This window comes from Ptychodera flava, chromosome 1, assembly GCF_041260155.1.
Source record: "Ptychodera flava strain L36383 chromosome 1, AS_Pfla_20210202, whole genome shotgun sequence".
NCBI classification, from domain to species: Eukaryota; Metazoa; Hemichordata; class Enteropneusta; family Ptychoderidae; genus Ptychodera; species Ptychodera flava.
The window spans coordinates 23,067,512-23,211,690 of record NC_091928.1 but is presented as its reverse complement, the minus strand read 5'-3'; the positions used below and the strand labels follow the sequence as shown (position 1 = coordinate 23,211,690).

The following is a 144,179-nucleotide window of genomic DNA, read 5'->3' as shown; positions in this document are numbered from 1 at the left end:
AAACCAGATGGTGAGCACGCTCAATTTGTTCATCACCGTCGTCATCCGTCAGCTTGAAGTGAAGACTTTCTGTGAAGAAACAATAAAAACAATACAAAATAGGTTGCACTTAGATTTCACGCACTCAACTCTCTCGTGCATGAATATGACCCCAAAAATATATTTTCTATAGCTCATTTAAAAGCGTGAATGCACTCGATAGGAATAAAACTATGAATGTTGATGGCTGAAGTCGATAGCTCTGTCATAGTTTCTTGAGAAGTGCTAACAATTTTCGCCCTGTACACTCAGGGCATCGATGATTTAGTAACGCTACAAGTCAACGACCTGTGATGAGAGAAATGACTAGATTAATATACAAAAGAACAGTAAAACTTCCGCCAAAGGCACAGTAGCTACCATAGACTCCAGTTACATTGAAGGCATACAAAGCATATAATAAGTCGATAATCGTGAATGTCCTTTGTTAAACTATTCTTATAGCTGATAAATTGTACCTCTGCATACAGAAACAAACGTGAAACTATACATATCAGATTAGACATGCATATGTTATCTAATATAGGTGCATAAGCACAAGTAGCAGCCACATATTCGAAATATATTATTTTGTATATAATTACAGGTGCAGTAAATATCTAAATGGAGTTATATTAAGGAAACGAACTTGTTGTTGTCATGACAAAAAATTGTTAGGGCCATGACTTGGAAACTTGGGATATGATATAAGTACAACCTGACCAGCGGTTATGAAGAAAAAGCTTTTTATGATATTTTCACGTTTTTGAAAATGCAGTTAAAAGGAAAACAAACGTCTGCTGTATACAAATGACACATCTGCCCTCCAAGTATCGAGTTTGTGAATACCTCTGTTCTTAACATAGTTCAGTTGAGGGCCATTCCGACATTCATCATCCAATCAACCATCAATTCAGCCATCCACCCATCCGTCCATCAATCCATCCATCCTTCCATATCCCTCCACATACATACATTCATACATACATACGTGCGTGCGTGCGTGCATACGTACTTACGTACGTATGTGCATACATGCATGCATGCATGCATGCATGCATGCATACATGCATACATACATACATACATACATACATACATACATACATACATACATACATACATACATACATACATACATACATACATACATACATACATACATACATACATACATACATACATACATACATACATACATACATACATACATACATACATACATACATACATACATACATACATACATACATACATACATACATACATACATACATACATACATACATACATACATACATACATACATACATACATACATACATACATACATACATACATACATACATACATACATACATACATACATACATACATACATACATACATTATTATATGGAATGTAAAAATCGTAATTATAAAACCGAATCCCTGTAATAAATTGCTTAAAAGTCTTGTCATGACGAATATTAATGATCGAGATTTCATTGTAGTAATTACGAGGGTTTTTTATTCTCGCAACTATGAGCATTGATTCTCTTGGCTATCGCAGTCTTTCTGTTGATTATGCGCTTAAAATTTTTAAATTTTTCACATACATCATCGATTATTCTTCAACGAAATTAGAGAAATTACGTGGTATTTCTCAGGTGTTCATATTAAAATATACTGTGTTCACTAAGCGCATTTACGATGATGTCTGCGTTTTTTAAAGACTTGAAAGTGAACTGAATAGAAACTAGATCGAATGCGATCATGCGACAGATTAGCAAAGCCTTGCCGTTGCCCGTCGCCAAGCTTCATGCATTGTCATGTACAACGTCATTTCATAGCGAAATCATCATAAAATTAAAGGCACGATATTTCTTTCAATCGAGCTTTTTACTGTTGATCGCATCTCCCTGCTGGTGCAGTGAAATTTACGATGAGTTACACCACGCCACTCTTCTTACACCTCGATTAACGCCTCATTCTTTGTTGGTATACGAATATTGCTTTAAAAGTTCTACAGGTAAACAATGACGTCGTTATGTCAATACGCAAAGGGATACGGCCGTTGCTTTTCCGAAAGATGTACAAAAGTGGCGATAAATGTGTAACGTTCCATTATTTTTTCTATCACCAAATCGTTGCACAATATTTTTAACTACATATTTATCATTGCATAAGGGAGCCTTCAGTAATTACAGGGAGTAGGCCGGGGAATTTCATGCGCACTTGTACTGTAAATGTGGCACCCCCCCCCCCCTATTGTCTTGTCTAAAATGTGCCCCTCTTTTCCCCACGGATACTGAAACAGTACCAGCTAATTTTTATGATTACAATTGGTTGTTATGTAAGCTACTGACAGAAATTACAGGGGCTGGCTTTTTGGGAGGGACGGTCCCCATTTCTCATGCAAGAATTTTAAGGCTCACGCATTTACGGGAGTGTCACCATATTTTGCGCAGCTAAAAGAACGCAAGTCGATGTGGCTGATATAGTGCTTCAACCAAAACATTTCAAATAATAATACTTGGGAATCTGTCAGGCAAACTATTCACAATTGTTCCGTGCAAAACAAGCTATATCTGTACATTATATACGTTTGGTAATATATGCGAATATACTTTGCTTGAAGTGGGTAGGAAAATGTGCATGTGTGTACAAGAAATTGGATTATTTGAATTTCAGTGAAAATGTTGATTCTCTATACATGGCATTCTATGAGAATTATTTCCCAGTGAAAACAAACTAGGTACCCTAAGTTACTACTGGCTGTAGCTGTACGAAGAAAAACATAAAAGCATAAAAAAATTAAAGCTAAGCTGCAATCCATTGCACATTTTGAATAAACAATATGCATGTTAAAGAATTAGTGAGCATTATACGATTGATGCACAAACCTCATTATTTCCTTGAAAATTTGTAAAAGATCACATAACACATCACGATTTACTGCCGACCATACTTACAAAGACCATTGTACTGTTTTAAAATGTTTACTACAATAGACTTCAAATTAAAGCATCAGTTCAAAAACTCATTGCACTGATCAGCCTGATATATTCCGTGGGCTAGAGAGGCCCACCGTGCATCCCCCTAAACTTACTACATGGGTATTTGTTGTTCTTTACGATCAGCTGAACAAGGAGGAAAATATTAACATTGCATATTTTGGGATGCACTACCTCTCTGGGTTGGTTTTTCATTGCATATACTGCAAAAAATGGTGAAAAATGGGTAGGGGTAGGGGGTACTATATCCTCCCCTACATTAAAAAATAGCGTCAATGACACTGTAGCTCCCATCCTGGACTATTTAGTGTTTGTTCTCTGGACAGATATTTGAACATGTGTGAAAGGGATAAAGTGCATGAAGTGAAAATACTTAAATGAAATGTACTGGAGACAGTGAAACATGTTTAATGTAATTATTCAGAATATAAAATGGAAAAATACAGAATTAGATATATCGAATACTGTGATACAACCATTAACTCAACAAGTCATTAACAATGACATAGTCCCCGCTTGTAAATAGGAGTATTAGTCTTGATGGGGCAGGAAAATGTGGTCATTAAGAAGTATCACTGGAGTGTATATGTTGAGATCTATGGGCACATAGGTCTATGTCGTTGTTCCCAATTTGAAACACATGAGGCATGTCTAAGTTATGGTTCTAAATCGGGAAAAAAGATCAGACGTCTAGCAGTATTGGCCAGCCAAGAAATACATATGCGCATTATAAATGAGGTACAAGATGTGACATCTTAAGGTCTAATATCCTATCGAAATTGAGGGTATAGAACTTGTGGTTACTGAAATATGCATATGTATGTATAATCAAGGTCAAAGGTCATCGAGGTCACATGACATTTTGAAAAAAAAATTATATTGCTAATTAATCCCTATATGCCAAAAAATCAGATCTCTAGCTCTATTCGCTTGCCCAGAATTAGATGTGTACATAATTAATGAGGTAAAGCGTGTGTTGTCATAAGGTCTCCCATCCTACTAAATACAAAGGACATAGCACTTGTGGTTACTTATTTATTGACATAAACATATATTTTAGGTAAAAGGTCATCGAGGTCACATGACATTTGGTCAAAAAATTTCTCTCCTATAGTTTTCCCTATATACCAAAAATCAGACATCCAGCTCTATTGGCTCGCTCAGAATGAGATATGCGCATAATTATTGAGGTACAGTATGTGGCGTCATAAGGTGTCCAATCATACCAAACATGAAGGGTGTAGCACTTGTGGTTACCGAGTTATGGAAAAATATGTATATTTGAGGTCAAAGTCACCGAGGTCACGTGACATTTTGTCAAAAAAATTGCTTTGCTAAGTTATCCCTATATACCAAAAATCACACCTCTAGTTGGCTTGCTCAAAATTAGATATGTGCATAATTAATGAGGTGCAATATGTGGCGTCATAAGCTGTCGCATCATACCATACATGAAGGCTGTAGCACTTGTGGTTACTGAGTTATAGACAAATATGTATATTTGAGGTCAAAGGTCACCGAGGTCACGTGACATTTTGTCAAAAAAATTGTATTGCTAAGTTATCCCTATATACCAAAAATCAGACCTCTAGCTCTATTGGCTCGCTCAAAATTAGATATGCGCATAATTAATGAGGTACAATATGTGGCGTCATAAGGTGTCCCATCACACAGTAAGTGAGGCTACCCACAATTCCCCTTGATTTGTTCACTCAGACATTTTTTGCTAAAGGCTTTTTCAATTTTATCAGTTCCTTAACAATTTTTAACTTACAATTTAAGTTCAGGATTATTTGTTTAAACTATGTTCCAAAATTATTGATTATGTTTAAAATTCAAGAGTAAATTAAATGAGAAGTCGATGTTTGGAGGAGCTAAAAATTGTACACTTGTCAAGATAAAGTTATCAGCAACTAAGATGGTCTCATCATACCACCTGTCAGACATGCAAATTTCCTTTGTTACGAACATTAAAAAAAATCAATACCCTTTCTTTTGTCAACACAGATGCAACTTATTCCCTTAGTTTCCTCGAAAATATTGTGTATGGCTGTCAAAAATCTATGTCAACAAAATTACAAAATTGCTATCTCCTCCGCGGAAAAAGGGTTGATCTTCTCATTATTCACAGTGAGAAATCAGAAAATTATGATAATCAGAACTATGTTGCCAGAATTTTGAAATATGGACCGAGTTGTTCTGTGTACAGAAGAAATTTGCTTCAGTTCAGTGAGTGATCTCCGTGTGTACAGATCATGGAGAATTGTGGGTAGCCTCACTTACTGTGCATCATACCATACATGAAGGCTGTAGCACTTGTGGTTACTGAGTTATGGACAAATATGTATATTTGAGGTCAAAGGTCACCGAGGTCACGTGACATTTTGTCAAAAAATTGTATTGCTACGTTATCCCTATATACCAAAAATCAGACCTCTAGCTCTATTGGCTCGCTCAAAATTAGATATGTGTATAATTAATGAGGTACAATATGTGGCGTCATAAGCTGTCCCATCATACCATATATGAAGGCTGGTAGCACTTGTGGTTACTGAGTTATGGACAAATATGTATATTTGAGATCAAACGTCATCAAGGTCACATGATATTTTGTCAAAATATCCGAGATATCTGCGTGAACAGATGGACTCACGGATGGACGAACAGACGGACATGACCCAATCTATAAGCTCACTGGACTTCATCCATGGGGACTAAAAATTGTGTCACTGCATCCTTTTTGCAATATGAATACGATGAGAAACTAAATTTTTATTTTTCGTGGCCTTATACATGGGAGTCTATGGAGATCTGCCTTATACATGGGAGTCTATGGACGTGTAAACTAAAAATATGCAAATTTCACCACGATTTGCGAAAGGTCACTCCTATGCACTTCCATCCCAAGTTTCAAATCAATCAGACTTGTGGTTTAAGAGCAGGAGATTTTTTGACCAAAAATGGGAGAAAATTACAAAAAAATTCATGAAAAATAGCAAGTCCAAGATACTGACCCAAGATATGCACAATCATTTCATGTCAGCCCAAAGTACTTACATGCTAATTTTTCATGTAATCTGCTCAGTGGTTATTGAGTTTTTTCAATTTTGACTGTTTTTACATTTTTTCAATTAATTTGCATATTTTTGGCAATGACAACTTCATTTGAACAAAATCTCATCTACAGCCCATCATCCATGTACACACCAAATAACAAGATGACATACAGACATACAGACATACAGACATACAGACATACAGACATACAGACACACAGACATACAGACATACAGACATACAGACATACATAGAGGGACTGTGATACATACATACATACATACATACATACATACATACATACATACATACATACATACATACATACATACATACATACATACATACATACATACATACATACATACATACATACATACATACATACATACATACATACATACATACATACATACATACATACATACATACATACAGACATTTCCCTAGCCTATAAGAATAGCTTCCATTGCCATATATACATATGGCTATGGGAGCTAATAAACTAGCATGAAATAGCACAACCTTTACATTTTTTGAAAGCTCAGATGCAGTTCTTTCTAAAAAAACAAATTCTAGCAAAATAAGTTTGTGTACATAGAAAAGGACGACTTTAAAATGCATGTTTTTGACAATTTTGAAATTTTTTACCCAAAATACCATGTAACATCTGTGATTTACTTTTTATTAAGCAGACTTTTGACAGCTTTTAGTGTTTAAATTATTTATTCCGACATATTAAACAAGAAAAAAACGTGTTAACATTAGATATTTAACGATACACAACTTCTCTGGAGTCAATTTTGATTGCGTGTATCTGTATGGGGTGTGCAAAAGCTAGATGTAGGGTACAACATTCATTCCTTGATGAAGTAAACTGGCTTGAAATGCCATATACCTTATAGTTTTAGAAAGCTTAGTTACTGTTCTTTCTAAAATGCATACGGTTTTAGTGAAAAAAAATATGACGTCATAGTTCTGGATAACTTTCAATCGATGTTAGTGATGTTAGAGAAATTACGTGGTATTTCTCAGGGTTTCATATTAAAATATAATGTTAACTAAGCACATTTTCGATGATGTCTGCGTTTTTTGAAAGACTTGAAAGTGAACTGAATATAAATTAGATCCAGTGAGATCATGCAACACATATGCTAAGCAATCTGTCACCGGTCGCCAAGCTTCAAGTACACAGTCATTTCATAGCGAAATCCTCATAACATTCAAGGCACAGTATTTCTTTCTGAGTTAAATGTTAAATATGAGTTAAATATGTACATTGCTCTAAAAGGTTTACAGAGTAATGTCATTATCTATTTTAATACGCGACGGGATACGGCCATTGTTTTTCAGAAAAAATTACAAAAATGGCGATAAATGTTTGACATATTGCATGAATTTCTATCTTCAAATCTTCGCACAATATTTTATGTCCGTTTATGAGAACCTCGGTCATACAGCGAAGGGCGCTTGCACGCTCGAGTCCTTCCGCCGTATGACTTCGATCCGCAAAACCCGTATCAGGGGCCGTAAAGATTAGCCTAATACTGTTGTCTTGCCTTGGTCGTACCGCGTATGGGCCCTCGCACGCTCGGGCCCTTCCGCCGTACGACCTCGGTCCGCAAAACCTGTATCAGGGCCGTAAAGATTATTCCTGCAGCTGTTACGTGCATGCATGTACTTTTGTGATAGATGAGTAATATTCTATATTTTCACAAACTTGCCTGAGAAAGAAATCGGTTAGAAAACCTTATATCACGGCAACTCTTTGCAGCTCTTGGCAGCTTGTGTAAATGATCCCGAATTCCATACGAAATCCTCGCTCGTGAGATTCCACAAGGAGTTCTAACCTTAGAGGATATTGTAAATTTTGATTGTATCCGTGTCGCTCATTCAACGAATTGCGTTTTTTAGCGATAATCCCGAATATGGCGAAATGGACGTCTAGATGATAAAAAATACCAAAAACTTTTACAACTCACCTAAAGACAGAAACAACTAGACAATTCGTGATGTGTATTAGTTTTGGTTGAATAACAACGATATCAACGGTATTCTACGGAACTAATCACTACTTTTCCGTGATCTGTCAAGTTTGCAATTGATTCTAGCTTTTAACGTCTGCTGTAGTTAATGTTTCATTATTGATTTCTGCAGTTTTTGGCCACGACCTGAGATTCATTATTCTAATTTTAATATATATATATAAATATTACAATATCGTTTGGCATTATAGGTATTTCTGGTGTGTCAGCCTGGCATTTTCTGAAACAATCTCAAATGTCGCAAGATACATTCGTAAGTAAAATGATGAGAAAGAGATGCCGTTGGTTTTAGTGATCACAAGAGTTAAAAAATCTTCCACGACCGTCGTGAGACGAGCGTGAATATTATGAATTCCTGAATATCAATTAATTATCTCCATCATATGTTATCGTCAACAAATTGTCGGGATTGCGTGACGAAAACGTTTTAAATAATGACCATATTTGTCTGTCTGTGATGATGCAGCAATTTCATATGCATTGTGGATCTGCATTATTGAGACAGTGCGAATGAATGCGAAACTATGGCTGCGAAGAAACTATGGCCGGTGTATTGAACGAAATTTTCAAAACCTTACTAACAACCGTTTGTGCGGTGGCCTGGAGCTTCCATCGATAAAAATACGTTGGGAATTTAAAGGGGAAGTTCACCAAGGATGATTTTTACATATATGGTAGCTCTGTGGTCATTTACCCCAGAAAAGCTATTTTCACCATTTATAACTCGCCCAATTTTTTACGAAAATGATAAAAATAGTACAGGAAGTTGCCCATGTAATTTGAATCATGGGAAAAAAGCCCCAAGCTTGGAGATGGCATCATGTGATATGGAAGGGACCATCTTTGGATGGGTATGGCCTCCACATTGTCCACTCACAGTAACACAGTAGTAAAGAGCAACACAAAATCTGAAAGTGGACAGTTTATTATGAGTGATTCATCGTTTATGCAAGGATACTCAGTATAAACAAAAGTTATGTAAATACGCACAGCCTGGTTTAAGCATGGGTGAGTGGACAATGCCATACCCATGGGAAAATGGTGCCTTCCATATCACATTATGCAAGTTCCAAGCTTGGCGCTTTTTCCCATGATTCAAATTACATGGGCAACTTCCTGTACTATTTCTATCGGTTTTTGTAAAAATCGTGGAAGTTATAAATGGCGAAAATAGCTTTTCCGGGGTAAGTGACCACAAAGCTAGCACATATGTAAAATTCATCCTTGGTGAACTTCCCCTTTAAGTATTTTTCTAAGTTAGTTTATGTTAGCACCTAATTTAAAGGTGAATGTTTACAAAAATAATTCATGTTAAATAAAGTAATATTTAAACAAAAACAAATTAAAATTACAAACAAGACAAAATAAATTTGAAAACAAAAATAGTTTTTAAAAAAAACAAGCAAAATAGTTTGGAAAAATGTTTTTCATTTCAGAAAAAACAGGAGTATATTATTTTAAACATAATTGTTATCGATAAAAGCAAAAAACAATATTCTAAAGTAAAATGAAAATTAAGTTAAATTAAATTTAAATGAAAATCAAAGTCAAAATGAAATGAAAACAAAAAGTAAAACGATACAAAACAGAAGAGAGCTGTAAGTAAATGTACCGACGATAAACAAGTGTTATTAATCTACGATGCATCATGAAGGGCAGCGTGTTTTCTTCGGTTGCTGAACTGGACTGGGAGCTCACAGAGAGCGCCTCTTCAGCCTGGCGTACACCAAAATCGTACGTCCGTTTCGCTTCCCTTGGCACAAGCGAGCTACGTGTGCCAAAGAGACGCGGTTGTTGGTGGTGTAAAGGTTACAGGCATGTGTTGGCACCAGATTGTCTCATCAGAAAATCTACCGACCAGATTACATTTGCAATGAAAAGCAAAGGCTATCAGACCTTCATAATCCTCTTACAGTCCAGAACAAAGGGGATCCCAGGGATCACGAACAGTGCCGTTGAGGCGTTGGGTATGAAAACAATTGCCGATTAATCATATGAAAAGGGGAACAATGAAATGTTTCACGGCTGGCACGACTCTATTATGTGATTGTCACTGAATTAAGTTTGACATAGTTAACAACGAACGCACCCCTAGAGTATCTGGTACACACTTGCTGTTGCGGTCGTTGTTATCTTTGTCAAAGTTAGGGAGCGTCCACTTATTATGACCGGGGTTCCTGCGCATCAGTCAAAATAAGTGAACCCCCCCCATACCCACTGCACCAAAAACGTGATAACCCCCCTTTTGAGATGACAAAAATTTCACAACCCCCCACCACCATTGCTTGAGTAAAGCTGCACACACAAACACCTCTAGAGGGGGGGCACGATAGAATAAAAAAAGGATTCTCAGGTTTTTATAAATGACCCTCCTTACACAAGGTGTTAATGTTCAAATTTCCCCTGCTGACTTGCTATGATTTTGAAATTACCCCTTCAAAGAGATTGGACAGAAATTACAGATGGATCGCAATATTTTTGGGCAAGCATGTGTGTACAAAATTTTGATATTTGGATTTAATTGATAATCAACTGTTGATAATGTTGATTCACTATACATGGTAGTCTATGAGAAACTATGTAATACTTTTTCAATACAAAACTGTATCTATGCATTTATAGATATTTGATAATTGACATAAATGTACTTAATAGGAATAGGGTTGTTGCAACTGGTATGTGGACAAAAAACTTGACTTTAGAATTTCATCAACAATATTCATCCACTATATACATGAGAGTCTATGATAAAGTTGTGAATAATTTTTTTTCCAATGAAAAATTTGCTATACTTGTGCATATACAGACGTTCAATGATTAACAATATTGTACAATATGATTACAATATGATGGTTAAGGTGCATATCATGTGTACAAGAATCTGATCTTGGAATTTCACTGAAAAATGTTCATCCACTATACATAAGCGTATATAAGTAAACCATGAATACTTTTTCCAATACAAAAATTATACTTTTGATCAGATTTACAGTTAAATGACTTCAGAGAATGAAATCATGCAGCGAATCTCCCAGAATATTTCTGAACACTGAAATTACCTTTTGACGGGATGGATACTCACGAAAATTAAGTGCCCCCTCTGAGCTGTTTGAAAAATACATGACCCCCTCCTTGCAGTTTTCAAATTTAAGGTGACGCCCCCCCCCCCCTCCTTGATTTTGCCGGCTCAATCCCTTTCGTAATAACTGAACGCTCAATTAATCTGGTGACAATCTGGTGACAACGTTCACAGATAAGTAACTTACCCTTGCTTGCTTTGGCGAATTAGGCACTCAAATGGGTCAGATAATAGATGTAAATACTGGTAAAACTTCGCGTAAGATTGTCAAAGGAAAAATACATTACACAGTGAAAGAGAAAACGAAATCTTTACACACAAATACTAAGGAAAGACGAAGTATAAACCTTTATAGGCAATCAAATGGGTCAGATAATAGATGTAAATACTGATAAAACTTCGCGTAAGACTATTAAAGGACAAATACATTACGCAATGAAAGAGAAAAAAATCTTTACAGAACCAATAATTAGGAAAGACGAAGTATAAACCTGTATTGGCAATATATAATTATTACAGTCAACGTATTAACATAAAGTAAAGAATAGCAACAAGAAACCTGTGCTTATACCAAGGCTCCCCCATCCCCGTCCCCACGCGTAAGCTTTCCCCTATTCCTAATCGATATCACTATATGTTTATCGCTACTATTGACCCTCTCTCGCCAATGATTCGGCCCGAACCTACTGTACACAATATTGGGTGTGGCAAATTTATTGCGACTCGGGGTACGAACAGGTTAAACCAACAATATTTTGTTCACACAACAACGTGGCAGAAGCAGTTACATGTGATGTATGCTAATCCATACTGGGTACAAATATACATGAGTTAATATATATGTATCATAAGTAAAAACTTGACGTTTTACAGTTTAACTTTCTTGTTGTTCGTTTTGTTTGGGGGGTTGTTTTGTTTTGAAGTTTTTTTGTGTGTGTTTTGAGGGTTTTGAGGGTTTTGTTTTCTGTTCAATACTAGTCCATCAGAAACATCCAATCCACAGTTTTATTTTGTTAAGTCCCTCTGTCAGTCCAGGTGTCCCTACCTGATTAAGCCTCATGTTTTAAATTACACTCCTAAAATCTACATTCCCCTCGGACTGAAACTATTGTTCAGACGATTCAGAAATATTGAAATACTTTTAAAGGTATGATTAGCGCCTACCTTGTACAAGCAAACATGCTTCGTAATGTGTCACTTGGGAAACAATGGGACTCGAAAGGTTAATCTTTAGGCAAATATTTGATCGTCAGTTTAAAAGCATAACAGTAAGTTTACTTCCTTCTGGATGCTTATATGAGTAGGCCCATGAAGGTGAACCAAGTCAAAGCATGTGTAGACTTCAATACATATTTTTCTGTCTTTTCTGTCAATGTACCATGCCATTAAGACAGACATTACCCATTTACTTTAAGCCTTCAGTAATTACAGGTCGGGATAGGGGGAGGTAACTATTTAGAAAACTTTCTAGGGAGTATTTTTGTATAAACCTATCTTAGGGGGAATGTAACGTTTTACAGAAGCTGACTTTACGGCCAAACGTTAAACAGTCAAAGTATTATTTTCTCAACAGGAAATCAACGACGAAATACATTGATTCTTTTAAATGCATACACATTATCGACAAGCTTCACAAGCACAGAAGATGCAGTGGTGTTTACATTAAACACCTTGAACATTAAAACTGATGAAAGACAGCTGGTAAAGCGTATATCTATTATCAAACGTCTATAAATGCACAGATATTGTTAGTTTTATGTTTTGTACTGGAAAAAGTTTTTCATAGTTTCCTCATAGACTACCATGTACAGTGAATCTACATATCGGTGAAATTCCAAGATCCAATTTCTTGCACACACACCCACTTGTAACCACCTATGTCTAATCAAGTACATTAATATAAATAATCAAGAGTACATAAATACACAGATTACCTGATTTTGTGTCGAAAGAAATTATTCATAGTTTCCTCATAGACCAGTATGTATAGTGAATCAGCATTTCGGTGAAATTCCAAATCCAATTTTTTGTACATACATTAACGTTTTACTTCCCACCTCAAGCAAAGTATATTTACATATATTATCAAACATATATAAATGTACAGATATAGCTTGGCTTGAGGGGAAAATTGTCAATATATTGCCTGATAGACTCCCATTTATTTATATTTGATATTTGGGGTGACGGACTATATCAGTCACATCTTGCCTGCTTTTAGTTGTGCATAATATGGTGACCCTCTTGCAAATCATGATCCTTCAAAAATGCTTTCGTTATAAATTAGTACCCTCCCTCCAAAAACACGAACCCCCTCCCTGTAATTTCTGTCCCCACCTTACATAACAAGTAAAGCAATTGTTATGTACATTAGCTTATACCAGTTCATCTAGTGTGGGGAGAATACTGCAGTGGGCGAGGGTCAAGTTTCAAGGGGGAGGGTCACATTTTAGACAAGAGGTTAGGGGAGGGTCACATTTTACTGTACAGGTGCGTACGCTGTTCCCCCGGCCCGTCCCCCAGTAATTACTGAAGGCTCCCTTAGGAAGTGGCAAGCTGCTCGCTAAAATGCATGCGTCACTAAAGGACGATAAGAATATTTCCGTGAACACATATTCGCCGCCATTGCAATTCAACAGTCGTTTAGGTGTGTCGTGAGTTAACATTTCACAGTAAATTTGAAGTAATCAATACTTTCGTTGGGGATAACATAGTTATCACCTTTCGACAGCAGCCGTCATGTCTTATGTGAAGGTTTACGGTCCTGGCGAAAAGTATACTGTGTAGCCAGGTTCAGCGAGCTGCTGCGCGCAACCTGCTAGCCTGGCATTAGCTGTAACAAAGAAGATTATCTTAAAGCTAAAGTTACATGTAATCTAAATATTCCCATATATGGTCAAAGGGGCGTTCCTTGGTATTCAAAATGCCCATATGAGGCCGCTTTTTTTAAAAAGCGGCCACCCGCTTAAAATCTGTGATTGGTTCGATTTTCTCTTTCCATGGTAATTGTGACAAAATTGGAACAGGTGACAGTATACCTTTAATTCAATCATTTATCAAAAACCTCCAATGTGGCAGTGAACTGTCACTTTCAATGGCAATTACATTTTCAATCTTACTTTTGGCCAGCTGAAAGGGTTCAGCCATCAAAGTATCTTACCGATGGTGCAATCATATGTAACTAAAAATTATAGATGAATAGGTTAGGTTCTGGTGTAATACTTTCCAATGGACAAGATACTGGCAGTATTATTATTATACTCTGTTAAGTAGTGACACCACTGCAAAGGACTTTTATGCCCACTGATACAGACGACACGCTCGGACATATTACGTTTGAAAATCTATTGTTATAGTATTTCTTGTAAAGGTGATGTGAAGTATTTGGCTTTTTCCGAAGTATCACCTACAATATTTACATGCAAATGCTCGTGTTTAAAAGACGCCAATTGGTTATAAATACCGAATGGACGCTCACTATATAAAGACGCCCTACGAGTAACTTGAACTGAGAGCTCCAGAGATTGCGCTTTTTTGCGTGTTTTTATGCATCACAACACAATTTTTAATGTATCACAACTCCATATTTTTCAAACCGATAAGTTGTCGGGACAATTTTAGTGAGTAATTGTGCGTGGCCAGTGAGAACGCCAACCCCGGGGTAGCCGATGGGGACTTGAATATCACTGTCAATCAAACCTTGTGCAAAGTAAGACACGAGTTAGCTGGATGTGTACCTTATGTTCATTAGAATTCGCCTTATGTGTTAACGGTGACTGAATAAAACAAGATTCCCAGTGTATTAGGGACCGAGCACAATTAATGTGTACAAGTGCCATCATATCGATAACCGACGCGATGCAGTTCTAATCTGCATATCGGTCAAAGTTTACTACGTCTGAGAAACACGATAATCTGGGCTTGTTTTCTAACTTCCGACCGCGATCATTGGCCACATTAAAGTTTTACGTTGACTGGTTGAGTACATCGGGATCACGGTTCAATCTTCAGAAAATACTCGCTTCGACATCGATGTTTCCAAATTTAATATAAACATATATAAACATATTAGTTCTAACAATTTGAGAGATTCGAGCGATGCATACCGTGTTTTTTGCATACCATTATATTGGCTTGTAGCGGAAATATCGTAGTTCGTAGACACTGTCCGCATCCGGCCCCAGGCGACACACTGCTGCAATCGTTGAAATCACGTAACTCGAACGCACCACGTACGGTGAAAATACCTAATGCCAAAATGTATGTATTTCGAGGTGCCAATTAATGTTCTACATGAACAGTTTATGTTTGTAAACTATTAATATAGCGACTTTTGACGCAAACAATACTATGTTGACTGGTTGGAGCACCCACTAATGCGCGAACCAGGGGTTGACAACAGCGGGTTTAAGGTAGTATGCACCTCGAAAGTGAAAGACTTAAACTTTTGCTCTAACTTTCCTCAAGGAATCTTTCAATCATTCTCTTTCAATATCAAGAATAAAAATAGGGGGTCACCGTGCAAATTTTGGTACTAGAGAAATAAATTACCCAAGATTTACCGATATTAGAAATTCAAAATGGCCGCCATCCCTGTGGGGAAAAATAACAATTTTCGAATTTCGAAAAACTAAGCCGGTGAAAAGTTTTCTTTCACCAAGAGCTTCAAAATGAACCCCCACATGTGGTATATCAGAAGAGAATTGTAAAAGTTTGAGAGTCCGAATGTCTGTCCCCGAGGTGCGTTCTACCTTAATAGTCGCGCCAGCGGCTTACTGACTACGCATGCGCTTATTCATAATATACTATGCGAGTAACCGGAAGTGTACCCTTCTTTCTCATTGGGCGCCGCCATGTTTTTTTTTGAGTACTCGTAAATAAACAAATACGAAACAAATTATTATGATATAACATGCCTTTTATAAAATATACCTCTTTTATTAGCCAGTAAATGTTATTATACACCTTGTCGCTGATACAAAGTATCGTTGATACAGATAAACGGAGAAAACTGTCGTGCATATGAACGGGGGCATACGCAAAGAATGCTGGGATTGAATTATAGAATAGCGCCCCCTGTGTCAATAATTAGATTCAAAAATTGCAAGTTTTTAGACGGAACGCTATAGTTTTCAGCTTGCAAGTGGAAGGTGGGCAGTGCGGTTACCATTGCAATGATAATTATTGCATAATACGTCCCTTGTTTAACGCCATAGGCTGTTATCATTGTAAAAATTGCCAATTTTTGTCCAAATTTTTACACGCTACAGAAAATCTATACCTGCCCTGCTGCAGGGTTTGACGTCGTGTAAGTACGTGAACTGCTTTCATCAGAGGGAAACTGGGCATAGTTGTCATATAAACGTTTATGAAGTAACAATTACAGTTTATCATGAATCAATACAAATAACATTGCCAATCTTAACCCCTGGCGCGACAACAAGGGCTGAGCCCTATATAATAGTAAGGAAACTATGTTTCATTAAGCTGCGAAGTCCCTATGATGAAGATCCTAAAAGAATGTTAGCACGTCTTGCACTGAAGCCTAATTCAGTTTATGCAGGGAAAACCCCGTGACCATCAAACAATATTACGACTCTTTACACATCAAAATAATGCTATCCTTCGCAATCGATAACTCATGCTTATCATATACCTCCAGCAACGTTCGTGTATAACACTATGTAATAATTTGCCGAATCACGCCCAGGGACACTTTGCCAAACTGTGGGCAAGGTTACCACGCGCGTTGCTATCAACAAACGTTCCATTCGTAAAGATAGCCATCGCGAGGTTCGAACGTTTCCCCCGTTCTGATCGTACGGGCGACAGTGAAGTTAGCGAAATCGGGTGATATTTCTCAGGGTTTTATTAATATCCAGTGTTGACTAAGCACATTATCGATGATGTCCGCGTTTTTGAAAGATTTGAAAGTGAACTGAATATCAATTAGATCGAGTGCGATCATGCAACAGATATTAACTAAGCCTAGCCATCACCCGTCGCCCAGCTTTTAGTACACGGTCATTTCATCGTGAATTCCTCATTAAATTAAAGGCACAATATTTCTTTCAATCGAGCTTTTTATTGTTGGTCGCATCTCTCTGCTGGTGCAATGAAATTTAAGATAAGTTCACCACGCTGTTCTTCTTACACCTCGATTTACGCCTCATTCTTTGTTGGTATACATACATTGCTCTACAAGTTCTACAGGTAAACAAATTATGTCATAATCTATATCAATACGCGAAGGGATACGGTCGTTGTTTTTCAGAAAAAATTACAAAAATGACGATAAATATTTGACATATTGCATGAATTTCTATCTTCAAATCTTCGCACAATATTTTTATGTCCCTTTGTGCGAACCTCGGTGTTACGGCGTAGGGCGCTTGCCATGTGCACGCTCGAGCCCTTCTGCCGTACAACCTCGGTCCGCAAAACCCGTATCAGGCGCCGTAATACTGTTGTCTATGATATGTATATATGGCCATCTCTTTATGTCCGCTACTCAGTATGTTTGGCCCCAAGTATTGTCCACAGACCACTCCTGCAGGTGTTACGATTATGCCTGTACTTTTGTGATAGAAGAGTAATATTCTCACAAACTTGCCTACGAAATAAGTCGTTAAGAAAACTTTATTTCACGGCAAATTTTTGTTGCCCTTGGCAGTTTATGTATATGACCTAAAATTATCGTAAATTTGAAATATGATGACAGTCAGAGACGTTGGTAGAGTATCATTACCAGGCTACCTTCGCACCAACCCTGATTGCCATACCAAAGCCTAGCTCCAAAGATTCCAAAAGTAGTTCTAACCTTATATGATATTGTAAATTTTGATTATATCCGTGTCGCTCATTCAACGGATTGTCTTTTTCGGCGATAATCCCGAATATGGAGAAATGGACATCTAGATGATGAAAAATTACCAAAAACTTTTACAACTCACCTAAAGACAGAAACAACTTGACAATTCGTGATGTGTGTTAGGTAGAATAACAACGATATCAACGGTATTCCATGGAACTAATCACTATTTTCAGTGATCTGTCAAGTTTGCAATTGATTCTAGCTTTTAACGTCTGCTGTAGTTAATGTTTAATTATTGATTTCTGCAGTTTTTGGCCACGAACTGAGATGACTATAATATCGTTTGGCACTATTCCAAAAATAGGTATTTCTGGTGTGTCAGCCTGCCATTTTCTGAAACAATCTCAAACAAATTAAAAGATTACAAACAATACAAAATAAATTTCGAAAAGACAATTCTTTTTTAAATAAAAACCAAACTAAATAGATTGGAAAAATGTTTTCAATTTGAGAAAAAACAGCAGGACCATTTTATTTGAAACATAAGTTTTCTTGATAAAATTTAAAGCAAAACAAAATATTCCAAAATAAATTGAAAATTAAGTTGATGTTAAATTAAAATGATAATCAAATTAAAAGTTAAATGAAAACAAAAAGTAAAACGATACAAAACGGCAGAGAACTGTAAGTAAATGTACAGATGATTAACAAGTGTCATGAATCTGCGATGCATCATGAAAGGCAGCGTGCTTGGCAAGCGTACGCTCTTCGGTTGCTGAACTGGACCGGGGAGCTCACACAGAGCGCCTCTCCAGCATGGTGTACACCAAAATCGTAAGTCCGTTTCGCTTCCCTTGGCACAAGCGAGCCCCTTGTACCAAAGAGACGGCAGTTGTTGGTGGCGCAAAGGTTAAGGTTTTGGGTATGAAAATAATTTCCGATTAATCTTATGAAAAAGGGAACAAAAAATGTTTCACGGCTGGCACGACTCTATTATGTGATTATCACTGAATTGACTTTGACAAAGTAAACAATGAACGCACCCGCAAGAGTTTCTGGTATTCACTTGCTGTTGCGTTCGTTGTTGACTTTGTCAAAGTTAATCTGATGACAATCTGGTGACAGCGTTCAATGATTAGTAACTTACTCTTGCTTGCTTTGGCGAATTATGCAATCAAATGCGTCAGATAATAGATGTAAATACTAATAAAACTTCGCGTTAGATTGTTAAAGGACAAATACATGACGCAGTGAAGGAGAAAATGAAAGCTTTAGAAAAGCAGTACTAAGGAAAGACGAAGTACAAATCTTTATTGGCAATATATTTATTACAGTCAAACGCATTAAGATAAAGTAAACAATAGCAACAAGAAACCTGTTCTGAGACCAAGACTCCCCTATCCCCGTCCCCACGTGTAGGCATTCCCCTATTCCTAATCGATATCACTATATGTTTATACTACTCTTGACCCTTTCTCGTCTATGGTTTGGCACGAACTTACTGTACTCAATATTGGGTGTGGTCCAGTTTACTGTGCCTCGGGTTACTAACTGGTTAAATCAACAATGTTTTGTTGACACAACAACGTAGCACAGGCACTTACATGTGATGTATGCCAATCCATACTGGGTACGAATATACATGAGTTAATATATACGTACCATAAGTAAGAACTGGACATTTTACTGCTAAACTTTCTTGCTGTTTTTTTTTTGCTTTTTTTTTGTTTTTTGTTCAATACTAGTCCATTATGAAACATCCAATCAGTATTTTATTCTTTTAAGCCCCTTTCTCAGTCCAGATGTCCCTCCCTGATTAAGCCTCACATTTTAAAGTACGCCCCTAAATCGACAGTACCCCTCGGACTGAAACCCATTGATTCAGAAATGTCGATAAGCGTCTACCTTGTACAAACAAACATGCTTCGTAATGTGTCACTTTGGGAAACAATGAGATTCGAAAGGTTCATCTGTAGGCAAATATTTGGTCGCCGGTGTACAAGCAATGCTGTCAGTAAGTGTACTTCCTTCTGGATGGCTTCCAAGAGTAGGCCCATGAAGGTGAACCAAGTTAAAGCATGTGTAGACTTCAATACGTTTACAGGATTGCGGTCCTACTAATTACTGCCCATGACTGCCTGTAGCTGCCTGAGGACTGCCCGAGAACTGCCCGAGGAAAAAGTGGGCCAAATTTCGCCCATTTTAACAGTAGGCCAATAGGTTCAATTTATATCATGCCCAGCCAATCAAAAATATCATTGATTTGGCGTTAACCTGATGTTTTCTCCGGCGGTTTTGGAACTCAGAAGACACCGGGCTTGAAGGACGTCGCCAGCTTAATAGTGAGATCATACCATTCAGTCCGAGAGGTCGTAAAGTAACCTCGCCGAGCGCGTACAGCTTGACAGCCTACCACCCCTTGCACTGAATGGTATGATCTCACAATCAAGATGGGGACGTCTTTCAAGTCGAAAGCCCAGCGTCTTTCGGGTTTTAAAACCGCTACAGAAAACACCAAATCAATGATATTTTTGGTTAGCCAGGCATGATACAAGTTCAAGCTATTGGCGTAGTGTTAAAATTGGCGAAATTTGGCCTACTTGATCCTTAGGCAGTTCTCGGGCAGTTCCTCAGGCAGCTACGGGCAGTCACGGGCAGTAATTAGTAGGGCCCAGAAATTGTGTATTTAACAGTGAACATTAATAGAATTTACCGACTGACCGTACCAATGACGTCTTTACCAATATTGTGCTTGTAACAGACTATTTCGAAGAATGTAACGACCTACTCCCACGCCTCACACATGCTACACTGATAAAGAGATTTCGTAAAGCACTAAGTTCAGTTGCTCATAAATGCACTTTTTACTAACAGCAGTGGGTCTTATCAATCGAAAACATTTCTAACAATGTGACCATATTTTCATCTTGAATGACTTACTTTATTGTAACGAGTCAACTTGTTAATTCTATAAATGAGTTGAATTTAAGAAAAGATTTGGAGTCTTGTAAATCCTAACGCTGCCTCAAATATACCACATTTTGCTTCGATGTGGCGTGCAGTACGTCTAAAATCTCTGCCCAAAAATATAGCAACTACGATGATTATGGCTTGAGTTTTTGACTGAAGGGAAAATGATAATCTGGGGTGAGGAAGACTCAGCCTGGCTAAGTAAAAATAGCTAGATGAATGACGAGTATCGAAAACAAGTGACCAATTTCATCATGACTTATTTTGGCGAGGACTTTGAACCAAGTAGGCCACTTGGACTCCACACGTCAAAACGAATCACAAATGGGCGAGAATTCGATGTTAAATAAACTACAGGATTTATCAGTCTCTTATTCTCGGGCCACGCCAAACTTCTTTCGTATTTCTATTTATACATCATGAATTACGACTTGGAAAGAAAGACAGACTTGAAAAGATTGCCAATGACTAATGTACAGGTGTGTCTGTCATTCTTTCTTTTTTTCACTTCTTGGTAACACCATGGAGCTAAAACAGAAGCTCAATGGTAAAACGAATCGATTTATAATATTTACATAACGATTTACAAAAGAATTAATTATATCATCATTGACTAAGACACCATAACGTTTCTACATTTCCATTCAGTCATATTGAAACACTTTAATTTGTATCACGACTGCCACTAAATTCAATGGTTCAAAACGCTGCATGGCTATTTTGGAAACCAATGTATTTCAACATCACTTCGATATATTATTAGGAATCATCGTTTATAGCAGCGACATATTATGTCGATTCAAAATTGTTTATGATATTCAATCCATTGAAAACAACAACATATCAAACTTCCCCCTAATGATTGGCGTATGATTCGATAAACCAATTATCTTATGATGAATTACATTTTTCTTGCTCAAAGGTGTGTACTACGTCGAGTAGTCGCACGAGTATTTCAATGAGAAAATGACAAACAACATGCCATGTACTCAAAACGGTTTCAACAATAGGGTTTCTGTCAAACATGGAAGAACTATGTTATACTGTTCTACTCCTTCAAATCGTAACAGGCGAAGTCTCCAAAGTTCACGTGTCATTGAACCCACGACAGGAAGTCAGTTCATTGTTGTGTAAAATTTTGCTCAACTCATAGGTGTTCATAGCAGTCAGCTTGCCATGGCCTCTAAAGCGAAACTTAGTAGCAGTATAACTGTTTTTGTACAGTTTTAGACGTTATTTACTGAGTAAATTTCTAGTTCCTCCATGCTTGACAGAAACCGTTTTGAGTACACAGCATGTTGTTTGTCATTCTGTCATTCTGTCGTTGAAATACTCGTGCGACTACCCGGTGCACTTCGAGCAAAAGAAATGCAATTCATGATAAGACAATTGGTTTATTAGATCATCACCCAATCATTTAGGTAGGTTTGACATGTTGTTGTTTCCAATGCATTGGAAATAATAAACACTTTTGAATCGATGTACTAGTAGAATATGGCGCTGCTATAAACAATGATTCTGCATATGGATATCGATGTAACCATGAATACATTGGTTTTCAAGTAGCGATTTAATATTTTGAGCCATTGAATTTAGTAGTAGTCGTGATACAAATCAGATTGTAGCCTTATTACTGAATGGAAATGTATAAACGTTATACTGCCTGGGTCAATGATGATATAATTCCTTCTTTTGTAAATCGTTAGAGTTCTATTTTACGTCATAATTCAGATCAAAGAACGATTCAAGTTACCATGGAGCTTTTATTTTTAGCTCCATGTTGTTACCAAGAAGTGAAACAAAAGAATGGCTTTTGCGTACAGACACACCTGTACATTAGTCATTTGCAATACTGTCTGTCAAAGTTGGAATACATGATGTATATTAAATAGAAACACGAACAAGGTTTGGCGTGGCACAAGGATGCGAGACGAATAAGTAGCTTATTTAATATTACATTCTCGCTCATTTATGATTCTTTGTGACGTGTGCAGTTCAAATTATCTACTTGGTTCAAAGTCATCGCTTAAAGTGTATATCTCATCTATTCTTTGTATGTCTGAACTGAAACGAATTGCATAAAACAATATTCATTATTTCGAAAAATTCATAACGTTGTAGTGGCAACTATTTCTACAGTTGTGTATTTCACTGCTAAAGTTGTGAAAAAATCACCTTGTCAAAAAACATCCGAGTTCCGAATCGCAGCGTATGACGCATGACGTTAGAAGTGGCTAGCAGTTGCTGACCTGTGAGAGCAATCCCCTTAGAGCAACAGTCAATGCATTGGGTACCAACTTCGAGAAGATTTCAGGTAGTTCGCTATGATGAAAAGATGCGTGGCTCGGAGCTGCAACAGCAGAAGCCTGGATAGTTTTAGTCTACATTCGTGCTGTTAATTTGGTGTGGACCTAGAGATAGTTCCATGAGGGCATGGCAGAGTTGTGTGTTGAGTGTAAGTGTGATAATACCAGCAGCTGACCCCACGCCGAGATAGTTCAACTGCTGTGTACTGTACAGGAATAGCATGCCCGGACATGGAACCGACCCATCCAGGATATTCTATGAATGAGACTCAAGCCTTTCATAAACTGTACTACTTGATAAACTACACTACAAACTACACTACATTATAACGTCTAAAATACTACAGCTATAAATCTGTTCGAACCGGACGTGGCAGTCTTTAGCTAGAACATTAGAAGTGATACGTATTGAAAGGGGTCTAATCAGGCTCGCAGCCTCGGTTAATAAATTGCACTGTGTAAAGTTTGCACTTTTTCCAGGCTCTCTATACAGTCGTTTAGTAGTACGTTAAATATACAGAACCAAGTAAGGGTGAGTTCACCGTTTGGCAAGGTCCACAGTGCAGCATGCAGCAGGGTCCCGAGGGGTCCGACGAGATGACACTACAGGCAATTTTCGATCAACCTTCCGATGGACTGCATCCTGTCAGTTTTTGGGGTTGGGAACCTCTTCAGTTCCTATGCTTGGGCAAACAATAAGAAGCGTTCTAAGCTCAAATCATGCTCTAAACTGACCCCTTCAATAAGAAATGTCAAGGACGGGATTAGCCGATATCGGCGATAAATCAAAAATTGGGTTGGCGGCCATATTGGCTCCGAATATTTCCGATTTTTGGTGTCTGACTAGACTGGCCCCAAGTTTGTGAGCATATAAATATCAAAACAGAATAAATTGAAGGAATTTGAAAAAAAATCAATCGACTGTCACGGTTATGATGAGGCGACATTGAAGCAATTTACTCTGGTAGGCTCATGTTTCGATTTGGGGAGGGTGTCAACGTGATAGCCTTGGCAAGTTGTAACCGGGTGGTGCCGCAGGCTGAGACTAAAGCTAAGCGTCTGGATCCGCCTGGCATGTTACTGTTTTCATTTACGTACTGCAGGAAAGGGGTCGAAGCAGTAAGGCCTGATAAAATAATATGCTTGTCTAATAAATTTTGTAAAGAGCAGGGCAGGTAGATCTAGATTTCTAGTGAAGCTGTGGAATGTTTGCGTTGACCTACTCGACTAGCAGCCGGCTGGTCTAGGAAGTCATTCACATAGAGTGAACTGAGGCACAAAATCTACTCTTACAGTATTTCCAATGGTATCATTTTCAACAGTAACACTAGACTCTTCATCACTGACTACCCTCTAAATCAATCATTTCAAACAACATTTCCTCGTAGGAGTGATTTTTACTTTCCAAATTATAGACAGAACTTGAGATAGATGCCATTCTGCAATTGTGTGTATAGCTTCTCCGTTTTACACTCACGAGCGCCTCTTATGACGTCACAGAAACGGACGCTTTCCTCACGGAGGTTTTTTCATCAAGCCTCGAACATTTTTCATTTTCACAATTATTTTTCAACTGGAAAAAGGAAAAATACGCCATCATTTAGCTTGGAAATAGTATTATTATTTATTGACAAAAAATTTCAAATTACATCATTACTTATTTTGGCGAGGAATTTCAACCAAGTAGGCCACTTGGACTGCACACGTCAAAAGAATCACAATGAGCGAGAACTCGATGTTAAATAAACTACAGGATTTATCAGTCTCTTATTTACGGAGACTTAATGAGGCCACAAATGTAACTTTTCATTTCATACCTGTAATTATTTTTATTTCATACCTGTAATTTTTTTTATTTCATACCTGTAATTTTTTTCATGCCTGTAATTTTTTTTCATACCTGTAATTTTTATTTCATGCCTGTAATTGTTTTTTCATACCTGTATTTTTTTTTCATGCCTGCAATTTTTTTTCTTTTTAGTTTTGTGACCGGTAGGTTTAAAGGTCACAATTGAAAAAATACAGGTATGATGTACGAAATTCAAAACATGCCTGTAAATTTTTTTTTAGTTTTGTGACCTTTGAACCCACGAGTACTGATTGCCGCGTTCATCCTGGCTCAAAAGCTAACCTTTCGCCCAAAATTAATAATACTTGAATCCAACAAGTATCTCACACCCAAACACACTCGGAATCATTTTCACAATTATTTGTCAACTGGAAAAAGGAAAAAATGCCATCATTTAGCTTAGAAAAGTATTATTATTTATTGAAAAAAAAATTCACAAATAGTGACAATGTCACTGTTCGCTCACATATAGTTATCAAAACAAGCCAACAATTGTATGAAACAGGGATGGACATACAGACAGACTGACATACACAGACTGGCACAGAGAGATGACATTGGCCCTCAAGTGTGCCTTGGCCAATGGAGAGTGATAAATATATAATAATAACAGCTGAATGTAATGATAAAATTGTTGATATCGGTCTACAGAACTGAGGTGGATATGTTTCGGCAATTTGATTAGTTTCTTTTCCTGTTCTACTTCTGTGATAATTTTTAAGGCAATCAATCTGCAAGGCAGTTTGTGTATTGACAAATATGTTATCTTTTACAAGCACACAGCAAACTGTTCTTGATTTTTCATTTAAAATATTTGACATAGACTGAAAAACATAACATGTAACCAATTTTTACATTTTATCCATACACCAGATACATGGAGAGATTTCAAAATACAATCATTAACTCAGAAACCCTACAGGGAAAAGTAAACATTGTTTTCTTCCAGAACAACTAATGTATCCACATCTGGAACAACTTACAAACTTAACCAATTACACAAGGATGATGACACAAGAGAAAAAGTTAAGAAAATTTAACTGAGGTGAACTTGACTATTCCTTTCAAATCCTTACCTAACTTGACTTAAACTAATATGCACTGCATGGGTAATTGCGCGCAAAAATACATCAGGGTTGACCATTTGATAAAGGGGGTGGGCGTGTTAGAAGATTGATGAGGTACATTATTTTTTTTATCTGATCAATTGTACATTCTTTTTCCTCACTCTCCCATCTTTTCTTTTTGTCAAACCTTCTCTGGCTGATTTTAATTGACATTTGTTTGGAATATTTTTTTTTAAATCTGCGAGGACCCCAAGGATATCAAATTGTCCACCCCTTGGTATTGACCATCTTTGCATGAGATATGCAATGACCAGATGGCAGGAAGTGTGTCAACTATTTAAAACCTTGATACTCTTAAACATTGAAAAAAATTTTGAATATATTATTTGTTGGAAACTAAATCTGCTAAAATTACTTCAGCTATGTTTTCTAATGATTTTTTTCCGCATTTCAACACCAAATACAGTTGACCATATCAAATGCTTACTAAATCGCCACATTATATACTCTTAGTTCCGGTAGGTATAAAATTACCAAAATAATCTTTAAAATACAAAACAAAATATATCCCTTAAAATTGACAAACGTTGTCCCTAAAATTCAAAATTTCATATTTCAACCTAATTTCAATATATCATATTAAGTAAATCCTAAGAACCTGTTTACCCTATCTCAAAGCAATCAGACTGGTAAATTTTGAGAAAAAATTGTTTTGACCAAATATAAGAAAAGTTGCCCCCACAATACAAAATTGCAGATTTCATCCTAATTTCAATATATCTTATCGACATAAACCCTGGGAACCTGTACACTAAATATCAAAGCTGCCAGATCAGCAGTCTTAGGAGAATTTTTTTTGACCAAAAAGGCAAAATTGCCCCCAAAATAAAAAAATTGCCAGATTCAATCCTAACTTTAATACATTATATCGAGATAAGTCTTAGAAACCTCTATACCAAATATCAAAGCTACCAGATCAATAGTTTTTGGATAAAAATAATTTTGACCGAAAATTGGAAAAAATGCCCCAAAATTACGAATATGATAATATCAATACAATTTGTACAAACCTGAGTGAGGTCATCCTAAGGAACATGAATATTAACTTTCAGAGCGATCAGACGAGCGATTTCAGACAACAAGCTATTTTGACTAAAAACGGAAATATACCCTAAAATAGAAATATGCAAATTTTAACCAAATTTGTATACACATAATTTAGAATCTGCATACTAACTTTCAACCCATTAATTAGCCATTTGCAGGATTTCTCCCCCCCCTATTTGCATATTTTTGTCATTGACATGTTAATTTGAACAAATTCACATCTCCCCCTCCCCTTGGTGCACCTGTACACCAAAAACTGAGACGGCACCCGTTGTGGTTTAGGAGTTTTTGATCTGGACGGACTAACATACATACATACATACATACATACATACATACATGCATGCATGCATGCATGCATGCATGCATGCATGCATGCATGCATGCATGCATGCATGCATGCATGCATGCATACATACATACATACATACATACATACATACATACATACATACATACATACATACATACATACTACATACATACATACATACATACATACATACATACATACATACATACATACATACATACATACATACATACATACATACATACATACATACATACATACATTGTATGTTGTAGGTGGCGCAAAGATTAAGGTTTTTGGGTATTAAAATAATTTCCGATTAATCTTGTGAAAAAGGGAACAATTAAATGTTTCACGGCTGGCACGACTCTTTTATGTAATTATCACTGGATTAACTTTGACAAAGTCAATAAGGAACGCACCCGCAAAAGTATCTTGCATACATTTGCTGTTGCGTTAGTTGTTGACTTTGTCAAAGTTAATCTGGTGACAATCTGGTGATAGCGTTCAATGATTAGTAACTCACCCTTACTTGCTTTGGCGAATTAGGCACTCAAGCGCGTCAGATAATAGATGTAAATACTGATAAAACTTCAAAGTACGCCCCTAAAGTCTACAGTACCCCTCGGACTGAAACATATTGTTCTGACGATTCAGAAATGTCGAAATACTTTTAAGGTATATTAGCGCCTACCATGTACAAGCAAACATGCTTGGTAATGTGTCAGTTTGGGAAACAATGAGGTTCGAAGGTTAATCCTCAGGCAAATATTTGATCGCCGGTTTAAAAGCAGTGCTGTCAGTAACTTTACTTCTTTCTGGATGGCGTCTAAGAGTAGGCCCATGAAGGAGAACCAAGTTAAAGCATGTATAAACTTCAATACGTTTGCAGATTGTGTATTTTAATACAATTTATCGATTGACCGTACCAATGATGTCTTTACCAATATTGTGCTTGTGACAGACTATTTCGAAGAATGTAACGAACTACTTCCACGCCTAACACTTGCTATAATGATAAAGAGATTTCGTAAAGCACTAAGTTCAGTTTGCTCATGAATGCATTTTTTACCACAGGCAGTGGGTCTTATCAATGGAAAACATTTCCTATATTGTAACCATATTTTCATATTGAATGACTTAATTGTTCGTAACAAGTAAGCTTTAATGAGTTGAAAATTTATCAAGATAGGGAGTCTTGTAAAACCTAACGCTGCCTTAAATATACCACATTTTGCTTCGATATGGCGTGCGGTAAAATCTCTGTGCAAAAATATAGCAACTATCATGATTATCGCTTGAGTTTTTGACTGAAGGGGGAAATGACAACTTAGTGTAAGGAAAGACTCGGCCTGGCTGACATAAAAATAACTAGATGAATAACGAGTATCGAACAGCAAGTCACCATTTACATCATGACTTATTTTGGCGAGGACTTTGAACCAAGTAGGTTGTTTTGACTACCCACGTCACCGTCAAAGAATCACAATGGGCGAGAATTCGATGTTAAATAAACTACAGGATTTATCAGTCTCTTATTCTCGGGCCACGCCAAACTTCGTTCGTATTTCTATTTATAACATCATGAATTACGACTTGGACAGAAGTAAGACTGCCAATGACTAATGTACAGGTGTGTCTGCACGTAAACGTCATCCTTTTGTTTCACTTCTTGGTAACAACATGGAGCTAAAACAGAAGCTCCATGGTAACTCGAATCGTTCTTTGATCTAAATAATGACGTAAAATAGAACGCTAACGATTTACAAAAAAAAGAGATTATATCATCATTGACCAAGGCAGTATGACGTTTCTTTACATTTCCATTCAGTCACATTGCAACAATCTAACTTTTATCACGACTGCTACTAATTTAATTTGAACTAATAGTTCAAAACGCTGCATGGTTATTTGGAAAGCTGTATTTCAACATCACTTTCGATATATTATTCAGAATCAACGTATATAGCAGCGACATATTCTATGTAGATTCGAAATTGTTTGTCATATTCAATCTACTGAAATAAACAATATATTAAACTTCCCCTAATGATCGGTGATGATGAAAATAACAATTATTTTATCATGGATTGCATTTTTTTGCTCGAAGGTTTGCGCTACGTCGGGTAGTCGCAGGAGTGTTTCAATGACAGAATGACAAAAAACATGCCGTGCACTCAAAACGCTTTCAACGATATGATTTCTGTCAAACATGGAAGAATTATATTATGACTTTGTTGGATAAGGAAATATGCCTAGGTACTGCAGTTTCTTCACATCTTAGGGGGGGCTGTCCTACTCCTTTGAGTCGTAACAGGCGAACTTTCGAAGGTTCATTGAACCCACGACAGGAAGTCACTTCACCGTTGTGTAAATTTGTAATTTTGCTCACCTCATAGGTAGACATAGAAGTCAGCTTGTCATGGCCACTAAAGCGAAACTTTGTAGCAGTATAACTGTTTCTGTACAGTTTTTAGACGTTATTTATTCAATGCTTGACAGAAACCGTTTTGAGTACACGCCCGGAGTACACGGCATGTTGTTTGGCTTTCTGTCATTGAAATACTCATGCGACTACCCGTCGTAGCGCACTTTGAGCAAAAGAAATGCAATTCATGATAAGATAATTTGTTTATTACATCATCACCTAATTATTAAGGCAGGTTTGATACGTTGTTGTTTCCAATGCATTGGAAAAAATAAACAATTTTGAATCGACGTACTAGTAGAATATGGCGCTGCTATTAGCGACAATTCTGGATATGGATATCGATGAAATACATTAGTTTTCAAAGTAGCGATTTAATATTTTGAACCATTGAATTTAGTAGTAGTCGTGATACAAATCAGATTGTAGCCTTATTACTGAATGGAAATGTATAAACGTTATACTGCCTGGGTCAATGATGATATAATTCCTTCTTTTGTAAATCGTTAGAGTTCTATTTTACGTCATAATTCAGATCAAAGAACGATTCAAGTTACCATGGAGCTTTTATTTTTAGCTCCATGTTGTTACCAAGAAGTGAAACAAAAGAATGACTTTTGCGTATACAGACACACCTGTACATTAGTCCTTGGTAATATTTAGCTGCTTGGCGTGGCACAAGGATGCGAGACTATAAAGAATCGTATTGTGATTCTTTGTGACGTGTGCAGTTCAAATTATCTATCTGGTTCAAAGTCATCGCTTAAAGTGTATATCTCATCTATTCTTTGTATGTCTGAACTATATCGAATGGCATCATAAAACAATATTCATTATTTCGAAAAATTCATAACGTTGTGGTGGCAACTATTTCTACAGTTGTGTATTTCACTGCTAAAATTAAAAGTGGCTAGAAGTGGCTAACCTGTGAGAGCAATCCCCTGAGAGCAATAGTCGATGCATTGGGTACCAACTTCGAGAAGATTTCAGGTAGTTCGCTATGATGAAAAGAGGCGTGGCTCGGAGCTGCAACAGCAGAAGCCTGGATAGTTTTAGTCTACATTTGTGCTGTTAATTTGGTGTGGACCTAGAGATATTTCCATGAGGGCATGGCAGAGTTGTGTGATGAGTGTCAGTGTGACAATACCAGCAGCTGACCCCACGCCGAGATAGTTCAACCGCTGTGTACTGTACAGGAATGTCCCGGATATGGAACCGAACCACCAAGGATATTCTATGAATGAGACTCAAGCTTTTCATAATTAGTAGCTGCCTAAACTACTACTACGTTATAACGCCTAAAATGTTACAGCTGTAAATCTGTTCGACGCCGGATGTGACCGTCTATAGCCAGAACATGATGCGTATTGAAAGGGGTTGAATCAGGCTCGCCACCTCAGTTAAGAAATTGCATTGTGTAAAGTTTTCACTTTTTTCCAGGCTGCTATTCGCATCATTAATTACAAAACTGTAGTAAGTAAAAATACAGAACCAAGCAAGGGCGAGTTCACCGTTTGGCAAGGTCCAGAGTGCAGCATGCAGCAGGGCCCCGAGGGGTCCGACGAGATGTCACTACAGGCAATTTTCGATCAACCTTCCGATAGACTGCATCCTGTCAGTTTTTAGGGTTGGGACCTCTTCCGTTCGTATGCTTGGGCAAATAATAAGAAGCATTCTAAGCTCAAATCATGCTCTAAACTGACCTCTTCAATAAGAAATGACAAGGATGGGATTAGCCAATTTATCGGCGATAAATCAAAACGTGGGTTGGTGGCCATATTGGCTCCGAATATTTCCGTTTTTCGGTGTCTGACTAGACTGGCCCCAAGTTTGTGAGTATATAAATATCAAAACAATAAATTGAGGAATTTGAAAAAATCAATCGACTGTCACGGTTATGATGAGGCGACATGAAGCAATTTACTCTGGTAGGCTCATGTTTCGATTTGGGGAGGGGGTGTCACGTGATGGCCTTGGCAAGTTGTAACTGGTGCCGCAGGCTGAGACTAAAGCTAAGCGTCTGGGATCCGCCTGGTATCTTACGTGTTTTCATTTACGTACTGCAGGAAAGCACAGGATCAGTTCCACAGGCAGTAAGGCCTGATAAAATAATATGCTTGTCTAATAAATTTGTAAAGAGCAGGGCAGGTAGATCTAGATTTCTAGTAAAGCTGCGGAATGTTTGCGTTGACCTACTCGACTAGCAGCCGGCTGGTCTAGGAAGTCATTCACATAGAGTGAACTGAGGAGGCACAAAATCCACGCTCATTATTTCCGATGGTATCATTTTCAACAGTAACACTAGACTCTCCATCACTGGCTACCCTCTAAATCAATCATTTCAAACAACATTTCGTCGTAGGAGTGATTTCACTTTCCAAACTATATACAGAACTTGACATAGATGCCATTCTGCAATTGTGTGCATAGCTTCTCCATTCTACACTCACAAGCGCATCTTATGACGTCACAGAAATGTACGCGTTCCTCACAGAGGTTTTTTCATCAAGCCCCGAACATTTTTCTTTTCACAATTATTTGTCAACTGGAAAAGGAAAAAATGCCATCATTTAGCTTAGAAATAGTATTATTATTTATTGACAAAAATTTAAAAAATAGTGACAATGTCACTGATCGCTCCCATATAGTTATCAAAACAAGCCAACAATTGTATGAAACATGGATAGACATACAGACAGACTGACATACACATACTGGCACAGAGAGATGACATTGGCCCTAAAGTGTGCCTTGGCCCATGGAGAGTGATAAAGATATAATAAACAGCTGAATGTAATGATAAAATAGTTAAATATCGGCCTACAGAAACTGAGGGTGAATATGTTTCGGCAATTTGATTAGTTTCTTTTCCTTTTCTACTTTTGTGATAATCTTTAAGACAATCAATCTGCAAGGCAGTTTATGTATTGACAAATATGTTAGCTTTTACAAGCACACAGCAAGCTGTTCTTGATTTTTCATTTAAAATATTTGACATAGACTGAAAACCATAACATGCAGCCAATGTTTACATTTTGCCCATACACCAGATACATGGAGAGATTTCGAAATAATACTATCATTAACTCAGAAACCCTAAAGGGAAAAGTAAACATTGTTTTCTTCCAGAACAACTAATGCATCCACATCTGGAACAACTTACAAACTTAACCAATTACACAAGGATGATGATACAAGAGATGAAGTTAAGAAATTTAACTGTGATGAACTTGACTATTCCTTTCAAATCCTTACCTAACTTGACATCTTAAACTAATGTACACTGCATGGGTAATTGCGCGCAAAAATACATCAAGGGTGAACCATTTGATATCACAGGAGGGGGAGGGGGTGTCTGGAAGATTGATGAGGTACATTAACTTCTTTATCAGATCCATTCTACATTCTTTTTCCCCGCTCTCCTACCTTGGCTGATTTTTTTATTTACATTTGTTTGGAATTTTTTTTCAAAATCTGCCAGGACCCCGAGGATATCAGATGGTCCATCCCTTTGTATTGACAATTTTGCAGGAGATATACAATGATTAGATGGCAGGAAGTGTGTCAACTATTCAAAACCTTGATACTCGTAAACATTGAAAAAATTTTTGAATATATTTGTTGGAAACCAAACTTGCTAAAATCACCTTAGATATGTTTTCTAATGATTTTTTCCGCACTTCAACACCGAATACAGTTGGCCATATCAATTGCTTACTAAATCGCCACATTATATACTCTTAGTTCCAGTAGGCATAAAAATACCAAAAATAATCTTTAAAAAAAGGAAATATATCCCTTAAAATTGACAAATTTAAAGTTGTCACTAAAATTCACAATTCAAGATTTCAACCTAATTTCAATATATCATATTAAGTAAACCCTAAGAACCTGTAAACTAAATATCAAAGAATTCAGACTGGTAAATAAAGTTGAGAAAAAAAATTTTTGACCAAAATGGGAAAAGATGCCACCAAAATACAAATTGCAGATTTCATCCTAATTTGAATATATCTTATTCACATAAACCCTAGGAACCTGTAACTAAATATCAAAGCTACCAGATCAGTAGTTTTAGGAGATTTTTTTTGACCAAAAAGGCAAAAATTGCCCCAAATAAAAAAACCGCCAGTTTCAATCTTAACTTCAATACATTATATCAAGATAAATCTCAGAAACCTGTATACTTAATATCAAAGCTATCAATCAGATCAGTAGTTTTTGGATAAAAAAAATTCTGACCGAAAATTGGGAAAAATGCCCCAAAATTACAAATATGATAATATCAATACAATTTGTACAAACTTGAGTGAGGTCATCCTGAGGAACATGAATATTAACTTTCAGAGCCATCAGACGAGCAATTTCAGACAACAAGCTATTTTGACTAAAAACGGAAATAAATACCCTAAAAATACAAACATGCAAATTTCACCCTAATTTGTGCACACATAATTTAGAATCTGCAAGTTTCAACCCAGTCTAACCAATGCTTACTGACTTTTAGCCATTTGCAGGATTTTTCCTTTTCCCCCCTTATTTGCATATTTTTGGCACTGGCATGTTCATTTGAACAAATTCACATCTTCCCCTCTCCTTGGTGCACCTGTACACCAAATACTGAGACGGCAGCCGTTGTGGTTTAGGAGTTTAGGACTACATACATCCCATCCTTGTCATACATACACACATACATACATACATACATACATACATACATACATACATACATACATACATACATACATACATACATACATACATACATACATACATACATACATACATACATGCATGCATGCATACATACATACATACATACATACATACATACATACATACATACATACATACATACATACATACATACATACATACATACATACATACATACATACATACATACATACATACATACATACATACATACATACATACATACATGCACACATACATACATACACATATCTTGATAAATTCATTTTATTCATAGAATGAAACACGCTGACTCATTACACGTCAAACATAAAAAATTAAGTCCTTCAATATTAAAATATGGTCATAATACAGGAAATACGTTTTCAATTGATAAGACCCATGGCTGTTGGTAAAAATGCGTTATGAGCAAAATGAATTAGCGTTTTGCGAAAATCTCTTTATCAGTAAAGTTTGTGTGATGCGTGGGTGTAGGTCGTTATACATGCGACGTGCACAATATGGATGAACAAACAATTGGTCCCCTTAATCTGTAAATTTTATCATGTTAAACTTATATACAAAATCTTAAAATGTACTGAAGTCTACTTATGTTGTAATTTGGTGGCTACTTCACCAGCATACTCTTTCCCGCCTTCGAGTTATATAAGTATATCAGATTTGACGTCAGATTCTCTACATGTGCAGGGTCACTCATTTCAACCTCTTCAGGCGGTCAATGGGGTCAGGGTCAAACTCAAAGCCACGCAGGGACAACGTGTGCCCAGCTGATCTCTCCTACTCGCAAACATAACTCGAAAGTTTATTGTCTGAGAAATTGAGTGGAGGAAATTTAGAGCCAAGAATGTTTTTCTCTGAGCGGACGAGCCACAGCTTTCGTAAGCTTTTTGTGTAGAGTCAATGCTTCAAAACACTTGGTCTGCCTTTAATCACCGATAAACAAAATCAGCAATTGCTACCAATCAAATTCTCACTATGCTGCAAGAACCTTTCTAAGCCATTCAGTGATATTCACTATATACATACCTCCTGTAAAACTAATCCCATGAAAACCTTATCCACTTCCGAGCTTTACAACAACCCCCACAAGTAGTAGACGAAACAAGTATTCCAAGAAGTTTGAGAGTCCGAATATCTGTGCTAAAGGCGTATTTTACCTTAACCTTAAATTAATTTCAATTATCTGATCAAGACGTTAAATAAAATAACTCGAATTTTGCATTAAGATGCCTGTGATTCAGAGTTCAGACTTTGAAAATGTTTAACAATGAAAACACACACACACAGATCAGTGCTCATCTTTTTCAATTATTTTATTTATGCAAATGCGAAGTACATGAATCCAGCTTTCACGATACAAAAAAGTTTAATGAGGTCAAACTTTGACAATACAATTAAGGAGATAAATTCAACATTTTAACGACCTTTAAAACGATGATCACAGAATTAAATCAAGAAGAAACATCGGGGTACCTGAAAATTGCAGTAACATTTTCCGAAGAACATTCTTGCAAAAGTGTGTACAACAAAGTGAGTCCCTGTAATACGATTCAAACTCAAACGTACTTGTGCGATAGAACAGAGCTTTCAAACTGTGGTCATACACGTGTTAATATACACGTATCACGAACATAAATTCGCGATAATAGAAACTGCCACAAACGAAAATTAAAGAATTCTCCGACAGTCACTGCTTAAAATCACACCACTGTCGTTCACATTCAGTAAACTCTTGTTGGCGCTAAGCAACATGACTGCTGAAATTGCATGTTGCCATTTTCAGAAGACAAATGGTGTATCGTATGTATATATCGGCTGTGTCTTATTAAAAACCAGACTGGCATATGCTTTGAGATTTTGCACTGTTGTCCGCACTTCAGCACAATGAAGCGCCCTCACATGTTCAGATATTATTGTACTCAAACATGGCGTATTGCTTTTGTTTTCATCATGTAGGTGTTTCAAATAAAATCTTCGATATTGATAGCAGGAAATTAGGTTGATATGCTCTGGCTGAATCTGTGGACATGTTTTTTACAACGTAAACTACTTTTTCTTGGTCATGAGCCAGTTTACACGATAAAAAGTCTCCTACTGGCAACATCATGCTATTGGTCTCGATCGACAATTACTAAATTAGGTGTCAATGATTTCCTAAACTTAGTCAAATCTTATTTATCGGTATCAGAGCACTACTCTTTGCACTAACTTTGGTCCGTGTGATAACACTAATTTGGATGAAAACACTTTCAAAAAATATACTTTTTCTCATAAAAAGAGAACAATCATGGTTTTGCATAGAGGTTAGAAAACAGAGTTAGAATAAAAGAACAACAAACTGACAATTGAAGATATCAAAAAAAAACTGTACAGTATTTACAAACGAGACCTGTATAAAACCTTCGTCGATATTGATGGACTTAAGGGGTTCACCTGAATTTATGAAGGGCTAGAGCTGCAGAGACATACTTATCATGTTGGAAGTAAGTTCATCCTTGTAGCTCCACTAACTGTAGATTTTGTTGTATTTTCTATATATGTTTCTCTGGTTGTCAAATACAGTTTCTTGATCTACTCTCAAAATCATGTCGAAATGAATAGTGTTAGTCTGGATAAGTCTTATGTCCAATGTAAACCTGAACTAGAATCCATTTGTCGACAATGAGGTTGCATATTGAAGGTGTTTGAAAGGCTAGTAATTTGTATTTCAAACATACTTTGGGGAGACTTGGAATACACTCGTATTGAGAAAAGTTAAAATACAATCAATGTTCTAGTAACTGTTGCCCTTTCATTTTCACAAAAGGTAAAAGAGCTTTCTACAGTAATCCACAGTTTAAATACCTATTTGGTTGTTGTCAGGTGGTAGGTTTGTGTCGCAAAATGACAGTGTCATAAAACATGTATCTTTCGTACAGTCACTTATATTTCAGCAATCACAACAAAATACAGAGTAACTGCGACCAATGAATTTTTCACATGTTTGGGTAAATCATAGATTTTGCGTGTTTTGGGGAAAACTCTGCATGGTAGATGTAATTGTTGTTGACAGTATATGTGCAGACGGTAAAGTATGGTTATGTAAATTTCTGAACCAAGTCACCTCTACAAACTGACAACAAAATAATTGGCTAGTTACTCAGAAGATCCTCATATTAAGGCACAATTATCGTATTTGGTAGCTTAAGCTAGCATTGAGTAAAGAAAATACAGTATAATGCACATTACAATGGTTTCAAGTTCCAAGAGATCGTAGAAAATGGTATACACTTATGGATTATCAATATCGTAAACAGCAACAATTAACGTTTAAGTGTAATAATGGCTAACATGCAAATTGTTGTACTCTGACCTGAGGATCCTCTTGAATACCTTGCTCCAATTATTCTTACATTTTGTGCCTTAAGTCCATCTCGCGACTGACGTCAGAACTCAATCACCAGGGGTGACTGTGGGGGCTATAAAACAGCAACCCACTCACATTGGATAAAGCTAAAAAATATAAAAAGAGAGAAAAGGCTACATTTTATGTGGTTTTATTACAAACATGATAAATATAATCGTTATTTTGCTTTTTTTCTCAGCATGCATTTTCGTAAACAAAATGGGTATCGAATACCAGAAATAAACATGTCCCTAAGAACTGTGAACTTTGAACTGCATGTGTCAAATATGGCGGCCGCTTAGGTTCGCCGCCTCGCTTTCACTATGAAGCAAAGTAATCAACATGTTATTGACTACCAAGTGTCGTAGAAAAGCTTGGTAAACTAACCCTGTGAGAATAGCTTTACAAAGATGGCTGATTTATCTTAAGCCAAAAATTTACATAAATATAAAAAGGACTCATTCAAACCGACAAATTCTGTCAGAAGACAGTTGAACATTTCGTAACGTTCTGTGAGAACTTGTCAAACCACCATTGTGCAGAGCAGGAAGTACATGTATTCAGAAAAGTTTGTTAAATAAATTCTTAAAATTTCAAAATTCACATTATTTTCCATATGCGCCAATCATATTAATGGTTGCAATTGTGTGGTGCTCTAATGCCGCACAGTGTTCTTTGGCCCGCAATCTCAGAGCTGCGATACTATTGCTACGCCTTTCCGTGTCATTCCCCATCTCGCCGCTGAGATTTTGTGGAGCCGGCACACCAGCAGTCGGTGAGGGCGCTAGGTGGTTTAAGTGATTAGCAGGGGTAGCAACTCCCATGAAACTCGGTAATGTTGTGTGTGGTGACATACATGATGTGTGAGGGTGACCCGCCGGTACCGCGTTCGCCACGTTGACATTGACGCTGCTTGCCATCGTTGACATTGGTGAGATTGCCGGCCATGGTGAACTTTGAACCTGGAAGGAAATATAAGAACAGGGTCAAGATGTGTCAGTGAGTACCTTAAAAGAGATGAATGGAAATACATATTAATACGGAATAAGGTATAGGTTTCTGCCTATGTTACTGTGTTTACAATGTTTACAACTAATTTACAAGGGGAGTAAGTGACACCTTTTCATGATACTTTGATATTTTTGATTGTGTGAGAAGTTACATGATAAAACTGACCGTAGGAAAATTTAATTGTCGGCCAATAACCTGAAAAGAATGTCTCGAAATGACAAATATTGTTTATTGTTACTGCCCTGAAAAGTAATTTTAGCGTATTAGCATATAACATCTGTTACCCAGACCTTGAATTTTCCAGTAATGGCTAAATGTGATGATAGGGGGTCAGGAAAAGCACTGTTTGCTGCATTTACTGAACTTGAAAAATATTTTGTTCCGGGGTCTAAAACTAAATGAAGATATGTACATAAGTTGTAAGAACGGCTTCACAAAGTTTATGAATCAGGCTTTTGGGAGAGGTTATAGGTCTTCTGTTTCCAGTTAAGTCGGTATAATAGAGAATTATTAACAATAGTGTTATTAGAAGTAAAACCTTTAACTCTAAATGCCAACCATTTGATTTTTTCGTCAAAACTCTATTAATAGTCACAGAATTAAAGAACACAATACAATATTTTCTGATCTTGATGATTAAATTAACATCTCAGAAAAATAAGATTTGGATATCTGTACAATTATGCAAAATATGCAACGTTGAACACACCATTCCCTTCAACACAAAAAAGAAAACATAACAATTGAATATTCCTCAAATCACTTCGCACTATTAACCTATATTGGCATCATCTTGAACATTACAGGAAAGATTAACAGGCAGGGAGATGGGAACATAGATGGGTTCAGAGAGAGAGAGAGAGAGAGAGAGAGAGAGAGAGAGAGAGAGAGAGAGAGAGAGAGAGGGAGAAAGAAAGAGAGACAGACAGACAGAGAGAGAGAGAGAGAGAAGGCAGAGAGACAGAGAGAGAGAGGATCACAGTCTGTTTACCTGAGCATATCCCTCGGCTCTTGGTGTAAATGTCATGTCATAACCATTTCCATTCATGCCAGGAGGGCGCACTGGTAACTGTCCGAATCGTTCACGCTTTCGCCATTTCGCCCTCCTGTTTTGAAACCACACCTTTGACAGAAATAGTAGAGATACAACTTCATTAATTATATGCTACCACAGATCACTCCTTGACAAAATGCTGTTTATAAAGCACATCTAGAAATGAAAAAATTAGTGTTTTTCATTTATATAAGGATTAATTTCTTTTTGTCTTAAAATTTACAAATTCCACTTTTCATTGGCCTAGGCGAATGTGGCTGTACACTTGGTCACAGAAGTGCATATGTTACGTCGGAAGATACGCGCGCCCTCTAGCGAGTGTGACAGAAATTCTTTTCCTCGGATAAATGACGTAGCCTGCAGTGGAGGGTTGCTTCCAGCGCTTTTTTGTCTTCCGGTATGAATGAATAAGTTTTATAGCCCTGCCGTTAAAATGTTCAACTTTTCCTTCCCAGGTATTGTCCCTTTCATAAAGCAAAATAACCAGACGAGTTTTGCTCATGTTTCCTGTTGGTAGAACTCACTGAAGACGAAGGTGCCAGAGCAAACCAATGAGCTAATACCATAAAATGATTGTTGCCTTCTTTGTACAAGCGTAAGAAAGAAATATTGGCTGGGCAGAAGTTCAAATCGTGTAAGGACGACAATGCCAGTCATACATATTGTCTGATATCATACGAGATGATTTCAAGAGGCAATAGCTGTAACTGTTCGTAAACATTTCCATTACATTTAACCTTGTGAGTGTGAACATTTTTCTTTTTTTCTCTGTAGAGTGTGTTGAAATACAAATATTAGAATGTTTTTGTTGGAAATGAATTCTAGTACGGACCAAAATTCACAAAATTCAGTTATGAACTACGACATTGGGAAATTTACGAACTCATAGACGCTGTGATGAAAGGCTGGACACTGGAATTCTAAAGGGACCGGTTCTTTATCGGCTTAATCTACAAGCAAAGTGACTAGCTGTGCAAAACTTTCAAGGAAGAACAGAGGACTATAATCTCATAAATAGTTCATGTAAACAGCCACTAATGCGAGTACCAGGGATTGAGAACTGCCCCTTTAACTTATTCCATTTTGTGACGGTAGAGCAAGAAACAAATAGAGTGAAAATGATGGTAAGTACATGTACGTCAACGGTCACAGCTAATGGGTTTGTGAAGCCTGGACCATTAATCAGTAATGTCTCCAGGGACATTAATATTGTTGTCGTAATATCTAACTGTCAATCACAAATATTTTTTTCTCGGCATATTATAGTTTACACACCACGAGGAGGTCCTGCGTGGCGGGCATACCCATCGGGTCACAGGTTAGGGACCCCCTCGGGTGCAGGTTGGCACAAATTGTCCCTGCCTAATTTGTTTTGTTTTGTTTGATAACACGGGGCTATGTTTAGGATACAATTTCCGTTGAGGAATTCAGTCCCATCTGTTAATTAAGGGTTGAACGCGATAGTCAATGTTTGACGTGCCAGTCACGTGACAAGATACCCAGGAGGGGGGTCAAGTGCGAAGCAGAACTGATAGAGAGCTCTTTAGCAGGCCACAAACAAACGGAAAAGAATCAGAAGTTTATCATTTAACCGGAATTCGCTCTTTTTGTATATTTCTAAATGTTCTGTTGTGACTTGGGTGGCTATCCAAAGAACCTGACTCAAGAGCCCCATGATTATGAAGCTAATATTCAACTTATTCTCGAAGAATATTGATTGGAAACGAACCAACGGCGTTGCCAACATAAAATTTCGGTGAGAAAGGTGCACGTGTGTGTTAAGTTCATTGTTTTTAGTGGTTAATTTCAATGATACATGCATTTTTCATGTTACATTCTCTGCCCTGGTGAAGAGTCGGTGACGCACAGTACCATAGCATCCATTGAGAATTTTGAATGTTAGTATTCAGTTATCAATGACAAGCCACGTCGAGGATCACACTGCTCTACACTTAGTCTACATAATGAAGCAAAGTGAGACCCAGTCGTTACAACTTATCGATAAGTATTTTACCATTCTCAGAGCGGATTCGTTTCAACCGGATCGTTCTAACGGGTGGGACATCCAGCAAACTTTTACAGCAATGAGTGTACCGAGGGACTAATTTTGGCACTTTACGGCTAATGTGACGCACAGGACGATAAATGTTCTGTAGGTTCAGCGCAACCTAGACCTGAAGACACTTCTCGTCTGTATTCCCCTCCCACGGTTGTTGACATTCTTCAAGTGGTCGGGGGGGACGTGGCATCTTTCACTGGGCGACGAGGAGTTTTGTTTATTGCATTTCAATGATGGGTCACTGAAAAAATATATCCCAGCGAGGTGGAATTTCACACAAAAAAACGCAAGCTTCGCTCTTTCGCTCGGGTGATCAACTTCACAGCGGAGAGCCGTGGATAAGCTGACAGGAACATCATTGAATAGTACGCGGGGTTTGTGATGAAGTCGATGCTGTACGGTTGCAGAGATGTTATGAAACCCGACGGCCCGAGTCGCAGTTTAATTTGTACATAACAAGGTCGACGGGCGGTCAGAAAACAATCCCACTTCATAAAAACAGTTGCCAACATATCCGCTGGTGTGTGTGGGAGAGACTGGCGTAATACCCTGCCCTCGCGAGCTGCTGAAAATTGCACTTATTTTCAGAACGCGTTATTAGCAAGTCACAAAAATCCAGGCCGTCGCCAATTTCAATCGAATTAGGACGACTAAAATCGGATTTTACTGTGAAATTGGAGCCGTCACTTCTACGGAGCCAGTACACGCATGGGAACGTTGCTATCTGACCGTGAAGGACGGACCCTTAAAACTCAGGCGATTGTGTCTTTTGATTCCAATATATTTATTTCTCTTGGCAAAACAAAATATTCTGTACGGTTGAAATGCCAAAGATTCAATAAAGAAATACAACCTGTATATATTTAGTGCCTAAAGTTATCGCTGACGACTGCATCGTTGACGACTGCATGCTTTTCTAGAATTAATTTGTGGACAATAACATGGCAGATATTTGTACAAAATGCGGTGTGCTGCTGAGGCAGATACAATGGTATTTCAACATACTGATGAAGGACAGAATAACATTTTGTAGAATTCCCGATACTTTTCTACAAGAAGACACGTACATTACGTTAAAATACAAAATATTGCCTCTTTAAAAATTGATTCGCTATCCACCGGACGGGACACAGCAACACTGGGGGTTAGAGTGGACCGACTGGCACTTCGGTGCCCGGGACTTCGAAACTCGTCTTCGCAATCGAAACAATACCAAATAAATGTCAACGAATGAGAGCCATCAAAACGTCATCACATACACATATCATCAATCATATATCGCCTAGAGAGGGCGTGGCTGTAACTTACCAATGGATTGTGTCGCAACAAGTTTTGACAACGTGGTGCATCGCGTTGATATACATGTTATCTTGAAAAGTTTCACTGAACTCAGATAAAGAGAGTCACTTAAAGGGCCAATAGCTGTACCTTTTGGTGTTTTGTTGGTCAATTCAAGTTCTTGTTCTACTCTCCGGAGCATGTTAAAACGCCTACTATTCAGCTTGTCTACAGGTGTAAAACGCATTTTGTTGTTTACATTTGAATTCTAGTCCGAACCAGAATTTACAAGTCTACAATATCAATGAAATTTACACATGTACAGGCTGAGCTGACCAGCTGCATAATCTGTAACTCAACGTGCTTTGGAGTGTACAACAAGAAATTGTAGCCGACATTACGAACAAAAATAACAGAAAATCGTCAAAAGTTACTGTTCCTGGCCTTCCAACAAATTGAGAACGTTATTTGGGTGAGATATCCTAACAGGTGGGGTTTGTATCCTTGATTGGTTTTCTGAATCGATGGCGACGTGAAGACTGAAATAAATATTAAGAAATCGATGACGTAAATAAAGAGACCTGTGATCGTTAAGACAAGCATCTGCATCTGATATCAAGACGATAATAATGAACGCTGACACTGATAAAATGACCGTTGCACGTCAACTGTGTCGTGGATTGTTCGCTTTCCAGAGTCATCGTCGCTTCCTTTTCAAATTTTTGGATATTTTTGTTCCACTCAACAACTATGCCGTGTTGTTCTACTTAATAACACATGCTTGATTTCCTGTCATCACGACTCTACTCGCTCCCTGCTTAAAGGTGACTGCAAACTAAGTGCTCCGATGACATAATTTATGGTACATACCAGAAATTAGGTCGTCGGTTTATTTACATGATGTTATGTACATACGCAAATTTTGAGTAGAGCCCCAATGATTGATAATACAGCGTGTTTCAGTAAACGGAACAGCATATATACCTTTTACTGAGAAAAAAAGTAACGGAAATAATTTGGAAAAAATACCAGCAACTTTTTCACTTCAATTGTGCGATCGCACCGATGAATTATTCACCCGTCATAATATCAATGGTGGTACCAATCCAAGGGAGACAACAAGATCACTGCGAGACGATATTGTCTGGGAGTAACTATGGCTTAATTTGTTAATTGATATGTGATTTTAATTACATACGTTGCCCATTGTAAGGTCTTGGCAACTTGATTTAACATTTTGCCCCCGCTGCAATGGATGCGCTGCTAATTACCCGCAACTTCGCTATCAGGGTGCCCGTTCCCCAAAACAACATACCATCCCATTCACCTGAGCGATGAATTGTCCGAGCAAAGGAAGTATGTAAAGCTGTTTTAACGTTGCGAATTATACAATGTTACTACCGTCGTGAAAAAGTGTAAACTTTGATGCATTATGACGAAAATACATATATTCTGTACCACTACGACTCCTAGTCTACTATTACTACTTTTAAATTAGTTTTATCTGGACAAACATCAACATCGCATGGTCTTTCATTAATACTCATGTTAGAATTAATATTTTCTGTGTTTACTCATATATATGAAATGTCTCCGTTTGTTTGTTTGTTTGTTTGTTTACATTACCACAGTGGTAAAGTTGTCTATTCATTTAGCGAGAAGGAATGGGTTTAGGAACCATGGTGTTTTTGATCCAGTGGAAATATTTTAAAACCAAGATTTATTCAAGATTGAAACTTGAATTTGAGTATCATCATCTCAGTGAAACATTACTTGGGCTTTTGATGGCATTCTTTGCGACACTCATGATGGCCAACTCAATGTTCATATCCAAGGAACTGTTTCGTTTTTTGTTCATTGGTAATTTCAGTCGTCTTCTTGAACAGTTTGTGATACGGTTTTCTTGTTGATGTTTCTCTTTTGTGTTTCGTGTAGTTTTCTGTTTAATACCGACCATCACCGTTAGTAGTGATTTTCTAATATTGTTGTTGATATATTCATTAATTTATTTATTTTCTTATCTTCCACTGGTTCCTATAATGTAAACGTTTTCCTTTTCGTTCTCCTTTTAGTCTTAGCATGTAAATAGGGACCTATGTGAAAGAAAGATGGCTGAAAAACTGTTACTGTACTGCTATCCATTACTACTACTAGCACTAAGTACTGCTTCTAGATTGTTACTGGTTTTATTCGTCATTCATCTCAGAATAGGTAACAGCCGTTTACACGATAAAAATAATTGCAGAGAAGAAAATACACCATCATATGTTTTGTTCATTTCGGTCAATTTTGAATGCTGAGTTGATCAGGGAAAAATTCCATGGCAATACTGACATCGATAAAAACGTTCGACGTTGCTATGCTGTGAAGTGAATTATTCCGGATCAGGTGTTTTACGTGAAGTCATCCGTCGCGATTGGAGACGGGGTTCATTACTCTCAGGGACATTGCGGGATCTCGTCGCCCTCCGACATGAAACCCGAGCAGTCAGGCGACCCCCCTCCGACGATCGCTCGGGGTGGGTGCGGAAGTATTTGTCACGATCATGGGCGAAAGTTTTGCGAACGTTCGCACGTTCAGTGACAAGGGGGCGCCGCGGGCAGCGGGGGACCGTCACTGTACTGATTGAAAAACAACGCGTACTTCACTCCCAAACGTGCATCTGCTGGATTTTCCCCCCGCGTGATTTATCGAAGGCGACATTAAAGGCTGAATTGGGGCTATTTAAGTTCAATAAATTCCACTCAGGGCAATTGACATCTGACTCCATCCCCATAATTAATCTTGGCGGACATTACCGGCGTAAATGGGCACCGTCAGGAATCTCCTTCCTTCTCGATCAAAAGTAACAATTTAAAAAGCACCGGGGACGGGTTTAGGGGCTTTGAAACATCTGTTGGAGTGTTTTCACTTATCCGGGGAAATTGCTGATAATTATCACTTTACTATCCGTCGATAAATGCTAAGGAGGCTGGAAGTAGAGCACTGGGTCCCCAGCGGACGAAATGTGAGCGAATTCCGACGGTTCTTCAACGACTGAAGTGAAGTGTCATTGCCGCAAGGGGGATACTGTGAAGTCAACCCTAGCGTGACACTCCGGTCCATAAATTTTGACAACCGCCGTGAATGAAATATTTTCCATTCAGAAATGTTGACATTTTCCCCCGTGATGAGAGATGGGCCGGCCAGGCTGACGTCGCCGGAGAACGTGCTTATATGCTCTGAGAAAGCAATTATGCGCCGTAGTAGCGTCAGATATTACCAAACTATGAACTTAAGCCAGTAACTTATAGATTTGACTCAAATTCGTGGATGACGCGTTTCATTTTCTTAAACAACCTCTAATTGTTTTCCCCTTATAAATATAATCATGTGATGAGTATAAAAGGTATTTTCTCTGCTGTACTTTGAATTTCTGTGATCGTGGGTACAATGTCGGCCAACTGATCAACTCCACATGGCAAAATTTTGCATGAAATGTGTCTAATTAGATTAAAGCTAGTTTAAAGCTTCCTTTAGCAGCTACTTCAAAACCCGTGACGAGATGCCTGGTCTTCAACCCGTCAACACAGCCTGTATCTTGTCGTTGACGATTGGATTTTAGGGTATTCATCAGATTTGTCTGATACAACAACGTATATTTTATATTTAATGCGTTGTTTTGTCATCACTCCTATATTGTATTTACTTTAGGAAGACGAAACAGAAAGTTACGACTGCTAGTATCTTTTAAAGCCTTTGCATTTTCTTGCAAAAAATAAATACCATCCAATGTTTGGAGAGATGTTTTGGCATCGCCTTATTTTCTTTGAAAATGCCAATATTGCGATCCTCGGTTATGGCTTTGGTTTACTTGATTAGGGCGGCGGCCATATTACAGTTGCATCTCGAAAATTATTAAGTTGTTAAAATCAAAGTCGTGACTTCGTCGCCAATGATTGAAAAAACGTTTTGTGGTCACGTTTTGGTAGGCGTTTTTCATACTTTGTTTTTGGTTTAAAACAATGTCATCGGGAAAATGCAAAATGAGGCAGCTAATGTGACTTAAGGTAGAACGCACCCCGGGGACAGATATTCGGACTCTCAAACTTTTACAATTCTTTTCTGATGTACCACTTGTTGGGGTTCATTTTAAAGCTCTTGGTATAAGAAAACTTTTCACCGGCTTAGGTTTTCGAAATTTGAAAATTTTATTTTCCCTCCCCAGAGTTAGGTAATTTGTTTCTCTAGTACTAAAATTTGCACGGTAACCCCGATTTTCATTCTTGATTTTGAAAGACAACGGTTGAAAGATTCCTCCAGGAAAGTTTGAGCAAAAGTTTCACTTGCGAGGCGCGAACTACCTTAAAGGGAACAGCGATGAGACTGTTAGGTAGAAAACGATAGCAGCAGATTTACATTAGTATTGCAAATATCCGCTGACAAGTGGTCTACTTAGTCTGTATAATGCCCCTATTCTTGAAATAGATGTATAAATGAGCGCGTAAATCGAAATATCATCATTACAGCCGTACGATGGCCTACGATCCAATAACACTAAAACTACCGCTGACGAAGATGGGATTGTAACAACTAGCAGTTGTGTCCAACATCAAAGTGACTAAAACGTTCTATTCCGCCCCTGGGAAATCTGATGATTTTTTATCCTTCGCGGAATTATTCCGTTTCGCCTTAGCACGTGCTTAGAGCTTCTCTCGTTTGGTAAGGCAGCTGGTAAGCTAATTTTGCTGATTTACGGCACTATCGGCCAGCTTGGCTCAATTAATCATTCGGCGGCGAACAAATTAAAATAACAGATGTTGAGTATCGTCGTCTACAATTTCAGATTTCAGTCACACGGTTGGCAGGAGGAGAGAGCTCACTCCCGACTTCAGATGTCATTGTCAAAACATCCATTTCTATTTGTATTAGAGGCTGTGAGAATTTGCCCTCCTTCAAGGCTCGGATCGCCCCGCAAAATTGTTGGAATTTATCCTCGTCCTTAGGCTCGTCCACGGATGTCTTTTTTTGTGGCGTGCATCCCGCTATTAAAGGCGTCCGAAGAGATGAATCAGAAAATGAGGAACGTGTCGAATGTTTTACATTTCAGTGACACCAAAATCTCATTGAAATCAGTCTTTATGTAACTAAGCTGAATAAATTAACTTATACTAATATAAATCTAACTTAAATTAACTATCTCACTGACTGACGTATCATGATATCGTATGTGTGTGCCTCACAGTGTCAGTATCTTTTCCGCTGCTTTCAACGTGTTGTATGCAGCTTTCAGTGATTCACGCTCCTATTCAGAGATTTTCGAAGTGATCGCTATCCATGCGTCCGGTTTGGTATCTTCCTGGCCAATACTTGTTTGCCATAGCTTTCCACATTCTGAATCGGCATTTGTCTGTTTCTCGGTCCGAGCAGAACTTGCCAAACGGGTCTATGTTATTGTATCTCTGTCTGTCTGGGTGCCTCTGCCCTCACAGTGACATACAGGAAATTACCAATTGCCGCTGTAACCCCAAAGCAAGTCACACTTCCCTTGCTTTGACAAATATGGCGCGATGTTGACGTGTGGCCAAAATTTGCATTAGGAAAGAACGCCGAACGACAGAGATAAAATTTGCAGATGTTCAAAATCTATGCAAAATTCCCCAACGACATCACGTATTAAAATTAAAGCGGGTCATTTACGGAACGAAAGTAAGGTTAATGTAAATGGATTTTTGAATGCAGAAATTCACAAAAATATCGAGGTTGGCCGTATCGACTTGTCAGTAATCTTTCTCAGTCAGTGTCCGCCAAGAGTGAATCAACACTTTGGCATTTCCCGCTCAATTTAAGTTATAGGACGCAGTTACTTTGTTCTAGACTGTAATCAGCAGCTATCGTTAGAGATTTATGGAAGTGTGTCTCCAATTATGTTACATTAGCGTTATTGAATTAGCACACTCTGTGCTATTTGCATGTATCAGCCGGTAGTTAGTACAACGCAGGACGATCGACTACACTGTCATACGTATCTCACCGCCATTTTTCTGCCCTTTCCGAAACGAACATTTTGGCAGACGAGAAAGGCGCAGAATTTCCCAGACCAAGTCTTACAGGCCTTTAATCTAGACTTGTTGATTTCCGATTCAGATCGTCTATGTGTTATGTGTTTCGGCTAGGACGGGACTGAGAAAGTTAGAAGTCACAGTGAACAAATAGGCGTGTCGCTCAAATTCTGCGATTAACGGTTTGTGAAGAAACAACGACGCGATGAAAAACGTAAAATTTATGGCAGGTGCAAGGATGGCTGGGAGTTCCGGTCCGACTTCAGAGAATTACAAATACTCGCATCAAATGTGAAAATCGGTAACAGGAGTTGTGACCAACGACTGCCCTTAAGGACGAGGGCGCTTCAATATTTCCTGCGTAAATTTTACTCTTGCGGACGATTCAAGTCAGCAGAAGCAGCCATTTTGGTCGACCTTTTTATTGGAAACTAAGTTACGACTTATTTTTTTATAAGTTGAAACTGCTTGATTTCCTTTCTTTGAACTCTTTCCGGTAACGACGTTCGCTGCTCATTAACATCCGGTAGCAAGCCATGTCTGCACGAAATTCAATATTGTGCAGTAGTTTCGGCGCCAATTTGCAGTCGGAATGAACATGTGTTCAGTTTGCAAAATTTGAGATATGTTACCATTAAAGTTGGCGAATGTTTATGACGCTACCCCGACCTCTGCGAAACACAAGAATTTGACAATAAAAGTTTTAACTTCAGTCAATTATACGTTTTGTAACGATTTTTATATCCACACAGTAGGCTTTTTAGGAACACTGCAGCGGCTTTCGAAGCATCACTAAGTTTTAATAGCAGTACTTTACCTTGTCTGCTTATGTCAGAGCTAGCGAGTGCAATGCGTGAACTGAACACGTGAATAACAGTGCGTTTGGAAAGTCTCTCTCCATGGTCTACATGGACACCTTTCACTGTAGGCCGTTCTCACGACAAGTATTTCAATTCGTTTTAGCCTAATGCGCAACGGGACAGCCACAGCGCTACGAGCGCAATGAACCATAGACTACCTTGGGGTGTTTATAAACTGTAGCTATGATGGTGTTACTGTTTAATCCGTGTATGCGTATAGAGCCTGGGGCTCAGAATTGACGTACACATATGGCTGGGGCAGATCGAGCAGATTTTGCCAATGTGTTGTAGCTGTGCTCTGTCTGCGGAAGACGGCTGGTCAGCATGACCATGGTTGACTTAAACCCCTTTGAAGTACCACCGGTTGGCAGTCTAACAGCGACGCTGAAACACATTTGTTATCGAATTATCTGCGATTACATTCAAAGGTATTCAAACTTTCCAGACTTTTGATCGAAAGAGATTATTTTTGCCTTTTTGCGTTTAAAAATTTACCTTTAACCGATTTTTTTTTATTTGAGGCTGCAATTTTTTGTTCCGATGAGTTTTTTGGCGGGAAAGAGTACTGTGAAATGATACACGAACGATCCTAATTACAGTCCCTCACAGTAATTGAATTCGTGTCTGCAATGTAGCGTTGCCTGTAAGCGAGATGGTACGGCGTTACCCTTGACGTTTTTAACGAAGTAAAAAGACCAACCGCGATCAAAATCGAGAAAATCAACGCAAAAACTAAAACACGAAGTGTCCGACATTTTCTTTGGTGGGATGGGACGGAAGACAGAGCCAAACTCGCCAATGACGACACCGATGCGAGAATCACCATCAGCGAGTCAGTTTTCTTTCATCACAAACCATTTATGTTACTCCAGAGAGTCGACTTTCATTTTGGAGCTATGCTCCCCACTCTAATAACACTTCCTTCAAACCATATGGAGATCAAATGTACTTAACCCCTTGTTTGATTGCATAAGCACTTGGTACACGTATACGATTCATGCTACTAATTTGACAAGAGAAAGACGGGCCAGTATATTTACTTGCTCGCTCTAGGGGGAGATCTTGTGGGATACATTAAGGTTTTGATGAGATCGCAGAGAGCTTTGAAAGTATGTCAGAAGCACATCCTGATTTTTGCCATGCTTGGGCGTGTGTTTATACATGAATGTATTGATAACGGTCGTGTATGAGTGTTTCTGTACTTGGGTGCGTATCTGCTAGGAAATACGTGTCTTTGACTGTCTGTCTGTCTGTCTCTCTATCTGTCTGCCCGTCCGTCCGTCTGCTTTTGGATGAGTTTCCGTCTTACCATCATTATGGCGGGAAATCAAGAATGTCAAGACGATAGACGAAAGAAGGGCTAGAAGGGGAATGTGGTGCCTGAAGAAATATACACTACACTGTCTGAACTCTCGTATTTTTCAATATTAGTCAAGCTATAGAAAGTTTGAGGGAACTGATGACATTTAAATTGATAGCTCTCGTTCACAGGTCGCTCTGACAAGATAATTTGCACTTGGAAAGACGTCAAAATTGGAAAATCTTCAAGTGCCGTCACTGTAATTGTTTTCGGCGAGCCAAGAAGCAAAGCCCAACTGTCTTTCAGATCCCGGGGCATCAAAGCTTGAAAAGCTCTCCATTGAATAACACGTCGGGGGTCGAGGTGGAGACTTATTTTCCCTCTACGAGCTAATTAGATCAAGAAAAACAAACATACAATAATTTAGAGTAAACCTCACATTTCATACGCGATTTATCGTTTCAGGGTCGAGCTGTCTCGCTGATATCAATCGCGGGTCGTTCACAGCGTTACAAATTACAATGGAGTTGCTTTATCATGGCGTAGGCTGTAAGTGAAGACATCCGTTCAACACCCAGTGTTAATTTGTTTACCGAGATATCAAAATAATCTCTGACGATAGTCCTTGAAGCGGACAGCCAACTGGCAAGCTCGGTACGTGGCTTGTGGTCAAGTTACGCATCAGTGTAAGGCAAGCTGACAAGTGGGGGCTGGAGTTTAGATTAGCAGTAAGATTCTTGCCCTTGGCCATGTGGGAATGACGATGACTGTGAGCGTGAACAGGGAGGGTGAGGCAATGGACGAGACAGTAGAAAGTTTAGTATCTCTAGTGTGTGCGTGCATATTTACATATGAATGAACGCATGTATGTATGTATGTATGTATGTATGCATGCATGTATATGTATGTATGTATGTATGTATGTATGTATGTATGTATGTATGTATGTATGTATGTATGTATGTATGTATGTATGTATGTATGTATGTATGTATGTATGTATGTATGTATGTATGTATGTATGTATGTATGTATGTATGTATGTATGTATGTATGTATGTATGTATGTATGTATGTATGTATGTATGTATGTATGTATGTATGTATGTATGTATGTATGTATGTATGTATGTATGTATGTATGCATGTATGCATGTCTGTCTGTCTGTCTGTCTGTCTGTCTGTCTGTATGTATGTATGTATGTATGTATGTATGTATGTATGTATGTATGTATGTATGTATGTATGTATGTATGTATGTATGTATGTAGCCTATAATGTGTGTATGGGTAGATGTATGTATGTATGTATGTATGTATGTATGTATGTATGTATGTATGTATGTATGTATGTATGTATGTATGTATGTATGTATGTATGTATGTATGTATGTATGTATGTATGTATGTATGTATGTATGTATGTATCTATGTATGTATCTATGTATGTATCTATGAATGTATCTATGTATTATCTATGTATCTATGTATAGTACCAGTCTACTACTCTGTATGTTTATTGGTGCCCATATCGATGCCTGCATCTATCTAGTCTAAGGCCTAGGGATACATAAATCCATGACCAACTATATTAACCGTGTCAGAGTGAAGCCTCGGACAACTAGGCAGAATAATGCATCGTATTGAGAGAATCTGCACGCATAGTACAAAATGATGATATAAATAACAGGATAGATATATATATATATATATATATATATATATATATATATATATATATATATATATATATATATATATATATATATATATGCGTTATGTGTGTGTGTTATATCTTATCAATGCGTCACAGATATGTGATCGTTTGACGTTTACAATGATGCTAAGACTTAGTGATTCCTTGTGATCGAGGGTCGTCACTTTTAAATATTACAACTATTAAATATTCATTTATTTGCCCATTGTTTACTTTGTATTTACTTCAGAGACAAAGAACGACATCTGAGGCAAAATGCTAGCTGCAAACCTCTCTTCCAACTGCACCATGATGGAAAAACTTGCTTCCTTCATTTCTCTAGGGAAAATTGTCAGCCGAGTTAGCAGATGGTCGCCAGTTTCTTTTTTTTCTGTCGTTGAAATCCACATGAAAGCTCCCCCAGATGTAGAAAAACTTGACCGATTTGCACCCCAAGTGAACTCATAAACTTGTAAGACATTCTGCATAAAATCTGTACATGTGGCTGACGCTGCACTGCGAAAGAGAGCGCTAGGGTTGGGAGATATCCTACCCCGTATCAAACTAGATTAACAAGCTTACTTCATATCAATGGGGTATTTATGATACCAGATCTCCTTACAATTTGCTCTTGATTAGCGGCGTTTAATGGCTTGCCTCGCCATGTCAACTTCCTTGTGAGGCATTTTCTCCTCACCGTTCAAAGAAAAACAAATTAGCGAGGGATGACTTGGCAGGGCCGGGCCGTGCACAGACACCACCGTTGACAAGTGACCGCGGTGGCAATAATAACCTTTTATATTAATCTATCACAATTAGCAAGCCCTTTTGTTTGACAGTGCTGGGCCTGCCCGAACGCAAATGATCTCGTTATCTGTCCAAGAAGTTGGTGTCCCATGTCAACATCACTTCAACGTGTTTAATTGGATGTTTTATCCAAAATTATCTCTTTATTTGGCCTGTGATATGGGGAGCAGGATTGACTTTGAAACCACTGTTAGAGATGTTGGCAGAGGATATTTGTGGAGCGATGTCTTCAGTCTAGCAGTTGCAGCGAGATGTTTATTCGTTGTATACTTGGTGTTTATAACTCTGGGGCGCCAGCATATTCTCTCTCTCTCTCTCTCTCTCTCTCTCTCTCTCTCTCTCTCTCTCTCTCTCTCTCTCTCTCTCTCTCTCCTCTCTCTCTCTCTCTCTCTCTCTCTCTCTCTCTCTCTCTCTCTCTCTCTCTCTCTCTCTCTCTCTCTCTCCTCTCTCTCTCTCTCTCTCTCTCTCTCTCTCTCTCTCTCTCACAAACACACAGTTTTCAAATTCCTGCCATATACAGGGATTGTATGTGACATGATCACAACTCGCCTGCACAATGTACTATGAGCATTACAGCTGGACACTGCCGCTGCACGTTAATCTCAATTAATCATCTAATTTAATTCCACGATAAATTGGTTATTTGTTTTAATAAGTATCTCGTGTTTACGCAACGTTAACGACGTTCCGAGCATTTCCTCTGAACCGGGGCCAAAATGAAGTGGATCGTTGATTTCGTCGCCATCTTGGGCGGACAATTTTGTTGAATCATAGAACGACGTCCGAACGAGTTCACTTGATTAAATTACATGGTATCGGTGACCATTCTCGCTAAGATGCTATATTTACGCGCTAACTTCATCGGACCAATATTATCTGACATTTTTTAGATGGTTTTTAATCTGGTCGAGTTAAATTTTCGTTATCCGAGGCACTCGTCGCGCGGTATGGTGCTATAAAATGCTCTGTTCACTTGTAATTACATGGGTCATTTCGCGCGTTACTGAACGCCAGTTATTTAATTCACTTTCGAATAATAAAGATCGCAGCGGTCAGTGTGGCTAATCAAATAGCCAAAGTTCTTTTTAAAATTAACTGTCTGATCCAAATAGTCCAACTATGTGCCCATCTGACAATGTTTGCCTGGCCTCTTGATTCAAAGTGTAATCAGACGATGTTCGGTTGACTTCGCGGAGGGGGGGGGACGTGTAGCAACCATCTCCCTGTCCTCTGTCCCTGCGTTCTATCATACTACCATGGCAACATGGCTATTCAGAAAGTCAGGCAGGCAACGAAGCTCCCCGTATTCTGCCGCTGAAGGGTTTCTGAAGCTGACTAAATCTACGGCGCTAACTGGGCAAAAGGGCGCCAAATCGCGGCAGTTGAAAATGACTTATGACATCCAAAACTTCGCTGCATTATTGACTGACAGCGAGCGATTTGTCGCGCCACAAGGGTAAAATATTACCAGTAGCTGGTCCGCATATTTCACAATTGGTGATCAAAATGTTTGCGAAAGGAATTATATTATATTTATGATTTAATCCTTTAAGAATGGGGAAAGAATGCGTGGTACCCACAGCAAGTGATTACGCCGCCAATACTTACTAGAAGTGACAGCAATCCCGTGTGGCGCTGAAAACACTGTCTAGAATTGAGCTGCTTGATCTTCAAACTCAATACTTAGTTAGTTACACCTCCATAAGCTGTATATTTTGATGAATTTTCCACTACTTTTGATGTGTTCATAAGCAAGAGTTTCTTTTTCTACTCCTAAAATCTTCAAGTTGTCGAAAATTGTTGGTGTTCTACTTCATACATACATAGTCTGTACACATTGTATGTGTTCAAATGCCATATCTGCATTCTAGTCCTGACTAGAATTCTAATGTCAAAACTGAAATCGCATTTTTTTTCACCCCAAATTTTGCGACTGCATGGCGAATACTCTGTATTCCACCATAATACTTTATGGCGAAGAATTAGAAAATGTACAACGATGAATGCGAGAAATCTGAAATCGAGCGGAAGCGTTCGGGTCCGTTCGAACTATCATCTTTGATTGTCGTTTACCCGATAGAATGAAGGGGCTTTAACTTTGTTGGTGCAAACACTTGACAAATGACAGCTTACAACACGAATTATTGAGCCAGCAGATACGCTGGTTTTCGCAGATTGTCAAGATGTTGCACAACCTTAATCGACTTGTGCCACAGCGACCTATCGAATCGAAAAATGAAAAGACCCACTAGTGGGTCTTATCAGATACGCCACGTTAGGGTAAAACGCACGTTGACACGGACAGCTGTCGACCATGCTCAAGTTTTTCGCAAGAAAGATTTAGAATATTCTATTTAGGAGTCAAGAATGAAAATCAGGGGTCAATCTGGAAAGTTTGCGATCATCAGAAAAAAGATCTTTCCTACAAGTCACCTTGCAAAGACCTGAAATATAAAATGCCATGTATACAATACCCTTGTGAACTCTGAGTTTCAAAGTTTGATTTTTCACGAAAATGAAACCAGAAGTCAGATAAAAATTCGTTCGTTTCGCAATTAAGCTTGTAAATGAATATAAAAGAACAGCAAACTAGAAAGGAATTAAACATTTGAGTGTCAAATTCGTCCCCAAATCATGTTCTATCGTAGAAAGAAGGCCATTAGATATTTGCTGATCACTGAGTGCATTACTGTGACACCCGTGTGTAATGACATTTTCTCCTTCATAGGTGCGTCACACGAAAATGTTTCGCAACAGCTTGAACATGATTTAGATATCGTACAGCCTAAATTAAAGGGTCATAACTGTAACGTTTGATGATATATCCACTACTTTTAAATCTGTATGCTACTCCCCAAAACATGTTGCAACACTCAGTATGTAGCTTGTCAACATAGCGTTTTTACGTGTACAGTGCGCTGTTATTGTTTAAATTTGGATTGTAGTCAGTGCCAGAGATCACTTGTCAACAATAAAAATGCAATTTACACATGCGCAGGCTGAGCTGACCAGCTGAATGCTGGGTCTATCAACACACTGCGAGTTGAGGAGAAAGAAACTGAAGTTGACATAAACAACAAAAATAGCGGGAAAGAAAACATCAGTACAGCTTTAATAGACTCGATGGGCGGAGTTGTCTTCCTTTCATTCTGGATTCTAAATCTAAATCTAAATCAAAACAATGACAACGCACGTTTTGCATCACTTGTACCAAATGTCAGACATCGGGAGCAAAACTTTCCTTTCTTGACAAAATGTCAAAGAGACGAATTGCATTTGCAATATTTCTATTTTTAAACACACTGGCCTGCTACAACTGCGTCTTTCATCAACGATCGAGCAATGTCAATGTCAAGCAATTCGCTAATCGACAATTCTTCGCAACAAATTTAAGATGGGGTGGCGCTTTAACCAACACTGTAGACACTTTTTCAAAGCAATATTTCTCATCAAAGATGAATTGAAAAGCTCCTCATAATATATATTTTCAAAAGTATTGTTTGGTAGCAATAGTTTCCTCGAAGAACGGAAAGTGAATATTTTGGGTAGAAAAACTCGATTTTGATATTGATTAAAATACATTTAAGTTAAAAAGTTGATGACACTTTATAAAATTAAATATCTAATTTAAAAGTAGACTATATATGTACGAAATTTTGTTATGCATTATATTTTTATTCTTAAATGGCAAGAAAGACTGGCATTCCAAAAAAGTGATTAAAGTCATGATAAGAAAAATTAAAATGACTCTTATTCAAAGTTTAAATACTTTATTGCCAAACAAAATTGTCATTTTGTTAGATACTATTTACAGAACATAAAATTTCACAAAATTCGACCCCAGAGTGGAGTTAATTCGGTTTTTTTGTTTTGTGTTGTTGTTGTTTTGTTGTTGTTGTTGTTGTTGTTGTTTTTAATGTTGAAATCGGGAGAAAAAAGAGGGCAGGAAATAGGATGGCTTGCATAAACGTAGAAAAATTGACACTTCTTTCTCACCCGCCTTATGACTGATTGTCATGCTTGCCCAATCAATATCCGAATCCTGGCATTACAAATCATGAGCATTTAATGACTCTTAAAAGGTTGCAAAAGAGTGATTTTAAGCTAAATAGGATGTGTTAATGCGCAACACGACCTTAACAACACAGAATACGAGTTTCTGTCGAGGAACGCTAAAAATGCGACCATTTTGGTTGCAAAATGGTAAATATGAATAATGGATTTCCCCAATGTTTATTTGGCGAGAAGACATTCTGTTCGTATCGCTCTTGATGACACCGTTGCACACCGGTGACGTCATGCTCTGGTGAAACGACAGATTGAGATAAACCAATGGCAGGCATCATTTTGCATTATCAAACGCGAGAGTAAAAGTGAAATGTGTGCAGACAGGTGTAGAGGACGAGGATGGGTGGAAGAGCGAGGGATCGTTTAGAGGACCAGTAGCTATAATCTTTCATGATTTTGTCACTATTTTATGTTTTAATGTCAACTATAGATTCTTCTTCTCACCCTAGTTATGTTGAAATACACAGTATTCAGCTTGTTAACTCGGCCTGTACATGTGTAGACTGCACTGTTATTGTTGACTGGTGAATTCTGGTCCGGACTTAAAAGAATAAACTTTCAGAATGCATTTTCTATGTACAGAAACTATGTTGACAAGCTGAATAATTGACGATATAAGATGCCTTGGGGAGTAGAACAAGAACTTTCAACCAACATACAAAACAAAATTGGTGGAAAAGCTAATCAAACGTTACGGCTACTGGCGCTTTAGGAGAATCTAATGTAATATGTATAGGGTCGGGCGAGCACACAGACTCGAGGGAACACAAGCTGTGATTTCGGAAGACAGGCACTGTACACAGCACATGTCTACACGCACAAATCAGTCACGTACAGTGACCGTAGCCTGAAGCCTGGAAGGAGAACGAAAAACATCCGCCCTCATTGCAGTCCCAATACCATACAGCTCATAAAACTAATAGCGGAAATACTCCAATTTTAAGCATTAACTTTTATGGTACGCCAGCCTCATCGAAAAACGGCCACGCGAGCATTTCAATTTGTGGGATACTGGTTAATCCATTAACTCAGTCACCCCACTTCCTGAGGGGGGCAAAGCACCAGAGTCTGCAAAAACACAATGCGGGCCACTCCTCCATCCAAAAAACTTCTGGACAAAACGTTTGAACTTTTGACGACATTTTGGTCTGGGAGACAACAGATATCGGATGACCATCTATGGCGTTGATGAATGTCATTACATTTTAAGTACCGAAAAGTGAACCGTTGCAGTCGAAACTTAGCTGAATTTACAGCATTGTCAGTAAAGTACTCATATGATCATCTCAATACAATAGATCACTTCTTGACCTAGAAACCATTTATCTCTAGATATATGGATCCCTGACTGACTGGGCCAGCACGGTTTTGGTCCCTCGCTACCTCATTGAGATCCGAAACTGCGACGCTTACAAGTGACAGCGATCCATTCAAAATATAAAATATTAAGGGGGCTTTGTCGTTGTAACTTTTGATCGGTCTAGAATCTGTACGTCCATTTCGAACACAACATAGCCCCAAATGAACCGCACAGACACTAGACTTGTTCTCTCTGGAGTACACAGTATCTTGTTCTGCTCCACATAGCATGTCGAGATGGTAGTTCGGCTTTTGATCTGCAGATGGAATGTTCAACTTAAATGTACCGTCTGTGTGTAACGGTCCATCGTATTATTGAGGAGGAGAATAGAAATATACAAAAGTTTGTTTCAAGGAACAAAAGATAATGAAAATATTATGAAAACGTTTTGTCTTTAAATGACAGTTTTTTATGTTGTTTTTTTATTGTTGTTGTTTGTTTTCATACTGAGAGTTGCTCCTCTCTAGAGCAGCTGTATCCGAACATGAGTAGGAGCAGCGACGGCGCGGCACAGGTTGATAGGGAATGGCGATCCTTGAAAGTCGTGTTCAACGCTGATCGGGCTGCGAAACAGTCGAGAACCCCACCAATCAAAACAACGCGGCAACTCTCGATAGAGCTTAAAACGTTTTCATCCAAGCGGCTACATGAAGGGGATACGCGAAAGATGAGAATCGACTTTTGCGCGACCGTGGCCCCAAAATGTCATGACTACCAGACCGTGACAAATTATCATATGTTCGATTCCGAATCTGTATCAAAATACAACTTTGTGAAATCTATGCACAGTTACTGGTGACGACGTCAACTAAAATACCAAAGGAAATAGATATTGCAGACCCATAACATTTAAGTGGGAGCTGACTTGAAAGACACTCATTTCTGATCCTTAATATTTTACATAATGTTTTTTACGAGGTCATGGAGTGACTCTATTTTGATACAGCCTGTCAGTATTTTTCATTTTTCACTTCGGTTGTTAACGACACATCAATTACATAAACGAGGCTATCAAATAAAATTTAATAATTCAAAATATCAAAAGACAATTCAGTTTTGATTTTATGGACTTTTTCTAGCTTTTACTGGGGTATCATTTTTCCGGTGACTGTTGAAAGACCCGGTGGCGTTTTCTGAAGTAAATGTAGTATTTAATTTAATTGTCTTAAAGGGCTAGTAGTAATAAACTTACGATAAACTTTTCATTGTTTTTCGTTTTTAATGTCAACTACAGTTTATCGATGTACTTCATAAAGCATGTTTAGATACACAGTATTCAGCCTGTCAACTCATCCTGTGTATATGTAGACTGATTTGCCATTGTTGACAAATTAATTCTGGTCCGGACTAGAATTCATATGTAAACAATATCGATGCATTTTACGCATGTACCGGCTGAGTTGACGAGCTGTGTTGGCAAGCTAAAAAGATTGTGTTTAATATGTTTCGGGAAGTAGGGCATGAACTTGCAATCGACATATAGAACAATACTAGTGAAACGTCATCAAATATTACAGCTACTGCCCCGTGGACAGTTTTACTGCAGCCTGGTTTCGACACTGGTTTCGCATCATGCACTCTTCACTGCTAGAGCTCGATGCGCAGAATCAAGCATCCCGGTAATTATCTTTCCTACTACGGAATCCCAGAGCACACGGGAACCTCAAAAACACGGGTTCCAAGACCAGGAAGACAACAGGCGACATTCCAGACCAATCGATGTACTTGAAGCTTGTCGGACAGAGCAAGAAACACTCAATAGCATTTTTGGTTTTCACTTTTAAAGGCTCCAGAAGCGGTATCTTTCGATGTGTTTTTTTTTTCATAATTTTTGTTCAGTAGGTAAAACACAACGCTATGTGGCGCACCTAAAATCCAAATCGGAACTCCTAGTGTTCAACGTTTCAACACAACGTGTTAATGTGTAATATCCGATATTATGGTTACAACATACATGTATACATGTAGGTTCTAGAATTCACAATTGTTAACAAAAAATATTCAATATCGCACATGCGCGATGTGTCACATTTGGAAGGCTACTACGAGTATTTCAACATAATTTAGGGAGAGGAACACAATAATCAGTTTGTTTTCTGCAACCAACATAATAGAATATAGTTACAGCCACCGTCGACGTCCCTTGGTCTGTCTATTGTTTCAGACTGGACATATGGAATGATCTCTTTACTAATTTTGTGTTCAGAAAGGAATGATCAAACGACTGTATAGACGATGGTTTTACGAAGGGACACAAATATCAGTTGTGCCCTATTTCGGATACTTAGGTGTTGTCTTTCCATCTAGTGGACTCTGGAGTAAAGCACAAGAGGTCTTGGCTGACCAAGCAACAAAAGAACTGTTCATGTTAGATTCAAAAATACATTTTCTGAGGGATGATGATATTCAGATATGCTTCCAAGTTTTTGATTCAAAAATCCTCCCTGTTTTGCATTATGGAAGCGAGATTTCGGGGGCATATAGAAGGTTATATAAAACAGGTACAAGGTACAAGTTCAATTTTGCAAACAGCTAATTAGACAGAAGAAATGCGTAATAAACGCTGCAGTGAGAGGGGAATTCGGAAGACCAACTCTGAGATCAATAAAACAAGTTTAAAATGGTTTTTTTCTGTAAGGTTCGCAGAAAGTTGGCTCAGCCAAGGGGTAAGGACTGTAGTATTTTTCATCACAACGTTGCAGAGATATCAATATCCAGAATTGGCATGTAATCAGATCAATAGTTACAACAGACTAGCTACGTATTACGTACTACGTTTTATATTGAAAATTATTTTCACATTTCCATGAAGCCAGTCTAAAATTGCATTTACATCCTTCCGTATATCGTCACATTCATTGAATATTGAAAGAGGGCGAAACGAGGATCTTGTCAAAGAACATAGAGTGTGTATTTGTGATAACGTGTTAATGGAAAACGAATTCCATTTTCTGCTAGTTTGCCCTTTGTAAAATACATTTTACATTTACAAAATATCGATAAACTCATACAATTATTACAAAGTGAAAATTCTGAGATCATCAGAAATTTATGCAGATTTTTGTTTTATGCTTTCAAGAGACTGAGTGATAACTCGAAGACAGTTTAATAACTTTGCTTGTTTGATTGTGTTTACTTTAAATTTCATTGTCCTGTACCTTTGACTGTATTGTACGTGTGGTTAATTTTTGTATGGCACAATGGGCCGGTGGCCTTTACGCAAACGACGATACCTAAAATGCAACAATGTAAAGTGTCAATGTTAAGCCTCTCGGCTCGATTTTCAGCTTGGCAGTAAATCAAGGGAGATTACGATGCAAAGTCGGCGAAACAAGCATTAAATAAAAAATGCAGTCAGTTTGGGCCGGATTAAGAGGTACAGAGTTGATTAAAGTGTTGGTTTTTTGTGTGTGTTTTTGTTTTGTTTTTGTTTTTGTTTTGTTTTTTACTTTCCTACTGTTTTATATCTATAAATTTGAATTTATATACATGTATGTACATAAATGTATACAAATATACACTTGCATTATATATATATATATATATATATATATATATATATATATATATATATATATTTTAATTTATGTCACAAACATAAAATGTACATATAAAATGTATTCATATATATACACGCATATGCATGACAGCATCACTGGCAAATGTAAGTCTGTGAATTACGCCCAGTTCTTGTTCCTCGATGTAAGTAAAGTTCGCGTTTGAGACTATCGCCGGCTAAACCAGACAATAAATGTATGCTTGTTTTCATTGATACACTGGCTTCCCAATTACCAGTGCCAGAGGACTTCACTTTATAGGGCAGAACGCATCTCGGGGACAACCCTGGGACTCTGGAAATTTTACAGTACTTTTTAGGCATGGTGCTTGTTTGAACCCATTTCGAAGTTTGTGAAATAAGTGAAGGTTTCACCATGTTGTTTAGTGAAAATTGAAAGTGTAATTTTCTCCTTTTACAAGACTTTATGAAGAGAATAGCGGCCATTTTGAATTTAAAACATCTGCATACTTTTCAGTCATTTGTTTCTCCAGTATCAAAATTTGCATGGTTACCCTCATAATTTAATCCTTGGTTTTCAAAAACAATACACTAACCGTTCACTTGAATAAGTTTTAGGCTTTCAGTTTCGTAGCGTATTGTATCTCTTAATTGCGCCGATAAACTCCGTACCTGGCCATCTTGATTTTGGATTCGACTAAAATACTATTTGCATAATATGCATTTTAACGGACGGGACACTGACAGATAGGTCAGAAGATGTTTTTGAAATTTAGGCTTCCCACAGTAATATTTATTAGCTTGTTTTCGCTTATGTTTGACTCGGTTTTCGCTATTAAAATCCCTTAAATCTTTTTCCCGACCTTTCAACGAAAATGTCGCGTTCTCCGACCACGAGAGTGTTCGTTCGTCACATGTCAGGCATATCTATTCCCCTCTCATTTGTCAGATGGCAGCAAATCTACAAAAATTACTGAAAATCCTTCGTTTGGTTGCAAAAATATGACACACATTTAATCATTTGTGGATAACCATCTACCAAGAATGACTAAACAAAAGTCAAAACGTTCAGGTGTATCGTTGGCCGACAGACCAAGAAATGAATACATGGAAGCGAAAGAAAAACGTCGAGCAGCTGAATATTTAAACTGCCTGTAATGCTAAATTTTAGTGATTTTTTTATCGTTTTTATTTTTATATCAATTGCAACTTTTTATTGTACTCCCCAAACAGCCACTATTTAGCTTATCAACTTAGCGTCTATATGGGTAAAATATATTGTAATTGTTTTCATTTTTAATTCCAGTACGGACAAGAATTCACTTTTCAACAATAACAATGCAGTTTACACACTTACAGACTGAGTTGACAGGCTGAATACTGTGTATATCAACATGCTTTGGGGAGTAGAACAAGGCATTATGACTGACATTCAAAAATGAATACGGTAAAAATAAAATTGTCAACAGTTAGCATTACTGTCCCTTTAAGCATAGTTTGGACAAAAAGCGGTAACCATGAAGCAGAACATTTAGTCCAGAACTTGATCATTCATTGACAGTACTGGGGGCGTTCCACCCTTCCAGCGAAAGTACTGTATAGGCGTTTCCCGTGTCGAAAAAACGTGTATAGCTGAAAAACGACATATATATTCGGGCCACGCGGGGACGTGCACACCACTTAAACTTGAAGTTCTGGACGATTTGTCAATGTATGAGAAATAAACTTGAGAAATCGTCGTTAAGATAGATTAGATCTACAAGACAATGGGAGGCAGTATCCTTGGTGTAGTGTAGAAAGCTGAAAATGGCGGTTCTACGTTAAAATTATAGCGTGAATCCATGGACCAAATGTCACAAGCTGCTGTCGTGGTTGCTTGATGTGAATCAACAGTCAGGTCGATCATTGCGAAAAGAACAGTTTATTTGCTTGATTTTGACTGTTTATTTTCCATGTTTCAATAGTATTTTCACGCAGTGATAAGTTCTGGGGAACCACGGTCAACAAATGCGATAGCGTGGCACGGAGGGAATTCTGGCGATCAAGATTTAAGGGTGTTTAGCTTTCTTTTGAAATTCCTGGCAGCTCTTTTGGCGAAGGTTCGATGGGAACGAGGCGATGCATGCTGAGTTAGAACTAACATTTCCTGGATGTCATGTACAAGACCCCCGCCTCCCCTCCCCATCAACAAATAACCAAAAAGTGGTCCAGTCTGGTTGTTTTCACTGACATGCTTGGATCGATTCATAGGACGACGGGGAATGAAAGGGCGACTGCCATAACCTTCTCCCACGTAGGCGGAAGTGATTTTATGTAATAATGTCAGAAATCTGTTGGCGTATCATACCATGAGTTCACTTTTAACATGGTGTTAAATTATGGAATGAACCGTTCCACATTTTCCACGGGTGATGTAGACAAGGGTCCCGGAGATGTTGGAAAAGGATTCATGCCATAAAAAAGCGAACAAAAACAGATATTTAAAAAAAATGCTGTCTCTGTATGCTTTCACACAAGAGATTTAATCTTCAAACTTTTAAAATTTCAATTTCCTATTTTCGGTTTAGATTTACTTTTCAAAATGTATTACAGAAAAACTGTGATGTTTTTGTCAGACAGTGACTAACCTGGACTCTTGCTTCCGTAAGATCGCACCGTAGAGCTAGCTGTTCCCGGCAGTAAACATCTGGATAGTGGGTGCGCTGAAAGACTTTCTCCATTTCGTCCAGCTGGAAGCTGGTGAACGTCGTACGGTTTCGCCGCTTCTTCCGCTTGCTGTTGTCGGCGTTCTCGCTGCTCTCCGTGCCGCCGTCCTTGGCGTCTTCTTGGTCCGTGCTGACGCTCTCTTTGTCGTTGTCGTCATCCTCCCTGTCCTCGGTGTTGTTGTTCTTGTCCTCCGCCATGATCAGTTCCTTGTCCTTCACTTCGGCCATGTCTTCCCGATCCCGAGTCCTGTCTGCGAGGGAAAAACGGAACACAATTTCACTCCTTCCTTATCCGTCACCGAGATTATGTTACTGTGATTGCGTAATCGACCAGATAAAACCCCCTTCTGGACTTTCTTAATTAACGACAGCGGGCGAGCAAACAAGAAAGCTCCGTAATTCCCAGCAGCCTTTCATCCGAAGAAAATTGTCAAAATAATCAAGATAACACTCGATGGCCGGAAACACGAAATGGACATCAGAACGCGTAACGCCTTCAGGAAGCGCGGAGGTTAATTAATCAAATTTATTTGTTATGGTACTAAAGGATTTATTTAATTATTGGCGGGCGAATGGATGTTGATCACATGTCGATGATTTAGCTAAAACAATAAAAATTGCACCATCTATTCATTTTCTGTCTGACTGACCTACCCTTGCTTGCAGTAATGAGTAATTTCGACATATCTATTTGTAACCTTATGTAGTTTCCAGATTATTTTGTTTGCAAATTACGTTTCTTATTCCTGAATTATTGCCGAAATGCACACTGTTCGACTTGTCAACACGATCTGCATTGAGTTAAACGTCCAATGTATTGTTAACAGTTGGTCGGGGCGAACATTACTTGTCAACAATAACATGGCATATCGTGTACAATGCGATGGGTTGGCAGGCAGAGCTAATACTTGATATTCAAAACACTTACTGGAGAAAAGGGATGGACGAGATAATCAAAAGTTACAGAGCTCCCGCCACTTCAATAGCTATGCAGGGACCGGATTCCGCAAGTTTTGTTTGCGTAATCAAAAAAAACACCACATTCGGTAACAGCCGCTCGTCAAAGTTACGATCGACTTAAACATTCGTGATCTGAAATAATGACGTCATCATAATTACATTTCTTGTTTGGAGACGTACGAGTTGAGAAGACTTTTAGCGAAAGCGCTGGTGGGTGTTGTGAAGTTTCTTTTGGACAAACAATTTCATGCCTATTAGACGGTGCCCCCTAGCCCCTCGTTTGCTCATTTGGCGCTCGTTCTACTCCCTGTGGTTTTATGCCGCGAAAGCAACATTTCTGAAACTATCACTGTTTTCATTTCTAAGTGTTTTATTGTGCGCTGAATTATGTTAAGAAAACACATGGGCAATCCCTAGGTTTGTTGCGTCTGAACTTTCTGTGGATCGCGTTATCGGAAACGGGTTATAGTCTGGGGTAATAATTTCTGTAATAATGAACTTGGAGGACGGATTCTCCTTGAGAGTGACACCAGTCCAAGGGCTTTAAAATGAACCCCCACAAATGGTAGATCAGAAAGGAATTGTAAAAGTTTGAGAGTCTGAATATCTGTCCCAGAGACGCATTCTACCCAAACACGGCAAAGTAAGAGTCTGAGGTAATAATTGCTCTAATGAACTTGAAAGTGAAAGACTAATAGCTATAGTAAAACTTGAAGATGAGCAATAGTCTACAATATCGTATGAGGTGAGTCAAAATATAAGTATCAGATAGGGTACACATCATCGGCTCTCCTATCGAGTGAAGTTCGGGCAGTGTCATCGGAACAATCGAAATTCAAAAATTTGCACCAAACTCCCGACACGGGCACGACGATCTCGCTCGCCGTTTGGCGCGCTGTTCCCATCCATGCAGATTGTCGTTGTCAAACATTGTAGACTATTTCTTCGCAGAGGAAAAAAAAGACAGAATGTGGAGAATGTTTTCTGCTTAGATCATTTCCGTTGCAGGCATACTTAACGCTCCCTGGGGAAAAGCCGGTTTGCTTAAGATACCACTAAATCTGATACCTAGCGTAACATCTCGTCCCTCATCGCGCAAATAAAAACGTAATTTTTTTTCACCAATGTAACCCCGGTACGACAGTGTCATTTTGATCGTACACAGCGCTTACTGGTCGCTGTTCGGGAAGTTTATTACGTTTCATTAATTTAACAGCCGATCGTTCAATATATCTGTTACTGTATGAAGTAATGCTAATCGGGGATATACTGAAGGACACGCGTAAAAAAATCGCTCGAGGGGGAAAGTTGACGGATGATCTCGGCGCAAGATGCTATTAGCAAGACTACTAATACTTTAAAGTGTTGTCCCCTTATTAATTCATTTATTTATTCATTCATTCATTCACTCACTCACTCACTCACTCACTCATAAAATTTAATTCATGCTGATGACATCACTAGTGAAATAGTGATGGGAACTCGGTTTGGCAGGTTAGTTGAGCGAACCGTGACTCCGCAGAGCAGAACAGGGCAAGTCTTCGAGGGTTGACATTTTGATAAGCGCGGCTACTTACTGTCAAAAACATGAAAATATCTCGCGACTCTGAGCTTTTTCGCAGATGTCTGGAAGGGTAACGGTTGTTCCCATGTATCGTTTGACACGCGAGACCCTTCTCGGAGCCATCATCATCATATTACCGCTAACTTACAATCCGGTTGTAAAAAACAGGTTACTGTAAACAAATTAATAATTAGCTCGTGTTGTGACTTCGATTTGATTTGATTTGATACGCTAGCGAGGAGCCGTTGACAATTACACTCAACTCGGTATTCCACTTCAACCCTGGGCTCCGCCACTTAAAACACATTTCAGTTTATCAGCTCGTTAAACCGCTGTGTTAGTGAGAAATAAAAAGGCGGGAAAACTGCGCGCTGAAGACCGCGCATAAATCATGTCGTCTGCAGCGTGTACAAGATACCGTGGGAGAAAACGCGCTTGCACCTGTCCGCAGTCGCTCTAAAATTAATACACCATCTTGGACATCGTTAAAATGTGAGCACGCCATCACTAGCTATGGGCTATTGTGGAACGTCGGTACACAGTAGCTCACAAATCTAAGATTTACCGATAACTTAGACAACTTTTTTCAATCTTCTCGCGGTGGTAAGCGAACTGTTTTAGGGTAAAAATGTTTGATCATACGTAAAATTGAGCTAAAACAGGATAAGTAAAGATAAATATTTATATTAATGTTTATTTATTTATTTACTGTGATAATTCTCTCTCTCTCTCTCTCTCTCTCTCTCTCTCTCTCTCTCTCTCTCTCTCTCTCTCTCTCTCTCTCTCTCTCTCTCTCTCTCTCTCTCTCTCATTTTTAAAACACAATGACTGTACAAAACCCGGCATTCACATGCGTTCAAAGTCGAAGTCATAGTAATGAGTGAAGCCGTCACTTTTAATTTGTGTATCTATCCAGGCGGGCGGTACCCCCTCTGTTTAACATTACTCGGCGCAAAAAAATCAAGAAATTAATAAACGTCAATCAGGGCCATCTATGTGTCACTGAGCTTGGAGATAAAACACGCATACTGAATGCAAACGCAACTCCTTGCAACCACGTTTGTCTCCCTTTCAACATATCACGGACGACTTTTTTCCCACACTTTTTGTGGAATTCTACCCAACCTCAAAAACAGCATCGGAAATAATATTTCAAACAAGGGGCATGGAGGCGCGATGCCACTTCCGTTTTGAGGAAGTGTATGGTGAGATCGCGTCCCCTACTGATTTAAGGGGGCGACTCCAGTCACGCCAGAGGGAAGCCAAGACAACGACTTGTTGCTTGTAGTACGGAAAAGACTTGTTGCTTTGGGAACTGCCACGATTTTTCTCGAAATTCTGTTTATAAATGAGAAATTTCCGGACTCACCTGGGCTACTGTTGCTGCTGTTTGCCAGAGATGGCTTTGGTTTTGTGTTTCCCAAGATATCGTCGATGGTGTGTGTGACGGGACCGGCTGTGTTGCCAACTAGGGCCGCTCTCTGCATCTCTACGTTATCAACTATAGACACCGTTAACACTCGTTAATTAACACATTCAAATTAACACACGATTAAGAGGTCGCCGCGGCAAGCTGTTGTTAATTTGTGCGACAGGGCACTATCTGACAACTTTCGGGGGCGAGTCTGTTGAGCGTCGTAAAATGGAGCTCGATGATGAAACGTCTTTCAGGCGAACTGCAACATTGTCTTAACATATGTCATTTACATATATGCTAATTTCACCCAATCACTGAATCTGGTTCAAATCAAGCCGGGCTAATAAAATTAGTTTTCTTTCAAGTGTACCGCTCTGCTTGTCTACGGATTGACCACAGCGAGACGCGCCGCTGTGAGTAGTATGAACTTTAAATTGGATACGGTGTATTTTTAGTCGGCTAGGTACATGTGATACAGCGCTCTCTCCTAGCAAGTGTTTCAGAAATTTTACAATTCACATACCATTCTTCGCACGGTGTGAGCTTTAATACAGTCGATTTATTTTCTTCCCGCTCCGCCGATGCGATGCTGGAGTCGAGTTTTCATTTCTTGCAGTGGCCAGCAGACGAATCTCTTCGAGCCCAAACGGGCTGTGCGATCACGGTCGCTGCCGCGCAGAGTTCGGCTATCAAACATCTTTCCTTCGTAATTGGTTGTATGCCACGATCTCCCCACTGTCAGTATGACGCTGTGTCCAATTCGACTCCACAGATGCAGCTGCCTGCTATTCGTTAACCCCAACTGCGACGGGTAGTCTATCACCAGCCCTCTTTTCTCTGAGCTCTCGCCGCCTCAGTTAAAAAAAACATTGTTTTGATAACGCGGGTTCATCGAGATATTCCATGCCACTCAATTAATTAAACATAATAAGATCAGCACAGGCTGTCACTTTTATCAAAATTGAAGCCCGGTCCTTCGCTCGACCCCGGGGCATTTTAATCGAGGCTTTCATATGAAGGTGACAAATATTCAACGTCCCCCGTGTTTTCATACTCAGTAATTCAATTATTAAGTAGTTAAGTCAGCTTGCCGGCCGCTATTCGCTAAATGTATTCAGCGTTGAGGAGTGTCGAGATCCCACTGAGTGGCTCCTATACCCCATACAAATAAAAACCAATCACACTTCTCATCAGGACGCCTGTGAAACCGGACAACACATTGTGCGCGCGCACATTCTCCGAAAATACCCCGATCTCCCATGTCAGTGGCGTAAACCAAGTAAAAGCGAAGATCTTTGGAATGGGAGAATTTGAAGGCGTTCTGCACGGTGAATCGGCCTGTGAAGCTATTTATTAGATCCAATTTATAGAGCGCCCAAGCCAACATTCCGAAAATAACGTCAATAAATTGGATTAGAGCGATATATGATATTTGTCTGTAATAATAACATACAGGCGGGCTTGAACCCTTGACAAATGCATATTTGTCTCGATTAGTAATATACACGCTGAAACCTCTCTATCGGCCAAATACTAACAACTCAGTGAGCACACGGCGTGAAATGCCTTCAAGGGTGCAAACTTTTTATTTGACTTCAAACTCTCATAATCTGACCTATCTTTTGTTTACTCAAATCTACATGAGGAGGTAAGTCTATCTCGCGCTTCCCGAGAGTTGTTTTTCTGGGGGAAGGGAGAACCTATAACACGTTCACAATTGTACATCTTGAGATGGATGGACAGATAGAGAGAGAAACGGAGAGACAAACATACACACGAACAGACATACAGATACATGCAGCAACAATTATAGACATGAATTCAGATATGATGCGAGGATTCAAATGCGTGTTTGTTGTTGCCTTCATGTGTAATGAATCACTTTTAAATGTTTTTATCAAAATCTTCGGTCGCTTTGCGTTTAAAAGTTCAGATCAGCTCGTTTCCATTGCAATTAATTTTTTCCCACCCCGTTGTGTTGGCGCTGCCTTTGATAGTGAGAAACTTAGACGGCCACCAAATTAATCAAAGCTGACAAGATAATAAGGGCGAAGCGTTTCGTGAATTTGATCTGTGCTGCCGTATAAATGAACAGAGATGGAACGCATGCGCAGTTTACAGTCCCTTCGAAAAATATGCCACGCTAATTGACATGTTTAAAAATACGAATTATTTGTGTTGTGACAAGCGTGGCTAAAAGTCGATCACTTTCCTTGCCGATGCAATTTCTGCAAGGGCGTACTCGCGATACTCTTTAGATATACGTATTTAACCCTTTGAGTGCTGTAATTTTTCCCACCAAAATTTTAGTGCAACATTTTACCAATTTTATAATTTTTTCTGTAAATATTTTTGATAATTTTGGACCAAGTGTACATTACATTTATCTTTTACAGTTTTTTATCAAAACTGTGGCAGACATCTGAAAAAAATTGACTGAGGCATATCTTATAAGGCAACAAAAATTGACTTTGGCGCTCAAAGGGTTAACGTGTTAGTCACCCTCCGCTAGTTTGTATAGTTTCGTTTAACAGACGTTGTTTACGTTTATATTGGCGGTATTTTACTTCATAAATCGTTAGGGCTAATCTTTACAAATAGTGTAAGCAGTAAGACATGAAAAAGAAGTATTGTTGCTCATGTCCCGAGTTCACTTGCGGCTATAGCAAGTATTTTCTTTAATCAGAAATTATCAATGATGTTCACAGGTCGTCAAGTGGTCAACATGAGCTGACATATTATAACCGCGGGCATATCTCTGAAATTACAACGGGAACTACTGCCGAAGATTAAATACTTTGATATCACGCAATGCCTGTCTGATATGCATGTTTTATATCTTCTACAAAGATGGTGTCAACGTATGTGACTTTTGTGCCGACTTGAGTCTTGCTTTGGCGAGAACGTCGAGAGAAAAACTTTACGACCGCCATTATTGTCTTAACCTTAATGTATAAATAGATTAAGGTAGTATGCGCGTCGAAATTGAAAGACTTCAACTTTCGCTCAAACATTCCTGAATGAATTTTCAGCCATACTCTTACCAAATCAAGAATAAAAATCAGGGGTTATTTTGCTACTAGAGAAATAAATTACCTAACAGTTACCGAAATTTGAAATTCAAAATGGCCGCCATTATATATGGGGAAAAAATAAAATTTTCGATTTTTGAAAAACTAAGACGTTGAAAATATTTATTACTCCAAAAGTTTTAAAATAAGCCCCCTCTAGTGATAAATCAGAAGGAATTGTAAAAGTTTGGGGGTCCGAATATCTGTCACCCAGGCCCATTATATCTACTATAAAACACGGCGAGTTCGATTTTAGACCGACGACGGACAAATTGGTCGGCTGTACACCGGATTTGTCCGGCAGTTTTTCAATTTTTCTCACCCATGGAAAAGTATACAGCCTGTGAAAATGATCGCGGAAACTAAATTGAAATATCGCCTTTACAATTACAGGTGTGCGACTGTCTCAACGTGTGTTCTTGTGTAGCCTAGCTACTTGAATGCCCAACTTTGAAAGGCCAGAGGATGTGAGAGAAGGGGGTAAGAGAATAGGGTCTGACATTCAAAGAATAGACACCGAATAAGACGCTGAAATGGATGGAAAGTCGGAGATGAACTTGTCGCCAAGCCGTAAGGGAAGACGTAGAGTGTGTTTAAGTACTCAAATACAAGCACACGATGGTGACGATTTCATGACCGACTTACACATTTTGCGCGGAGAGTCACAGTGAGTGAAGTTGTGTACACCATCGCACTAGTACAAGGTACGTAATTCCCGCAGCCACGTGAGATCAAGCGATTTTAAATTGATTTTTTGTACTTTTTATAGAACCATAATTCTTCCCCCTTCGCAAACTACGTATTTTTCTTATTCGGTTCAAGTGATTGACCAATGAAGATTGGGACCGGCCACTATTATGTTTATTCTAAAAATCAACACTGATTCATAACCCCGAAATGAAGATAAGTTTGATCACGCTTCTGACTCGACAAGCTTTAAGCATTTCTCACGAGTGCCTCCCATGGCGTGTTCAAATACCTAGAGTTTGGTTTGTCGACATGCCGAACATCTTATTTGTGTGATGTAGGGTTGCACCGATATTGTGACAACAATGGAAGTACAGGTTACAGGTAGTGTAGACAAGCCGAATGCATAAGTAACACGATTGGTACTATTTCGGGATAATTGGATGGTGAAGTAAGGTCGTTTTAACCTGCAAATGTAAGCTCGTCTGCTTTTCTTTTTAAGTTACACACTTGTTTTTATAAGTAATTTGTAATATTACAACATTCAGCCATATAGCACCAAACACTTTTGAGAAATTTGAAAAATATGAAGATCCGATTATCCCAAATTAGTTCCAATCGTATTAAGTATTTTCACGTGCCATACAGTACCGTGACTGCGCTTGATATACGCACATGGACGCAGCATAGACCCTATCTAGAGAAAAATGTCGATAACAATCGTGAGATTTATGTTCAATTTCATATATTTTCATATTTTAAATATATTTTCCCCGAGACTAATTAAACACGCCAGTACACTGAAACCAGGGAAAACAGCGTCATTCTGGTTACGTATACCAGCATCTCCCTGAAATGAAAACAAAAAATAAACGAACGAACATTAAAATACCAAACAAACAACTTCAGTGCTTGCTGCTTCTTTCTATAATTGGCTGAGTATTTACTTTGGGAGCGCAGTCGTTGCGATGGTATAATTTGTCCTCTTTTTTGAATAAGATCCCGTCTGCTCTGAAATGTACACGGCGTCTGCTCCATTTGATTACATCATACAAGTCGACAGTCATTGGATTTCCTGACAGATATTTCATATTATCGGATGTGAAATTCAAACGACAAAATATGATGAACGAAGCCTAAAAATTGTCAGTTTATTCAAACGTCAGTGATTCTTGAAAAGATATTAATTTATCGTAACTTTAATAAAGAGGTTACTTCGCGGTAGTTTAGAGTCAAGAAAGTTATTGCTTCAGTAAACATATAGAAATCGTCTACTTTTCTAGATTTTCAGATCTTGTTACGTCATTAACATGAATTCATTTACCATAATATCTTTATGAATATTTCACAGTCGCTGTTTATGCTAACTTCTTCAAATACAGTGTCAACTTCATTTTCGGACATTCACTTTCAGCCTATGATCTGCTCTGTTGGCCGCCAGCTATATTTCCTTATGTTCAACCCAGTTTCTAGCTTGTCAACATATAGGATTTCTTGTTGTTGTTGTTGTTGTTGTTGTTGTTGTTGTTGTTGACTCTTACCTTTTACTCAGGTTTCGATTCACTTCATTAATAACCTCAGTGTTTTGTCGAAGGTATATATAGCATATAAAGCAAATAGCTCCCAAATCTGTGCAATATTCCCCTGGTATTCTGGTTGTGTGGCTACAGTTTGAAGGTTATTGAGGAAATTAAATTTTCACCTTTTCGTTTTTCTGCAAATCGAAACCTTAATTCTTCCATACAGAATTAACAAACGGGACAGCGGCAATTTTAATTTTCTATCGTCGGTAACTTTTAACCAATTTGTTTCTCTTTTCTTTTATCCCTGTTTCTATGGTGATCCCTGATTTTCATCGGGTTAAAGCCTTTGTGGGGAATGTTTCGGCAAACATTTAAAACCTTGAGTTTCGTAGTTAGCATTACCTTATTGTGGTTTCGATAAGACGCCTTTAGAATTTAGCATACTTTGAATATCATCAATTATTATCTATCTCTTTCAGTATATTACAGTGTTTGCTCTGACATTAACATACGTTTGCTCCTTTTTGAAGAAATTCCATTATCCAAACGACTGGTACAACCAAGTCCATGTCATTTTAAAAACAATACACTGTATAGTTCACAACTTAATTTTCATATATAGTGACGCCGGGCGTATCATTGGAGTTTCTGTGTGACTATAATTTGAGGGACTATAGCTAACCATCGATAACATGAGCTGACTAATGCGGTCAGTTGCTCTGAAAATAATAGCAAAACATTTTCTGCCAGGTTCCATCTACTCTTGGTTTAACACTCGCCAGTGTCCCTTGTTGTGAACGAATCACCATGTCGAGTTGTTCATAATATGCACAAGAGTCACAGCCACAGGCGCTTGGCACATTGCTGGGATAATAATCGTATTTAATATGTAGAGTTAATTTATTTAGTAAAAGAAGAAAAGAATCACCGTACGTGAGATATTAGTGTAGGCCTATAGGCCTACATGTTGACTGGCATTATAGACCGAGTGGCTATGGCTGCCTGGCTCGGGCCAGGCGAACGCACTGCATAATCATCAATGTGTAGAATGTTTACATGACTTGATTATTTATAACGGTACGTGATATTACTGTACATGTCGGCTAGCTTAACCGAGCGGCTGTAGCTGCAGGGCTTTGGCGTGGCTTGCGCCCGTTGTCCACTGCTGCACAGTTTATGTCTGTGCAGCAGTGGACAACGGCCCAGGCCGGGCCAAAGCCCTGCAGCTACAGCCGCTCGGTTAAGCTAGCCGACATGTACAGTAATATCAAGTACCGTTATTCTTTATTAAATAATCAAGTCATGTAGACATTCTACACATTGGTGCGTTGGGCCAGGCAGCCATAGCCACTCGGTACAATGCCAGTCAACATGTAGGCCTATAGGCCTACACTAATATCTCACGTACGGTGATTCTTTTACTAAATAATCAACTCTACATATTAAATACGATTATTATCCCAGCAATGTGCCAAGCGCCTGTGGTCACAGCACTAGGTTTAGTTACCGTACTCGTCCGAGTATAAGCCCCTGCTCGTGTATAAGCCCCCCTACTGATTTCAGAGGATTTTAGAAAATGCATTACATCCGTGTATAAGCCCCTACCCTAGTGTAACTCAAATACAGAAAGGTTAGGAGAGTATATTTTGGTCATTTAACTTGGCAAAATTGCTTTTAGATAATAAAGAAACCATTAAAAGATGTTAAAACAATGGGAAACTGGAGTTTCCTTGACAGCATGGTAAGGAAAATGACACGTTTTCCCAGTACTATCTTGATTCTTTGACCCTGCTCACCCCCTAAATAGAATAGTCTCACTCACGTCGGCCATTGTTCACTTTCATTCACAGCCACGATGTTTTCATGCTTGAAACATGCAGTTTCTTTTGTTTGAAGCAATTATCCTTTCATTTGTGAAGACTTTTCCTGGTGACTATTACAATTTTCACTGCTATGTTGTTGTTTTCACAAGATGTAGACAGTTTGATACTGGAATATTGAGTTGCCTTTCCGTGTAGGCAATGCATGCCTGTTCACATTACTGTTGATCAGCAGCATACATGACGTCTTTGTTTCAAGTTGGGGGGATTTTGTGACGCTGAATTTCACCAAAATGTCACTTCTGTATTTAGAGATTGTACAATCAATTTCTTTGGTTGTGTAAGTCGATTTTGAAAGCGATAGAAAGATTGAGTGGTGTTGAAAAAAATCGTGCATAAAATTAGCATAAATTATGCGTCCATGCCAGATAACATGGGGTTGCTCGAGTATGAGCCCCTCCCCTAGTTTTACAGCTGTTTAGTGTTACCGAACCGGGGGCTTATACTCGGACGAGTACGGTATATGACAGCCATACTCTCTCTCTCGCTCTAAATCGTCAAATTGAAATCACAACAAACGTTCAAAATATAACTTTTTAGCAATGGTTTCCTCCATCCTCAAATTCTTCCCGTACAATTTTCCATTTAGCAAAACGTTTTTACCACTTTTGTTTTACCTTATCCATCACCGGTCACCATAAATAAAACAACTTTAGTCGCCAAATCGTCGCTCATGGTTTATTACGAACATTAATTTTAGAAATTTGAGTTCCAAATTGCAGTCGTCTCCTGTTATGACTGACTTTGTGGTTGTTTCCCGCGCTCAAGTGGCAAACTTCTACAGTAGCTTTGTTGGACATATTCTTTTCGAAACACTCAACGCTGAATACCACCTTGTGAATTCACCCTGTGCTGCAGGCTGCCATGCCATCCGGACCCTTAATCACTCAGGTCGCTCGGTGTCTACAAATACCGTCTCTGTATTTAAGTTTTGATTCATATGCAATGCACGGCATAGCTTCTTATTTTTCTTGGTTCACAGTAATACAAGAACACAATGTGACCGTTGTGTCAAATTGACGGTGTATGTTTTATTACCATAACAGATGTGAACAGCGTACAAAATTCTTACGATTGGAACTCCAGTATTTCGACTGCTTGAGGGCGCTGTCCATGGCCTCTGCTGGGACAAATAAAAACTGACATGTCGGCGTCACAATAATGAAAAATTCAGTCACGTTTCGTATTTTTTCTGAAATTAAACTGTCAGTGACGTCATGTAGGTCCACAATTGTAAATACTATAGCATTGGTAACCAAGGAAACGAACATAAAGTAACCACAGTGCGAAAGACTGTTTCGTAGGAAAGGGTTTCCTGTGATATCGATATCGCCGACCAAATTTGTAGTGAAGTTTGTGTAAATCGGCATGAAGTTGTTCAAGATATCTTTTGTCATGTTTACGTCTGTGTGTTGCTTTTGAAGAACATCACTCAGGGCTCAAAACTAAGTTTCTGTAACTTAAACACACATGTATTAGGTGTAGGCCAGATACATTAACTGTTTCTAACCCAACCTGACCACAAATGTATTGTATTGTACTGGACAGAGCTAGTGGACAAAGATACACGCAAAATACAGACAAAGAATTTAAAAAGTCGGGATATTTTCTTTCAAAATCGGGCGGTTTATCTTTCTTGGACATGCAAAATTGTAAATTTGAATCAAGACCAAAATACAAAACGTTTCGTTAAGTTTATGTAAACCTTCAACACTTAAATAAAAGGAGAGTGTACGTTTACATGATTGGCATTGGGCCCTGTGTAATTCAGGTTTGCGAACCATACTTCAAATAAGTAAAATTAACGTTTTCATTTTTGTAACACAGGTTGTACTTCCAGTAAAGTAACTGTCGATTTGACATGGTAAAAAAAATGTTTTCAAATATGTTGTTCCACAACTACCTTTGGTTTTTCCTTTGACACAATCATAATCGTTCTCTGAGAACGTTATTCTCTTAAAGCCCCATTAGCTGTATGTTTTGTATTTTTTCAATAAGATGGTTTGAACTCAAATGCAACTTATGAACAGCTCTTACCAAAGTATGACTACAGAACGTTTCCCGAACATTTGCGATAAACGCACTGCTTAGATCATTTTAACAAGTAAACAATGTTCCAGTTGCAACTCAAATATTACCGCCGCTAATATAGGTGTGACTTGAATTTAATCGACAAGATCCGTCATCAAGGATTGAAATAGTGATATTTTCAAAGACAATATGGCTCAATAACGGAAATAAAAAAAAACATCTCCCTGGAGATTGGATGTTATTTTTTGTAAGCAAAATGGAAAAAGGTTCAGCTAATGGGCATTTAAATTTTGGATTACTGAAGAAATGAGTGATATTTCTGAGCAAACTGAAGGCCTTGTACAACAGCGATAAACAGAATGGTTTTTTTTACTGGCAACACACAGAACAGTGACGTCATTTCATGAATCTGCCAGAAACATACACCGGTGAGATAACCACTAAACGGCTGACCCAAAAAAACCTGCTGAGAGATTTTTGAATATTATCATGTAAGGGGAACCGTGAATGATTAAAAAATGAAATTCGAACGAAACTCTTCGCCTTTGATCTAAACATCCTCTTGTAATAAACGAGAGTTTGGAAGTACGAAATTTCCGACAACGAAATTATGATTTGAATTTTGACCAAACAAAATAACCTGCTTAAATTTAAACAATCGTTTCATAAGAAAATGTGAACGATAATTGTTATCACACTTTCCGTGACGTCACCGTGGCATACAGTTTGAGCGAATTTGGGCTCGATGATAGAATTTGAGCTAGATCACAAATCCTATAGACACAATTAGGGCCATTTGCCATTTTTAATCATTCACGGTCCCCAATACAGTATTCATGATCATGGTTTACATACACATAACAGGATATTTCCGCTTTTTTGATAATTTTATGACCAAACGAAACTTGGGTAATGTAATACAACTTTCTGAAGTTTTGTGTGGTTATTATTACTCGTGTAGCATATTGAAGAAGATTTTGATGTCAAGATATAACAAGAGATTTAAAGCATGTCAAAACAAAATATGAACTGTAACTGTCGTCAATACACAGGAGGAAAGGGCTAATAAGTGTCAAAAACTACATATACTGGGATCTTAAACTTTGCCATCGCATAAAGCTAACGACTGTAAAATCAAAAGATGTGAATTCGAAAATTGTGCTTTGATCAGCCTTTACGGGTTTCTTTCGAAAAATTTACATTCTCCTAAAGATAGGGAGCTTGATCCCAGGGATTAAGTTTGTTCTAGTCCGTAGGAGGATTATGGAGTGTCACATCCTCTGTATTTTCAATTGAAATTGTAATCTAGTAAGTAAATTTCCTGCAACACAATCTGACCCCCTTACACAGGCCTTTAACAAAAGATAGAGAAATCGTGATTTATTCTAAGAGAAGTCGTGATTGTCAGTCAACATCCCATTGCTCTTGAAGATAATCGGTCAAAATGTCCGATCCAATCAGATTTTGGATGACAAATCGGAAATGATTATATTGAAAGCAACGGTATCTGTGATTGGCTCTGTTGTCACAAATGACTGCGAGTCCCCTGGCATATCCGTGGGGTCAATACGAGTTGTGATTCTGTGATGCCAAACTGAATCTTAAGCAAAGACTTACACTTTGTGCTCTACAAAAACATTGCTAACTGTACATGTGGATATAATGATGGCAGACAGAATATTGTGTGTCCAAATGTGCTTGAGAGGAAGGAGCTTATGGATGACGATGAAGCTCAAATATACTCAGAGATCTTCGAATGTGACAGTTGGAGTATCTTCAACCAAGGGTGATGCTGTTCGTCACAGAGGGCGCTGTGTTCATCACAGGATGGGATCTACTTCGTGCAATGCCCTATCGATGTTTCAACGGAATATCTCTCTCTGCCATGAGGCTTATTTCTTGTTCTCCGATCAGTAGCACGCCCCGCTCAAGATCGATGACTGCCTATATCACGGTGACAAAAAAGGGACAAGATGTCAATTGCCATGGGGGCATTAAACGCCATCTTTCGGTCACGAGTGGGATTACTTTCGTTTCTTCGAAAACGTTTTCGCATCACCTAGGAAACAATAATCAGGGTGCCTACACATTGCATGATCGGAGGTTCGGGAATATTATCACTATAATTAACAGTGCATACTTAAACAATTGCCATAAATACACTTTATATTGATGAATACTTTACATTGAAACCAGTAATAGATGTTCGCGCCACCACACCAAACTTTTATTTGTGTAAATATAGTTTGTCGGGCAAGGTGATTGCTTGTATTCCAGGCCATACTTTGGAGATTGTTCTCAAAATAGGGTCATGTTACAAGATGTGGTTTTCGAGAACATCATGACATTTCTTTCGTGGAAAGGGTAATTTATGTGTAGAGAACTACAAAGCTGATATGGGTTAACGGATGGACTTTTAGCCTTCCATGGATTATAAAAAAACTTACTTCTCTAGTGTCCTGAAATTCTTCCAAGTGCTATGCCAGAATGATTTATTTTTTCGTGCGGAAATTGTGATAACATAATGACCATCATTTAAACACAAAACTTCACAGCAAAATTATGATGTTCAATTTCCATGTTCAAATTTTTCTGCCTTTTTTGCTTTTTTATCACCATCTTTAATTGCACTTTACAGGATGGAAGGAGTCTCTTAAAGGGACAAAGTCGGCCATTTGTTCATGAATTTTGCATTGATGCGAGATACTACTTATATTGTTTGACATGTTGATTTTGAAATTGAAAATGATGTTGAAAGATACTGAATGAATGGGTGACCATGCATATATTCAACCCCGGTTTTAGAGACGATACATGAAACCATCGCGAAAATGTCATGACCAGTAATTCATTTTCGCGATGGTTTCATTTAATTTGTCTAAAATCGGGGTCGAATATATGCATTGTCACCCATTCATTCAGTATCTTTCAACATGTCAAACAATATAAGTAGTATCTCGTATCAAACAAAATTCATGAAAAATGGCCGACTTTGTCCCCTAACAGGTAAAGCATTGGTTGTCGAATATCGAGTCACTCCCTCTAACCATTCACAAGCTTATTCTTGGCAAAGCCAAATATTTCTGTCTGGCAGCCGGCGGTTTTGTTTAGCTCGTGAGCGTGGCTGATCAAATTTCCGATGATGAAATATGTTTTATTAATTGGATATATATTCGATTTATTTTTAATGTTATGTTATGCAAATAAAGCAATACCTTGCTGGTTCGTAACGTGTCCAATCCGATCAACAAATCGAACTTGTCCTCATCTGAAACGAAAGCAACGTTCATTAGTATCAAGTGTTGCGCTTGAGGGCGTTTTCATTTCGTTCGCATAATGTCCGAACGCCTAGGCAACCCGACCGTTAACGATAAGCTGATTCGAAGCATGACCTATGGAAAAATATTATAAACCAGCTTGTTATTTTTTTGAATGTCAATACAAATGCCTCCTCTTCCCGATGGAAAAACAACTGTAGAAGACATTATTTTATAAATATTTTGTTCAGGATGAAAATTTACTCCGTATCTTAGCAACAACATTGTCGACCTCTTGAAACAATCAAAAGATGTTTAAAACTCTAAACAATTACAAATGCATAAACTTTCTGTTTGGCATGCTCTCCTTGACTATGTATTGCAAGGGTTAGATCCTGGTCGTTTGCATCGTCATTGCTGTACCTTAGTTAGAGCGGTCGGGGAGGGGGAACAAACCTCTATCATCTGTCAATGTACCCCCAACTATTACGGGGTCAGGAAACTGCGTGAGCTGGGAAGCAGAACAGCGCCGCAAAGCGGCAACTAATGTGGTTGATTGCCAATGGAAATACTGAAGCCGTTGCCGAGGCACCTCAAGACGTACAGATTGATGTATTTCACTGACAAGGTTACGGTATGATTATAGTGTGTTTAATGAAACACTACTTTGACTAACTTAGTCTTTTGTGAAAGGCACTGGGCCCAATCAAAAATCATGCAACCCAGTAGAGAGAGAGAGAGAGAGAGAGAGAGAGAGAGAGAGAGAGAGAGAGAGAGAGAGAGAGAGAGAGAGAGAGAGAGAGAGAGAGAGAGAGAGAGAGCCATGTACCCAGAGAAAGGGAGATTGCACACAAATACAGAAATAAAAGTCACATTAGGCCGAGAAAAATAAAAGTTTTTCATCCTCGCGCACGTCAATTCAGACCCGCCGCGTCAACCTTTTTTGCTACTCAGGAGGAAATAAAATGAAAAAAAACCGCAAAAATACGCGACGATAGTGCATAACACAGTGCTGTATAAAACAGAACTGTAAACAAAATAACTGACACTAACATTCAATTCAGAACTGTACACATTATGTCACTGTTATGTTAAGCTGCATTGCTGCACTAAAAGTCAAACCACAGAACTGTTTCTATAATACAAAAATACCAAGGCATTTATCTCTGCGTGCATTCCTATGTTTCTTTCACGTTTTTTTGCGCGCGTACTTGTTGGTTGAAGAATTAAAAAAAATGAGATTGAAGAAAAAAAACGCGTCACCGTATCATTTTTGCAATATGTCTAGGATGAGAAACAAACTTTATATTTTTCTTGGCCTTTGGTGACGGAAAAGAAAACAGAGTCAAATGAGCCAGGAGACAGACTGAGACGGGCGGGCATGACAGGGAGAAAGTGTGGGTGAGACATAGCAAAACACTGGAGATATGAACTCTAAAAACTTGTAAATACAGAAATTATACGTGGGATTATACTCCTGATCTGTTCTTGTTCACAAATATTCAAATCATGTTTGTTTGTTTGTTTGTTTAAGGAAGAGTGGTAGTACATATTTAGCAACTGCCTCGCAAAGAGGCGAATAAAAATGCCCACTAGATACCTGTTACGAGCAAGTCACACTGGACGGAACATCCCCCCAGTGTTATCTGAGCACCTTCGATCTGACCTTTGACCGAAACGCGGAGATCGTGAAACGATGACGCCAAACTACTGCCGCCATGATTCCGAGACTTGAGCAACCTGGAAGTGAAGATGACAGTGAATGTATCAAAGGGACATTCTGATTAATTTCATTAATTCACTGATATCAGTCTGAAATTCAGATGATAAAATTTTAGGATATTAGACTTTGTCTGTGTTTATTGGTTCAAGCGCAAACGCCAGTTTGTATGGTACATGTATTTGTGCCTTAAAGGGACAAAATCTGCCATTCTTCATGATATTTTTTGATGCGAAATACTACTTCTATTGTTTGACATGTCGAAAGATACTAAATGCATGGGTGACCACGCATATATTCGATCTGTTTTACAGACGATAAACGAAACCATGGCGAAAATGAATAGGTCATGACCATTAATTCATTTTAGACACGGTTCATTAATCGTGTCTAAAACCGGGGTCGAATATATGAATGGTCACCTATTCATTCAGTATCTCTCAACATGTCAGACAATAGTAGTATCTTTTATCAAACAAAATTCATGAAAAATGGCCAACTTTGTCCCTTTACGCCCATTGTAGGAGCAAAAAATACGCATGCGTTAGCAGTAAGGTAACAACGCCATTTTTCCAAGCCAAAAATAATCGTTCGGCTTTGCTTTTGATGTTATGTTGATTTCAGTGTGCTTTACCTGCAATTTACTTTTAGTTTATTTGTTTTTTTTGTTTGTTCTGTTTGTTTGTTTGTTTGTTGTTTGTTTGTTTGTTTGTTTGTTTGTTTGTTTGTTTGTTTGTGTGAAGGAAAATAAATTAGGAACCGTATAACAAACATCGTGTTAGCTACGATGTCGCAAATGCACGCTGTTAACAGGGTCTTTGAGATCGATTCGCCGTCTTTCTGTTTTACGTATTATGTACTCGCACATCCTATCTTCTGATTTTCACATCACAGAGTACTAAGACGCTGAGGAAACCGAAACTATGACCGGTGATCGATCCAGTTCCTTCAGACACTCATCTTATATGACAGTAAACCTATAAGCTTATCGGTTGTCTTTGAATACGGGAATACTTTCAGTGTCAACAGAGACTGGTCGTGTATACATCCATTGTAAGGCTTTTGGATATAGGATACGTGCATCAGTATGTATTATGACACTTTTGATATCCATTTTTCATTTGACACGAATCGCTGCGATGTATTCATTTCCGTTGAACACAGTAAACTAGATATCCTAGTAATGCAGTCACCACCTGATAGAGTTTGCCGCTGCGACATACAGTGCACAGAACATGATATCTCCCATTCACTTGCACTTGGGGATCAGCGATTGATGGCTACACCATCATCGGGTAAATCATAGACTCTCGTTTTTCTCGAGAGTCTATGGGTAAATCAACCGTTACAGCCTAGAGGCACTAGTGAAGGACGTAGAAGTATTTTAATACCGTATTTAGACCTATTGCACTAATCTATACAGCCAAATATTTCAACACTCACCCACACTTTTCGGCCCTTTTGGTCGATATTATGGTGTATCTACTTCCGGTGTCAATCAAGGCTTCAAATGTGTCCGTGCTGCTCTGGAAATTAGAATACATACAGAGAGCGTCAGAGCATCGCTTGTGACGTTTTGCGCGCGTTCCGGTGACGCTTATATAAAACACTTGCAAACTAACATACAAATAAGAATGCATGGAATAAGAAGGTGTATTATTCGAAGTCTCAAACCTTTACAATGCTGTTTTGGTCTACCACTTGTGGGATTCATTTTGAAGTTCATGGAGTAAATAAAGTTTTCAGCGGCTTAATTTTGTGAAAATCGAAATTTAATTGTTCCCCACTATGATGTAAAGTCAACACACTGAAGCGGCCATTTTGAATTTCATGAGTGGGTAATTTGTTTCTCTAGTTCCAAATTTTCCACGGAGACCCATGATATTTATTCTTCAATTTCGAGGCGCATACTACCTTAATGTTCTTCTGCAGCTAAGCAAACTTTTGGCTTTACTTTAGTGGCAATTTTTCATCTGCTACAACATTTTCTAAAGAGAGGCAAGCAGGTTTGCCCTTCAGCATGCAGCCGCCATCTTAAATTTGTCACCGTGTTGCTGCTCAGCATCAGAACACGCCTGTCGTTTTGCAGTTGACAATAGCGAGATGTCGTTTGCAAGTTAGAAGGGCGCCAAATGACTTCTGTTGACTCGTAATAGACAAATCCCCTTAGGTTTTGGTTGAAATTCTAACACAGACAGAACACCCCACACCATGCTATCCGTTTTGGATACAATCAATAATGAACGCTACTTTCTTCTGACATTCAATCAACCAGTATCCAGTGGACTTCATCGACAGTAAAATTTGGAGGCAGCGATATCACTTTCTATGATGTGATATACGTCCCCGGAGGAAAAGAGACAGGTAAGATGAGATTACCGAACAGAATCGAAGAGAGATTGGCGGCTGCATGGCTAACACCTGTCTTCAATTTACAATAGGAACATCAATTTTAGTCACTTCAGGCTCGTAACTACCTTCCGTGATTGATGTAGCGATAAAAAAAACGAACGCTTTAAGCTATCCGGCTTGCATTGGGGGGAAATTTCCTAGGAAATCCCATTCACTTGACTGTTTTCTAGCAATGGTCTTGACACCGAGTGACAACTTACATTGCTATTATTTTTCACATTTCCTGTATTTATGGGGCGCTGTGCCTGTCAAAGTCTGACGTAAAAGTGGAAGGAAAGAAAGCCGGGAAGCTGACAGTCTGTCAGAATAAGCGGACAGTTCGACAGCTCAGTCAGGCTGGCGAACTACTAGAAAGGATAACTTAACATCGATATGAAACACAGTGTAGCACTTAGACGAAATACAGTTTCAAAGAAAGCGATAAATCTTTTAAAAAGGCGTTCGCCTCGAAAATGAAAGACTTAAATTTTTTGTTCAAATTTTTCTCTAGCAAGTTTAACTTTCAACCATTCTACTTTAAAAATCGGGGGGGGGCCATCGTCCAAATTTTAGTATCTCAGCCTATAGAGAGATACAAATTACCAAATATTTACCGATATTTGATATTCAAAATGGCCGCCATGTCTCTGCGGGGAAAAATAAAATTCCAGATTTTCATAAACTAAGCCGGTGGAAACGTTACTTACTCTAAGAGCCTTTTAAAAATAAGCTCCACAGGTTGTAGACCAAAAACAGTATTGGAAAAATAAAAGTTTGAGAGTCCGAACATTGTCCCCGCGGCGCATTCTAACTGCAGACATAATGACAATAGAAAATGACATAGCCAGACGGACATATTTGAATTCAACGAATCAATCGTTTTCAACGGAGCCCGTTCTCGATTTTATCGAACCATTGGATCTCGCTGGGCAGGTTAACAGATCGTTAATGGTCCAGACACCCGTAAAATCAGTGTTTGAAAAAAGATCGACTTTGTTAACGATTGAGAAACGTGATATTACTGGCAACCCATCCATGGGAATAGACTGGCATTCGAAACAGACATCCATGGATATCAATAAAAATCCACAGTTGGATAGAGATCGTAACTGTCAATATTCGATTGAAGAGCGCCATTTGTACAACATGAACTGGATTTGAACTATTTAAACAGGTTATAGTCTACACAAAAAGCGATTTATTGCATGGAAACACGAAAGAAACAAAATTGCGATTTTTCGAATTTTAGAAAATGGAAAGGGCCTTTTTTTAATAGTTTGGGTATGTGTGTTTCCACTTCTTGACTGCTTTTGCCATCAACGACATTTGCACAGCAATGAAAGGTTGCAGTCAGAACACGAACAAAAAGTGTTTGCAGTGATCTTCAGACTCTACTACAGGCGAATGTTCAGACACGGAGGAAATGGAGAACGCCTGAAGAAGGTGGGCTGCATAACGCTGAAAAGCTTCACAATGCTACAAAGGGGGCACTGTGAAACGAAAGACTCGTCTCGTCTCGGGAGAGTTTATCTCGAAACGCTCTCGTCGAAGAACTTAATCAGCGGGATTGGGTAAGGTAATTCAAAAACCCAAGGTTCGATAAAATCGAGTAATTGTTGCCGGAAGAAAACGACAAGAACACGTGCAGTTTCCATGGTGATGACTCACGAGAGGGCCCACTTGTAACTGTTTTTTTAGTTATTCGGGAGCCAAATAACAAATACGCAACATTAACCATTGAAGGGGGTAGGTCTAATATTTTCAATCCGTCTGCCTAGAATACGTGAACTCGTGAAGTGAGTAAATATACTCGCGTGTTGGCATTGTTAGCTAGTACTCTATTATAGGACTCGTCTCGACAATGAAAGTTTCAAACTGTTTTTCACGTTGTGCTCGAGGACAATTTAAAATTTTTTTCTCTCTGACACAATCGGAATCAAAACTGGCCGTCTTCGCGCGAATATTTCGATTTGAAAGCAAAGGTCCCTACAACTTATTGGTATTTGAAGTTCAGACTGGCTGCCAAGTTCATGATCTTTATGTGAAAATTAGATTTTTGATTCTCGCAAAAAAAGCAAAGTAAAATAACAAAAACAATAACAGGAATCACATGTGAAAACTTAATTTTTCCAGCAGTTGACAAATGGAGCTTACGGAGGCTGTGGTAAGCAGAGAGTTGTGAGAGTCGGAAAATCTGTTCCTCCGGGGCAAAGTCCGCTTTATTCCCAACATCAGTTGATTTGACGACATGTTGGACACATCCAGCGTGCATACACGATTTGTTTCATGGGTCCCCAGTGTCCCTGCATGCACTTGGCAATACATCCTACTTAACAAGCTTAACTACGATGCGAGATCGCAGCAGGACGTAAAAAAACACGGAACACGTATCGAAAATTTGTGGTTGTCGTCTCCTCGGGCAATAGCTTCTCTTCGCCGAAGTCTTTGGTTTGCTAAACGGGTAATAAATCTGCGACCTTGTATGTCTACCTGTAATGGATTTTGTGAATATCTGTAAGCTTTTTTGCTTATTTTCTTCTAAAATCCACTATTTCAACATAAAAATTATAACTGTGCAAAGGTATGAATAGTAAATCTTGGTACATTACATTTTTTCAATACATATTATTTAGATTGTATGTGCTGCAAAACTGAATCGCTTTTGCCGAATCTTTCCTCGCCAGGAAAACTTTAAACGACTCCCTTTCAAAATCAAGAATAAAAATGAGGGGATACGATGCAAGTTTTGCTTACTATAAAAACAAATTACCTAAAATATACCAACATTTGACATTCAACATGACCGTCATTCCTGGGTTAACTCTAAAAGGTAAACAATTTCGCGGTAGAGAAAGGAAAATATTGTAAAATTGAGAGTCCCAAATATATGTCCCCTTGGCAAACTCTAATGTTGGTAGCTAGCTTAGACAGTCTTTGACTGTGAAAGTGGTTAAAATAGAGTGACTTTTTTTCGTCAGTATGGAAAACACAAAAAAGCATAACACCATCTATTGAATAAACAAGCGACTTCATGTGGCGTTTACAGCAGGCAAATCACCCATCCTAAATATTCACGCTGTTTTGAAGGTGAAGACACGTATAAATGTCTTTCTTAACAACCTGTTGCTACGGAACAATCTAATGCGACGCGTGACGCATGGCGATGACGTTATTGGTTCGCCTTGTATTTTTTTCTCTTCCCAAAATCTCTACAGCTTTTTCCTTTGTAAACAACATGATTATTTTGCATCATATGGAAAGACAAATAATACCTCTGCCATATCCACGCTTACATTCGCTGTTGTGTTGTAAACTGATTTACGGTAACTGTGTGTGAAATCTAAAATGCAAAAATCGCTCGTTGGGACTTGTTACTTTCTTGCCGTGAGGAGGTTCGTGTAATTTGACACCTCATCAGTCATCGTTTAGGTTTACGTAACTAGGCAACACACATCTTTGTACGATCTACCAGAGAAAGACCAACAGCACACGTAAATATAACAGGATGTAAGGCTACAAGAAGGCTGATGCCTTTTTTGGTAGACTGGAGAAGACAGAATTACATAAATTTAGTCTACAGTTTGGAATGAAGAATAGATATAATTTATTATCTGGTTGATGTTCAACAAGTATCATGGAGAAAGAGAGAGAGAGAGAGAGAGAGGGAGGGAGAGAGCGACGGAAGGTGGGAAAATGATGTAAAGATATAGATACAGACGGAGAGACAGAGACACACAGAAACCTGAGAACACACAGAGACACATAGAGAGATATAGGCGGAAGAGGCGCAAATTCAATTTTGTGATGCACCACGATTCTTACTTGGCACTTGACCATCATGGGGAGATTTTTCGACTTTGTCACTTGTTCATCAGTAGATTCCTTGATGGACGTAAAGCGATCGCCCGTGCCGGTGACGTCAAGACGCTGCAGGCCGTCCTCCACTTGTTTCTTCTTGACAAGCGCGTGTGGTTGCTGGAAGTGTGATAAAAAAAAGAGGGGTTATTTCGAACAGTGTCAAGTCAGATTTTTGTTTTGAACGGGTTGTCATAGTAGTGAAATAAAAGAACCGGGTGACGTCGTCGGTAGGGAAATGTAAATTCGACCACGGTTAAAAGTGTGAATGACATGCTAGTTGCAGCTGTTGATGAATATTTTAAATGTCAGAAAATGATTTCATCACGTGACTCAATCAAACCCAGACATTACTCAGAATGTGCTTACATTGCCTCGTCTGAGACTCGCGAAGCTCTGATTAATTATGCAGCAGTGTTCAAATCCACCGATGAGGTCACAACCGCCACGTGTTTTTTTTACAATTATATGCCTATGCAGGCATATAAAGCCAATGTCTATAAAGAAATTCGTCAGAGATTGACTGCATATAAACCAGTGAGGTCGGAAAAATAACAATTGTGGATTTTTGTCTGTAGGATAATTATACGTGACTGTAATATGCAAAAGTTCGGTGCAGTTCATATGAAAAAATAGTCATTGACATAAAAAACTTTTCGTCATCGGGCATAAATGTCACCAGAATCATGTAATAGGGTTGTTTTTCAACAATTTGTGATTCAGGATATTACCGCTGCCGACTTCTAGACAGATGGTTAATCGGGTTCCTGCAAACAGCACGGACTCCAAATATAGTGCGACCGATGAATTTGCGCAATACATGACGTCATCATGGTGTAGCGTCTACACGTGTACATTGTAAGAGCCTTTCGTGCAGGCGTGACACCGAAACAATATCTAGGGTTTCGTTATCCGTCACCACGGCAACAGATTTCTGACATATCTCGGTCTGTTTGATCGTGCCGTTCCCCGCAACGCTTTCTTAAAGAGGTTTATGTGCTTAACTACACGCAGAGAGAAGAATCTGCTGAAATCAGCAACGCGTCATTGTTCAATTTCTATCTTGTGTTAAGTCATGAAACTACCCGTATGTTATAGAAGACGATTTTCAAACCATAAGCTTATTTAGTACATCTCACTTCCGGCACAAATGATAACAACTGGATATACTCCCGGACGTAAGAGATAAAATTGGTGATTACTAGTAAGACTTGGTGATTATAAGATGGTGGAGGTGCGGTGTGTCTGGTCCGTAAGAGAGGGCTTTCTGATGACACTGTAGAGAAGCGATATTGAGTTGCAGGACATACGTACTCTTGTGAAGAACAAACAGGAAGCGCTTCAAGGGAATCAGTTCAACGACCCACACATGACGGTCGAGAGGCCGAGGACAGAGCTGATTTCATTCGAGACTGGCGTGTTCGCTGACGTGCTACAGTGCACGTCCGACAGGTAGTTGCAAGGGTAACGAAGAGGGGGTCAGTGTTTTGGCCTTTGCCTGCACATGCTTTCGACCTGCGCGTGCGTACTTCGTTACTCTTGTTTGTATGCGTGTGTCAAAGGTTTTGTTACAGAAAATCAGTGCTTAGAATTAAAATGACAGTAGTTGCAAATTGATTGTGTGTGTGTGTATATATATATATATATATATATATATATATATATATATATATATATATATATATATATATATATATATATATTAGAAACTAAATTGAAAAACACACAACTACATCTGAGTGTCTCTGCACAGCAAATTTTTGGGGCTTGAAAAAATGACCCATGTAGGACTTGAACCCACGTCCCCCGAATTCAGTTCGGATGCTCTACCAACTGAGCTAACGGATCAGTTCAAGTTGGTTTGACGTGCGCCGTCCTGTATATATATATATATATATATATATATATATATATATATATATATATATATATATATATATATATATATATATATATATATATATATATATATATATATATATATATATATATATATATATATGAATATATGATGGTGAAAGATTTAAGATGGTGAAAGTTTTTCTCTCTCCAATTTGGAGATATTCGGACTCCAAATTTCTACAATTCTTTTCTGATCTACCACTTGTGGGGGCTCATTTTAAAGCTCTTGGAGAAAGAAAAACTTTCGTTGTCTTAGTTTTTCGAAAATCAAAATTTTGATTTTCCCCCACAGAGATAACACAATAATGGCGCCCATTTTCAATTCCAAATATCGCAAAATGTTGGGTAATTTGTTTCGCTAGTTCCAAACTATGCACGGTGACTCCCGATTCTTATTGTTGATTTGTTAAGAGAATGGTTGAAAGTTTCATTTAGGAAAGTTTGAGCAAAAGTTTAAGTTTTTCACTTTCGAGGTGCATACTACCTTAATTGTCTGATAGCTCAGTATAAAGCTTCGTGCTTTTCCGATTCTATATGTGTGTGTACTGTGTACTGTGTCTGTGTGTCGTCTGCTCCACGCACACCGTGTTGTTCGGTCGCGCACAGAATTGCAACATCTCAGTCGGTTACTGTGACCAACTCTTTTGGGTTGGAAGCAGTAGCCGACTGGTTTTGTGTGAGGCCTAGCAGCTAGGCGATGTTGCAGTGAGTGTGTGGGGGTTCGAATCCCGTTTGGGTTATAGCAAAATTTATATTTACATACCCTCTTATTTTTGTAAAAATCGTAGATGAATTTTTTCGCCATAGAGTTAACAAAGGGGTGGCGGTCACTTTGAATTTCAAGTGTTGTTAAATTTTGACTACTATTTCTTTCTCTAGTAACAAATTTTGCACGGTGCACTGACCCCAGATTGTTATTCTTGATTTTAAAAGGGAATGGTTTAGGCCTAAAAGTCTTTCACTGAAAATTTGAGCGTACTTTTAAGTCGCCTCCCAAAAAATTCGAGGCGCGAACTAGCTTAGAGCACAGACGGAGGCGCTGAGCGGAACCTGTCTATGCTTAAAGGCGATTACGAATGTACATCAACGAAAGGTGTCTACGTCAACAGAACTGCTAACTCGAAGACAGATTTCATCTCGATGATATCACGTCTTCGTGACATCACTGTTTATATTGGGATCGGTACGTTGCTATGCTCTTTTGAAACTCGCACCTGCCTACGCGGATGTGGACGAGACCAATCATTTGCAATAATGCTCATCAACGCTACACCCTAGAAGATAACATCCAGAGAATCTGCTTCGGTAAAAACAGAGAAAGGAGACTTCGTCGATGCATTAAATGTTGAAGCATGGGACAACAAGCGAACGCGAGGCTGAGGAAGTCCCCCAACAATCAGCCGGACGGTCTAGAAATGTGGGATAAGAGCAGGGCCAAAAACACTTGTCTTAATATTTCATTTGATGTATTTTTTTCATTTGTTTACATTGTCATTTATTTGTCTTATGTTCTCATTATATTTGTATTTTTAAGTTCAGTTTACATTTTTATTTCATTATGTTTGCATTTTTATTTCGTTCTTTCTTTTTCATTCATTAATTTACATTTTTATTTTCACATTTTTATCTATCTCAATGTCATAATTTATTAATCTCTCTAGTCTAGCGCCTTAAGTTTGCGCTCCTGCACCGTGAGTTGAGAGACTGAATTTTTACGCGAAATAAATACTTTCGGTATCATATTTCAGTTTGTTGAGCAGATTGTGAAATTTACGATAAATGTAAATTAAGGTAAATCTCTTGGTCTAGTGTGACGTTTTTGTGAAACTTTCAATAATCTGATAATAATGATGTGTTTTAAGTTTAATAATGCACTAAGTTAGAGGGCATGCGTTTCCATAGTGAAAATGTCGACTTGTCACCGTCGTTACTGGGAACGTCAGCCAATTCAAGCTTCAACTTCTTCTGGTACAGGTAGATTCGCACCTCTGAACAGTGCTATGATATCTGAGGCATGTCAGGCACCGAGCGAGGCCAGCAGCTTGCTTTAGACAAGCCTTCTCCGAAGAAGGAACGCCGCTAGCAGCTTGGATCACATCAACCACCGTACCGTCCCTTCAACCTATCACAGTCGAACGTTGAGGACTCTCCACACCACGGTCCAAATCGACACCGTCAATATCTACATCTCAACACCAACATCAATGACGCAGCCGTCGCAGATAGAGACAAGTAATAAAAACATAGATGTAAACACAATGAAATAAAATTAAGAACACAATGGGAAAATGAAATAATGTAAACATAATGAAATAAAATGAAAGCACGAAATTAAAACGCAAACATAATCCAACAAAATGCAAAAAAATAAAAAACAATATAAAAATGTAAACATAATGAAATAAAAATGCAAACAAAATTGGAAAATGAAGTTAAAAATACGAATATGATGAGAACATAAGACAATTTACAAAGAATGTAAACAATGTAAACACAGTGTGAAAATTAAATAAAAAGGAAATAATGTTAAGACGTGTTTTAGCACTAATCTCACCCTATGTAGAAAGAGCAACCTCGATTGTGTCGTATAGTCGCGCCAAAAATAGACTCATGGTCGTATGTAAATGAATGTAGCCATGGCGACCAATTGTGCAGCGGACGCCAAGTTGGCGTTACACGTTAGGTGATGTGCACGCTAAAATATTTACGTATCACGATGTGATGCATTTTTTCCTCTCTTTTGAGATCAGGTAGTCTTGATTTTCACGATTTTAACACTATCATGGGTGCGGCCTTCTGTGACTTTCATTTGCCTCGACATAACAAGCTGTGCGAGGAGCAGCGTTACATAATGTTCTGTGTCAGCGAATTCTAGAAACATCCATGAAATATTAAAAGTCCTTACAAGATGTATACTACAAGCTCCCGCGATGTATACGCAAGCTCGATATGTGTTCTCTGAGAGCACAATAAAACTAGGTCGTTTGTCATAATACCTTCGTAAAAACCTGCTCTTCCCCCGCGGTGATAGCTTAAGCTTTCGTTAACCTCCTAGGCGTTATCTATCTCACGGGATGATTAATACGGGCGGTACATCAAAGATAAAGAGAGTTTGGTAAAAGAGTCGGAACATCTCGTCGAAGGACGTTACAGTGGCTCGAATCAGGGGGATTTTCGATGCCACATGATGTTCACCGTGTCTAAGCCCTAAGCGACAAAGCTGGGAAACACTTGCTTGAAGGCGGCAATTAATGAATTCAGCTTTTTTGTCAGGCATCTTTAAGTAGGAAAGTACTACAAGACTGTTAGATGAATAAAGTTGGTCGATCAGTAGTTCAAAACACCGTACTAATTGTTACTATAAAAAAACCATAAAACACATATATTCAGTTGCCACTATAATGAGCATTTTTAACCTTCAAATCGCAGCATCTTCTTTCCAATTTATTTTTCAAAAGTATAAAATGCTCAGATGAAAGAGGCGCGAGACAACAGCTGATCATATGTGCCAGAGCATAACAATCAAACCCGTTATAAAAGCCGCATGCCAACATAAGCGAAATGCATTTCCTTAAATCGGCGATACAAGTTGTCATGGAGACGGGTCATTTACTGTCCTACACATGTTTTCCCCGTAACAAATGCGTTTACCGATTTTCTCAGTAGTATTAGCAGTAGAAGCTTCAGGTAAAGAGTGACCGTTTGTTGACCCCGGTTCTTGTAATCGTAACTGCGCATGCGCATGTTTGTTGCATGGGATTTCGGGAAAAGTGTAGACTGGCCCCCAGTCGCCTGGCTTTTCTCGGCAGCTGAGTTACTTACTGGCAAAGCAAGTCGTTCACCCAACGAGCTACGCAACAGCCGACCATTAGTGCGACTGTCTGCTGATGTTTAATCCTTCAATTTTTCCCATGTTATTATGCCCACAGACTTGGATTGTAGCATACAAGTTTACCGGATGTAGTTTCGCAGGTGACTCTACTGATAATGATAATTGTCGTAATTGGATTCGTGAGTGAATAATTAGGAAACTGAAAAAGATATCTGACAAACGTGAACAAAGACCGATAATTTATACAAAAATAGTCAAGTTGACACTTTGAAGGCTCATTGTGCGAAAAGGTGTACCCGCTTCTCGATTGCCCGTAAACAGATCACCACTTCAAGGTCGATTGTAGATTTGTACTTAAACTTTTTGAGTAAAAAAAACTTAAAAACACATGTTTTTGAGTAAAACAACCGTATGCGAACTGTTTTTGAAAAAAAAAACTAACAAATTTTTTGAACTTTTCGATGACGGAGCTGATTAAAAAAGTACAACTTTTCGGGTGTGAGACCTATTCTTCTATGTGAAAATGCGGATTGAAAATACGTGTCAATGAACCTGAGTCACTACCTTAAGTGGATAGATATATTAATGTAAGCAGTGATTCTCGCTAAATCACATTAATGTGCTCAAATAATATAATCGATATCACGGATTCAGCTATCCAACACTTTCGTTTCCGAACGCAATTCAGGCAAAGTTCCTACAATCATAAAATGATCACGTGACAAGTATATTGATTTCGTTGAGAAAGAAAGTGCTCACGATTCAGAGTAATGACACACAACAACTATAGTCTCCAACTTACGCTGACGAATTATGCGCAACGTGGAAATAAAGACAAAACAAATATGAAAACATGACGTCACCGATTACAATTGCGTAGCAGACAATATGGTTGTTCTAACTACGTACACACTCGGATGTTTCTTAATCTGTCAAATATAACGAAACAACTAAATTCCTCAATTTAAATCTGACAAGCAATGCAAGGGCAATTTTTACATTGTGAGAAAACTGTAGTGTTTAACGAACGATACAGGTACATGGGTTGCTTATGTCAGAATTGGTTTCGAAAGTGAAAGACGAACTTTACTTCAAACTTTTCTCAATGAAACTTTCTACCGTAATCATCTTTACCTAATCAAGAATGAAAATCAGGGGGTCACTGTGAAAAGTTTGGTACTAGAGAAACAAATTACATGACATTTACAGGGCTGGCATTTCAAGTTGAAATTCAAAATGGCCGCCGTCCCTGTACTAACTCTAAGAGAAAAATAATATTTTTCTTACGCCAGGAGCTTTAAAATAAGGTCCCAAAGTGGGCAGAAAAGAGTTCTAAAAGTTTAGGAGTCTGAATATTTGACCCCGAGGCATATTCTACGATAAATCACAGACAAGGAGAGAAACCGATTTTTTCTTAAATTGAATGCAGCTTCAATGATACAAGGGCAAGGAATATGTGAATGTGTGCATAATCGTTTAGGCAATTTCTTAGTCGTCGATTGTCGGGGAAATAATGGCAATCAACATTTTAATTTATTCTCATTTGACCTTAATTAGATGTCATTAATGATTTTGACAAATAGGACAATGAGTGTCAATTACTTCGACTCTCCACCCACACACTCACCAATTAATGTCAATAAATCCGCCGGCAAACCCAACATATTATCATCATCATTGAGGTCTAACCTTTCTCGTGAATTGTTTTAGCCTTCCGTTAGATCATTATATCATTACTACTGGAGATAATAACTAACAAACTAAGTATCAAAGGATTTGGTCCGTTTTGTCAGTTCACTGTCTTTTTGTACGTGTTTCTTCTTCCTTAATTTTGTCTCTGAGATCGCTATAGAACTGGTCTAGACCTGGACGAGACTGGGGTATACTGGCCCCACGCTAACCTGTACTACGATTAATTATTAATCTAGCTGTATTTTGTACTTAGTCAACGATAAAGGCACCTTGCAGACAAGCTCTTATTTTTCCTGTATGAGAGCGGTTGTGGTCCCTTCTTCTCTAGGTGTGCCAAGTTTGAAAGTGTTGCGGTACTCCGTAGCGAAATTTTCCGTTTTGAGTTCCCCCATGCCGACGCCTACAGTGACTGCATTGTAAGTACTCCTGCAGCATACGCGGGGCATATATGGTGTCATTGCTGGTCTCAGGTCAGAATTAGAAACGCGTTAAAATTGTTCTGAATAATCCCTTTACACTTGCCACGTCCTATAACAACAAAAACAGCATTCTTTCATGTACTCACGCAAATCTGTTAAAACACTCATGTGATCATCCGACTTGGTAACACCATGAACAAAGTGCGCTTCTGAGCTAAGGTGACGTCATCTTAAATACGTCTTTGTTCTACATTTAGTGAAGAATAATTCAATCGTGCCCTATCTATAGAACATTACTTTTTTTATATATATAATTATATATATATATATATATATATATATATATATATATATATATATATATCTGTCTGTCTGTCTGTCATACAGCATTATGTGTGTATGATATACATATGTGTGTCTTCCTGTGTGGAGTGGGTGTCTATGTCAGTCTTTGTCTGTATCAGTCTCTACATCTGTCTGTGTATATGTGAGGACATGAGATCATTCTGAATATAAATATGGGAAATAATATAGCATTATATATATATATATATATATATATATATATATATATATATATATATATAATATATATATATATAATATATATATATATATATACTTGTTTAGTTCAAGATCAGCTGGAGTAGAGTGCTCAATACTAGAGTAGAGCTAAATACACAACTGAGTTGATCAGGATAATCTAAAATATTACATTTCCACTACAAATTGTTTTCGTATAGGCTGCAGAGCCGCCTACACTCATCGGGTGGCTGTGATCGACTGAAACTTTAGGCGGGAAACGATTTCTTTTGTTTTGTTTTTGTTGGCACCTGTTTGTTGCAAAAGGTTGAATAATTAGTGACTGCACAAGAGAAATTTTCTCCTGTGCCAACAAAAACAAAACAAAAGAAATCGTTTCCGCCTAAAGTTTCAGTCGATCACAGCCACCCGATGAGTGTAGGCGGCTCTGCAGCCTATACGAAACAAATTGTAGTGGAAATGTAATATTTTAGATTATCCTGATCAACTCAGTTGTGTATATATATATATGTTTATTGATTATAAAATAGTGTTTATCAATATGTTTATGAACTGTTCAGTCATAGGGAGGGCAGTAGGTCATTTGTAATTTATTTTTATGATCGCCTCTAGATATTAAGTTCCTCTGACATATAGTTCGAGATAAAACTGAATCTCAGGTATCAGTCACAGGAACACAACTTATCTGTCTTTACTCGATGATCTCGTCCAGCGATTTCAGTTTAATGAAATTTTCTATAATTTCCACAGAGACACGCCGCTGATGATTTCGCCGGCCGACATTGATAGGGAAATCAGCTCATCCGCTGAGTGATGTGATGTAGCTCAGTCGTGACAGTTGCTGCTTGGCGTGTTAAGGCGGGCATTTGATGATGTAATTTCGTTACAAATGAGATTTCCGAATGACCCTGTTCACCCAGGCGAATCTAAACGTGTGCCTGGGAATATCGAGACGAAGTTCCAGAGCGATAATTATCGTTTTAGTCGTCCAATGCTTGTGGATCAACCTATCCTGGAGCATCGTCCTGTCAGCGATGCGGTTAAGAGTTGTTGATTTCTGTCTATCCCACGATATAAGATTAGTATGTTCTGTAATCTGCATGTCTTCTAGTGTGAGCCGGAAATTGTTGGTGTTCAAGCCAGCTCCTAAATTCTGATCGTCTCTGGCTTCCCAAAATCACTTTCTGCACACTAACTGGGCTTTGCCCGGTAAGTGTACTTAATGCAGAAAGAAAAATTTGCATTATTGACGATCAAAATAATTTTCAATTTTGAGCATTTCTCTCCCTTACAGGGTGAAATCTACAGTACCCTCTCCGGCGTTGTCATGGTTTTTTAAATATTTACGAAGTGGCAGAAAGCTAAAGATGAAGGTAAGACGATAGGCGAGTGCTTCGATCGAACGACAACTTGAAATTGTTAAATTGCAGGTGACAGACAATAGACACTTTCAAGACCTTCCTTCTACGCCTTGGCTATGATGTTTTGACGTCTTCGGCTATCATCTCTTAAACATTAAAACGAACTGCTTAGGTATTTGACTTTGGCTTCTCATACTGACGCCAAATGACATTTACCTAGAGTAATCAAGAACAAGCTGCAAGGTCAATCATAGAGAACGTGACAAGTACACAAGCTTTCTCTGTCAAATTTGTTCTCTGAGATACGTTCTTTCTGATGAAGCAGACTTAATCAAGAGTGCGTGCATGTAGAAAAGTTGAAGTACTTGACAACTTCGGACGTCATCAACAAGCGGTACAGGGCGTTAAAGTTGTTCACTGAGCAGTCAACGCTCGTCAAAGATTGTCGAGAGTGTGCATTAATTCCACAGACTGCAACAAGTATTCTGACATCAGCGAAAAGGAAAGAATATTAAAAGATTGCACAGGGATTGCGAACTGTAGAATACCGTGACAAGTTTTTGCCCTCTTCCGTTCATGTTTCTCATACACAACATTCATGAGACATGTTTCTGTATTTAAAAACATGGTCATACCACAGCGCTCTCTCTCTCTCTCTCTCTCTCTCTCTCTCTCTCTCTCTCTCTCTCTCTCTCTCTCTCTCTCGCTCTCTCTCTCTCTCTTCAAAATTGCTAAGTATTGTGTGAACCATTATGACTACACTTGCCCGCAAAATACATCAACCGAAGAAACCATTTCAAAAGAAAATTTTTACAACATGACAGTGCTGAAGAGTTCATTTAAATACAGAATGCGTCGTACTGTGCTGTTCGTATACTTCTCCCCAGACAATGCGTTTTCTGTCCATCTCTTGAGTGCTACTATCTTCCTTTTTGAGTAATGAAGGTAGCTTTCCACTGATAGTAATACGCCCTTCGGGCTGGCAGATTTGAAGAATGGCTGAGCTTCTTAGCCTTCTAGCTCGTAATGGATTCCCTGCCTGCATCGCCCTCTGCGTGGAATACGGCTCCAGCATCTAGAACATGTTTGTTAATAAGGAGACAGAGCACCGGGTCTTATCCCGCCACGTTTTTATTGTCTCAGCGTAAAACCAGTATATATCTGTTCGTATTTGCATTCCTCCAGCAGGGCACTACAAACGACTGACAGATTTTGAAACGTCTCTAGGATTCATGCTCAGTTTAATTTGAGTGATGAACTCTGAACTGTGATAAATTGAAAGTGGTTCGAGCCATGAGACAATCAACCAACCATTGATAAAAATATATACAATCTGGATCAAGCCTTTCAGAAGTGCAAGATGTGACCAATCACGATCAGCCTTACATAAGTGCAGGATATTTGACAAGGCTTAGTGTTAATGATTTATCCTGTGAGTTTAATTAAAATGTTGTTCTTCAGTCACGGACAATTTTTTTAAAAATCTTCTGAAGATACGCAATTTTTTTAGCTGGTACTGTCGTTCTGTTTTTCATGTACAACTACCCACCACCCTAGGAAGTCTTAATTTGGTTTTTCCTTGCATTCTTCTATCCATCTATCTATCTATCTATCTATCTATCTATCTATCTATCTATCTATCTATCTATCTATCTATCTATCTATCTATCTATCTATCTATCTATCTATCTATCTATCTCTATCTATCTGCCTATCTATCTGCCTGTCTATCTATCTATCTATCCATCTGTCATCACATATATAAACTTCTGTCATGCTTTATCTCAAACCATTGGATAGTTTACGAACCTTTCAATATATGTCCCCGTTAATTTATTCATGTATGGATTAAATTACACACCCCACTACCTACCATGATCCATATTGACATTTAACTGATGTCAATCTTCACAAAGCTGATCTATATTAGAGTTATATAGCCGTTAAGTCTGCCTCGAGTATCGGACAAAAATTTGGAAACTTTAAAATTTGGGAAAGATGTACATCTTAATGTATTAGGAAAAATGAAGAGCTAATTATCGACTATGATTATCATGTATACATACATACATACATACATACATACATACATACATACATACATACATACATACATACATACATACATACATACATACATACATACATACATACATACATACATACATACATACATACATACATACATACATACATACATACGCACACACACACACACAGAGGAAAGCAGACATGTTGAGCAGCATGAGCAGTATTATAGTTACTGTTTCGGACACATCACGTCCTTGTCTGTTATCTGTAGTTCTTCGATCGCACTGCATTAATATAAAAAATGTATTAGTTGATTCGCAGGATCTAGCTATTAACTGGATTACACAGCTTTCATAATATTCTACATCCATTTTCGCCTAGATTTTGGTTGCTATGGTGACGCTATTTTAAGTTAAGCGGCATAATGTCTCGCTATGTGTGACCCTGTACAACCTCCTTGACGCTCCCCCTGTCCCTCAACTCTAATTTGTTTGACGTGAAAAAAAAAGTCACTTCTGCTAACAGTGTGTTAAAATTGGGAAAATTCAGAGGACGGGAAGTTCACGGATGTTGAATGTGTTCGTCACATTTTACAATCATCAACTGTACCAATGCTACAGGGCAACTTCATCAAGAGTTGCAACGCTGAACTGTTCTTCCGTTGATCACGATAGAAATCATCCCTCCGACTGCGTTTTCCAACTAGTCAAAATGTCAAGGAGAACAAAATCAAACGCTGCGACATGAGAAGACGCATCTCGCTTTCTGTTAAATTAGTAATAGTACAGTTGTAATCTGCTGAACAGAATTGAGTGGGAACGTGTTCGATATGACGGAGTGTCATAGCTGCGTTAATGTGGACCAAACGTTATCTATATAGGTGTGGCCATGTTACAGTAAATGCTATGTTTTTAAATCTTGCTTCAAACATGTAGCGCACATATGCACCTCCTATTGCCCAACTCTTTCCAACTTTGAGTAATCACATGGCACAGCGACTTATATTCAATACTCTGTATTGTCACTGAATGTCGCGCTGTCACGTATGCTTTCTTTCATTGCGGGATTTGTCTATCTGTCGTACCCTTGTCAACTGTTATCATGTAGGCTGAAACCGCCAACCAGTTCCTGTAAGGCTTGATCTATAGCATGTTTGTCAATAATTATACCACATATCAGAGTATATGGACACATTGTATGGACGTCCTACCGACAATGAGCTGTATTAAATACAACCTGCTTCGTGCAGCGCGTGGGTTCCCATCCAACAAAGGACCACCAATTGCCCGCCATTGACGGTAAGCACGACACGTTGGTAAACACATAATCACAACCCGTTCTAAATGTGGCTTTCTCATAAATCTGTACAGTTTCGCAGAATCCAGGATACTTACAGCGTCTTTTGAGGTTCCCACTCGCATGTCTAGTGGTAGCAAGTCTTTCGAGTTCTTGTGCGTGAAGCCGACTCCTGGCTGGCGGCGTCTTTGTTGTCGTTCCATGTTTGGCTCGTCTGCTTCTGAGCGCGAATTTCCTTCTACATTTGATGTCGCTGAATTTTCTACTGGCTTTCAGGGCTTGTTTATGATAAATACCGGAGAGACTGGGATGGCGATAATCAAGTCCCCGAAGATCTGTGCGACAAGGGAGGGAGAAAAAGTGAATAGGAAATAATGATAGGAGGAACGGCCGGCCCAATTATCGCATGCATAGCTCCTTTCGCTCAGCGCAGCTCATTTGTGACAACCTAATTACCACAGCGCGCACTTATATGTCGCTACCAGTTCTCCACTGATTTCTGAAGATGTGTTTCCGGCCTAGCAGATATTTTGGCTTCCTCCTGCCTTAATATCGCTAATGCTTGTTCTGATTTTGTTTACCATCGCCGGAATCGAATCTTTTAATCTTTAATTGTGTAAACTTTTTCAATTTATTTTCAAAATGATTTAAAAAAAATACCTGATGGCGCTATAGAGTATCTCCCAAGGCCTTGCGATTATTTTCTTTAATTCTATAGGGAACGCTCTTTCCCCGCCAAATTTGTAAGGTCAACATTGTCAACAAATTTTCACTTTATGACAACACCTTGCTTCACACGTCCGTTGCGCAAACATGGAAATTATAATCTGCAAATATATCGCTGTAAGCGCGGTCCGACCGTGGGTGGAGGGACTGCTGCAGGATAAAAAAGACTCGCGCAACCCTTGATGGTAAGCCGTATGACAGTGCATGACAGTTTTGGTGGTGAAACGAGAAGAAGTCGTGTGGGGCAAATTAAGGTAATGCGTGCCCCGAAATTTAAAGATTTAAACTTTTGCTCAAACTTTCTGTGTGGAAACTCCAAACCATTCCCTGTCGAAGTGAAGAATAATAATCCGGGCCATCTTGCAAAGTTTGGTGCAAGAGAAACAAAATACCTGACATTTACCATATTTGAAATTCAAAATGGCTGCCATCCCCGTGTTAACTCTGGGGGACTGAGAAAAATAAAATTTTTGATGTTCACAAAACTAAAATCCATGAGCTTCAAAATGAGCTCCACAAGTGATAGACCCAAAAAGTATCTATAAGATTGAGTCCTAACAGACGTCCCGAGGGAAATCGCATGTATGATCATATGGTTTATTATTTTTCTGCACACAATACGTTTTTCGCCATTCGTGGCTCACGATGATTGGTCCGTCAGTCCATCATGGGGATGAGTGTCTGTGTGTCTGCCTGTCTGTCTGTCTGTCTGTCTGTCTGTCTGTCTGTCTGTCTATGTGCTCGATATCTCAAAACGGCTCATAAGATCAGAATAAAATCTGGTACATAGATTCAGTTTGCAAATGGCAAGAACTGATTAGTTTTTGGCGGGTGTGGCTTGCTTACTTTTTGCTCATTTGCATAATTAATGATTAAAAAAAACCGGATATACATTGAGATTGACTGAACACAATCTGATGAGATTTGCTACACATGTTGATCACACCTCTGATGAGATTTGCTACAAATGTTGATCACACCTCTGATGAGATTTGCTACAAATGTTGATCACACCTCTGATGAGATTTGCTACAAATGTTGATCACACCAAAATGTATCAGCCGTGAAAGATATTAAGGGTTGACAAGAAAGATAATGGCTATTTTGCATATTTAATAAACTTTCCTAATTAGGGATATATAATATGAAATGGCTAGATTAAAATTGACGAAACTTGGTAGGTATTGCTTCAGCCAATTCCTTATTTGCATATGTAATGAACATTTCTAATTAGGGATATATATCTGAATTGACTCAACCAAAGTTGATGAATCTTGCTACATATATTTAAGATACTATAATAGAACACCATTGAAAGTCGTTAACCATTATTACTTCAGTCAATTCCTAATTTGCATATTTAATGAACTTTCTTAATTAGGGATATATACTGGGATTTACTTGATCAAAGTTGGCAAAACATGCTATGCACATTGATGATTATACCAGGTTATAACAATATTGGAAGTCATTTCGCATTTTTCACATAATTTTCATATCTAATAAGCTTATACAGTTTGGCATATATAGCTTGAATGACTTGAGCAAAGGCAATTACATGTGCTATATTAAGTGGTGATACATTGACATACTCAAAGAAATTATTTTATTTCAGATAATTGCATATTTGAATACTTAATGATTTTTGGAATTGATCTGTGGTGAATATTGTTCATTATGTTGATCATAACACTTTCAATTAAGTTGCATACATGTGGCAAAGGTTCAAATTTTTACATAAATGCAATATATAATGAAACACGTGAGCATTTTCAGCTCATATCTGGTTCTTCTATGCACGTATAAGACAAGTTCGTCTTTTAATGTCTATATAGAAAGAGTTTAAAGTAGGAAGTGACATGCTTGAAAACACACCGCACTATATCTTTACGATGTAAAATGGTACTGCTGGCATATGCATTCTTGTCCGCATTAACATTCAGTCATCATCAACAATAACATTTGACATTTATAACTGTGTCGATTATGTTCAATCCGTGGCAAAACGCGTCCAACGGTTTTCCTTTGATCTCGTTTTCAAATGTAAAAAGTAATAAAGAAACTTGTTTATGTTTTTCATTAAAAGGTTATCAAAAGATAATTGGTCTTAAGCCCGTTTTCATTAGGTTGTTACTCATTCCGAAAAATTTAAAACATAATTAGGGTACCCCTCTCACCAAAATGGGGGTCTAATTGCGTCCATTCGTTTCATCGTGACTGCCTGTTAAGTACTTAAAGCACCAGACACTCCAAACAAAAATGTTCGAGTGTCTATGCCTAGGGGAAAGAAAACATGAAAATGTGGTGTTTTTGTGTTTTCATTTTCAAATAATCTTTTTCTCTTTCAGTGTTAAAGTATGCGTGTTCTATCCAAAGTACATGAACTGTTCGCACATTTAATTACTTAGGTTTGCTACAATGTAACAATTAATTGCCGAACTTGTTATATTTGTCCAAAGTTTGTTTACGCAGACATTGAGCTACTTAAAATTGAGTTCCCGTCAAATTGAAAAACAATAAGCACTGTTTTCAACAGATTGCAAAAGATGGTACGATGGATGGGGTTGACCCAAGATGCAACTTGTAGCGCCAACGTCCTATATACACCGCAAAATGAAGTTTTCATTTGAAAAACATTGAAAGGAACAATAAAAAAGTGCCACTTTTTTGTTTTTCCCCTAGGCATAGCCACTTGAAAATCTTTGCTTCGAGTGTCTAGTACTTTTATTGGTAGTCACGATAAAACGAATGGACGCAATTAGACCCCCCGTTTGGCGAGAGGGGTACCCTTATTTTGTTATAAATTTTTCGGAATGCGTAGCAACGTAACGAAAACGGGCTTAAAGACAAGTTAGCGTTTTATCACGTTTTAACGTAAAACAGAAAAGGTGTCTTTATCCCTTTTTACATTTAAAAGCGAGGCCAAGTGAAAAGCGTTGGACGCGTTTTGCCACGGATTAAGTTGGTAACTGAGTATTTTGACACCATTTGTTGAGTTAAAAATCAATAAACTATATATTGTGAATGATTTCGTTTGTCCGACAAGCAACGCATTGACGTAAAATGATTAAAAGTCCATATTTCATGTGTGAACTTGCGATGAGTAATTTAAAAATCAGCATATTCCATCAGTTACGTCAATTACGATAACTCTCGGGTGATTGATGAATTTTACAAGACATTTATTAGAAAATGTCACAGCTTAAATCGCTGAAACCTTCAATGTGGTTTGCATAATCTCTTCTGTTTGTGAGATATAGTTATTGCATGTAAAGCGTTTTGATGGCTTAGTATGTTAATGTGCTTGGAGACAGGAACAGGGAAAATATATTCGTTCTTGTTTCCCGAACAAAACTAATTAAAATACTATCAACAACTCCATCTATTATCCTTTCAAGTTCAAGCTAAATCCAGCTGTGTCCTCATTTGTGTTTCAAGGTCTCACGTCGTGAAGACATGACCATGATAACGGTTATTTGACGTTGACGTTGCTTAGTGCCAGCTAGCGGATGTCAGAATTATCCGATGGGATTTGGAAGGAAAACACCTCCATGGGGACAGGGGACAAGAACTCACAATACCTAAGATCTTCCATCGTCTAACTCTAACAATGAAGTTCAATTCCCTTCTTTTTCTTTAGTAACACAGCGAGATACTTGACTGACAAAATATCAACTCAAGCACGCCCTCCCCCCCTTTCCCCGCCACCCCCATGGAAGGACCATGCTTCAGGCCGTGCTCTTGACCATGTTCTACCGTCGTTTTAAACAGGCAGGTTTATTTATCAGTGTATTAGTATATCGCTGTTGTTTTTGCTATAATACACCATAACGTACGTTTGGCATCGTGCTCCAGGCCACAATTACGTCAAGAATTACGCCATTTACGTTCCAACGTTACTGCATACAGGTGGAACGGCAGAGTGTACACTGGACGGCCAGTAAACAAGAGACTTAGCCGTGTGCCATGACTTGGCATGACAATGTGTAAGAATAAAGAAACTTCCATATTATTCATAGCCAATCATTAGAGGGGACACATTTAGTGATTGACTTCAAGGGGACGCCAGTGACGTAAGTTTTCTTATCTGAAGTCCTTCACAGTCAAAAAGCAGTTTTATGGCTTTCATGAAAAATAGGAGTACCATGTTTAGTTTTGAGTATCATACAAAAAATATGGAGAGGTTCCAGACAAACAATTTTTATCCAGAGACATAATAATCACCTCAAAGATATTAGCTTAACCGTGGATTTTTTACATCCATGGCTTAATCCATCACTTTTTTTGCTCAAAGCGAACCAGTACGACATCTAATTTACACAAATGCAAAACGGGATATGGGTGCAGTAAAACATTGTGCTGATAACCTATTTCTGTTTACCAAAGTGATTTAAGTGATAATGTAATTAAGTGATATTGTAATGACTATTTATGATCACCTTTTGTGTTTTTAGTTTAGGCAATGTTTTCAAGTATATCTTGCAGCAATAAAACATTTCTCATTTGCATGAGTCCAATATGTCAACCATGTCACTTCCTTTCTTTCTTCATGGGACTAGTAAATCAATAAATTTAACACAAGGATAATTTCAACAAATTATATCTTCAGCCTGAATATTTAAATGGTCAAAGAAAATGTGTACTCAATCTACATTATACAGCAGGGCATAAGTGTAAAAGGTTTTATAAGAAACACTGCATTTATTATACTTGAAACTTGAAATGTTATAAAAGATGTTCTCAAGATTAGTATTGGATTTTGTTTGTTGAATATAATTTACCATTGATTAAACGATTTCCCATCAACATAAATCCAAGCATAATACCATAGAAACGCGTTCATTTTTATTACTAGAGTGTACATTTCCCCCTGACCACACGGAAATTGACATGATGAAGTATTTCCTGTGTATTTCCACCCGTTGTTATGATTGTGTACTAACAGGGTGTATGGAATGAAAAGCACTGTGCAACCAAACAGTCGATTAATTTGTTCAATTCAGTTTAATTGATAGGTAGTTTGTGTAATTTCAAGACAATTTAATCCATATACTTCCCATTAATATTTTAAACTTTCTGGTGGATAACATAAATGCATAATACTGAAATGTAATCCATTCTCTATTCATTGCAAGAAATGTCATGATACCCTAATCAAGATATTAAAATGTAATTTCATATTTCCTTAAAAACTTGTATAGATGTGTTTTCAAATGAAAACATCAATTATTGAGCATTTAATTACACCCGTTAGTGTTGTTCTGCATCTGTGTTTTGCGACCGTATATTAATGAGCCTAGTTACAAACATGGTTTAGTTTTGGATTATTTTCTATGTCTTTTCTTTTTGTGGAAACGTTTTTTGCGTAATTGCTTTAAAAAGACTACCTTGCAGCTATGTTTGATTGTACTTCTGCTTTTTAATTGGCTATATGTGAAGAGCGTATTCGTGATGTAAAAGTAAATATCGTTACATCTCAAAGGTAGTCAAAGTGTTGACACACCAATTTTGAATAAATTAAACTGACTCTGCTCCTTAGCAACTGGCCAATGCTAGTCAAAATATCTGGCAAAATGGTAAACGCTTTGGGAGCTGAAGAAACTCTTCGTTTGGCACTAACTTCTTCTTCTGTTTTCCCTGTCACTGGTATTTCCTATAAAGATTTCGTGTTGGTATTACAGACCAGATTACGTGGTCACTGGTACAAAAGATATACTTTTAAATGTGTGCAACTTGCCTGTTAACGCCACTTATCACCGTACAGAAGAGCAATTATTATCCTAGGAACCAAAAATGTTCATTAAAGAGCTGAAAGACTTTACGGTAATCAGAGGACACTGCGTTTCTCAAAGTAAATGTCTTGAAGATAACAATAAAAAAATTGTGTAAAGCCGTACAATCGACTGAACGGAGAGATTTCCTGTTTAATCTCATCCATCACATAAGCGTTCCCTTCAATGATATTTGCACCAATGAGATCTGGTTGGTGGTACAACTATATCATCATTTGCTTCACATATTTTCATTGTGGTGTCCCTTTCTCCCTTGTCATGGGTTCTACAACGAACAGCAGCAGCCTCAATAGTCCCTGCAGAGAGGCATATCATCTTGGCTGTTTGGTTGTTTATGGTCAGCAAAAGGGTTTTGGTCTTTCTATGAAAAATGTTCCATGCAGAGGAAGAATATGTGGGCAAACAGGAAGAGAAAGTCATTTATAATGATAATGATGATGATGACTATCATAATAATTGTCACGACCACCACCATCACCATAGTAATTAAAATGTTGATTGTGTTTATGCTAATGAGAGTTCGATTATGGGAAAGATGATCAAAAGCACAACTGTTAAGAGTCACACACCATTTATAGTAATAGAACATTTCAATCATTTGGATTTACTTAAAACATGCACAAAATCATTTAAAAAATCCTTTCGAAAATTTTACAACCATGGAACATTGTAGGGGACACAGTGTATGAGATAATGACCCACTGTCAATGGATATCGAAACATTCAACACTACCAATAACATGATTGGAACTTATTTGGGATATTTGGATGGTGAAGTAATGTCTTTAGAATCTGCAAATGTAAGCTAATCTGCTTTTCCTTTTACGTTACACACTTGGCTTTGGTTTTATGAATAATTTGCAATATTGAGACATTAGCTATAGGGCACCTAACATTTTTGAAGATCCAATTATCCCAAATTAGTTCCAATCGTGTTCAATGTACATGAATTTTTATGAACAAATCTTTACCTTTATAAAACAAAGAAGAAAAACTAAAGGAAATATTCTATATATCCTTTTTGACAAAGTAATACATTGAAACTCTGTTGTTTCAGTTAAATTTCTGAGTTACCGGAAAATGTCAGTGGAAGCTGTTTTGGCCGTATTGTATTCGGAAGACAAGCAAATTAGGTAGACCGGTGTAATTTTTTTCTGGCCATGTAATTGATAATCCTTCAAAGTTTTAACAATGCATCAAGAAAAGTTTGTTTATATGAGTTAAAAGCTTTAGTTTTTTTAGAAACGATGGAAACGAACTGATATATGCAATCAGGTTATTCATGACATTTATTGTTTTAGAGTTTTCAAAACTGTGAGAATAGCAGTTATTCACGGAAAACGTATACCTAATTTGAATATATGTAAATTTAACCCATTTGCACCACTTAGATTTTCCTAGACTTTTAATGAATCATTAGTGGAACCTTTCCAAAGGTCATGGAGAAGAAATAATTTCTGTTGTAATTAGTCCTAGGTTAAACCCTAAATTGACTGGACTTGAACAATTCTAATTTCAGAGACTCCTTACCGTTCACGTACGCCACGGTCCCTCCTCAAAGGGACCTTGTGGAGGGACCGTGCCTACGTGCCTAAGTCTAAGGATTCAATATGGATGCCAGGGATCTTTTGACGCCCTTTTTTCGTGAATTGTTGCTTCGATTTTTCTGGACAAACAAAATTCTGCAGCTATCTCTTATTCCATTCTATTTTCATGTCTTTAAAATACTAAAGTGAGTGGAGGTCCATGACGGGACCGAGTCCTTCAGAAACACTGCCGGTAGATTTTGACCGGCCTGTGCTTGAGGTGACGAAAAGTAAACATCACATTTTCAGGTTTTTGTTTCACAGAGATTATCTCAAGAGGCAAGGCAGCTCGTTGGAGAAGAACCTGATCAAGGTGTTAATAGGTTTGCATAATGACATACTTATGAACCTTTCACTGCAAAAATTGTATCAGGTTGGAAACTTAGTAAACATGCACTGGTGGTTTTTGTTTTTGTTTGTTTGTTTGTTTGTTTGTTTGTTTGTTTGTTTGTTTGTTTGTTTGTTTGTTTTGACGTGTAAAAGAACACTTTTCATCTACCGTGGTCTTATGGACATACAAAGTCGATGCGTGGTACGATTAGAGTGTTAAATCACAGTACCGTACACTAGAATTTTTAAATCCGATATCCCAGGGATTAACTCATCCTTTATTCAAAACTGTTGTCATTGGTTTCTTTATTGGTTCTGGCCGTATGCTTGCTCGAAGCACAGTCTCTCCACCATCGGATTGACAGAGTGTGGCGGGTGGTTTTCCTTCGAACCGTCTGTTCAGCCACAGAGAAACATAAACAGAGTCGCAACGGCTATTGTTTAAGGCGTGAAGCGGTTACGTAAGCAATCCATGTTTGCCTCGCCTCACGAAGCTCTCGGCTCTCTTTTCCGAAGAGTGCCGACCATGCATCCTTCGGTAATTTTCGGATTTTCACCAATTGTTAAGCGAAAGTATGTTCGACAAAGTTTGTGTTGTTGTTGTCGTGTGGTGCTGAGCGGAATTGACGTGCTGGCGAAAACGGGAGTGTTTTGAGCTTCAGGAAAGTGAGTTTTACCGTTTTAAAAATTCCTCTCATATTTTTATGAATATATAATGAGTGTGTTTGAACCAAATTTGAAAGTCTTTTATCGATACTGTCTGGTTTTACTCAATGGTTTACGGTAAGTCATACCGTCTTTTACACGTGCGTCAAGGAAGGACATGTTTATGAAACTGCTGGCGTGTTATGTTTTGATTGGCGTGAAGCAGTGTTTCTGGCCTGAGAGCTCACAAAGTAACTATGGTTGCTACGCGACTGGCAGTACGATGCCATCTCGTCGTATTTTTCGCATAATCTCGTGCAATAATCAACCACAAACAAAGCCTCCAAAAAGTTTAACACCTTTGAAGCTCATTTTAATATGAAAAGCCAATAGTCTACCGAGACGACCATGGAACAAAAGGCATGCCGCGTTACCAGTACACCTGGTCACTCAAATAACACGACTTTACAGATGTAATGGTTAAAATCGTAAACTTCATGCCTCTAAAAGGGTACAGTAAACATATCGAATGGTAGTTTTCTGTTTCGATTTGAAATCCGAACACCACAGTATACTTGCCTCTACTTTTGGCGGAAAATATATGAATTCTATAATAAACTTTGTTTACTCATACCTCGGTGCATGTGATTCCGCACGTTTGACAAATTGGGGTTAAGCGGCGCGATGCTTCACTGTCAGACCTTTTGCAGCTGACGACTACATTGGCAGGGAGTCGGGACTCGATTCACGTAAGAAACTAACTATTTAGAATCTTTCATCACTAATGGAAGACCCCCGGGTCGCTTTGACATTAACCGGACATCCGGAGCTTTGCAACCATCATGATGGCGAAAATAGGTTGTATCAATTCCATTCTTTCTTCGATATAACAAAAGCGGAAAGGTTTCATGCTTATCACGGTCTGACCAAAGTCTGATTTTCAGCACGAGTGTGGAGGACCGTAAGCTAAGAAACACATGAAGATGCAAGTCCTCAGATTTTCAGTCCAGCGTCCTCCTTATCCAGTTCACCAATTTTATCTCATAGAGCATCTTAATACTACTGCCGTTATAAGATGTTGGTCATAATATTCTCTGTGTGCGTCTCTCTCTCTCTCTCTCTCTCTCTCTCTCTCTCTCTCTCTCTCTCTCTCTCTCTCTCTCTCTCTCTCTCTCTCTGACAAATGATCTAGATCCGACAAAGTGATCTGTCTATAAAAAAGTGGAAAAGCGCAGTATCTTTTTTAGTAGAAATTGTGATTGCAAACATTGCATTATACGTAGAATCAAGATGACCGTTGACATGACAACAAAGATGTTTTAGAGACAAGTTGATCAAATCCACTAAGTCTTCACTGCTCTGGTACAGAGGTATTATATAGTATGGCATGTTGTAACTGAGATCTTTAGCGATGAACAATCGTAGATACCTTCTTTCACCTAACTTTTACAATTCATTGTGAGATGTTATCGAACGAGCTAAATTGTCCCCATACCGAGGCTATTTTAGATTAATTGTGACTTATCTTTAGAGTATTAATCTTTACAGTTGAGCTTGAATTCAGTAGTGTGTAGGATGGCATTGTTTCTTGAACAATGTCATTCGTGTCACAGTAGCAGAAAACAAATATAGTACCGTTGCTCTTTGATTGGGTGAGAATTTGGAAAGTTATGACATGCGCAATAGGGTTCCTAGTACGGATTCTCTTTCTGCGATGTTTGTACAGTGGAGATTCTTATTGTGACAGCGTATCACGTACAGAGTGAACGTTGAAGCGGGAACAAAGAAGTCGGTGTAGATCAAAGTACGACTCAAGATGCGGTGGGGGGGGGGAATCGTGAAGGTTAAAGAAAATTGTAAACCATATTTGACGGCTGCTATTACACAAGTGGCTGTTAAATTCAAGACCTCTTTGATTTATTACATGATTAAGAAATTAAAAGCGGAGTCTTTCGCGATAATTTTCAATTTTGATTTTCAGGCATGGTACTATCTCCAATTTTCCCGGGAGTTGATGAATTTCCAATATCTAAATTCTTAATCACACAACATCAAAAGAGAATCTTATCAACGGGTTATTTTGTCATGGGACAATGCAGGGATTAAATAAATCGTTGACGTCATTTGGCAATGTAGCTCAGTGCATGCATGAAGCCACTGTAACTTTACAATGTTCGAATGTTTTTATGAATTCATGTTTAACATAGTTTGGCATATAATTTCACTATAATACTTATCAATTGATAAGTATCCCGCATTTTTGTTCCAGGAAAAAGTTGATATTGAACGCATTCAAGCCAAAAGTCATCTTTACGTTGAACTGGACTCATTTTATTCCGCATGCTAGGATTAATTGTGCAATTATCATATGCCTTCGTAATTGTGTGATCTCGTGTGCATGCATACACTATTATAAGCGACATGTTATCCATATAACCTTCGCTTGTCAAGCCGTGTTGCCTTCCCCCTTCCCTTGAAAATCTTTGACTTTATGGCATACCTGAGACATGACAATCTGGAAAGCTCGATCGAGGATCACTTAAAACATGGAAATACATGATCAGTTTCAATTCGAATATGGTTGACTTGGATTCCTCTGAATATAAAATGAGAACACGTATGCTCTCTCTCTCTCTCTCTCTCTCTCTCTCTCTCTCTCTCTCTCTCTCTCTCTCTCTCTCTCTCTCTCTCTCTCTCTCTCTCTCTCTCTCTCTCCCCATCTGAACTAGTACTCTCGGTAGATGGCAGCTATACAAAAAGGTAGAACCTTCTACACCTTAAACGACACCCCACACGCAAGGCTGCACTTTTCATCATCCGTGACTGAACCGATTGCCGGCAGCACGCCAGGATGCCCCTGCTCAAGGCTACCGTATCAGTCGTTTTGAATGAGGAAGCTGGGAGCCTCAACAGTGTGTATGAATAGGACGGCAATACAAAAGATGCCGGTGAACAGTGATGCAGCTGATGAATTCACAAGTTGTCAGCTTGGAGGCGTTTCCATGCTTTCCTAAACAGAGGCAAATTCTGACATTTTCCGTGGTTGGCATGGCAACCTGTTAGCATAAGGCGAGGTCCCATTTCTATTATATCGCTTACAGAAAAACACAATTTCATATTTATCGGGGTGCTATTTTTTTCTGTTCTCTTGCGACTAAAATTCTGTTTCCAGTAACTCTGCAATAATCGAGGAAGTGTTGAAGAACATTAAGGTACAAAGATGATAATATGGTATGTGGCGGATACGGTGACTAATAAAATTGGATAAATTGCGTTTCATGTGAAACTGCAGGAGTTTGGAATCTGATTACTCGCTTTGTTAAAATATAGATATAGGCCTAAACAATAGCGAATAGTTGGCACAAGCGAAACCTAATTGATGTAATTGTGACCGTCACCTATGCAATATATATTTCAACAGCGCATTAACTTGAATGTGAAATTTGTCAAAATCAAAACAGACGCGGTTTTCCGAATGAAGGGGATTCCTACTCGAGACCTGCGAACGTACACGCCACCGCAGATAGCAGATTCCGTGCCGTCGCTCCGGCCGTGAGTACTTGTGCGTCACGAGGCAGGCTGTCACGACCAGCTCTTCCGTCACGCGAGTCGGCCTTTTCCCCCGTGAGACGCGTAGGCAGAGCCACTTCTGAGAACAATGTACTCGCTCATCCAGCGTTCACATTTTCTCTCTTATATTGAATTATAGGCTTTCATTAGCGGAGCTACAATACTCGATTACGCAGTCGTGTTGAATGACATGTATGGCGGGATTCGTCGACAATTACACACCTTTCCCCTCGAAAAGGTCAGATGTCCCATCATGCATGTCACAAAAATGCAGGCTTTGCACCTTTGAAATGCCCTGTGTGACCTGTGTTTCCTAAAGATTGCACGTCTGGCAGATAACAGTCAAATTGGACAAGTCCACTTAAAATGGTGCATATGACTCGATAAAAAGTGTAAAATATTGACTAGCTGGACCGCGTGGCTAATAAAAGCTGAAGCATAAGCTGATGCTAGTCGAATAAAAAACTATGCAAATATCACATTTTATCGGCTTCAACAACGACAACACTGCAAAATATTGAGGAGAATAAATCATTTTTAAGCTACATGGACATTAATTGCAGGAAATGAGTTAACATCAATACATACCTTGGCAACAGCGTAGAGAAGGCAACCGTTGCGTCGTGCGGTCTGCGCCTCGGCGTTCAAACTGGCGCTCGACGATGACGTTTATCAGCTGTGTCACGTGATGTCGTTAACGGTAAGGAGAAACGCGGATTAGCGATCCCTCGCGTTTTCAGAATTTTTCGGGCGAGGGGGGGGGGCACTTCAGGCGTACTGCCGCGCACGTGCGCTGTGTTGTGGCGTGTATTTGGACGATCTCTTCCGCTCAAATAATCGAATTCAACTGCCACTCACCATGGAAATTTAAAACAACCCAATATAACGGTACTTGGACGATCCGGTACGAGGCTCATCATTACCTTTACCAGGTCGGTGTGGGAAATTATTGATAATGAATTTGATTGGGTTATTAGATGTGCCATGATAAATTTGAATGTGAAAGGTACACGATTTTGATTTAAACCAGTTCAGTACAGTACATTAATACTAATATGAAAAAAAAACATGATAAATGGAGCGGCGGTTTCAAGATTTTAACTCGATGTTAAAGGGCAGGCCGTATTTTGATGTCACCAATTGTGGTAAGGCAAGAGGAAATTTGTTTTGTCTCCCCGCGAGAGTATCTTTCGGGTGTTTTCAGAGAAAACAAGCACACAGAATTTTCTTTAAAAAAAAAAACAATCTGTTTGAAACTGTAAATCATGAAAATGAATGGTGACCATAGTCATACCTTTGAGACCATGTGGTGACTTAATGCATTACTATTGAGAAATATATCAAAAGTTGCCCCCGAGTCTGTCCACATGCTATCGTTTCTCATACTGAGGCAAACTTAGGGTCCGTGATAAATTTCTGTGTGCGATTTTCCACTGATTCAAACTAACAGCATTCCCTTTGAAACTCTGACCAGACGCAAAACAGAGAGACTTTACTTAGGGAGCCGTCATTATTTATGGCCTGGGGGTCGGAGGAATCTGAGGGGGGGGGTCACTCAAAAAATCGAAAGCCACAAGAGGGGGGTTGCTCAAAAGTGGAGAGCAAGAAGGGGGGCTACTCAATTTTGTTGATATGTACTGAAGCATTTAGTGAAGTTATGAATTAATACAACAATAATAGTAAAGAACAGCAATATGTATGCTTGAGATATGTATGTTCATACCCGGTATATGTACATACAAACACACACACATTATATATATATATATATATATATATATATATATATATATATATATATATATATCGTCTGCAGATCACAATAACGTGAAACACATAGTGTAATGAGATTTCAGTTTGTACTTGAAACCACCTGTATGTGTTTATATATATATATATATATATATATATATATATATATATATATATATATATATATATATATATATATATACAGGTGCTTTCAAGTAGAAACTAAAATCTCATTACACTATGTGTTTCACGTTATTGTGATCTTCAGACGAGAATGATCAGCTATTCGACGTGGCAAGCCTTATGTTAGAGGCTAGTACTGAGTACATTTTTCAGTATTTCAAGATTAAAGATTGATATACTTGCCTGATCATTCATGAGAAACGTCTGCTTTCTATATTCTACATTGTATAGGTTACCGATAGGGGAAAACGTGTAAAGCAAGCTAATTCTGATTCTATAAAGTTTAAAACCAGTGGAATGCCTTAACAACAAACCCATCTTTTATTGCAGGAAAATAATAATAAATAATAAATGTGAATAAATGTATGTCTGTCGCTATTTTTTCGTTTTCAAAAAATGTAATCTGCATTGAAATCAGTGAACTGGAATATAAGTTTTTGAATACTGTCTCAGATTTCCGTTCCTTTGAGGTTTTTTATACGAAAAAAATCTGAAAAAATACTCCCAAAGTGCCACCAAATAACACCATTTTAATCTCTATTTTCAAAAGCTCCAACGACAGGAGGGGGAACAACCCCCTCCTGACCTCCCCCGCGACCGCTTGCGTGGTCGCTTGTGGTGCTTTCACACCACATCTTCGCCCTCTTGTAAACAAAATCCTATGGAGAACACTGCATGTCATCAGAGCACTGGATACAGACCTGTACATCAGCCCCTGTCACAGCAATGGAACCTCTTTAATCAGGGCCTGTACAGGGCCTGTCACAGCAGCAATCCATTTTACTGTATAGATATTTAAATTTCCCAATTTTTTTTTGGGGGTCACTCAAAATTTCTGTAGCAGAGAGGGGGGTTTACTCAAACACGTCATGGTTGGCAGGGGGGGTTACTCGAAATTTTGGAGTTTCGAAAGCAATTCCTCCGACCCCCAGGCCGTAAATAATGATGGCTCCCTTTCTTTAATCTCTGTGTTCAACTACAGTGCCTTCATCACTTCAGTCCAAATGTTGAGAGACCATTGCATGATTTTGTAAATGCTTTCCATTTTACAGCAAACTAGATTACAGTGAACTTGATAAATGTAGATAGCCCCTCGAAATTTAAAGACTTGAAGTTTTGCTGAAACCTTTCGTACGGAAACTTTCCCTTTCGACGTGATGAATAAAAAATCAGAGGTCACCGTCCAAAATTTAGTACTACAAAAACAAAGTACCCAATATTTATCGACACTTGAAATTAAAAGTGGCCACCATCCCTGTGTTAACTCTACAGAAAAACTGAAGTTTAGATTTTCAAAAATTAATCCGATGAACGCCTTACTCACTCCAAGACCTTCAAAATGAGTCCAACAAGGGGCAGACCCAAAAAAGTACTGTAAAAATTTGAGAGTCGGAATATGTGTCCTCCAGGTGTCCATAATTGCGTTGATCACACTTGCACTAAAAAAGACTGCAACCAAAATGCATTATGCTATTGGTATGCGTGAGTGGTAACTACAAAGACAGGCCGTCGGAACCTGGCGACAAAAAGTGAAAGTCGTTTGTTGAGGGCGCTGTTACGTCAACGATTCAAAACGTGAAATTCGTGCTCGACAATTACTTTGTGGGGCAAAGTAATGCTACTGTCATGGCCCATTTGAAATATCTAAAGTAACATAAGTATGGATACGAGTATCTTGTTGGCGTAATGCTATTTAAGATGGAATGTGCCCGGGGACATATATTCGGGTTTTCAAACTTTGACATTAACTTTTTTTGGTTTATTACTTGCGGAGACTTATTTTGAGGTTTATGAAGTAAATAAAGTTTTCATGGGCTTCTAAATTGTGAATTCGAAAATTTAACCCCCCCCCCCCTGCCCCCTGTAGAGCTAACATAAGGCATTGTGCCCATTCTTTAATATTTCGGGAAATCCAGGATAATAAGTCTTGGCAGTTTCGGGGAGCTAACTACCTTAAATTCGGACAATATCTGAAAGATTGGACACATCGCAGGTATTCAGCAGAAAACACCGACTCACCCTATCTGTTCGAAATTTCTGCACTATATGCCGAAAAAATACTTTCAGAAAGAGTGGCTCCTTTCATCAGTTCATTTACAACGAGGACAACTTAACAATGAACATGTCGTCGTTTTTAATCATTCACAAGTGAATGCCAACTAAATGTTGGATTTAAGGCAATTCCCGCCTACTGAATGAAAGCTCCAAACTTTTGCTCAAACTTTTCTCAAAGCATCTTTACACAATACTCTTCATAATCAGGAATGAAATCAGTAGTCACGGTGCAAATTCGGTACATCGAGAAAAAGCCTTCCAAAATGCATCGCTATTTTACATAAAATGTCTGCTATTCCTTATGTAAAATATGGGCCGGTACGTGTAAAAGTAAGTTTGCCAAGTTCATAGAACAAGACAGTGAATTTTGTTCCACATTCTTCAAAATGAGTCAACATGAGCAGGCAAGCAAAATATTGTAAAATGTTGTAGTTCCAATATCTCCTCCACCCTGGAGCAGTCTACCTTAGACTGTGACTCGCTGTCAACATTGAGAGACCAAACCATCGTACGACAGAGAGGCGTCTTTAACAGTGTCATTTAATGTTTTAGCGTGGCCGCGACATGAATCCTCGCTGACGAGCCTGGTTTCTAATACCCCATATACCTTTGTTCTTTGTCCGTGTCACTATGAAGAAAACTTACAAAAGCTTCAGACGGGTTTTTTGAAAGTTTAAAATGTCAATGGTGTTTTCGATTTTTTACACTACAATAACTACGTCTGGATAGTAGTACACAGTCCCTCCCTGATGGAGGGACTGTGAGTAGTACTTAACATTAAACTAAATTTACCAAGCACACAATTGCAGGACATAAGAAAGATACGAAAACTATCCTCCTGTTTAAGTTAGTATGCGTCTCGAAAGTGAAAAACTTAAACTTTTGCTCAAACTTTCTCAAATGAAACCTTCAAATCTTCTCTTACCAAAGCAGGAATAAAAATTAGGGGTCACCATACAAAATGAAAACCAGAGAGACAAATTACCTAAGATTTCCCGATATTTGAAATTCAAAATGGCCCCATCCCTGTGTTAACTTTATGGGAAAAAATAAAATTTTCGAAAAATTAGGACGGGTTTCTTTCATCAAGAGCTTTAAAATGAGCCCAACATGTGGTAGATCAGAAGAGAATCCAGAATTTCTGTCTCCGAGGTGCATTCTACCTTAGCTATGATCAGAGGCATTGGGAAATCGACCTGGAAGGCAAAAGGGGAGGCCATACAGAAAAGTGGGAGTACAAAGTCCCCGGCACAATATATTCCCTTAAATCCTCGATCTCACAATGTCACTTGCTCTGATGCAACTGGGAAAAGTAGCCAACTGACGCATCTGCAATGTTCAAGAGGTGTATGACATAATTCACAAGCAGATCACTGGGAAAGGGCCTTGAGTGAGTTGAATAACTAGCGAAACACCTAAAGCAGAACGGGAAAAAGATATAAGAATCAGCCGACAGTCATTCTGTACTAAAGATATCTTTTATTGTTATCGACAAGGCTAAAACTAATACTATCTCCACGTAGTAATACAATACTCAATACTGGGGGAAAAAAACACTGACAACAAATGCCGAATACACAGATACAATCCAAGCTAAAAATCTCTTCTTTCGAAAATTGTTTTATAATCACTAAAAATAAGAACAACAGTGTGAGATGAATACAAAACACACCCCTACCACTAGTCGGTTGATTGGGTATTAGATAAACATTCTCTTCAGAAGAAACTCACTTTAAACAGAATACGTCTGCAACACTTTTCAATTTAATGTTCAACAATTTGGCTATTTACTTCTTTAAAACAGAGTTCAACCAAGTTTATCCATTCTGTGTATAGTACATAGCTGTGCATTTGCATATCTAAATATATGCAAATGATCATATGCAAATAACTGATTATATATTCAAATAATTCATATTGACTAAAACAGGATATTTACTCCATGACTACCCCACGGGAAGTTTACTTTTTGGTAGGTAATGCTTGGCACACATTTATTTTGAAGAGGGGCTGGTACATCAGGTTTAGCCTCCCCTGCTTGTAGAAACCTTTCCAGTGAACTCTTAGTTGTGAAGTAATCACGTGTTACAAATGTACGGCTAAAACAATGTATTGTTGAGCACATTTCATAAAGATCACAACAACTGAAGTTGTACATATCATGTGACACCGTAACATGCAATGCAGGTTTCTACAAATGCTTGGAAGGACAACGTATGAACAATTCAAAACAATATTAATTATTCATGAGGAAAAATGATACATAAATTATGACTCAACAACATAACTTTCACGTCATCGTTTTCGGTAGAGAAGCAGCGTATGGAATATACAGAGTATGAGCATAGCCGTAACGCTTCATCAGCAGAAGTTATTGTCATGGTTACAAAGAAAAGTGAAGCTGAACTGTAAAAACATAAACTATTTACTTGTATTCATATAGCTGTTTACAGCGGGTGGTGTCTACATGTGTTGCATTCAGCGTCAGTGAAAATGTCAATTGACAATAATTTGTATTGTTCATAACCTGCAAGTATGTGGATTTCAAACAGAATGAAGATGCCTGAAATCACAGAATAGTGAAATTAAATCCCTTAATAATTAATGCTTTCACAGTGTCTGGGTTGCATTTCATTGCAAATTATCATGTTACGTCACATCTGGAAAAGGTGCTCAATGTTTCCTTGATTGACAAAGTCATACCATGGAGGTCTTTTGGTACCTCCATGGTCACACAAAGTTACCATTACAATGATTATGAGGAACGGGAAAAAAACTATAAACCTTAAGCTTCTTTGCTTAGATAAACAAAGTCAAAGGTCATAGAAAGTTCAATGAAGATACTTCACAATCGCTTTGTCATATCTGATTTGTCAGGGAATGGCTTGGTGTGATTATTTGCATTTGATAGTGAGAAACCCACACATCTACATGAATTAACTATACAGATCAAAAAAAAAACCTCATTTTCAAGGCTACTATTTAAAACGAACGAATTTGTATACTGTGTGAGAGAAATGAGATTGAAAATGAGTATCATTTTGTCCTACTTTGCCCCTTTTTTGACAACATAAGAAGTAAATACATTCCACCGTTTTACTTGAATCCACCATCTGAAAGAAAATTTTATCTTTAATGTCTTCAGAGGACAATTCTACACTACAGCGTTTAGCAGCATTTGTATTTCATGCGATGACATTAAGAAAAGAGATATATGATAGCTAAATTATTAAGTATTTTGTCAGATTGCTTTTCCTGTCAGTTTTTGTAAAGTTTATTTATTGTGAAGTGTATTGGGCCGATGGCCTAGAATCACAAAATAAAGACCACCAACTATACAGATACAAAAATGATTTAACAACAATCATTTTACAATTATATGGTTCAGTCGACTTATCTACAGGGTTACAGAAGAGCCAGATGAACACGACACACAGAAAATAGCTTCTGAAAACAATGTGCTGTGCACCAGTTAGATCATCGATGTTTTGAGCACACACAAGATTTGCTGACTAATTTTTGGAGCGAGTCTCTGCAACGATGCTACTATAGAGAAAACCGCGTAAACATAATTTTACGGTTGTCATTAATTGTGAGAAGGTAAAAAACACAAGCAGCTCTCAGTTCAAGTCCTGTACAAAGTTCCACTCTTTCTTTGGACAAATCGCATAAACTATCGCATAACGCCTTCACAAAAACTGTTACAATCAGGATGGCTTTGTTGTGGCAAAACGTTTACAGCGAAAGTTGCAGGTTGTGGAAAATGCCACCTGTCTATTAAGAACATCCCCTTCACCGCAATGGTTTAGCCTAAACCACTGTTTTTAATGGTGGATGTGGACCTGTTTACTGTGTAATGGGGTAAAAAGTAAAACAACACTTGCAGATACTCAGGTTGTCCTTGAAAGGAAGGCATCACAGAACCTTCAAGGTAGTATGCACCTGGAAATTGAAAGACTGATTTACTCAAACTTTCCATACAGAACCTTTAAAGGTATACTGTCACTTGTTCAAATTTTGCCACAGTTACCATGGAAAGAGAAAATCTAACCAATCAAAGATTTTAAGCGGGTGGCCACTTTTTTAAAACAGCGCCCTCAAATGGGCATTTTGAATACCAATGGGCATATTTAGATAACATGTGACTGTATACCTTTAAACCATTTCCCTTTTGAAATCAAGAATCACAACCAGGGGTCACTGCAAAAGTTGACAGCAGAGAAACAAATTACACAATATTAATGGCCTTTGATATTCAAAATGGCTGCTAACACTGTGTCAAATCTAAGGGAAAATTGAATTTTCAGTTCACAACAATAAGCCAGTGAAAACATTATGTACTCCATGAGCTTCAAAATGAGCCCTCACAGGCAGCAGACCAAATTAAGTATGGTAAAAGTTTGACAGTCGGAATATCAGTCCCGAAGGTGCATTCTACCTTAATACAGAGTAAAAAGTCTAAATTCTTTCACCAACATCATTATTAGCCTTCAGACCCCAGGGGTTGGTTTCAACTCACAAGTTCCATCGGTGTGGATCAGTCCATTATCACTATGTTGGAGGGGGAGGCAGCAGCAAAAGGAATGAGAAAGTGAACACAATATTACAAATTTATAAGCATACACGACAGATCAAAAAGCCTTGACTGAAAGTACACTTGATTCTAAGGTACCCTTCATTGCACATTTTGACCATCCTAAGAGATCTGTTTCTGTAAAATGTACATGAAAGAAACGCTGCAAATTAATTAAAACCAATATGGAAGCTTGGTCTCAGTATTTCCAACATGTGCCTTGAAATTTATAGCAAAACTTTCTATTTTAGGAAGATAGGTTTTAAAATGTCATATAGTACATACACAGGAGTGTAAGTGTTGCGATTGACCGGGAATAAAGTGGAATACTTTATCATGCTGGCAGCACAGGAAAAATAATATTGCAATTTATAATTTTCATATTAGCACCAACGACATTTTCAAGCATATGTGGACATCATGCATCTATCATGGTCATTATCTCCCTTCTTTTACGAAATCCACCACCACCCTGTGGTACAGGCCTTTTTTTTCAAAACGGTGACTGGATTCACACACAGGGAGATGGGGGTGCTTGGCTTGAAGGAACACACACTTGCTTCAGCTACGGCAGTGTGGACCACATATTGAAAGTAGCTGCTTGTGAAAATGTTTACAAGAGGGGAAGGAAAAATGGCACCCTGAGATGGGGGGGGGGAAGGAGGGGGAAGGCAAGAACAACAGCTGTTGGTTATCCTCTTGTTGGCATCCCCCATGAAAGGCAGTCCCTGTGATCAAATCTTGGTTTAATTATCCACAGGACCTGTGAGCAAGAAATTATGTCATATTGACTGGCAGCAGCCTAGGCATTGTCACTGACAACATGGGCTCCACATATGGCCACCGTAGTTGAAACATTACATACAACACACCACTTTCGGTGGGTCACACAGTACAAAAATTCGATTCACATTGTTATATTCATCATACTTCTTAATTAAAAAAAATAAAGCTCTGTCAGGCAATATATAAGTTCTCTAATCAGCCTGAAAAACAAATTCTAGCAGAAAGAAACCGAGATTAAACTCTCTATGCACGAATGATAACAGCAGGAATGGCTAAAGTTGTCAAGGCAGACCATAGAAATTCTACCAACACAGCAATGAAGAACGCTGGAGTTAAACTGTACCTAGGGGGTACAGTTGTATTTAATTACTAGGAAAGGCACCCTAGGTTGAGCAGTTTGTGATCATCGGAACAAACTAGTCCAGTTATTCTTCAAGTGCTGTGCAGTAGGATGAACTAAACATATAGTGTATTAATGAAGTTCACAAATCAATCCACAGTCAACAGATAAAATTAACACAGAATTTGTTTTCAACACTGTATTCTTGAAAGTACCTCACACTACAGGAAATGTCAAAATTGGGCAAGGCAACTTACAGTGAGGCAAATTTTTTCTCTAGCTCTGGGACCAAACAGCTTCTCTCCAAATGAGTAACATTTTTCTAATAAAAATCAACATTTTGACACTTTCAGGGCAAGAAAATTTCAATATTTTGTATACTCCACTCAGTGAGATTAAAGGTGTGTTTTTGTCAGGGGTTTTCACTCCTATTTCAAATTTCGACATTTAAACAGACTTCAAAAATACAAATCTGATAGCAATGAGGCCCCCTGATGATGGCTATCTTCCATTGTTTGCATGAGTTTTTCTCGGTTGTTATTGTTCACAGTTGCATTCTGGTCCAAACCAAATTCAATGCAGTCTACACATGCACAGGCTGGGTTGACAAACTGAATACTGTGTATTTCAACATGCTTTTGGGGAGTAGAACAAGACACTGTAGTTGATACACAAAACATACATAGCGAAAACAATACCAAAAGCTACACTGCACCGTTTGTTTAGGGTACTGGACTGTCAAGGCAAAGCACCACAGCAGAGTTTATACACTCAAAGTCACTTAAAATTCAACCACTTTCCACAACTTTTTCAGTGAATTCCAGGAACTCAATGGGATCAAAATTTTCTTTTCCATGTACCGGTATCGTGTTTATGATATATCATCGTACACATCAATTTTATGATATCACAACTGATCATCTTGTGATTTTTCAAAAATTGCGGACAGCTTATAAACACCAGTCAATATGACTTTTCATAGAATTTAAAATTCAAGGACTTTCAAGCCGCCAGTTTTTGTTGAGAATTTTCTTTCTAAAGATAATAACATCATTGAAGCCCTGATATTCATGAAGATGTTCTCGCACCAGCACACTCGGAGTCAAGCAGCGAAATCTGACTGTCTTCAAACTGCCCACTTTAGTGAATCGTGCAACTGGTAACGCACACAAGAAAGCCTGAACTTGAGAATGGCCACTGGTACAGTTGCTGCTTTCCGCGGGCCGATGGTTTGAACAGCCCCCAACTGACTGAACAAATTAACCCTCCTAACTCAGAAATGACAGAAACTAAAAAAAATCCAAGCATCGCAAAATTAAAATGCCCAGATGAAAGTGAGCAGGGTTTTCCACTAGGGGAATTGAGGGGTGCCCCTTCCCATCCCCCCACTCCCCACCCCACTATTCAAGCAACCTAGTCATATGCAAATTACCATAAAAAGCATACATTTTCACAACATAAGAATATGCAATTTGTATTGTTATGTAAATTGACCAATCCAGCATTATTTCAAAGCTGTGGAGAACATGGATAAGTAGTTCATGTTATTGCCCTTCAGGCGTCAACAGAAAAAATTCTTGTCAAATCTACTTATTTTGCCAAAGCAATTTTAATAGCTTATAAAGAATCCAATTGGGCTAAGATAAAATCAACACATGCACAGGACTGCTTGTCTGTGCCCAGTCTTTTATCATTTCATGATTAAATTTTCACACCGCCTTATCTAAAAGTAAACAAATATTTGTTTAGATAAATGCCAAATACTGTCAAATTGCTACCGGCAATCTGGGTACAGCAGCAACGTAGCATCCGATGGAGGAGACAGTTGTTGTGAACTTTCGTCACGGGTGTTTCAGATGATTTTAGAAAGAGGAGTGTTTTTACAAACATATACCGGGTATTATATGTTGACGGCCCAAGAGGAGTTGATACCAGCATAGCTGTAATTTTTCGTTCTAATATGGGACTGATCACACCATAAAATACATGAAATGGCACATGTGCAAAACAAATATCCCCTTTTGGAAATAGATTTATGGTGGGTAGTGTGTGATCAACTTGTGCGAACGCTCATAAAGGGGTCTGAAATGTGTTCAATTTTTAGCTTAATTTTTGCCTTTTCATCACGTAGACTGTATGAGTCTTGCCTCACTTCATAAATGAGGTGAACTCTCATCTCCAATTCCAAGGGAATTTTTGAACACACTTTGGACTGCTTCATGGTACGCAATAAATGTTTGAAACTGTGAATTCATCTCGGGTACCTGTAGCTTTTTGGCATGGTTTCAAAGTTGTTGTTTGTTAGATGAAATTTGTTGTGTGCTCCAAAAATCATATGAAAATGTCCTTTTTATCAATTTGTTGCTGCATCCTGTGTGTACGTACTTGTGTGTCCAATGTTGTTGATGACAACCTCATGCTAGTCTGTGACTAGAACTCATTTGCCTACAACAACATTGCATAGAGCACATAAGCCTTTTCCTGCCAGACGGCATCTCTTCCCCCATCAGCCAAGTCAGTAAAAAACGGTATTGAGCCAAAACATGACGTATTTTCACCCACTTGGCTTGGTCTGTTATAGCATCTTTAGTCCAAAAAAATCAAGTTTACAGTAATTATGTTTTCAACAGCTTTCAAATGTAGAGTATTATGTTTAAATACACCATATGGAATATGTTGTGTTTCATTTATTGTAACCATCTTGACCTGATTGTGAAATATTGACTTGGCAGGAAAAGGGTTAACCCTTTCACCCCCAGTTCCCTGTGTACAGGTCCAACTTTACCATAGAAAACAATGGATTTGGGACAAACCATAGTGGTGAAAGGGTTAAAGGACCTGCAGCTATAACTTTTGATTTTTTTTCCCAATTTTTGTTTACGATGTCAACTACAGTTTCTTGATCTACTTTCCACAGCATGTCGAAACACTTTTAATCCACACAGCGTCTTCATGTGTAAAATGCACTGTTGTTGTTTACATTTGAATTCTAGTCCAGACCAGAATTCACTTGTCAACAATAACAATGCAGTCTATACATGTACAGGCTGAGTTGACAAACTGAATACTGTGTATCTGAACATGCTTTGGGGAGTAAACAAGAAACCGGAGACAACAATAAAAAAAACAACAATAGTAAAACAAACCATCAAAAGTTTCCACCATGGTTTGCCCCAAATCCATTGTTTTCTATGGTAAAGTTGGACCTGTATACAGGGAACTGGGGGTGAAAGGGTCAAAAGTTACTACAGACACTTGAATGTGATGTCAATTTGTGTTTGCAGAGCTAATACATACTATGTCAACATAGTCTATGAACAACATGAATAAAATTTACTTTTCTATTGGAAAAAATAATGAAAATATGACCAAAAGTTACAGCTATTGCTCCTTCAAGCTGTTCCATCAAATTTTGTCATTAATTTGAAAATCATAAAGTGTTGGTACGTTGCTGGGGGTGGGAGCCATCTGTACAACACGTGGCCTTTGTACAGTTGACACACAGCAAAATAAATTCTCAATATCGATAATGGAGCTAGAATTCTTGATTTTCAACAATGGGTCTCATGCGTTCTACACCCTCTGAGTTTTCAAAAATAAAATCCTTTCTTTAGCAAGAACGGGAAAGTATTTGAAAGCATAAAATAATTCATACAGAGCACTTGCAAGGCAAAATCCAAAACCAGGCACAATTTTCACAAAATGAGTCCTAGAGAACTCAGTTTTCTAAACTTGGAATCTGGTAGGGTAATGGCTTGAGAAATGTTTGGGATTAAAATACAGAACTACCTCTGGCTAAAGTTGTTTTCAAGACATTTTCTCTTTAATTTTGGAAACATAACATATTTTCTTACATTTAGAAACTGAAGGCAGTACAGTGAAAATGATCTTACTAAGCTAAGCAAACTACCACAGCCATGAAAAATTCACCTCTTCATTACTTTCCTCTGCAAAGCTAAGTGGCCTTTATGCTAATGAGACAATAGATTATCCGGATACATAGATGAAGTGGTATCTCTAACTCACTTGCAAAAAATATCACAAGTTCTAGGGTTGGTGTATTTTCAAAGCCAGGAGTGAAGACATACATTTTTCGAGCAGAACTATTTCTTTCATAAGGAGAGCTTAACAATGCAAAATAAAAAATTATTTTGAAACACTGCTGAAAAAAGGATATTTTAGAACAGTCTCAGTCAAAAAAAACAACAACTCGGTCTAAAACCATTTTTGCAGAATTTACGTTGTAAAATATTTTGACAAAATAGATATCATTTTGGCATGAGATGTGTATATAATATTGTTTAGCAATACAGGACACAATACATGGAAAATGGAAAAATTTTTCACCACACTACAGAGGCTACAATGGTAAATTTTTACATGTATTAATGATTTTGTGGCAATCTCTCAGAAAGTGGTAACGCTTGTAAAAAATATATGGCACACAAAGAAAGTACAGCTAATCATAATCTCTGAAGTCACTTTGTGGCCGAATGATAGTTCCATGGCGATACAAGAAATTGATTTACCATGGCAATAATTTCAGCCCCGAAAACAAATATCATGTGAATTCCTCCTTTACAGTTGAACTGTCGGTATTAATCACATGTGACAAAGTTTACAGCCCATGATAGTTCATGATCAGTATCAATGGGATGGGAGAGCCATATTAAAGAATGAAAGTTTTGAAATACATCTCCTTTTGAACTTTTTTTGTGCAGGTAACCCCATTTTGTAAACTCATCAGATACCTATAATTTGCAAGACAGGAACAAAACCATAGATTTTGACAGTTCACACATTTGTTGGTTTGTTAACACTTTTCTCATGGACTTCCATTTCCCTAATGCACCTAGGTCAAAGGTCAAGTGAGTTCTATGTTTGGAGGACTATATATGTAGCATATTTCTTGTCTTACATGGACTCTGAAGTCATAGTTATGACACATTACACACTTCAAATTTTGACTAAATTTACCAAAACCCTGTCTCAACCGATAATATCACTTTCAGAAAACACACTTCCAAATACCCTGTCCGTCTTTTCAACCCTTACACAATAAAGTGTGTAAAATGAACAATTTTTTTTTTACTTGACTTCAATGTCACTTTTGTTCACAACATCTACATGTCGGACATGTTCCTCCAAAATGCAGCCATGTGTGGAAATTTTTATTCCAACCTCAGATGCCGGCGAAATTTCAAGTCACCGTTTAGACTCTTTTATGAGAAAGAAATCTCAAGCCCTGTCATCAAAACACGGTAGAGTACTGTAGTACAGCAAATGAGAAATTGCCACAAAACCTATGAAGTAACACAACTGACCGTCTGGTGAAAACGTTTCCATTTTTCTCCTAACTTTCGTATATATTTTGCTACACAGAGATTTACTTTTCAAGTATGGTTTTGGAACTATTAACAAAGAAGACATGACTGTTCATGAGGGTTAAATTTTTTTCAGCAAACAACAATACATGTATAAAGGTTGAATGAGTAAAAAACAGAGACCAGTCAGCACATACAAGGCATTTGATAGCTTGCAAATAAACAATTCAAATTTTTTTTGTAAATTTTAAAACTAAAACATTGGCAAATTAAGCACACAGGCATCTCTGCAAAAAATGCTACACACTAGAAGATATAAATGTCGTATTTTCCACATATGAAACATTTAAAAGGACAAGTACTGTACGGCCAAAATACTTTCTAACAGCTTTCAGAGTACTTTCGACTTGAAAAAATTCATTCACTTCTTTCTGAAACAAAAAATTTCTAAGAAACAAGATGCCATCTGCCCTAGTCTCATTTATGCAAGACTTGAAGTTACATCTACAAGGTTACTGAAGCATGGAGCTTATAGAAAAGTACTTGACTCAAGTGTTAATTGAATGATGGGAGAAGGATTTGAAACCAGGCATATAGGGCAAATATAAGCTGACGACAACATGCACTGTTTTATACCTGGTTTTGTGCGCAATGCTTACACAGTGCCTAGCTGTATTTGTTAGGATATAGCTGGGAAGTAAAAAAAAATCTGGCAAAAATCTGCAGCAAGCAAGCACAACAGGTAACCTCCAGTATCTTACAGAGTTAACAATCTGTAATGCCAAGACATGCAGAAATGAGTTTAGGGCTGGGGGAGGGCACACAGCAACTAGAACAGCGTTAGTGAGTCTAAAACGCACAACAGGGTGAAACAGCAGCGGAACAATTGAACAACAGTGTTTGTTTACTTTGAAATCCAGTATAGAGTATGAGTAATTGAATTAACAATACAAATGGAATGAGAATTCTCTAGATTTTTGAAAAAACACACCAAGATACAATCTAGGAAAAATTGGGAATAAAACTGTCAATATATTCCATTTTCTGTTTCAGAAAATTAAAAAGATTCTAGTTATTCTACATACAACATCTGAGTGAAAAATAGTTGTTGATTATTAGGCAGTACTCGGGGCTGTTCCATCCACCGCTGCATCTCCCTCCCCTTTCTTTTCTACATCATTTACACTGACAGATTTGATTTCAGCTGCTGCTTCCGCTTTCTGAGATGTTGGTTGTGATTGGGTGGCTTCACCTGCTTTGTCACACTGTGATTGGTCAGCTTCGCCGTTGCTGTTCTTTGATTGGTCGGGCTGAGCGGCGACATCATTTGTCTCCGACTGACTTGACGATTCCGCAGGCGGCTCCACCTTTCCGTTTGAAGTTCCGGTGCTGCTGTCTACTGCGGTTTCTGGCTCAGGCTGGAAACGAAAGGCAAGAAACTTCATTTCACAGATCGCTTACATCCTCAGACCCAAATTTGTCTCATGTCCCTCTTTCTTTTGGTGGCAATTCAAGTCACTATAAACATGGGATCACAATAGTGAGATTTGGAGTGATGAACTTTCCCTCACTAGCTAAACCAAACTAAAACATGGTCTCATGGTAAGGCCATGGTAATTAAATGATTTGTTTTGTGTCCACTAAAAATTACGAAAGCTGAAACAGAAAAATTAAACTTGATTGTTTCCATGTAATATGAGTGCAATTCAAGATTCAAAGCACAACCTTCTCTATTACCTTTATAACTTACACTACAGGTGACATTCGGCAAGCATGCCGACATGTCAATTCCATTTTACAAAATTTGTAAACATCAATTGGTGGGCATAAAAGCTACATGGTAAAGTCCTATTCAGATTTACCGTATTGTTTTTTTCATGAAGACCTCTAAACACTTGCGCACGTGGGGACGCAAAATTAAGAATTTAATTACTTCGGCCTAAATGTACACAGACTGTACCAAAGGAAAGGCACAAATCTGTAATTTGGAGGTATAGAAACAACTTATGGACAGTCAATACAATTTCCACACAATTTCAACTCATTCCATCGCAATTACTGTTACATTCAGACTCCCTTTGACAGGGTCTGTTCTTGAATTGACACCGATTTTCACACAAGCTACTTTAGTGCAAAAAGTTCATTATCTAAATCATGAAACTTTTCTTGACACCATCAGCTCAGACATACTCGGTGTACATTTTGACACAATACTTCAAGCAGACCATTAAAACGTGCCACGTGCACATTGGTCACTGTCGGTGCCATATGCACATGTACATGTATGCACATGTTGTGTCGGAATTTTTGTGTTTCACATCACAATATCATTCCTACCAGTCAGATCATACTGTTATGAAATGAACTTGAATGGCAATTTTGCCTTTACTACGATATACATATATTCAATCAATACACCGATCCCAATGTCAGTGCCATATGCAAATGTTGTGTCGGAATTTTCTGCTTCACAATCTAATTCCCTCCAGTCAGATCACACTGTTATGAAATTTAACATTGAAGCATTACACCAATCCCGACGACAGTCATACTGCCAGATTTTTCCAGTTCACGACGTTTATGCCAGAGCGTTAGACAGTTTAATATGCAGTGAACTGGTCATACAGCACTGAGTGGTATACCCACAGCTGAGGTGGTTCATTGCCATTACTCATATATCACAGCAATATATTGAAATTCTAGTATACAACATTAAAAAAAAGGAATTTTCTCTGCCTGAGAGCTTGAGTGTGTTCCAACTATGGTACATCATAAATGTAGCACTGTTATTTTCATGTCTCGACCAATCAGATTGCTGTATTTTCACCAGTGATAAAATGGAATCAAGTTGTGATTGAAAATATGGGTCAGGTGGACCCTGGTTAAGACAGAAATAGGACTAGTATGTAAAAGTGTCTTGAGAATTGTCCAAGTGAAGCCTAACAGCAAGTTGCTGGTCAAGTGACAAAAAAATGAAAAACCTGAAACAAGTCTTCATTTCATCTTGTTCTTTTGTACTTAGAATAGTTTGACAAGGCACTGCTGGAAAGCCACATGACTTGTCTACTCATGGTACATGTAGATCTACATGTATAGAAGCAAACAGTGCACAAATGCAATTGACATTGACCTCTGTGTGATAAGAGACAGCACTGAAGGACATTAGGCAGTATGGTTATTGTCCTCCAGTGACAGACTTGACCCTCTGTACAAGGAGATTTGTAGTGAGAAGGATGGAAATCTGTATGGGGCACAGCTTAACTTGGATGAACAATTTTAGTTGTGTTTTCAAGAAAACAGTTATTCTCAATGCAGTTATGACTAGGAGGTACACGAATGTCAACCCAGAGGTGATTAGAATTGTAGATTAGAGACGTCCATCACTCCTGCAGAGTTTGGCTATATTGACTTGATAGGTGTTTCGTGAACAGAGTACAAATGTCCATTCAAAAATGGTTTGATGAATAAGAGTTCAAGTTTGAGACTTGTGCATCAGTCGTACAGATGGTGCCCTTGGAGCCTAGCCTAGTCATTAACATATAGTGGGCCAATTTACTTCAAAGGAAGCATGCCACTCGATGACAGATATTCGGACTGAAATTTTTCCAATACTTCATTCTGGTCCACCAGTTGTTGGGGCTTCCCTTGGAGTAGGAAAACTTTTCACTGCCTTAGTTTTTTGAAATCGAAAATTGCATTATTCCACTAGAGTTAATACAGGGATTGTGGCCATTTTGAATTTCACATATCGGTATATGTTAGGTGATTTGGTTCTCTAGGACCAAACTTTGCAATTTGGTCAGAGAATGGCTGCAAGTTTCACTGAGGAAAGTTTGAGCAAAAGTTTAAATCTTTCAATTTGAGGCCCATACTACATTGATAAGTATACAATAGTGTCTGAACATGTCTTCTGTAAGGTTAAGATACTCAGACCCACAGAATGCAACACTGTGGATTTACCAAACCACTGTCCCTGTGGCTAAAAAAGTCACAATGTGCTGCAGTTGAAATGATAATAAAAATTAACACTTCTCAAAGAAAGAAAAGGACCCAAGTGCCGGCAGTTTTAATTTTCTGTTCTTCTTGCTGGATAACAACACACAATATAATGTGGGACTTGTCAAATTCTTGTCTGTCAACATTTATGCTGATTATGCAAAAAATTAGGATTGTTTTTGCATGAATGATTAAAGCCCACGTGTGCCATTATGGATTGAAGTGACACAAACTCAAAAAGTGAAAAAATGGTCCATCATTAGAAATTTGTGAATGGTGTGTTTGTGTGGTGGTGTGGGGGGGAAGAGAAAATCTTGGAATGACCTCTAATGTCATTAAAAGTCCATTAAACTTTAAAGTGCCCGACAGGATTTCTAAAATAATAACATTCTATTCGATTAGTATCTCTGTTTCAGGGGCCTTTTTTTGTCATCATTAACACAAGGGTCATGCTATGCTTCTCTACTAGTTTTGACCAACTTGATCTGATAATGAAACATGAACTTTGAAGGATAATGGTTGAATATGGAAAATCTTACCACTTTCCTTTCCCAACTATTGTGGTTCCCATCACATGCTACAAACATAAGGGTTTAAGCCTTTTGCTACCATGGTTTGGCCAAAACCCACTGATATCAATTGTGATCAATGGTTCTCCACAACTTGGTAAAACATGGGGGCGACAATTAACAAAACAATGTAAATTTGCTTATTGTTTTGTAGTGAAAATATGTTCTTTTATACAGCATTAACATATGAATAGATTGTTCCAAAACAGGGTGGGTGACCCATCCCTAAAACCCCCTTGTGGCGAACCCTGTGATTTTTGGACATGTTTACTGGAAATTGACGTGAACAGGTTGAATTGAAATGTCCAAGTACATTGTGAAAAGAACATCCCCATTATGTTATGCTTGACTTCACAGGGATACATTGGATCACAGTGCATATGCTAATCACCTGTGTTGTCAAAACTTGTATCTTTCTTCAGAGTCTGTACCTGTGACTTTTGACTTTTTTTTTCACTCTATGTCTTTTATGAACTAGAGTTTCTTGTGCTACTCCGCAAAGCACGTTGAAATACAAAGTGTTGAGCTTGTCAACTCAACCAGTACATGTAAAGACTGCATTGTTATCGTTGACGAGTGAATTCTAATTTGGTGTGGAACTCAAATGTAAATAATAACAGTGCATTTAGATGCTGTATTGACAATCTAACTAACTGGTGTTTCAACGTGCTTTGGGGGCAGGACAAGAACTTGTTGCAGACATACAAAGCAAAAATTGTGAAAAAAATCATCAATTGTTACAGCTACTGATCCTTTAACCCTTTGAGAGTATATTTTGCTCATCAAAATTTAAGTCCAATATTTCGCAAATTTGAATGAATTTTTTGGGTTTTTTTATTTTTTAATTTTGGACCGAATGGACATCACATATCACTGGCTTCAGCTTTTAACCCTTTCACCCCCAGTTCCCTGTATACAGGTCCAACTTTACCATAGAAAACAATGGATTTGGGACAAACCATGGTGGTGAAAGGGTTAAGGGCAACAAAATTGACTTTGGTGCTCAAAGAGTTAAAAATTCAGTTTAACGGGCAAGCACTTGCCATAAAATGTGCTTGTACAATAAATTGTGTATTAGTCATGTATGAAAATAAATTTACTTGGTAAATGACCTTGGTTTTGTAAAAATCTGTAAAACTAAAATTATTTTCCTCTGAATATTCTTTGGTCAGTCTATTAATTGTTAAGTAATTTCTTTGTGTCTCCTGGAGATGAACAAAATCTACGGTTCTAGGGTGCGGGACCAAATTTTTTTTACCAAGGACCTCATTGCTTTGCAAGTTATGGTCCAAGTGAGCAGTGGCTTATGGGAAAGAATATTGAAACTCACGATCAAGGTGAGTATTGATAGCATGGCCACCACAAATATGTCTAGATTCATAGGACGTATTGTGATATTGATCCTTCCACCATCAGTTTCAATATTGATTCCCTCTCTATCGTACCAATAATTGCACTTCTAGCAATGTCAAATTTTCTTCTTTGACATACTGTCATTATATACTGTGTCCTTCAGAAAGCACACATGTGTGTATTGCATTAATATCACGGTAGGGGAGTAACTTCCACAGCTTTAAATTGCAGAACATTAGAAACAAGTAAATTACCCTTCATGACTACTTTTGGTTTTCTTCATTGAAAAAACATACTTTGTAGGGTATACTTTGTAATGACAAAGGCTTGTGGGTATCATCCATATTCATATATTCAGTTGTACTATTCACCAACTGTCCCTGCAGTAAGTTGTACACCACTCATATAAAGAGATAGTGTTGGCTTTTGTTTAATAACATGGTGGTCATGCATATCCACGGCCCACATGTTATTGGGTTCAAAAGCGTCAATACAAGTTTTCACAAGGAAATTTGGGAAAAGCCGTTCTGGTTTTTTTTAAGGCAAAGCAGAACATCTTTCGAGTGAAAAGCTTACAAAAGGGTGGATCACTGTCTGATATGATGCCCTAAGTGTTTCCCAACTAATTGTAATAAGTTAGCTATGCGTACTTTGTGGTTCATAGAGCACATTTAACATACATATGTAGACATGTAGTGATTTGTCTAATTGGCTTCATAACGTCTTTTTGTTACCAGCACCAATCTGGTACATTTTACTGTTTCCCAAGACACTATACCGGTATACTGGGCTATCCTTTTATAGATATCACAGCGATCACATTATTATGGGTCAGCATAAATAACACTTGGGGACCAGAATTATTTACCTATGCATCAAAATCTTAGTAAAAAACAGTTACACAGCCAGCATATTTTGTGACTGTGATAGACATACAATTTGTCTGTCTAGAGAGTATTTGATGTAGAACTCCTTGATTAATTTACACCCTTATTCTTCAATGTTCATCAGGGGCGATGTGTAATATGGGAAGATACAAATGAGTTGAAATCACTGGACTCTGTGAGTGGTTCTCTTTCTGACAAAGACAGAACAAAAACTAACAGACAGTCCGTGTATGCAGTCATTACTTTCGTGTGTGTGTTCATTTTCACCCTTTCACCACCGCACTTGGTCCAACACCACTGTGTTGAATGGTAGAGTTGAGTATAACATAAGTTGCGAAGGGGTGATAGGTTTGCATTAACATCAACATGTTACTTGAGATCCTTCTCACCGCATTTCCCTGTTGTACAGGTCCAACTTTCCCATGGAAAACAATGGAATTGGGCCAAACCATTGTGGTGAAAGGGTTTAAACAGACACACATGTCAATCTGTGCGACTGCCTGTATTCTAAATACCTAGGTAAATTCAAAGATTTGCACAAATTTAAAGACAATACCTGACAAAAGATGGTAAACACTCTCCAATCTTCTGAGAGGCATGTCTTTACTTCTTTGCTTACCTGTGGTGTTTCAGAGTCTGTCTTGGACTCAATCGGTGGTTCACTGACTTTGTCCTCTTCAGCTGCAGCGTTTGATGCCGGCGGCTCGTCCACCGTTGTCGACGGCGCACAATCTGTTGTTGTTTTGGACTCGGGTTCAGCTGCTGGCTCTGTGACTGCTTGGGCTTCTGAGGGTTCTGAGTCGGCCTCCTGTGCAACAGGTTCTGCCGGTGTCTCGGCCACCTCCTGCACGGCGGGCTCTTTTGGGGTTTCGTCAGGCTCGGCCGCGACAGGTGTTGCGACGGGCTCTGTTGGTTTTTTGTCCACCTCTGTCGTGGCTGGTTCTGCGGGCGCTGCTTCCTCAGCCTGCTCTTCCACCGCTGTTTGTTCTTTTTCCTCTGTGGCTTTTGTTTCCCCTGTTGACAAATCTTCGGGCTCACCTTCTTTGGTCTCTGAGATCGTCTGCGCATCTTCGCTGCTTTCTTTCATTTCCACGTCTTCTGTTTCCTTCTGAGTTGTTTCTGGAGTGTCGTCACTTTCCTTTTCTTTCACTTCTTCCGGCTCTGTCTTCTCTGCTGCAGAATCTTCCATATCCACATCTTCACTCTTGGCTTCGGGCTCTGCACTCGGCGTTTTCTTGCTCGGGGGCTCCTCGCTGGATACTTCGTCCTCTGCCTTTCTCTTCCGCGAGTCTTTCTTCTCTGGACTGCTCTCTTGTTCTGACTTCTGAGGTGAGCTGCTTTGTTCAGCTGGAGTTGTCTGTTCGTCCATTTCTTCGTCCTCCTCGCCTGAGTGTGTCGGGCTTGCAGCTGCTTCGTGGATCTTGCGTCCGCGACCGCGCCCTCGGCCCCTACCCCTGCCCCGTGGGCTCGGGGAAGCCTTGGCGGCGGCCCTACCGCCCCGGGCGCGCTTTTCGGGAGTCGGGCTGGCGGAGGAGAGCGTGGCACGCGTCACGCGAGCGGGAGATTGGGTGGTTTCTTGGGGGCTGGCGGCGATCCTCGCACTTCGTCGCCTCTCTCCAGTCGGAGTGCTAGACTGCCTTTTGCGAGGCATGTTTTGACCTGGAAGTAAAACAACAACCGACGCTTGAATGTTGGCCCTAAATGCTAGCTAGCTACACACATTGTTCAAAATGCAAACGGCATAATTTTCAAACCAGCTAAAATCACTATTCCGACACATTTTTGCAAAAGTGCGGCCGCAAAATCGATGAAGCGGAAACTTACCTCTATGAAAATGATATATAAGGTGACTCTAATACACAAAAGGCGTCCACTCTTCCGAGAATTGGGCTACAAATTTGTGAGTTGTATTCACTATAACACACGCCGCTGCAAGAGCATCGACAAATGATGCCTCGTTTTCATAAATTCAACTTCCGGTACACAAAATACGCCCTCTAGGTCGAATACTATTTGTTCTTTCTATTCATTCGTGCTGCATTGAGCGGGGGCATTGTAATCATTGAAAGAAGGCTTGTTTGGATAAAGGAAATCAAGTAATCGATTTCATTACAAACTTATCTTTATCATTTTAGAGTTACAATAGCTGCAATATTTTAGATTTATTTCAGAATTTCTTTTTTTGTCTTTTTTGGAAGAATAAGTCTATAATACTACTTTGCCTTATAAGTTGGCTGTGAACGTATGAAAATCAATTCAAATGCAGAATGCAGTGCAATGTTGTGCACAATTGACAACCGAAGTATCGTCCAGCTAATCAACTACATTGTACATACACAGAGCAAAGGCCAAAATATTTGCAAACAGATCAGTTTGAAAAAAAATACAGATTATGGAGATGTAAGAATGAATGGTACCCGTAACTTCAGAGACGTATTAAAGGCCAAATAAAAATGTGTATACCCAGTAAGCCGACCTACCCTATTTAGCCTATTTTTTTCAGATTTTAAAAGTTCCTGCACGATTTTACCAAATTATTACACATAGAACATAATTGCCATGATTTTCAGTCATTGAGAATACAACATATTGGCTTCTTTTGTGGTGGATCAAACTAAAATTGAAATAAACAAAAATCCCGTCTGACATACAATATTTGTTTATACCAGAGGACGAACTAAATTGGGTTCCCTTCACACCTTTCAGAGTACGAGAGATGCTTGGTAAGTCATGATTCATATCAAATTATAAAAATACTCTGAAAGTAGCCCACGTCTGTTCACATTGCACGTAAAATGTGACCCTCCAAATAGTGACACTCTTTTTCTATATGTAAAACATAGAACTTGCCCCGCTCCGAATTTAAAAGTTGGAAATGTTTGACCTCGATAAAACTGGTGACTCTGTTATGAATAAGAAATAACACGATTGAAACCAATTTGGGAGAATAGGATACCGTAGTAATGCTGGTTTAATCAGCAAATTTAAGTCGTCAGTTTTGAAACATGGGGAAGGAAAATGGGGATATCACAGACATAGACAAAGTCAGCCTGAGAAGCTGTAATCGACATTATAGTTTATCGAGTTACAAAGCACTCTGTGTCGATGTCTGACATAAGAAAAGCCTATAAACAGGAAACTATACGCGTGCCTTTTCTTTCAAGTCTGAACAATTTTCACTCGGGGTTTATCTTCATTCTCAATGACTGAAAATCATGGCAATTATGTTCTATGTGTAACTTTTTCAAGTTGCACATCTGCGAGGGCGCCTTTCACTGTTTTAGGGCCAATATCGTGTTGCATTATACCATATTGGACCTTCGCCTTTTCAAGTCCCTGGTATCGTATCCCGTTTAGTATCTCACCTACGATGCATTTCAGTCCGTTTGGAAATAAGCACTACAGAGTGATAGTGCATAGGCTTAGAGGAACAATAGTGTGACATTTGATAAGATTTTCGTTACTTTTATTCAAAACAGGTTCACTTTTTTGGTGTTGACTTTCGCCTCTTGGATTAAGAAAGAAGGCACGCCTAAATAAACCCCCTCCCTAACATATGTTTAAATATAAAAGCACGAGTGTTTCCAACACGACGCATCAATGTTATGGTTGACTTGTGAATTCTAATCCGGACTTAAGTTCAGTTGTCACAAATTACAGGCTGTATTGACAGGCATTTCATCATTTAATTTTTTGAGTGGTAAAACTTAAATTTCAAAATGTATTTTAGCAACGGAACTCAAAAATATGACGATAAATATGAACACGATTGGAACTATAATTCGGGATAGCTGGATCTGCTGATTTTTGAAACCACAGGACTGTCTGTGTGTAGTTTTCTTTCTGACAAAGAATTTATAACATCAATCTGTACACAGACCTATGCGCACACTGCTTGGCTCCGATGGAGGGACGCCACCAACGATCAATGTCGGAAATTTATATCAGAGCCAGCAATTCTCAAATCAAACTTTTAAACTGCATGCTACACAAATGAAGATTTTTTTTTTTTGAAGTGAGGGTTCTAAATATCACCGATCTACTTCGCAGTTTTTGTCAAGGAATCACAAATGAAGATTTTTTTTTTTTGAAGTGAGGGTTCTAAATATCACCGATCTACTTCGCAGTTTTTGTCAAGGAATCATTTTTTTATTTCTGTATTCATGCGCAGGAATTCTGGGATATGTTTTACAAATATTTATTTAAAGGTAGGGTTCTCTTAGTTTCCAAATACCTTCAACTATCTCCTGATAATTCGGTAACAGTATCTGTGTATGTTTAAAACGCAGAAGTGTTTACCTACATTTCAAAGATTTAGAGCACCGTTGAAACAAATACAGGATGTTGAGAAAAGTAATGGCAAGAGAGAAATTCATAACGCAAAATGGTCACCACTGAAAGACGTGTAATTTTGTGTTTCTCAAAGCTGATTACTATTTTACTTGTTTCGAATTGTTTTAATGCAACTAAATTGTATGTATATGCTTAGCTCTTCAGTGGTGTTTCTTTACTTTGTTTCGAAAACAAAAAATGATAATAGAGAATTACAATAAAAGGGTCAAAATGTCAAATAAGAGAACTCGCAATCGATAATTTGACTTCTGTTCACGAGTGGGATCACTTTGATCAACAAGGCCCTGGAACATGAATTTAATGGGATCTAAAGTCTCAAAGGCAAAGCCGTAAAAATCGTTTATTTTGTGAAATTTGTGAAGAGATTTGACAAGCTTCAAGTTTCTCTGAAACAACATAATCTCGCCTAGTTGTGCATGCTGTAAATTTTGCATTTACTTCGGTATAATTAATTTAACAGTGGTTGTGACGATGATAATCGATTTTAGGGTGGTATTTTGGTAGTAAGCGGGTCAGTGACTAGCTTTTGTATTCCCCAGATGGGTTGAAAATATTAGCTTCTCATTACCACCTCTGTGACGGTGATTATCAGGCCATCCGAGTGACTGCTGTTTTTTTCTTTTGTTTTGTTTTTTAATTTATTTCAACATAAGCTTAGTTGGAAACAAAACAAATCTACATAACCGTTATGAATGCATTAATATTACAATGCGTCTTGTCTGAAAAAACAAATAATTAGCTGTTTAATTTTTTTTTAATTATTTTATTGCAGTCATCAAAAAGAAAGAAAATACATTATACTTCACTATTCACTGGATTACAAATATTACGGTTCACAGATAAAGAAAAGGTGAAAATTAAGATTCTTCCAATATTTGTAACATGTCTCCCCACTTCTTAATATGTTTGTCGAGTTTACTCTTTCGAATAGCAATGTAACGTTCAGTTTTTTGTATGTTGAAATAAAGACTTAAAATTAACAAATTTTGGTGTTTTCTCTTCACATCTACTAATGTAAATATATCTCTTGGCAACTAATAAAACAAAATTTAAACAGCTCTGGTAATGTGGGATCTCCTAACAAAATCACTCTGGCTGAGACAATATTCGTACAGTGAAAATATATTCCCCAGGTCTGGAAAAGAGTAGACCAAAATTTCTTAGTTACCTCACACTCATAAAACAAATGTATAACAGTTTCAATATCACTCCGACAAAAGGTACAATTTGAGGTAGGTACTTTAGATGGAATTATTTTATGCAATCTTCTGTTTGTCATAAGAATGTTATGGGTCAATTTCCATTGGAAGCTTCTAAGCTTAACATCAAGTGTGATTCTAAAAGGCAATTGATATATTTCTTTCCTTTCAACAGAAGTACCTAATATGATCATAATAGAGCTGCGATGTTGGAACCTTAAAAAAATTAGAAATAATACTTGGAGTAACAATTTTTGTTTTACACTGAAGCAAACTTAAGGAAATATCTAAAAAATTAATATTGTAATCATTTTCATTCATATCATCAGCTTAAATCTAGATATGTCAGTATGTTTTTTCCACTCTTTTGGTAGCGAATGGATAATACCACACCATTTCAAAAAGGAATATTGTGGAAATCTGTTCCCAAAAGTATTCCAATGCAAAATATTGCCTTCATTATCAAAGAGTTGACCTACGTAAAAAGTCCAGCATCATAAAATTCTTTATAAAACAAAGATTTACCATTTATCCAAATGTGTTGGTTATTCCATATTCACTGATTCAAGAAATATTTACCTGACTCAGTCTCCTTAGTAAATTCTCTCCATGTTGTAAGCAAACCCTTTTCAAAATCTGACAAAGAGACAGGCAATGAGTTAATATTAAAATTACATGTCGAAAGCACTCTGATATCACCTAGTTTTTAATTTCTCTTTCAAGAAAAATTTCCAAGGATGCGAAAAATAATTGTCAAAAAACGACGGAGCCAGTTTATCCTCTGAGCTTTGTAGATTGCAAAAATATCTGGCATTCCCAAACC

The 144,179-nt window shown here is 38.3% G+C and overlaps 3 protein-coding genes across 3 annotated transcripts; all 3 read right to left on the bottom strand.

The window, feature by feature from the left end:
* Nucleotides 1-36,060: 36,060 nt before the first annotated feature.
* On the bottom strand, nucleotides 36,061-70,124 carry LOC139133269 (homeobox protein aristaless-like 4). The gene is made up of 5 exons (XM_070699800.1): nucleotides 69,799-70,124; nucleotides 65,828-66,156; nucleotides 40,153-40,284; nucleotides 39,007-39,112; nucleotides 36,061-38,257 (listed from the first exon to the last, which is right to left on the bottom strand). Exons 1-5 carry the CDS (start codon nucleotides 69,914-69,916, stop codon nucleotides 38,202-38,204), a joined length of 741 nt encoding a protein of 246 aa, XP_070555901.1. The 5' UTR covers nucleotides 69,917-70,124; the 3' UTR covers nucleotides 36,061-38,201.
* Nucleotides 70,125-78,009: 7,885 nt separating this feature from the next.
* On the bottom strand, nucleotides 78,010-116,714 carry LOC139133261 (nuclear receptor-interacting protein 3-like). The gene is made up of 7 exons (XM_070699788.1): nucleotides 116,575-116,714; nucleotides 103,436-103,672; nucleotides 90,229-90,381; nucleotides 85,459-85,541; nucleotides 83,896-84,035; nucleotides 82,254-82,306; nucleotides 78,010-80,982 (listed from the first exon to the last, which is right to left on the bottom strand). Exons 2-7 carry the CDS (start codon nucleotides 103,538-103,540, stop codon nucleotides 80,890-80,892), a joined length of 627 nt encoding a protein of 208 aa, XP_070555889.1. The 5' UTR covers nucleotides 103,541-103,672; nucleotides 116,575-116,714; the 3' UTR covers nucleotides 78,010-80,889.
* A 12,762-nt stretch (nucleotides 116,715-129,476) lies between these two features.
* LOC139133256 (enolase-phosphatase E1-like) lies at nucleotides 129,477-139,767 on the bottom strand. Its single transcript, XM_070699774.1, has 3 exons — nucleotides 139,629-139,767; nucleotides 138,424-139,463; nucleotides 129,477-132,417 (listed from the first exon to the last, which is right to left on the bottom strand). Exons 2-3 carry the CDS (start codon nucleotides 139,453-139,455, stop codon nucleotides 132,115-132,117), a joined length of 1,335 nt encoding a protein of 444 aa, XP_070555875.1. The 5' UTR covers nucleotides 139,456-139,463; nucleotides 139,629-139,767; the 3' UTR covers nucleotides 129,477-132,114.
* Nucleotides 139,768-144,179: the final 4,412 nt, after the last annotated feature.

Excerpts from the sequence above, each read along its gene's own strand:
- LOC139133269 (XM_070699800.1), bottom strand. The coding sequence starts at position 69,916 with ATGCAGAGAGCGGCCCTAGTTGGCAACACAGCCGGTCCCGTCACACAC. Across the intron at positions 39,113-40,152 it reads GAGCCGAGGGATATGCTCAG|GTTCAAAGTTCACCATGGCC; the intron begins GTAAACAGACTG and ends ATTTCCTTCCAG. Across the intron at positions 38,258-39,006 it reads GGGTCACCCTCACACATCAT|CTTTATCCAATGTGAGTGGG; the intron begins GTATGTCACCAC and ends TATATTTTTTAG.
- LOC139133261 (XM_070699788.1), bottom strand. The coding sequence starts at position 103,540 with ATGGAACGACAACAAAGACGCCGCCAGCCAGGAGTCGGCTTCACGCAC. Across the intron at positions 90,382-103,435 it reads TGGGAACCTCAAAAGACGCT|CAACCACACGCGCTTGTCAA; the intron begins GTAAGTATCCTG and ends TCACACTTCCAG. Across the intron at positions 85,542-90,228 it reads CCATGATGGTCAAGTGCCAA|AGCAGCACGGACACATTTGA; the intron begins GTAAGAATCGTG and ends TCTAATTTCCAG.
- LOC139133256 (XM_070699774.1), bottom strand. The coding sequence starts at position 139,455 with ATGCCTCGCAAAAGGCAGTCTAGCACTCCGACTGGAGAGAGGCGACGA. Across the intron at positions 132,418-138,423 it reads CAGACTCTGAAACACCACAG|CCTGAGCCAGAAACCGCAGT; the intron begins GTAAGCAAAGAA and ends TTTCGTTTCCAG.